Source organism: Passer montanus, unplaced genomic scaffold (genome assembly GCF_014805655.1).
Source record: "Passer montanus isolate IOZ18808 unplaced genomic scaffold, ASM1480565v1 scaffold69, whole genome shotgun sequence".
NCBI lineage: Eukaryota > Metazoa > Chordata > Aves > Passeriformes > Passeridae > Passer > Passer montanus.
The window spans coordinates 5,371,530-5,515,708 of record NW_024372036.1 but is presented as its reverse complement, the minus strand read 5'-3'; the positions used below and the strand labels follow the sequence as shown (position 1 = coordinate 5,515,708).

General features: G+C 40.7%; 2 protein-coding genes across 5 annotated transcripts; one reads left to right on the top strand and one right to left on the bottom strand.

Annotated features, from left to right (window-relative positions):
- The first annotated feature begins 24,309 nt into the window (after nucleotides 1–24,309).
- On the top strand, nucleotides 24,310–121,023 carry USP9X (ubiquitin specific peptidase 9 X-linked). Of its 4 annotated transcripts, XM_039729338.1 has the most exons (46): nucleotides 24,310–24,659; nucleotides 48,364–48,617; nucleotides 51,421–51,566; nucleotides 51,865–51,944; nucleotides 55,945–56,057; nucleotides 56,392–56,610; nucleotides 57,811–57,926; nucleotides 58,180–58,431; nucleotides 58,509–58,647; nucleotides 60,264–60,416; nucleotides 64,233–64,337; nucleotides 65,835–66,041; nucleotides 66,860–66,996; nucleotides 72,083–72,216; nucleotides 76,471–76,558; nucleotides 78,150–78,492; nucleotides 79,917–80,012; nucleotides 81,623–81,834; nucleotides 83,347–83,587; nucleotides 83,790–83,939; nucleotides 84,032–84,152; nucleotides 84,581–84,711; nucleotides 84,968–85,246; nucleotides 88,410–88,535; nucleotides 90,567–90,692; nucleotides 93,431–93,597; nucleotides 96,847–96,955; nucleotides 97,539–97,685; nucleotides 97,808–97,954; nucleotides 98,742–98,964; nucleotides 101,322–101,542; nucleotides 101,938–102,128; nucleotides 102,552–102,725; nucleotides 104,620–104,761; nucleotides 104,937–105,687; nucleotides 106,192–106,315; nucleotides 107,502–107,727; nucleotides 108,785–108,914; nucleotides 110,523–110,708; nucleotides 112,358–112,578; nucleotides 113,631–113,719; nucleotides 116,088–116,244; nucleotides 116,644–116,856; nucleotides 117,302–117,397; nucleotides 118,085–118,095; nucleotides 119,250–119,386. In XM_039729338.1, coding segments are annotated over exons 2-46 (7,536 nt in total). In that variant the 5' UTR covers nucleotides 24,310–24,659; nucleotides 48,364–48,521; the 3' UTR covers nucleotides 119,251–119,386. The 4 variants fall into 4 exon arrangements, with proteins under 4 accessions (XP_039585272.1, XP_039585270.1, XP_039585269.1 ...); XM_039729336.1 differs by lacking the exon at nucleotides 118,085–118,095 and having other exon boundaries at nucleotides 24,311–24,659; nucleotides 98,742–98,949; nucleotides 119,250–121,023; XM_039729335.1 differs by lacking the exon at nucleotides 118,085–118,095 and having other exon boundaries at nucleotides 24,311–24,659; nucleotides 119,250–121,023.
- A 10,133-nt stretch (nucleotides 121,024–131,156) lies between these two features.
- RPL8 (ribosomal protein L8) lies at nucleotides 131,157–134,842 on the bottom strand. Its single transcript, XM_039729340.1, has 6 exons — nucleotides 134,701–134,842; nucleotides 134,402–134,545; nucleotides 132,971–133,112; nucleotides 132,519–132,737; nucleotides 131,606–131,721; nucleotides 131,157–131,357 (listed from the first exon to the last, which is right to left on the bottom strand). Exons 2-6 carry the CDS (start codon nucleotides 134,537–134,539, stop codon nucleotides 131,199–131,201), a joined length of 774 nt encoding a protein of 257 aa, XP_039585274.1. The 5' UTR covers nucleotides 134,540–134,545; nucleotides 134,701–134,842; the 3' UTR covers nucleotides 131,157–131,198.
- Nucleotides 134,843–144,179: the final 9,337 nt, after the last annotated feature.

The following is a 144,179-nucleotide window of genomic DNA, read 5'->3' as shown; positions in this document are numbered from 1 at the left end:
TGCATTACAGGTGTCAAGGCTTAGCTGCAAAGAGGCAGCTGTGTGGTCAGCATCACACTGCATAGAAATATCTGTCCCAGTCCAGAACAAAGCTGAATTTGTTGTAGTTTTCTTCTTCTTTTGAAAGCTTTTTTGGTTTTTGGAGAATGGAATGCAGTTCCTTCTTTCATCACTACCTTTCCCCCGGAGTCTGATGCAATTTTTAGTTATTGCTTTGCGAAGGGAATTGTTTATGATTCTGCAGACATGGAGAAATATGTTACTCACATTTCCTCATCCTTCTGGTCCTGGGAGAGAAATGGTGGGATTCTTTTGGCCAAGTGTGCACTCCTGCAAGCCACCAAAGGATCTCTGCAGTGTCATGTGGAAAAAGCAAGCCCTCATAGGGCATGACATTCTCATTTAAAAATAGTTGCCCATGGAGAACTTAGCCTTTACAAAATATCAGAGAAGAATTTATCACCTCTAGCTGTGTGTATGTACACCAGGATGGGAGGAGCTGCATCCTAAAAGGGCTTGCTCCTCTTGACTCCAAAGGGAGCCTTGGCAGCCATGCCATTGCAGCTATCTATACTGCAGAGATCTAAAGTTTGTAGAGACCTGTTTTGTCCCAAAATGTCCCTCCACACCAGCCTTTTCAATCACAGCACTGCACAGGCATTGTGCTCAGTGTGTGCTTCATATTTGTGTAATTCTCATCTGACATCTCTGGCTGTGTTTGGCAAGAGCCCAGGTGCTGTCTGTCCAACACACAGAGGTCTCAGCTCTCCAGGGCCACCCCTGCAGTAATGGGGCTCACCTGGTAACTGAGCACTTCCTTGAAGGCTGCAGGGAATGCCAGCCTTGGATGGGAAGGCCATTGCTCATGCAGTGTGACAGTAAAGTGGAGCAGTGGCAGAAGGCCATGTCACCTGTCCCACACTCTCACAGCGCCCGGCTCCGCGCTGGTGCAACTCCAGGTGTGGTTTGACATTACAGCAAGAGCCTGTCTAACCACTCTGTGCAGCTGAAAACTCCCCCTCTGCTGTGCCCAGCACCTGTTCCCACCCTTCCTCCTCCTCCTCCTCCTCGCTGGCACAGGGAGTTCTCTGGGAGCCAGTTAAACTCACCCTTCAGAAGAAAGGATTTTCTTTCTCTCCTTTTGTCTCCCTGGTGTGGCTCACATCAGTATCTCAGGAACGCTGGTGGGGAGGGCAGGCAGACAAAGATGAGGCCACCAGGATGGGAAAGGGCAGGGACTGCCCTGGCTGAACCTTCAGGGAGAAATTTTCAGTCAAGGTTCAATACCGTGCAGTTGAAGCTTGCTCAGAACAAGCTACTTTACCTTGGGTGATGAGAAGTAACCTGTTCAACTCCAGTAACTTTATATTTACCTTGAACTTGTGCTTCCCAGCTGCTAAAACATGAGAGCATTTCATTTGAAATGCTGCTTGTTAATGTGTTAGATGTGCTTCCATCAAGCATGGTGTGGTGGGTTCAGTGCTGGCCAAACACCATTCTACTCACCAGAATGTACTTACTCATTTCCTGCTGTGAGATGGGATTAGGAGGAAGTTAAAGCAGGCACAAAATTTTGAAAGCGTATAAAGAAAAGTTTATTAACAGAACTAAAAGAAAGAGTAATAAAAAAACAGAACAAAACCTTCAGAACACTTCTCCTCCCCCTGCAACCTTTTATTTCCTACTGACAATGTAAAGAGACAAAACCTAAAATTTTCAGTCAGTTTACTACCTCTATAATAGTCTTTCTTCGATTCACTTAGGGAGAGAAGTCCCTCTTGTTAATGTTAACTTATTTCTAGGCTAAACAGAAGAATGGGGATGCAAGCATCATAAAGTCCCCCCAGGACACATGGGTAGCCTTCTTCTCTAAGGCAGGGATAACAGGTAGAGTTCAAAACCCTGGGACTGTTACCTGCTCTGCCTTGAGACTGCCTCTTCTGCCTCAGAGCCTGCAGGAGACAGACACCTTCAAACCTTGGCTAGGCTGTCACCTCAAAGTTCACCTGCCTGCCAAATGGCACACATAGAGCCAGCAGGTGAGCAGGGAAGTAGCAGTGATCACCAGAGCTGTCTCAACCAAAATGGATTGTAGTTTTCTTAGTGCCCTTAATAGTAATTTATGAATAATCCATAATATTTTCAAATAACTGTCTCTTTATTACCATCTTTTAATTCTTGGCACTTTTAAAAGAAATCAGTTTGATTATTTTCTGTAGGTTGAAGTGGTCACTGGTCTGTGGCCCCTTTTCATCTCCTGTTTCTTGTTTCTCCAACAATGGACCAGCACAGCAGCTTGTGAGAAAACTACATTCAAGAGCCAGAGCTTAGTTAAATCAAGCCTAAATCATATCCTGGGATTCTCAAATAAAGCTTCAACAAAAAGACAAGTGTGGGAGCAAAGACCATGCTGAGTTAGAAAAGCTTCTTTTGTCACGATCATTTTCATGACCAGCACAACTTCTCTTCCCTGATCCAAAGAGTCCAGCACAAGGTCAGGGCTGGGTCCTTTTTCTTGCTAAATGAGATGTCCCAATTTATCTCGCAGCTATGTATGTGATAAAGACAGCTTGAAAGAGCTTTAACCAAAGTCATTTGCCAGCGCTTGGTTGTCTGGCAGCCCCGAGGGAAAAAGGACCTCTCTCTGCTTCCCTGGGGCTGCTCTCTGCAGTGCTGGGAGGCCCTTGCAAGTCTCATCTCCCTCTGGAAGGTGAGATGATCTAGATCCTGCCCCTCATCCCAGGAGGTTCCTCTCAGGTCCCTCGTTGCCTGGCAGCAGCTTCTGATCACTCCTGAGCAACACATCCACATCCTTCTCAGGAGCAGTTGCCATCCTCAAATCCTCCAGGCTGTCCTGATTTTCCTATACCACTTATTAATGTTCATAATTGCAAAATAATTGGGCCTGCTGAGTTTGTAATGAAGGCACAATTTTAAATGCTGTAATCAAAGAACTTTCAATTGGATTAAGACTTGAGTGTCCTAGTGGTTTAATTACAGGCCCAGGTAAGCACAAATAAGCTTTGGGTTTACTCCTCTCTTTCAGACAGGCCACAGCAAAGTCTTTGTGCCCACTTGGTATCACTGAATATCTGACACTAATTGAAGGTTGAACCCCAGCAGCCAGGACTCCTGTGTGGCACCCCAGGCAGGGAGAGTCAGCCCCAGACAGGCACAGCTCCCAGGGTGAGGCACTGCTAGATTTTCTTAGCCAACATGACAAATATAAGCAAAGAATTCCTTAGGAGGAGACATCATCCTGTGAAATAAAAGGCTGAACTGAAGGGTGTGCAGCTTGACAAATGCTCCAAATCAGCACAAATACTGAAAGGTGGTGTCCTCCTCTCCCCTTGCTCCCAGCCATCACTCTCATCCATCCTGCCACCTCCTCTCTCTGGCAAAATTGGTTCTATATCCACACGGAAAAGTAAATATGGTTAAAGGCAACTTTTTTTTTTTCTTTTTTTCTTTTTTTCTTTTTTTCTGGAGGAACAGCACAAATATTTACACTAGCATGGTGAATCAGGGAACCCAGGGACAGGGACAAGATGCTGGTGGTGGGAGGTGGGAGGAACCCCTTACAAGGGATGGGAGCATCAGAACCCATATGCTGAAATGTTGGTGAAATTAAATCCTAAGGAGAAAGGTGAGCATGACTAAGTGTATAAGGACAAATAGTTATTTCTGCACTGCACCTCTGGAAAGGGCAGTGTATTTCAACAGCATTAGAAAATGTGGTCTATCAAACAGGCTTCAGACAGTCTCTGGTGACAAACGTCCTAATCTGGGGCACGGGGAGACATGGCACTGCAAAGGAGGTCTGAGCAATAGGCAAAACACTTTGGGACTTCAGCTTCACTTCTGCTTTGGCTCGTTTGCAGCCCAGCCCTTTTCTACTTGCAGCCTTTGAACCCCTCCCAAGCACACTCGGGGACTGGTTGGTAGGCAGGATTTGCTGCAACTGCCAGAGAGATTAATTGGAAGAGAAGTGTAGATCAACACCATCAGCTGCACACACACAAACGTATCAATTTAACTACTCCAATTTAGAAAAGATTGAGATAAATTGGTACAATCTTCTTTCTGGACAAGGTTAGAATGTAGATGCTTTCAGCTTGTCAGGTGCAAAACCAGACAATCTACAGCACCATGAGGAAAGGGAAAATATATCTGTGGGTCTATGCCAGTTATAAAAATGTTACAACTAAATATATGAAAATAGGTAGGGGCTGCTCATATTTTTGCAAAAATTGCAAAAATATCTACATGTATCTGTATGTATCTACATACATCATACTAAATTTAGTTGCAGTTGGTAGCATTTTTCTAGTAGCACAGTGGTTGTTTTATTTTACTGTCAGGTGGTTTTTCTTCATCTCACTGGAATGTGTCTGCTTTGATGCCCTATTGAAGCCCCTAAAAGCTGTGAATTATTTTGAGATCACCAGGAGGTCACATTAAATGATAAACCTCAATGCAAAAAGAACTTAACAAATGCAAATCTGTAGTTATTGAATTTTGACTGTTATGTAATTCCTGAGGTTTCATGGACATCCATGTTATATTTACTCAGTTTAGAGGTAAGAGGTACAAACAGAAATTTATTATTTCAAAGAGAAAAAAACAACAAATTGCCTTTACTAGGCTGAAGCATCCATGAAAGTGTCTAAATTCAATTTATCTTCATTATAAAGACTCAGCATTGAGACATGGGTTCTCTGCTGCTGATCATACTAGAAATTATTCCAGCTCCATTTTCACATATTGACAATAATGATACTAAATTATATTTCATAATTATAACCATGATATTTTATGTGTACAGATTTTATTTAACAGGTTAAATTTATAATCTAATCTTATTAGCAAATCATCATCTTTGGTCTCCCTTTGAAGGGGGCAAATGGAATAAAAGCTACAAGGAGGGAGATTCACCTGTCCAATGATAAATGTGCTGCCTTTTCAGAGAGAGGCCCTTTGGCTGCCTTTAGGCAGCACAGAGCTGGATGCCATGGGAATGACTGCTCTTAGTCTAGAGCAGCCCAAACAAACCTATTTTGCCACTTTTTACACTCCTAAATGTACACAGGGGCACCACCTGATGTTTTATTTACTCAGTAAATTTGAGCAGACATCAGACATTAGTCTTTCCAAGAGGAGAGAAAAGCCACAGTTTTGTCAAATGTGACTGAAAATTGAAAATTATGAGGGAAACAGCTGCTCTGCCTTACATCTGTAAGTGCTGCACAGGATCCATGAACACATTTAGGGGGAAAGGGGAAAGCAGTGTTTGCTAAATCAATTTATTTGTGATAGCTATGAAATATAAGCACCCCAGCAGCTATTCCCAGATTATTTCTCTTAACAGGGTGATGAGAGCTGAACCTCCCCTGTGGTCCTGAACCATCACCTTCATCCAGGAGCCCCTGAGGGGATGTGGGGAGGTTCCAACCCCTCTACAGTCTGTGTGCTTCCTCAGCACTAAATCCTCCTGCTCCTGAAATGCTTGCCAACAAAGCAAAGTGGATTTTTCTTGAAGCTAATGTCCCTTTAAGGACTCATGTAAATCCTTCATGGGTTTTGCTTTCATTTTCAGAATGACTGAATTTTATGGTAGATTCATATCAACTCTTCCATTTTAAGTTCACCCTTGCACCAAGGGATGGTTTCTATCATTATGTCTATAGTTAGTAAAAGCAAGGCTTTACCATCTGAGCTGCACAAAAACCACCTAAAACACTCTACAGACTGTTTTCCTTTTCACAGTATTTAGTTCCTCAGACAATAAGCAAATATATCACTCTTCTAGAGAGGAGTTTCATTTCCTTCTTATGTACATTACCTCAGGAATGATTAAACTTTGGGCTTAGTTTGCAGCATCCAATTTCTGCTTCATCCAGCAGCTCTTGGCAGGTTGGTTTTGGGACTGTGTGGCACAGAGTCAGTGTTGGCAGCACTGTCCATCTGTGGGGATGCCCCTGACACATCCCGGGGGGTGTGAGGAAGAAATGCCTGTCTCAAAAGGCTGTGGCAGGAAAGAGGGAGCTCAGAGCCACCCCCTTTGGAAGAGCAAACAAGACATCAGCTGCTTCCTGAGGTCTCCCTGGGAAACGCACAGCTCATAGGAGCTCTGGATCTTGTGGTTCCTCACCATGAATGTTACCTAAAAATAGAGCAGAAATGTGACTGTTCAAGATACAGCCTTGTGGTAAACAAGGAAATTGAGCACATAGCCATGAAAGTTTTGCTTATTTTTCTATTGTGGTCTGCAAATTGTTAAAATCTATTGATTGTAGCTTTTTATTTTAGGGTCAGTTGCCAATAAGCTTAAGAAAATCTTCTGTTGTTGCACTAGTCCAGCTTGGTGCAGATCTCAGGAGCTTCTTGCCTGTTTCCAAGCTTTTTTACAGTAGGCACTTTGATTCAGTTAGCTTACAATGTAAATGTTATTTATAGATATATGCCAAGTAGTATAGACATTTACATGATGATTGCCTGAAACTGTCCATTATAACTTAATTTTCAGTTGCCTATCACTTGGGTAGACATTTTCCAGAATTTACATCAGATTGAAAGTAGAAGCATGTGCATGCTGGGCTCTTTCAGAGCCACAGGGAACATCACACACTGGCCTTACCACAGTGAACTGAGCCTCTCAGGGAAGACATAGACAAAATTGATAAAACTTTTCCAGGCTTGCTTTGTCAAGGACAGCCATGATTCTGAAATTGCCAAACTCATCCTGAGGGTTCCTGCAGTGCAGATGGCATAACCTGGTGTATTTCCATGCATGCCCATAGCTTTGCTTCCACATCTGAATCTTTCCCAAGACATTTTGGAGAAAGGCTGCTTGGGAGGGACTGCTGCTCAAGGCAGATTCTGGAGGCTCTGACAATAAGGAATCTAGAAAGCCTAATGATCAACTTCCCTCCTTTCCCAGCTTCCTCTGGAGGAGCACAGCTCTGGCTTTCTCAGGATGCAGGAGTGGGAGGAGGGGTGAGACAAGGATGTGTGAGACAGCTGAACTCAGCTACCAAAAAAGCTGCTGCCCTCCCTTGTTTAGAGATGTACACAAGCTGAACTTGCAAGCCTTGCTTTAATGATGACTCCATAGCCACTGTGAGCTGCCTCCCCACTTATCCATTATATGCTGTGGAATAGAATAGGCTCAAATGCAGCTGAAGCATCTTCAGCACTCTTTACAGCTGCTGTACACTCCTCCTTAGGCTCTACTTCTTGGGAGCTGGGATGTTTTATTTTATTTTATGTGGTCTCTAACCCCACAACTCACCTAAATGCAGGGAGGTCAGGAGGCCATGCAGAGATTCTCAAGAGTGCATGGAACAAAGGCTCCTGAAACCTCATTTTTTGGCCACACCACTGCAGTTGTTCACCATTATTGTGCCAGAAGTGGCACCTCTGGCTACTGACAACACAAGCTGTCAGCACTGGTGGAGGAGTAAAGATGTTGGGCAGCAATACTGCAAGGTGGAAGCCATAAACTGGGCTGCTTTCCTCCTCTAACACCAAAGCATCAAAGACAGCCCAGAAAAGAGAGAAAGAGGACAAAACCAAGAGCATGGAGACTTGAGCAATGAGGATTCAGCAGTGGCTATGTTAAAGAGTTGTAAAAGGCCATGTAAGCCTTTAGAGACCAACTTACACAAGTCTTTTAGGGGGCCTGCATCCCATGTCTTGCTGTTCTGCCTCCCCTCAGCATGCCTGACATGTTTTGCATCTTTGGTTCCCTCACCACCACTCTCCTTATGGATATCTATCACTAGCCTAGTTCCTTTCCTAAAGAAGGAGTTAATTTCCTAAATCCTTCCATCAAGCTCTTGGCTTCCTCTGGCTTCTCCCACATTCTTGCTGTATCTCCTTCCAGCTTGGGAAGATGATGCCTGCACATTTGTCATGCAGCAGGAATGTCATCCAGTCCATGAATGCTGCTAGGAGGGCAAACTTTGTGGTTTTTTTCCCCCCTACAACTGACTGACCCTTCCTGTCACCAATTTATCATGCTTTCATCTAGCTCTGAAAAATCCTGCTTGTGTGTTACAGTAAGGCACCACACCAGTCTGAGATGCATCTTGTCTTCCTTTCAGAAGAGAAAGGAAATTTCAGAGATTTCATGGGTATTTTTCTTTAGTGTCTCACTTGGAAACAGATCAAGGAACATAACCTTGAAATAAAGCCCTGCTAGCTACCACCCAAAACTCAATATGGACAACCAGCTTTACTTTACATTTTATAAAAACCATGGTGCTGAGTGCTGTAATGTTTACAGATGTATTTTTATTAAATTTACACCTACAGTTTTTGTGCAGTCAATCTCATAAATGACAAACACAGGCCTACTAATAAGTCAGCTGAGAACTGCACAGAGGAGCCAGGCTGGGATGGAAAGGATTTTGTTGTTGTTGTTAAGGATGGCATGAACAAGGGGAAGCAATGAATGCATCATCTTTCATTGCCTTGGCAGGATGGGAGCTCTGAAGGAGCCCAGGCGTGCCCAGCCCACCAGAAGTGGAAAAAAAAAGAACTGCAGATAACATTCTCTCCAGCATGCAACAGAGGAACTGAGACTGTAAGAAGATGTCACAGGGAAGGCAGAAGTAAACACAAAGCCAGCTGGAGAGTTCCTGGAACAGGGGAGGAGTGGGACGGCCTGTGAGGCTGGGATTGACTGAATCCTCTGTGCAGTCACTCTGGTCACAGTTTCTCCTCTCTTCTCCCTGGGGTGGACAAGCAGGAAATTGGGTTATGCTCCCTCAACCTGTGGCTGCATGTGCACATGCCCAGGGAGAGTGCAGATGGACCAGGCAGAGAACACATGGGATGACACAATGTGGGTAAATGGAAATTTCGCCCAGGTCAAACTGTCTGGACAGAAGACAAGGTAGGAGCATGCAATGGGGTTAGATGTACTCCTGACTATACAACATAGATGTTTTAAATGCCTCAGTCCTGAAAACACAGCATTCTGAAAGAAAACTGTCCCTTTCCTCTCTAACAGGCACAGCTTTCCAGCACTGCCCTGCTTTTGGCATGGGGGGGACAGAAGAACATCAGGAACTAAAGGACCAGGGCAGCTGGAGTGGAGAAAGGGAACACAAAGAGAGAAAAGGCATCTCCCAGTGAAACACATGGAGTAGAGGCAGAGGGATGCAAGGAAGGGGCAAGGGGCAGAATGGGAGATAAAGTTATCATGAACACAGAGGGGTAATTGTGTCAGAGAAGGCAGAGGAGAGGAGAGGAGAGGAGAGGAGATGGGAAGTGTCATGAGAGAAGAGAAGAGAAGAGAAGAGAAGAGAAGAGAAGAGAAGAGAAGAGAAGAGAAGAGAAGAGAAGAGCAAGTGCGAAGAGAAGAGGAGCAAATGCAAAGAGAAGCCAGCAGGAATGGAGGAAGAGGAGAATATGCCAGAAGAATTGGGTGATGAGATCTCCTTGGAAAGACGAGTGTGGTTTTTGTGTAGTGGCTTTCACAGCACTCTGGGAAGGACTCACAGCTCCATGAGCTGCACTCACATCCAGTGTCTGATGCTGCCTTGGAAATACAAACCTATGTGTCCCAAGGAGTGACTCTTTCTTCTGGGCAGCAAAGAAGCTCAGAAGCTGTTGCTGCTCCCAGAGGGGCTTGGCACTGGCAGGAGCTGTTGCCATGTGCATTTACAAAGGTCCCCACCTCCAGCAGCTCCCGAGCACACCAGGAACTCACCCAGGCCGAGGCAGCCAGGTGCTCACCTGCCTACAGTGGGTGATGGTCACTGCTGACAGTTCTGCAGCTCCCTGACACAGCCCCTGCCCGTTCTGCTGTGCACTGTGCACTGAGGGGAAAGCTCCCAGCACACCCATTTAATTCACATTCGTAACGGGAGATTATAATTTTCAAATATTTGTCAAGAATTATCAAGAGCTATGCCAGAAGTTATTTGTACATCAGAGTCACTTATAAAGTGCAGGAGAATGCCTGGAGAAGCTGAGGTTTAGATTGCAAATAATGTGGCATTGTGACAGCTTTTCACTGGGAGTTGCAGCACGTGCGTTTGCACTTCTATTATAAAACCTTATTCAGCTGCTGAAGGGGCTAAAGCCATTCTTAGGTTCTCTAAAAGATCTTTTTAATTTTCAGCTCTCCCTGTGGGAGGCTGGAGGCCAGCTATTCTTTCCACTTGAAGAGTAGGTACCTACAATTCTTGACAAGCAAAGTTCTTTGTAGGCAGACAAAAGTAGGCTAAAAGCAAAGATGCCTGTTAGGAGTTTTTCACCACATACAGAAACTGAGAATTGTTGGTTCTTATCCTAACTTGTCACCCCATTTCTAACATATGCTAAAGATGGTTATTCTTGAAGAAAAGACCTTTATCAAAAGGAATAAAACCCATATTTATACTGCTCATAACAGAGAGTATAAAATGTCACTAATAAAACTATTCAGCAAAGGCCAATAAGGTGTTTAAGTGCTCACCTATGACAACTTAAAACATTCACTCATTCATGTGTCAGTGGATGAAAAGTAACCCCTCTGGAACAAGTTTATTACAATCTTCTCCTGGTTTTGTGTCAGTGGTGTTCCCAGGTATGTCCTGGACATGGCTGGTACATTTGAAAGGTGCATGGTCCTGATGCAGAACCCAAAGCTTTGTCCTCCAGACTGGACCCAGGCAGTCACACCTGACAGATCTAAGCAGTTGGACTCCTGAAGAGCCAGGGACTTAGCTCAGCCATCATTGCAGTGCTAAGCTTCCTACAAAAACCTCTGACATTTCCAGGCTCCAAACAGAATAAAAATATTAAATAAAGCATCAGACAACTACCATTCTATACCTTTAATACAAACACAGTTATACTTTAAAATAAATCTGACTTTGTTTTTGTAGGCAGAGTTTGTTCCTCAGTACCTAATTTTATCTTGGGAGACTTAGTTGCCTAAATCAATATTTACTGCAGTGATTCAGTAAAACCACCAAATGCAACATGTTATAGAATCACAGCATCTTAATATTGTATTTTAAAAGACATCAATTTTAAGAACGGGGATGTATGAAATGTAAACCTGGAATTATCCACCCTAATTTTTGTGCACTAGGTAAAGTTTATTTCCACAAATGAAGGCCTGTAAAGCAAGACACTATTTTTATAATCCCTTTAAATCATGTTAGATTAACAGATTAGGAATCATTCAGCACGTGTCAGCTAATAATATGGGGTTTAGATTACAATAAAAAGAGGATTAATAGCACCAACATTATCCACATTATATGTTCCTTATGCCACCAGCTCTGCACCTGCCTGAGCCTGACACCACAGACAGGAAAACCCAGTGGCAGAACTCCTGCAGAGTCAGGAGTCACTCTGGCATCCCTGTAGCACATTCCAGTTTTTGCAAATGCTCATGAGTGGAGCTGGCTCCTCACAGATAAGATATGAAAACATGACACAGTCAACTCATGGCTGAATAATCATCCCACGGGCTTTGGGGGCTGAATGATCTTAGCAGTCAGACTCTCAGAAACTCAATTTTCTAGGTCTTAGACAATGTTCTTGATACCATATCCTCCTTGTCAACAGAGAAGAAAAAAAATGAACCCTTTCTTTCCCAATGTAACATTTTAAACTGGCCTTTAAGGATGAGAAATCACCATGTATACACAGCCTTCCTAGATGCAATTAATGAATCCAGAGAATTTATTTTAAAAATTATAACTATTATTTGAATATTATTTCATTATCTGTTTTCTGCGCATTTGTTGAAGACCATTTGAATTTTTGTTTAAACTGGAACGCACTCCTAACACAGCATAAAATATTAAACATTTATATTTTCATAATACTATTCCCCTTTCCAAGCCAGATCCCATCTGTTAAGACTTCTTAGATCTTTCAAATGTTCATCCACTTTTAAACCAAGATTCTCAGAGTCCTGCTCCAGCATATAGAGGCATGCTATGTTTGTTTGTTTGTTCTTCAGTTCCTCCCTAATACTCAACATTTTGAGTTTTTACATTTTAAGAAAGGCCATTTTGTCACCTGCAAGTCCATCACAAAAGCATTTCTAATGCTTTTGTTAATAAAAAGCCAAAACCTGCTGCATTTCCTTTTATGATCTTGGAATGAATTTTCCAGGATGAAGAAAAATGCAACAAACCTTCTTGCTGGTTGCATTAGAAATATTTACCCTCAGCATTAGTTACTTACTATGAGCTTTTCTCCTGCATTATCTCATTTCTTATTGAGAAGGTGAACTTTTTTCATGTTACTTCTTTCATGTTTTCATAATGTTCTCATAAGTTTTACCACTGACAAAAATACAGCAGGAGTGAAGCTGGTGGTTTTAACTTTCACTCTCAAGCAGAAATAGCTCTTTAAAGTAATAAGTTTTATTTTAAAGAGACACTCAGAGTGAGGCCTTTTGACTGTTGCATACCTTGCCTTCTAATATATGCAGAAAATCATAAAGTTCTAACATTCCTTAGAGGAGAAGCTTTTACTTGGTAAGATGGACAGAGCTGTCCATCCTTGCCTTCAAACCATTCTTCAGTCCCACCCAGTGTGTGAGCAGAAGAAAAGTCACAGTCTAAAAGTAAACCAGTGACATCCAGACTGCACCCAGCCAGACAATGTGGAACTCTGCAATTCCTGCCCATCAGCACTGCAGAGGAAATACCAACTGCAGCAGAACAATCTTGGATCCTGTCCCTGAGTGTCCAAGAATGTGACATGTTTCCTCCAGTGCACGGCTGAGAGAAAGTCACGTAAATAACCATTGTGACTCAGGAAGAATTCACACAAAATGCCCATAGGGGAAGAAACACCTACTTGGCAGTCAGCGGTTGTTTCTCAAAAGGGTCATTTCATCCTAATCCTTCTGTCTGGACCCTCAGGGGAAACCTTCTGAGGATGATCCTGGTAGCTATGGATTCATTTATAACTCTGCACAATCCCAGAAATAAGAGGATTTTCAGAGATATATTTTTGACATTTTATAAACTCTCTTGTCCACTGCTAACCTCTCCATGCTGTACAGGTTATAGAGCACAAGTCTCTCTATTTTTTAACCCAGAAGGGAGCAAGCCTGAAACTTCCCATATCTCATTCATCTCCTCTCTCCTGCAGTGAGGAGCCCCACTCTTCACAGGGACCCATCACCTGCACTATTAAGCACTATAACTAACCCAAATAATCAAATTGGTACATACCCATCTAAGCCCTGAGCCATCATCCTCCATTCATCTTTATCTTACAGACTCAAAGAATCATGGAATAGTTTGTGTTGGAAGGGATCTTTAAAGATCATCCAGTCCAACCCCCAGATCTTTGAAATCTGTTGCTTTTATTTCAGAACAATGGCTTTGTGTGTCTGAGATATTTTCTGAATTCTTCAACTATGACAGCTGGCATGTTAGAAAATTATTTCCTCTCCCTACAAGCCTCATAGCTGCAGCAAAATAACCCACACTGCCTTTATCTGACATTCCACCATCAATATATCTATGCCTTGTTAAGGTGCTAGAAAAGCCATACCATACTTTACAGTAATTTCTTAGTTTTTAATTAAGCCTGCACAATATGTCCATCATTTAACAATACACTGCATACACATGTATGACAGGGAGGCACTGATGACTGTGTGGGTTTTTTCACATTTATTCCTATGTGAACAGTTCTGTGGTTGTACCATCGCATTAAACTCTTCTATATATTTATTTAATACTTCTAATACAATTGACACTGATAGCTCACATTTTGATTACCATAGAATAGATCTTTTTACTGTAATTTTTCTGTGTGGAATACATAACCCATTTATGCCTTACAAAGGAACAGAATTTACAGCTTAGTTCATCTTGCAGTGCTGGAGATCTCTGTGAAGTCGAAGTTCTCTGCATCCATGGAAGGAATAGCAAGTCAAAGCTAATTAGTGCAGTGAGAATCTGGGAGGAGAAGTTGCTTCCTGTCTTTGAAATTTTCCACATCTTGGGTGAGCTGATCAGGCAGTGAGTGCTTTGTGACAAGCTGCAAGGCTGATTATACACTTTGATTTGCTATGAGTTTTAAATTGTATTTCCACTCTAATATGCAGTTGTTTCCTAAGTGAGTATGTGGTGTTTACTTAGGCAAGAAAAATACTTTTTTTTTGTGTACAAGGCTTTAAAATTTTGTATTCATAGAATCTGAGTAATGCACTTAATGGTAAGTAATTCTTTTCCCTTTACTCCCCAGTAGGTTTTAGTGAGAGAAGCTTCCTCAAGAGACCTGTCAGAAGAGAGGGAAATATGCTGGTCTATTACAGCTATGTGGGAAACAGTAATGTAGTAATTGTAATATTTATTAAGCTTCAGATTTTATACAAGCTACAACTTTTAGCTTGTATTTTTCTTTCATCGGGGATTTAGCAAGAATAACAGAGCTTTCTAGCACATTCACAATTCAGCGTGTCATGTCCTGGTGTATGAAATTGGAGCTATTCCAAACAATATTCATTGAAAACCAGCAACTTTTTCTTTTACTTTTCTTACTTCACATTTTTGTGTCCAACAAATATAAGTGTAAATATTATTTAATCAGAAATTTAGATGGTCTTGCATGAACACAAGAAAGGGAAATGAGGAAGGCAACGATGCCTTCCTTCTTGTTCATCTGCTTCTGCTGCTGCCTCTGTATAATATGAAGACAACATGAAGTTTGTAAAAGTGCTCCAAGTTAACTTCAGTAGTGTCACAAAAGCAATCTTCAATTTCTCATCTCTCTTTTTGGTCTTTCACTATGAGATTAAATAGTTAGGAAACAATATTCCTTCCAGAAATTAAAGAAACAGAGATTGAGAAAACTCTTTTCCAGATGGTTTTGAATTAATCAGGTACTTTTCCCAGATAGTAAGATATACTGGCATGACTTAAAATACTGGATAATAAATTTTGCCATTGAGGGCATCTGTACAACTTTGAAGGATGACCTTTGCACACTATTAAAGGTATGCAAAAACTGATCAGGCATGTGTAGAAATTGAAAAAAACCCCAGGTATGATCTTGAGGAATTTTTCACACGTATGAGACAGAGCCAATCTGGAATTTATTTGTTCTTGCAAGCACCATCAGCATCTAAATTCAGCATTCTTAGGGCAACTCCAAGATTCTACACCTGAAAAATGTGTGCAGTGTGATAAGCCCTGAATTTCCAGAGTCCACATGAACATTTTTAAGCAATTCTTTGAGGAATAAATTTATGTGTGGCTCTCAATAACAATATGGACACAGAATTTTCAATCTACACATGAAGCAATGGTTGTCTTGTAATTTCTACTCCCTGATAAAATGAATTAAGCCTTTCAAGGAAGGAAATGAACAATAGTGAAGTTGAGCAGTGAAGATCTTCCTGTGCAGGACAGACACTCAGAAGATCAGCCAGAAGAACAGCTGACCAAAGCTGGAATCACACAAATGTGCACAAACACTGAGCAAAGGGCATGAATGTGGTTCAGTCAAACAGCTGTTTGCTATTAGAATGAGGGTTTTCAAGTACTGTGTAGGTAATACTTGGACAGTGCAGCCCATTGTTTAGGGTAAGTTAAAGAAACCATTCCTGGAAAGAATTGTTTGTGGTCAGACTCTCATTATCACATCTCTTTTCTCACCCCATTTTTCTCTCTCACTGGCTGCTGTGGCACCTCATCTATGTCTGGTGAGACAGATAAGTGGTTGCCATGAAGGCACTACAGGCAGCAGTCATTCCATCTGCCCCCTGAGCACCTCTGATGCTGTGGGCAGCACGTTTCTGTCCTGTGGCCCAGGCACTTTGTGACCCACAGCTGTCTGTGTGCTATGAGGGAAACTGTGGTGGGCTCACCCTGCCTGGGTGCCAGGTGCCCACCAAAACCACGCTGTCACTCCCCTCCTCACTCTCAGGACAGAGAAAATACACCACAAGGTTCATGTGTGAGATGAGGACAGGGAGAGGTCACTCACCAGTTACTGTCACGGGCAAAACAAGCTCAATTTCAGGAAATTAATTTATCACCAGTCAAATCAGAGTAGGGTAATGAGAAATAAACCCAGAGATTAAAAAGCACTTTCCCCCCAGCCCTCCCTTCTTCCTGGGCTCAGCTTCACTCCTGATCCTCTCCCCCAGCAGTGCAAAGCTTAAAAAGCACTTTCCCCCCAGCCCTCCCCTCGGCTCAGCTTCACTCCTGATCCTTTCCACCTCCTCCCCCAGCAGTGCAGAGGGATGGGAAATGGGGACTGCAGTCTGTTCATTGCACATTTCTCTACCACTCCTCTCCCCCAGCAGTGCAGAGGGATGGGAAATGGGGACTGCAGTCTGTTCATTGCACATTTCTCTACCACTTCTTCCTCCTCTGAGGGAGGATTTCTCAAACTCTCCCCTGCTCCAACTTGTGTTCTTCCCACAGGCTGCAGTTCTTCATTAATTGCTCCAGTGTGAGACCCTCCCTCGGGGTGCAGTCCTTTGGGAACAGTCTGCTCCAACATGGGCCCCCCATAGGGTCACAAGTCCTGCCAGCAAACCTGCTCCAGCATGGACTCCTGTCTCTATGGGGTCACAGCTCCTGCCAGGAGCCTGCTCCAGTGCAGGGGTCTCAGCCTTCTCTGGGTATCCACTTGTTCCAGCATGGGATCCTCCAGGGGCTGCAGGTGGATCTCTGCATCCCCGTGTCCTCCATGGCATCCTCCAGGGGCTGCAGGTGGATCTTTACATCCCTGCGCCCTCCATGGGGTCATCCATGGGCTGCAGGTGGATCTTTACATCCCTGTGCCCTCCATGGGGTCATCCATGCAGGTGGATCTCTGCATCCCCGTGTCCTCCATGGGGTTCTCCATGGTTGCAGGTGGATCTCTGCATCCCCGTGTCCTCCGTGGGCTGCAGGGGAATCTGGGCTCCAGCCCCTGGAGCAGCTCCTGCCCCTCTCTCTGCACTGGTGTCTGCAGGGCTGTTGCTCTCACATCTCCTCACTCCTCCCTTTGGCTGCTGTTGAGCTGCAGGGTTTTTTCCCTTAACTAAGTTATGCCAGAGGTGCTCCCACTGTTGCTCATGGGCTCTGTCTCAGAGCTGGTTTTGAGTCCACAGGACACAGGGGAAGCTTCCAGCAGCTCCTCACAGACGCCACCCCTGTAGCCCTTGGCACCAAAACCTGGCCCCACAAACACAGGGCTCTTCCTGGCTACATGAGCTCATCTTGCTTGCAGCTGCAAAACTCACTTCTGGGCAGACACCCCACTTGTTGAGAACCCAAATTTCATTTCACCAGGATGAAAGTTATGTAGCCATTCACTTTTTCTCTGCAGCTACTGGGGAAAGGAAAGCAGCTGTGGAGGACAAAGGTGGAATGGGGCAAGCTGTGCTCAGGGAGTGCTGCCTTTCCCCACGGCCTGCCCAGGGATGCACTGCTCATCTTGCTTGCAGCTGCAAAACTCGCTTCTGGGCAGACACCCCGCTTGTTGAGAACCCAAATTTCATTTCACCAGGATGAAAGTTATGTAGCCATTCACTTTTTCTCTGCAGCTACTGGGGAAAGGAAAGCAGCTGTGGAGGACAAAGGTGGAATGGGGCAAGCTGTGCTCAGGGAGTGCTGCCTTTCCCCACGGCCTGCCCAGGGATGCCAGGGAGCCACCTCTGACAAGCTGCCCCATTTGTAGGTGTTACAAGGCAGCGAGATGGATCCAGCTGAAATGAGTATTATTTGCCATGTTAGGAGCCTCACTCTCCTTTGAAACAGAGCCAGATTTGTGATGGATTTTAGCCCACTAAGTAGAGGCTGGAGTTGTGCAGTCGGCCGCAGTCTTTCAGCCATATGGTTTTGATACTCATAACATTCCTCGAATTAAGGTTCAAGGAAAACTTCAAAGTCTACTATTACTTGGTGAAATTAATACTATTAGAGTCATTAATCTGTGGACTTCAGTTGGATTCTCCACCTGAGAAGAATAAGGAATTAGGCTTTTGTATTGATGCATAGTCACAAAATCCTTAAGAACTGTTGGCCATTTTGTCCATCTTATTCAGAGGGAAAAAAAAGAGCACAAAACTTGGGTGACTTTAGATTTTTTCCTGTCATTTCAGAAAGTAAAGGATTACCTTGTCTCTGGAAATTAAAATACACCGTTTTGTCAATTTTTATTTTGTTTTATATTTCTGTTAAATATGTTAAGATTTTCTGTTACAGATTTAAAAAAACAGAAGAATGTCTAACCATGTCTTACTACATGTGCATCCAAAAGTACAAACACAAGGAAAAAGCAGATAATTAAAGGGATGTTATGATATGATATTTGATTCTCATTTTAACCTAGGAAATAACCAGCAATAAATTTAAAAGCAGATGAACTCCAGAACTAGTAGTTTAGATTTCAAAAAGAAAATTAACTTGTAGATATCAGATTTGTCCATTTGGTCCCAATTTGTAACTGAGAGCAGTGCAAACTACAGAGGTAGTGACAAGTCAATTGAACTTCTAAAGGGCATTTTGCTTGATATTCAAAAAAGTCAAATCACAGAAATAATCCTCTGTTTACAGCATAAACTTTAGCTTTTGTCCTTTGATGTTATTTCCACATATTTAGATTCTGAATTACACTTACCTTCCCAAAATAATGGTATAGAAAAAAAATAAATGGAAAAGAACTAGTGTGCTGAAAAAAAGCAGATTGCCTCTGGATGATAAAACATCTACTTAAATATTGTTTCAGTAGACCAACTGATATGTCTAGTAAAAACAGACAAGCTTTGATGCATACAAGCCTGTTTTCAGATCTAATAAAAGATATTACCCTCTTTACAAGTTCTGGCTTGCTTACTGCCTTATACCATCCTGGCTACAAAGACACAGCTATTGCTCAAACATTATTGCTACTGTGAACCTTCCAGCCAAAATATCGCTACTGCTGCAGAAGTCCTAGGAGGAGTTCCTTCACATTTATCCAACATATTTTAATGTAATCTCTCAGAAGGGCTGCAGGGCTACATAAAATACAGCATGGCATGCAGTTAATCTGCATTGTGTTCTGAGGTGACCTGTCACAGAGACGTGATGGAACAGCAGCAGCAGTTACCAAAATTCAGTCCTTGCAAATCATCCATGTAAACTGGCATTTGCTTACTGTTCCATTTCATCAAAAGAGAAATAATGATTGTTTTGGACAATGGGGGTTATTTTTGCAGGTAACTGGCAATAAAATAGATAATTGAGAAAAACTTCTGGACAAAGTTAAAAAAGGAAAGAGTGGAGTGAAAGCACATAACTAAAGTTTCCAAAATCCTACTAGTCTGCATGCTACTGTATGAAATCCCTCTTTAGACTGAAGAAAGAAAATCTTTAGTCACATAAAAGGAAAAAAACTAGCTTTACAAAATTGCAAACTTTCTTCCTGTAAATATTTTTAGATTTAAGCCTTTCTCAGAAGATATTTTTATAAAGCTCAGATAAAGCAATTGATACAAGATCTGAAATATATCTTTGTTCTGTTCAAATCATGCTTGCTTGTTTGTTTCAAAATCTGTGGTTTACTCTTAAATAATTTTTTCCTATTGTTTCTGATCACACTGATCAGAATTTTCTGGTTTCTTTTTTCTTTTTTCCATTCCAAATGTGTAGTGGCAACCCTTCTCCCTTCAGACTACCCTATTTTGAAGTTTTGAAACTTCTCATGGTTTCTTAATGACACTGGTTTCACATGATCCCATTGTCTGGCTCTGGCTCTGCCTCTGCCTGTTGGTTCCCCTTGACTCTTTCAGCCGATTTCAGTAAACCCTGAATGAGGAAAAAGGGCTTTCAAAGAGATATTAATTCCTACAAAAATTTAGGAAGAGGAAGAAGAAATGCCAAAGGAATGCCCACTGTGGGAAAGGGAAGTACAGCTCAGTTATTATTCCTCCTGCTTACTATTAGCTAATTAAGCTCCTGCCTAGCCCAGAGTATCCAACATAAACCAGGCACTCCAGCACATGAGGGATTTAATTTGGGGTTGAAGGGAGATCAGGGCTGGAAGGCTGTAGGATGCTCAGCCTTTGGAAAAGAAGCTGCACCCATAGCAACGCTGGTGTTTACAAACCCTGCTGAGGAGAAATTGGCCATGATGTGTGGTGGATGGGGCTTGGGAACAACAGGCTCCCTCAAAGCCCCACCAGTGCCATGACAAACACTCTGTGCAAAGGCATGCAGAAAAGCTGAGGGAATTGCAGTACTTCACAAATCCACAGAATTTCTTGCTGTTTTTTCAAACAATGTCCTCATCTAGCGCATTTAGGAACAACACTGACAAGTTTTGAGAACAGTTTCCCTTCTTCCCTCACTCTACTCTTAAGGCTGGAAGGAAGTCAAACTTCTTCAAGGTTCATGTGGGTGAAGAGGACCATATGGCTGTCAAATCAATTTTTTGAACTTTGTCCAAGTCCTACAAGACAGATGCTTTTCACATGGACACCACATGGTTTATCTGAGGACAGTTCAGCGAGGAATGAACTAGACAGGGAAAATATTTTGAATTGCCCCCTCTCCAAAAGATAGGCGAGATACTCTTTTAGGCCTATAAACAGACTTTTTGACAAATGGTCTCTGCAACATCTTCTGAGCATTTGGTAGGCACACTGAGAATTTCTGCTCATGCTGTTCATTTAACCCAGAAGTGCACAACTAAATGAATAACATGAAAATGCCACACCATGCCTCTCTTATCACAAGAAGTGTTCCTCATCAGGTAACATCCTTTCCTCAACGTGAGAGACCAACTGAATCTTTTTCTTATAAAAATCTACAGAACCTTTTTCTTTAAAAATTTCTATTATTTCTTCCTAAGCAACCATTCTTTTGTACCTGTAAGTATGGAGCACAAACTGGATTTAACTGCTACTATGAGTCTTTCAAGAGTGACACGATGCCCATTCCAACATTACTGTTAATATCTCTTACAATCAGAAAACAGAAGTTGAAAGATGGAAAGTGAGTGACCACTATGAAGAGAAGTCTGACACTGATGTGAGGACTGTAATTAAAGCAGTCACCTCAGGAGAAACTAAAATGAAATGTTTATACTTGACCTTTATTTGCAACGGAAAAGAGATAGAGCATCACTCTAGGAGAATTTTTACAACTTTTTGATACATCATTATCATGGGATTTTTTCCCTAATTTTGAATGTTAATTTATATATAAAGTACTGTCACACAACCTGTTGTTTTCTGAGTGTTGTGGACAGTGTGTGATGCAGCATCCAAGGGGCTGAAGCAGGAAAAAAAAGATCTTTTGTGGGTCTGTGGAAAAATTCTGCTTTCTCCCATCTGTCATTCCTCCTTTTGCTACCCCACTGCAAAACTCCACAGCTTTAGTCTGATCAGCAGCACTGTAAATTTCATTTTTCATGGAGCAGTGCAGCATCGACCAGAGTTTAAGAGGTGGGGATAAACACACCCATTAACACAGAGATTTTCTAAATTCTGAGTAATTCCCTCACCAGAATGTTTTGGTTTTCATTTTCAGCTAGTTCACAACTGGTTTCACTTTTTGTTTGATGGGCTAGCTGCAGTGCTGGAGCAGGGAAGCCTTCAGGGAAATGCTTCCCTTCCCCTCATTTTCACACTGAATTAAAGATGTCATAAAAGCATTTCTAATCATATCAACAATTTCTAATCATACCAACAGTTGTGTACAGCGGGGAATTAACCAGAATTCTGTCACAGAATTTGGAGCACTTTGTCAGGTTTGTGAATTCCTACTGACTTCTGTCTTCATCTCATGGGTATTCTTTAATCAGCAATTTATCTCGCTTGTATTCTTTTGTTTCCACAGCTGCTGCACAAAGACAAACTGGTAACATTTATTTGCAGTGTTGGGGTGTGTGAACCTTTCCAGGCAGAGGAGTGTAGCACAAGCTGAGCCACAGCAATGCCCTCTTTGGGCATCGCTGAGCAATTTGCCTGAGCAAAGAGGGGCAGGCCCAGATTCTTGTCTGGGGAGGAAGAATTCCCCAGCCAGAAGTCCGTGTGCAGATTGCTGGTTCAGGAACCACACAGGGCCATTGCAGACCCAACACCTTCTTTTATTTGGTGCCATAAATAGCTGTGTGCCTCAGCCCATCCTGACCTTTGATTAGCACGGCTTCAAGCACTCCAGAACACACCTTTGGACCAGGCAGCAGGTCAGATATAAACAACAATAGTTTTGGTTTTTAACCCATGCAAAATTCCTCCAGTACTGCTGTGCTTCTGCAAATTGTACATAAAGTAGAATCTAAAACCTGAAAAGTATCACCAAAGCTCCCAGAGAGCTGAAGAGGAAATGTTTCTTCATCTCTTCCAAGCCTAAGGATTCAATTAAAATAATCAAAGCTCCCACTCTTTCTCTTGGAATGCTTCTTCACAAGAGGGAATTCTGGCCACAAGTTGTACCACCATTGTTTCCACAGCTACTGTTCATAGCTTTTGTTATTGTTGTTGTTGACTTTTATGTGAACTGACAGTCAATTTCTTGGTGGACAATTGCCCACATTATAAAAATCCACTGATGTGTCACTCTTTGGCTCTGCCAAAAAAAGCCATGGTGGTCAGAAGGAACACAGAAATTGGCCTGTCATTAAAACAAGGGTCTACTTAATACAAAGAAATGACCATCAAAAAACACAGTTTATTTTTAAAGATAAGTGTCAAAATATAGGCAACTACAATTGTCTGAGGTGTCACCATGCCTCTGTAAACAGTGAAGGGCTTGAGGGAGAAGAATACTGTGGTGGCAAGGGAAGGAACAAGCATTGTAGGTGCAGCTATTTCAAATGCTTTCCCTGGAAAACAAAGTGGATTAATGGGAAATAGGAGGAAAAGCTGAAAGTAGCTGATAAGGGACAAAAAAGGAGGCCACAATAACATGCCCAGAAGCATGAAAATCACACAGATAAAAGAGCTGTTTTGATATGATTACATGTATTTCTAACCCAAACACAAAGAAGTTACACTTGCAAACTTTCACCATGGTTATGGCTTGTTTTTATTGTTGAAGAAAATGCACATACAGCTATTCCTTCAGTAAACAAAGTGTTGCATTTGTACAGTGATGAAGCAGCTGCATCCCTTGTTTTGTTTACTGAGTGGCTAACACAGCAATGTACTTCAGATTTCCATCCCAAACCATACCAAGTAATGGCCAGCAAAAAACCTAATAACTCTGCTAAATCAGGAAATATCAGAACTTATCACCACTTGATTCTGAGCTCTAGCTTTTTACTGAAAAACACCCACCCAATGTTGTTCCATCTCCTGCAATGAGCAATTGGGTGTTTTTTTTAAAGTTTTTTAGTCTTTTGCCATTGCATGGCCGAAAAGAAAACATTTTGCACTAGAGTTAAGGTTGTCGGCCGGAGCCTCTCGAGCAAATTCCAACCTGGGGAGCCTAAATTCCTCCTGTGTTTTCAGCTCAATACAATCTTTCATTTCCTGCTCCGCAATTCTTGAATGATGTTGTTAAAACGAGACTTCGATCTCGGAATTGAGACTAACAAAACTTTAAGCACCACTTCAGGTATTCCTGAAGTCCGAGTTCCCCGTGTCTGCCAAACTGCTGTGCTGCCACAAGGCATCCTTTCCCGTTTTTCCAGGATTTAAATCCAGGCCGCTACACAAAGCACGTACAGAGACCGGGCTTCTACTGTGGCCACGTAAATGCAGAAAGAAAGGAACCAAAGAAAGGAAAAACAACCACGGCATCACGGAATAGTCAGAGCTGGAAGGGACGCACGGAGCGCAGGACACCCTCAGAACCACCCGTGTGCCCCGAGCGCCTGGTCCCGCGGCACGCTGGGCTCTGCCAGGCTCGGGGCCGTGACCGCTGCCCCGGGGGGGCTGCAGGAGGGACGGAAGCTGTTCGGGTTTGCAAAGGCGGCGGTGTCGCCGAGCGGGGTGCGAGCCCCGCGGGCCCTGAGGGCGGGCGCCGCCGCCGCTCCCCTCAGCCGCCCGCGCTGACGTCACCGCCGTCACCGCCCTGACGTCACCATCCGGGCCCCGGCGCGCGCCCGGCGGCGCGGCGCGGGGCCACAATGGGGAGAGCGCGCGCGCGCCCGCCCAACCGACGCGGAGCAGGCCCCGCGCGCGCCCGCGCGCCGCCGGCCGTGCGTGCGTGCGTGTGTTGTGTGTGTGTGTCCCCGCACAGTGCTCGTCCTTCCCTCACCGCCGCCCCCCGCCCCGCACACGGACACACGGAGGGGGGCCGGCCGGCAGCGGCGGCCCCCGGGCGGGCACACGGGCAGCGCGTCACCGCCGCGCTCGGGTGGCCGAACCGCCGCCGCGCTGGGCCGGGTGCGGAAGGCGGTGCCCGGACGGGGCGGAGCGGAGCGCGCAGGCCCCGGCCCAGCCCCAGCCCGAGCCCAGGCAGGGCCGCCGCCGCCGCCGCCGCCGGGCAGCAGCTGGTGACGCAGGAAAAACGCCCCAGAGAGAGAGGAGCGCTCAGGGCCGGCACCCGGAGCGCGGGCAGCGGCGCCGGATTTGCCCTCCCGCTTCCCGCCGCAGCGCAGCCGAGTGGGAACCGGGGGAAGCGGAGCCGCCCCCTCAGAGCCGCGGCCTGGCATGAGACCGTGCCCCGCCGGCCGCCGGGCATGAGGCAGCGCCCAGCAGGGCTCCGGGCCGCCGCAGCAGCCGCCGCGGGACGAGGGGAAGCGGTGCGGGGGTGAGTGCGGAGCGGTGCCCGGGCGGGGCCGGGCAGCTGTTTGTGCTCCCCGGGGATGGGGCTCCGCGGGCCGGGGCGCGGCTGGGGGCGAGGACGGAGCTCCCCGGGAGCCGCGGGGTGCGGGGCGGCGGCAGCGCCTCCCTCGGAGCCCCGGCGTGTCGGCCCCGCACCGCCGTGTTTTGGAGGGCGAGGGAAAATGGCTGACGGCTCCTCATCCCCGGCTGCCGGCGGGGGGGAGCGCCCGGCGGCCTCGGGGGGCTCTGGCCGCCTCTGCGGGGCCCCTCTGGCCGGACCCCCCCGCTGAGGAGGGCCCGGTGCGTCCCCGCAGCGCGGCACCGGCATCGCCTCCCTTGCTTCTCGCTTCCCTTCGCCCCGAACGCCATTACTGAGGTGGAGTGATTGGGGCCGCGTAGGCCCGGGCGACGCCTGGAAATCAGGCCCTGCCGAGGCGCTTTCCCGACGGTCTCAATGAAATCCAGCAGCAGCAGCTCGTTCACGCCCGCTGTAAACACTGTTAACGCGTAGGCCACTCCTCTGGCCTCGGCTTCCAGCGCCCCGGCTTCCATGTAGGAAAAACGTTCGTGGCTTTTTTTCATCTCATTCCTGCAGTTCGCCGCGCCGCTTCTCCTCGGAGTTGTGTCTCGGGGCTTGTCTGTAGCGATTTATTTTAGGCAGGACAGCCCTCTTCCCTTGCCCGACGTGTACGGCAGAGGTAGTTGCGTGTAGTTTGGCCGCAGATACTCGCTGTTATTGTCCTCGATAAAACGGGATTTCACCACTTGGATGGGTTGTTGGGGTTTTTGTGTGTTAGCTACCACTGTGTTAACGTGTGCTGTCCCACTTTGTGCAGCTTTGTTTGTATACAGTGGGAATAGCTTTTGAAAATTACTTATTTTGTTCTCGAGTGATTTTTTTTTCCTTGTTGAGATATCCAGAAATGTTGGGGTAGTTTTTAAGATGCCATATTTAATTTTCAGCTTGCTCCTTCAGAAGTCCAGTTAGGTATTTTGAAGATTTGCAGTAGCTCGCAGCTGTACAGGAAAAAAAGAACCTTTCAGGAAAGAATTGTTCTAATTAAATGTTCAAAGGACTCCCAGGCTCGCTGCAGACATATTGTGTCTGTCTCAGCTGTTTTCATGTTATCTGTACAGCTCGGTTTCTACTCGCAGTTTTGCAGCTGTGTTCATATCTCTGGACGTTTGTACCAGCCCAAAGACCCTCTGGAGTCGCAGGCTCGGAGCCAGCACAAGGCCTGCTTTTGCTGACCTACTTGCAGAGCTGGGGCCTGTATTTTTTTAAAAAGTTGTTGAATTGAGATACTGTTATGCATTCTTCGGTAGACTTGTGGCAACACTTGCTGTGACAGATCACGTAACCCGGGTTTTTCGGCAGCTTCTCAGAGGCCTGACAAATGGGTGGCAAAATTGTTACATTTAGGAGGGGGCTATTAATGGGTGTTTGGGGGATTGACCTTTATTGATTATGGAATACAAACAGTGTCCCTGGTAAGAAAGAGTTAGGGGTGACTGAAAGCTGTCACCACAGCTAACTTTATTATTCATATTGTACTTGGGAATTTTTTTTCATACTTTACTTGAGAAATTGTCAGGGCTCCCCACCAAAAGTGTTGCTGATCAAGTTGCATATTTATTTCAGCAAAACCCAAGTCATACATGAGGGAGTTGGTTTGTTTGGGCTTTTTTTCTGTTTTGTTTTCTAAAACAATGCTTTTAATTCTTGGAGTTGAAGTAATGTTTATTCTTTGAACCAGCAAACTACAGTAGCCCATACCAAGAATTTTAGGGAGGCATATAGAATACATGTATTGATTATTCTGTTGCAGTACACCAGACAACAGTGATGCTTAATGATAGCTGTGTACAAAACCCAAAAACATAATCATACAGCTGCAGTGGAAGAAACTCAAATTATCAGCATGTTTATGGGGAGGGAGTTAACCAGAAATAAATGTAAGATTGTATCATGGTAACTTTTCCCTCTCCAGAGGGTCTTGCACTTTCCTTTTGTGTAGTTTGTCTTCGGGGTGTTTCTTTTGGAAGCTTCTGTCTTAATCTTGCCTGGCTGCTGCTTCATGTCTCGCAGAATTTGGCTTTGTGGCAATTTCTCTGCCCATGGAATTGACAGGAAGACTACATCTGGAGGTGGTAATCAATAAAGACAGTGGTAGCAAAACTGTTTTCCCTCTCTGTGGAACACTGTCACCCTTACATAAACATTTTATTCCCCACATTGTGGTGCCTTTGTACTCAGACCAGTGCAACTACTCTGTGTTCTAAAGGGACACTTTTAGGTTTATATCTTTTATTAATATGCTCAAATTCATAGATGAGAGTCTCAAAATAAACTAAAATAGTGATTAATGTCTATTTTGCAGAATTAAATAGACTTCTGAGAAAATAAAGGTACCTGCAATACCTTTGTTCCAAGACATCTTATATTTGAAATTAAAATTAGTTTAGGACCTTCCAGTATGAATGCAGCCCTGGGTAGGAATTAATTTATTTATTAGTTTGAACAATTTATTTTAAAATGGCTTTGAAGTTCTGTTTCTGCCAGGTGTGTATTGAAAATATATTAAATTCCATGGAAAGTATTTCTGCCCTTCCTGCTCTGGTTTAGACAAGTTCAGAAATTATTTCAGATATTTGAATGGAAAGTACTTTTATGTTATGCAGTACTCTGAGTGTAGAGATATATCTGTATATGTGTATATAAATACATATATGTGTGTATGTATTTACTTTTTAAAAAAAAAGAAATGCTGTTTTATCTATTCTGAAAGATCTAAAATAGGTATATTTTGAAAACATCCAGATCAAGATAGCCTCATTTCTGAAGCAAATGAATCAAAGGTGTCCTTTACTGTTTTTAACTTAAAGCAGGATTTTATTTCTTTTTAAGGGCAATCCAAACCCTGCAAAACCCTTGAAACTATAGTACTTACTTTGATTCTTTCTCTTGGAATCACAAGAGCCTTGCTTATCCAGCAGTTGCAGAGACCAGTGTGAAGATGTAAGAAACTTTGCTGGATTTTGTGTTAATTTGGAAAGTTGTAAATGAGAAGGCTTTTGTGTAGACAGTTTGCTGGGTGTGAGCATTAATAGTAATCTGCATGTGGATTCTCTTGTGCAGGTACCTGAAGTTTTTCTTACATGAATGTGTCTTCTCTTCAACCTCTGTGTAGCTGCACCCAGTTTTGTTGTCCATATCACCCCTGTTTAAAATCAGAATTCTCAGTTTAAAGCTTTACTTCAGGGTATGTTTTGGAACACAGCTTGGTAATTTCTGTCTTTCATTGCAGTCCTTGTCTTTTGCAAAGCTGGCAGCATTGTGTGCTGTTCCTGTAGGTTTGTCTCATATCACACCTGTTATCTGTGATCTGTAAATACACAGCATTACCATTATTTTTAACATAACTGAGCATTGCTCTGATACTGCAGAGCAGAGGCCAAGTTGGTCACTATTAGCACAGACTTGCATGCAGTGAGACTTGAATTTTTGTATCTGGGAAGTTTCAGCTACTTCAGATTCTGTGTTAGAAAAAGCACAGTGACTTCTTTCCATGTATAAAATCTATTTTTTTGTTCTCTTACTAATGTAGGAACATCTGAAAATTCTCACACTCTTATTATGAAGGCAAGGCAGTAATTCATTATGAGTTTCCTTTTTAGAACAGTTATGTTGTATTGGCTCTTATGCTTGAGGCTAGAATTGACTTGAGAATATGGCTGACAGAGGTTTTAGATATTGTGTTTAGAGCCTTCAGTAGATAGGGCAGAAAACTGTTCTGTCATTACCTTGCACCCTCAAAATGTCAGCTGCTGCCTTTCTGATACATTGCAGTGCTCACCTGAGCCCATTGGTGCATGGAGGTCTGGGTTGGTAAAGTGATTTAAAATGGGGTGTTGGTGACATTGCAGGAGGGCTGTTAATAGCTGTCCTCACTGCAGAGGATAGGAGGAAAGTAAGTAAGGTCTTAAAGTAGCCAGTTGTGACTTAGTATTAAAACTTTTTGCTTCTCTTCTGTTTATTTTTTTTTTCCTTGAGGGAGCTTAACAGCACAACCAGTTTCTTCTGCATTTTCTGTTGTGAATTTTCTAGTATTTGCTTTGTTTTATAAGAAGCCATTAGTTACTCATTTTGAGAGTTGGATTCAGTCTGCTTGTTATGAAGGCTTTTTGGTTGTGAGTTGTTGATGTGTTCTCAAATAAAAATTATAATGCTTGAAATGCAAACCACTGGGATATAGGTATTTTCCCAAGCTTGCTTTTTAAAAGAACATTGTTGACATATGATGTTCTTAAAAAATCAGTTCCTCTTGACTGTGAGAATGATTACTTGCTTTTGGTTGCCTTTGTGTCAGTACAGCTCTGAAGGAGGTCCATGGGATGTAGATTTAAGATCTAGGTGTATTTTAACGCTGGTATCAGCAACCATTTTCATGAAGTCAGATTGAAGATGCTTTGGAAATAATGGGTAACTATCAGGAATGTTACTGTGGGAAGCTTTTGTTTGTAGCATCCTTGATCTGCTTACAAAACCACTATGTAACCCTGTTTAGTGACTTAGTTTTTGTTACACATGTAACTGCTAACAGAAAAATGTGATTTTCTTGCATTTAGATCTTTGCATGGACATTTCAGTAAATCCTGCTGTTTGCTTGTTAGCATTTAGCTGTGGATTTACTCAGAAGAGGGGAATTCCACATTGCATCATTCCTTAGAGATGTGCTTTTTTTCCAAATTCCGTTTTTAAGCTGGGATTCGAGACTGTGTGGAAGGCAAGACATCCTTGTTGCATGAGTTTCCTCATATCCTCTCTGTTACAAATTGAAAAATACTTCTTTTTTTAACAGAAGTCTTCAAGTGACTGCTTCAAAGTAATGAAAAGCATGCAGAGGGAATTTCAGGGCTGTCTTTTCATTAAGCTTTCATGTAAAATACCCAAAACTCAAATAATAGAAAATTGTCCCTAGAAGAGCCTTTAAGACAAGTAGCACTTTTTTGTAACAGTCGAATGACACATGGAATGAGAGAAAAATGCATGTTCCAAATTCCACAGGGTTCAGTCCTTAACTAATTTAATTGCTGCTTAACCTTTTCTCGAGCTGCAGCAGGACTGGGTGTGGGAAGAGGAAAAGGTTTGGTTTGTCTTAGCTGCAGCAACATGACATGGTGAAAGAAGGAAAAAAAGATTGTTTAGAAATGTGTTCAGTAAGAAAAGTCAGTGGTGATGTGTGTCAGCTATGATCTCTCTGTTGCCAGAGAGGCTTTTTTGGTTGGAGGAGGGTGTCCTCACTGCCACTGTGCTGTGGGACAGTGGGGACAGGCCTGTGTGGGCTGTGGGTGGAACTTCAGTTTTCTTGTCCAGAAATAAATTTGACAGTGGGGTGAAGAAAAGTCTCTTTTGAAATATAAGATAGGAATGAATGTTGTCAAAACATACTGGCATCTTGGTAAATTAGCCTTGAGTTGTTTATGTGTAATGTTTTTCTGTTGTTTTAGCAATAGAGAACTTCAGATTGTTTTTTACTACATTTCAACAGGACAAGTTCATGAATTTGAAAGTTTAATGAGAAAGGTGTATCTGTTTAACTTGATTTATAAGTAAATATGTTGACATAATGCTGAAATTTTGATAAACCCAAATACTAAACTATACTTCAAACTGTATTTTAGACTTTATTAATTTCTGATTTAGAAATAGAATATTAATTGTTTGACATTTTCTGATGTTTTCTTTTAATGTGTTTTCCTGAATCCTTTAGCTGTGAGGATTTTCCTTTTTTTTAATCCTAAATTGTGACATAAATCCTCTGGAGGTTGAAGGTATAACTCAAGTGGCTGGTTTACAGTTTGAGGTTCAGTTTTGCACAGCTCTCCATGTGTGTTGGCCTGTCTTTCAGACAGTGTTTTATTAACCACAGTGGGGCCTTAAAATCCCAGGTGCTTTTCCTTGAGCACTTAGAGTGGTGTCTGTGTATAGACACACGTGTGCACACTCTCATGCAGTGGGACTTTTTCTAGGATGATGTACTGACTTTTTTTCTTAGGTGAGGTGTAATGTCAGATTTCTAAACTGCTTTACAGTTCTCTTGCTGTGCCAGGATGTCTTTGTGATAGTTTTGGTAATTGGGCAGCAGCACAGCCTGAAAATTCTTACAGTGTGTCTTCTTGTAGTAGTTCAGCCAGGTTGCTGTGGTTGACAGTTTGTCACATGTCTAGTGAAGATGCAGCTGAAAACATGAATTCCCTTTGTGCCTTTTTTCCCCTTTCCTTCCGTGTACAGGATTGCAAAACTGAGGTTGGTTTTTGTTGTTGTTTTTTTGAATGGATGCAGCAACCATCAGCTGAGTGATGTTCAGTGAGATGATCAGTGAGTTCAGTGGTAGTGAAGTCTTGCTATGAGCTAATGTGTAATGAAAAAACCCCAATTAGTCCCAGCCTCTGGTTAGCAGGTGTAAGGCTGGAATTTTCCACTTATCTGCACCATTCTGAGATTTTTGACTAGATGAAGGAGGGTTTGGTAATTCATCCTGTCATGAATGTTCCTTTTATTTTCTTTCACTTTCCTGATAATGGTATGAATTTTTGGGACCAGTAGAACTCGGGATATGTTGCCTGGAGGCAGCTGGAGGAGGACAGTGGTTAGTTTAGTTCCATTGTTGGCAGGTGAGAGCCAATATAAGAGTTTAATTTGGAGGTTCCACTGCAGTGTGTTGGTTGATCCTGAGATGGTACTTGAGAAGATGATCTTTTTCTGAAGATGAAATTGTACCAATACTGATGCACTGTTGTGTCACATTTAGCCAGGTACAAGTGTCACCCTGAGGGCTGAGGTGTTGTGCAGGTTGTGGACTCAGGCAGGCCAGCAGTGAGTAACTCCACAGCTGAGAGCAGAGGATCAAACTCTCTCCTGCTTTGTGCTCTCGTGTGCTTACACTGTGCTACACCTGAAATACACCTGGAGGATTTGGCAGTGCTGATGGGTCACTGCAGTTCTTTGTGGGTGTGAAAATACAATAAATAAGTAGTAGTTTATGCTTAAAATGAAGACTAACCCTGTGGTTCTACTTTCAGTTAGTCTAACAGCAAAATTTGCTTTAAATGTGAGTTTGTCACTGTATGTCACTCAAGTTCTAAATTGCAGTTGTCCACTAGAATTCTTTATTCCATATATTTGCCATACTCAGTTTCTCTAGTGTGGTTCATCAATTTAAGTTCTTGTCTTAGAACTTCCTTCCAGAAATGAAGTGGTGGAGGAGAAGCCTGAACACCCATGTTGGCATTTAAACAGTTCAGTCGTGATGATTTTTCCTTTGATAGGAATTATGAAGAAGTTCCTTTGGGGATACATTTCTGTAGGTATAAAAAAACTTTGCTTCTTATATAGGCTGCCAAACTGTTTGTTTTCTCTTAAGCTATTTTCATGATTTTTGTGATTATTTTCTCTTAATAAGAAAATACTGTTAAAATCTTTGAAGTTTGCTTCTACTTGCCTGTTTGGTCAGGGGATAGTAATCTGCTTTCAAGGAGAGTTGTCTTGTCTCTGCTGAATAGCTGATGTTCTGTTTCCCCAGATCTGGTGATGCTGAGGGTGTACTTTGGAGACACTTTCTAGCTGAGAATAAGACAGTGTCTGCATTACAGACAACAACTTGTCACAGGGTGCATATAATCAACTGAGTTTCTTTCTTTGCCTTGCTGCATTTGTAAATATGAGGCTGATGTTTGAGGTGCCTTGTTTTTGCACAGATTCTTGATAAATGGAAGTGAAAAGTTTGTTTTCTTCATATTATTTCTTCAGGACATGGGGTTTGTATCTCAGAGTGGATTTCTCAACAGAACTAAAAGCTTATTTTTTAAAATGTATCCATTATTCATTTTTTAGTCAAATTGTCAGATGGCTTAGTGAAGTTACTTTAAAATTGCGTGAGGTGAAAAACAAATGATGCAAAGAGCCTTGGGAAAAAATTATGAATCATGGTCTATATAAACATTTTATAATAATTTAAGAACCATTTAGTGGGATAGTAAATAGATCCTGTGATCCAACCTGGCTTTGAACACTTCCAACAATGTGGCATGCACAACTCTGGGCAACCTGTTGGAGTGCTTCACCACCTGCACAGTAAAGAGTTTGTTCCTAGCCCCTCGTCTAAACCTACCCTCTTCCAGCTTAAAGCCATTCCCCCTTGTCCTGTCTCTACATGGCCTTGTCAGAAGTCCCTTTTATGTACTGCAAAGTGCTTTAATGTCTCTCCCCAGAGCCTTGTCTTCTCCAGGATGAGCCACCCCAGCTCCCTCAGCCTGTCTTCATGGCAGAGTGGCTCTGGCCCTCTGGTCCTTTTCCTGATCTCCTCTGGACCTGCTCCAACAGGGTCTTTCTTGTGCTGGGGACCCCAGGGCTGGACACAGCACGGGTGGGATGTCACCAGAGCAGAGTAGGGAACAGAATCCCCTCCTTCACCCTGCTGCCCACAATGTTTGAATGCAGCCCAGGACACGTTTGGCTTTCTGGGCTGTGAGTGCACATTGCCTGGGTTGTGTTGTGCTTCCTGTCCCCCAGCAGCCCCAAGTCCTTCTCCTCAAAGCTGCTCTCATTCCCTCCTTTACCTGGCCTGTGCTTGTGTTTGGGATTGCTCTGACCCATGTGTAGGAACTTGCACTTGGTCATGAACTTCAGGTTCCCCTAAGTTTATATAAACATGGAAAATGAGGAAATAGGAGAATGAAGCTTGTCATTAAACTGGTGTTTCCCTCCCTGCCTCCTCTTAATTAGGAGCTCTTCCTCCCGTTGGATCCTTGACTCGTTCAGTCAGATGGAACTGGATTGTCATTCACTGTTTTATCTGTGGAGTTATTTCTTTAAGTGCATGTGTGACATCAGTCTAAATTCTGAGTAGAATTACTCCTCTGTTAATAAGCTTGATAAGTTCTTTCCATTCTCATCCTGTGTGTTACCTGAACATCAATCAAAAAGTTTGTGTTGTCTTTATGTTACTGATGAAGAACTGAGCCACAGAGGCAGTGAACTTCAAACTTACCTCCTGTCATAGCTTTTCAGTGGATTTTTGTTAGATATTCAGGTGTTACACAGTTTTGTTGGCTTAAATTTCTGTTGTGCCTCCTCACTCTTTCTGAGTTTTCTCTTTCTCTCAATACCAAGAAGAATGAGAGGAGGATGAAAAGGTGAATCTGAAAAAGGCTGGTGTGTTCTCCAGCAATGTTTTTGTACAAGACACAGAATTAACTTTGGGCAGTTCTGTATAGCTGCCTTATAAGCCAGAGATTTCCCTTTTATTTCTGAAGTTCTGTTTCTTTCCTTATAAAACATCATTAAACTTCTGTGACAAATAAGGTATGGACAATTTTTCCTCCTGGTGCCTCAGTTGATTACTATTTACCCAAGGGACTTAGGTCAATGGAAATGAAATTACAGTGGAAACCAGATTACTCTGAAAATTCCAATTAGGCAGGAGAAAAGTGACAAATTCAGCCTTTGACAAATACAGAGAGCATGTTGTAACTGTCTCTCATGCAATTTTGTTAAATGAAAACTTGTGAAAAAGTCCTAAGATGTTGACTGTCACAGTGGATGTAGCTGTTGTACTTGGCTACTCATGCTCTGTCATCTCTAGTTCCATTTTTTCTTTACCTGAGTTTCCAGGTAGTGTTTGAATTGTAGAGTTTGGTTGTTTTGCCGACAGTTTCATAGCTCTGGCTTTTTTTTCTTTCTTTTTTTTTTATTTTGGTTTTTGTTGTGGTTGTTGTCATCACCAGAAATAAAATTTTTTCCCACCTTCTGCGTTTTACAACTTCTGTGGTGTTACCTGCTGTGGCTTTGTCATTAAGTCGTCTGCTTGTAGTGAGAATATTCAAAGTATTACTGCCAAACAATTTTCCTGACTCATTGCAATCTGCTGAGTATTCCACTGGCTTTATCATAATTTCCAGGACAGTTTGTTGCCTTCACCTTCTCAGACTTTTTGCACTTGGCATTATTTGCTGTGGCTGCTTAATATTTCTTTTATGACTGAACTTGTGCTGTTGGTGGACTGACATTCCTGGCATTTATCATCTGCTAAACAGCTTTCTCTGTGTGCATTTTCCTGTGATATCCATTATGCTTGGGAAGAATTTTGCTCTTTATGACTTTTCTGTGTTGTAAAGGCTCGTTTGTGCTATAATGTACATGAACCTTGATTATATATTAGTTAAATACGTGCTAATTCTAATTGTCTGTATTCTGTTCCTTCCCTTTCCCTTCTCTTCTAGGGTGTAATTTCATGAGAGATTTGCAGTAATGCTGCAGGAGTTGGTTCTATTCATGGTTATGTGTTCTTCCTGTTTCTCCTGCCATTGTTAGTGTTCACAGGGCATATGATGCAGCTGAAAACTAAAATGATTTTATTCCTATCCTCCAGTTGCCTTTCAGCCAGCTTGGCTTCTTGATCTGGCTGGTGGGGTGGTGATGCAAGGGCATTCCATAGTGGTGAAAAAGTGGTAAGGATGGAATCCAGCAGGATCACCCTCCTTCCTTTCTTGTCACTGTGGAGACTTCCCTGATTTCAAACGGACTGAGAGGCTCTGCCCTGGGTGAAGGCTTGTCCACATGCAGAGATACAAGGAGATCTATTTCCTGAAACTTCTCAGGATATTATTCTTGTACTGGGGGATGAGATTGCTGTTGCACACTGAGATCCCAATGGTGGAAGCAGAACAGATCCATACACACACTGTGGTAGCAAAATCACCTTACTGGAGTCCTGTCACTCTCACGTGGTGCTGGTTTAAGCACTGTCCCTGAGAAGGACAGGTCCGGTGTTCCTCTTGTCTCTCTGGGCCTGTTGGTAGGCTCAGCTCTGAAATGGGATCTTTGTAGGCTGTTTTGTGACTGAAGGGAGGGCTCATTAGCAAGGGGGTTTATGGGATTGACAGTTTATGGGATTATTTCAGTGCAGGGAGAACAGCAGCAATATGTGCTGTGGATTTTTTTTATTTTGTGTGTGGTGAGTTGTGGGTTTTTTGAATGACGTGCTGGTTTTCAGATAGCTGCAACAGAGTTCTTAACCCTATCCTCAGCCCTTAGGATGATTGTTTTCTCCCATAGTCAGTTGTTTTCTCCTGCATTTCTCAGTAAAGAAGGTTATGACATGCTTTTTAATAGGCTTTATGGATACAGGAATACTGTGTTTCTAGGACTGGTGTCACTTCTTGGTTCTGGCAGGAGTGGAATGAAATAGTGGAAATAATTCTCTTATTTCCAAACCTGCTTTGTTCTTAGTGTACTTTCTAGGGGCTTCTTGTTCCTTTCCAACCTCCTTTTCTATGTATCTTTTTGCATTTATATCAAACTGCAGCCTTTTGTGTTGGCAGAAGGAGCATGAAGACAGAAGACAAAACTGCTGTTCTGTTGCCACTTCTTACTTCCCTATAGAGAGGCCAAGATTTTTAAGGGGAGTTGTTACACAAGTTCTCTGGAGCAAGGAGATAATTTTCAGGGATTTCTGGAGCATTCAGTCTGCCCAAGAAGATGGGCTTATATGAGTTTGGTTGAAATGGAGCACGTTTAAGGCAGACAATATTAAAAGACATGAGCTATCATCTTGTAACACCTCTAGGGAGCTTGTGCAAGCTTGATTTTTCAGGCTAAGTATCTTCTGACTGAAATGGTTGTAAGGCAGCATCAAATGTCAAAATGTTTACTTGCAGTTATCTGGCATGGAACAGTACAAAAACTGCCAAGCTGAGTAGGCAGTTGGTACGTTGAAACTAGTTGGAAGTTCGGCTAAGTTTGTTAAATAGTTGTGAAGAAGCTTATTGAAACACAAATTTTAATGCTGGTGTCACTTTCTTCTGTATTAGAGATATTTGAATTACACTTGACAATGATGGTGGTGGAGTTTGGGCTCCTGTGCTTAGTTGTGTTAGTTAAACATTACATGAAAAGCAGAGTTTTGAAAAAAAAGTGAAATTCTAGTATAGTAACAGGAGTGCTTAGATATTTGAATTTAAAGCATTTAAAAATATCTAGGTATTTCACAGAGTTGTTTTTGTCATGATTCAAGAACATAATCTGCTTCCAGCTTAATACCTGTGTTAGGTGCTGTATCATGCTTTAATTATTTACAGTCAACCAAACAGTAAGTTCTGTTGGTTTTATACATTGTGTAAAAATTTCCATAATGTGTTGATAATGCCATAGAATATTAGATGTAAAAGCTGCTACTAATAAATTGATTTTCTTTAGTACAGTGTTTAACACAGTTTAGAGAAGCCATTAAGTTTTCCATAGGGAACATGAAGGGAGCCAGAAGGGCTGAGCCTGATTGTTGCAGGCCAGTTTTAGACTCCACTTTTCTACCAGAATCTTTACAGTCCAATTGCAGTGTTGGCATCGGGTGCTGCACACCATGGTGGCACCTCAGAGCTGGGCATGAGCAGGGTTTAAGAAAGAGTGCACAAGTAACATGTAAAAATGTTGTAGTAATATCCCTAATTTACTGGCTGAATGACTTCAGCCAACATTTCAAATATTTATAGTCCTGAGTTTTGCAGAGCCTTAAGTGCAGTATATATACTATAAATAAGGTCATGTTTTAAAGCTGCAAGTGGGACAAATCTGCAAGATGCCATTATCCTTCTCTTCAGATCCTTGAGAGAGAATGGAGGTAGCAAAAGCTGTTCAGCACTTACCAGTGGCCTCATAAAATGCATAAATTTCATCAGAAATTACAGAATCCACGATGTGTTTATGTATCTCAGGAAGAAACCAAGGCCAGGGGTGGCACTGAACATGAGTGGGGATTTGGACCTTGGCATGGATTGGCACAGTCTTCCAAGCATGGAATGTTGAGGAGTTATTTTGTTTTTTATTCTGTTCCGTAGGAAGAATTGGAATTGTGGACAGTATTAAATGGCTCTAGTACCTCAAAGGGAGTGTTTTGATTTAAGCTTTTCTAATTAACTTTTTTAGATTTTTGTCTCAGTTAGTGTTATCTGTAATCCTGAGGCAGTTGGACTAGATGGTCATTGGAGGTCCTGTGCAGATCAACAAAAGAATTATATTCTTAAATGTTCTTACAACAGAAGGAGGAAGTGGATCCCTTATGATTTTAGCTTCATCAATCCTGCCTATGAAATTGTGCTTCAAAATATCTGATCTTTCTTTGTGAGCCCTGCAGCAAAAGAAGAAAACAACATCCAAGGAAGTGTCAGAGGTTTATCTTCTGTTTATCCTCTGCTGGAGCTAGGGTACAAAAGTTCTTAGCAGTTATAAAGGGTTTGTGCCCCACTCATAAAAGGAAGTGAGATATTCTGTGGATGTCTTTTGGAATTCACAGGACCCATGTTCTTCTCTAGTTAACAGTAGGACCTGGCTTAGAGAGACATTATGGAATCTAATGCAACCTACAATAACAGCAAAACCTTCCTCCATGAATTGCAAGCTGAAGTGCTATCAGTGGCTTCACCACTGCCCTCATATTTGATACAAACCCCAATGTTTTTAGCAAGTTAAAGGCCCAAGCATTTGATGATGAAAAGAGAAAGGAGTCTTGAGCATTGCCAGGGTTGGGCATCCACAACCTCCATGGGCAGTGTGTTCCAGTGTCTCACCATCCTCAAACTGAAAAATTTCTTCCTAATGTTTAACCTAATTTTCCCCTCTTTCAGTTTGTGCTCATTACTCCTTTTCCTGTCACTGCCATTCCTGATGAAGAGTTGCTCTCCAGTTTCCCTGTAGACCCGATACTGGAAAGTTGCTGTGGGGTCTCCACTCAACCTTCTCTTCTCCAGGCTGACCAGCCCAACCTTCTCAGCCTTGTTAGGGAGATGCTCCACTGCCCTTAGCAGCTGTGTGGCCTCCTCTGGACTTGCTCCAACAGTCCCATGTCCTTGTACTGGGGACACCAGAACTCTACACAGCAAGCCCAAGTGCGGCCTCACCAGCACCGGCTAGAGGAGGTGAATCAAAAGCTGTTAGAGCATCCCTGATTTCTTCCTAATGTTTAACCTAATTTTCCCCTCTTTCAGTTTGTGCTCATTACTCCTTTTCCTGTCACTGCCATTCCTGATGAAGAGTTGCTCTCCAGTTTCCCTGTAGACCCCCTTCAGATATTGGAAAGTTGCTGTGGGGTCTCCTTCTCTTCTCCAGGCTGACCAGCCCAACCTTCTCAGCCTTGTTAGGGAGATGCTCCACTGCCCTTAGCAGCTGTGTGGCCTCCTCTGGACTTGCTCCAACAGTCCCATGTCCTTGTACTGGGGACACCAGAACTCTACACAGCAATCCCAAGTGGGGTCTCACCAGCACAGGGTAGAGGAGGAGAATCAAAAGATGTTAGAGAATACCTGAATTTCTGTACTGCATTGTAACACTTGTCTGATTAAATTTACAGGGAAAAAAGAGTTTAAAAAAATGAACCTTTACTGAGTGAAACTAGAATTATTAACATGATTTTAACAAACAGGAACACATTCCTAGCCAAACCCTTCACCTAGCAATTCACAATTTCATACAGTTAATATATTACCAATTACATAGATAAAACTATAAAATTACTAATAAATTTGCACATGGCACCCAAACGAATGGGGTGACAGTGAGAGCACATCGCAGAGTAAAGTGAGTTATCTGGTAAGCTTGGCACAATAAAGTGTGCACTAACACAGCCAAGTGTCAGGTCATTTACCTAGAAAAAAGCACATACAGAAAACTTTGTGTATATTGGTGAACGTGACAAAAAGCACTGTTATTTTACAAAAGCAACTGCCTGTGAACATCACAATTGTATGTTTGTAGCAAGAATAAATCTTAGCACTGTTTTTTTAATAAAAACATATAATTTTGGTCAGAGAACTGATAAGAAACTTGTGAATTACAGCCTTTTACATCTAGAAAAAAGTGAAAGTTCTGCCTCCACGCCAGTTTGCTACCCCAGTGAGATGAGAGTGCAGTGGGATGAATCAAATATCTGAGCCCATTACAGAACAGGAGAGACCATCCATTGCCAGAGTAGCCTTGCTGTTCTGGGGTTTGCAACTATTTATCTACTCCCTTGCAGTTAGGGAATAAAGATATCCTTTTGAGATTGCTGTTTCTATTCTCTTTGACTTTTGGGCTTATCAAAGAAGAAAAAGAACTGAGAAGTCAGCAGAGAAGAACTACACAAACTGTACTTTTACTGGCACTTTCCATTCAGAAAAATCAGAGCTGCCACTCGAGCACACAAACAAAATCAGGAAGAGCAGGAGAACCTATCTTTTCCTCCAGCTTTTGAGAAAAGGTACAGCATTTCCTCCACATGACATGGCACCTCCTTGGTTTTGAAGCCCCAAATTATAAATACAGTAAGGTATTATTTTGAACTAAGAGCTTTTAAGCTGTGGACAGCAAGAACAAAACCAATACATCTAAAATGTGTGTTTTGCAGGTCTTTTAACTTGTGCTGAAAGAAAACATTTGACTGCTTGAATTAGCACACAGAGCTAAGAAAAGCAGCTGATACCACTACCACCTATATATAGATACACTTTCAATTAGGAATAATGTACATACAGAGAAACCATCTCTAAACATAACTCCTAAAGCACAAATGATAAGGAGTAACTTATTCAGTAAAAGTGTTCTTTGTGCAAGTGAAAAGGGAGGATGCCAGATGCATTTCCAGAACCCTGGGACTGTTTTTGCTCAAGTGTGGTTGAACTTTGATGATGAATTTTGCTCCATGGCTTGCAGAGGTGTAGCTGTCATATCCATTTTTGAATTGGATGAAGCCAAGACCAAACTGTGGGTTTAACAATCAGAAGTAAGGGACCAAGAGCATTTAATCAGTCTTCAGTGCAAACTTTAGACATACTATTTTCTTGAAGTAGTGACAGATGTAGCGATACAATAACAATTACTCCACAGATGATAGATTACCAACTGTGAAAGTATTCCTTGTCCTTGCTTGAACCGTTCTATGGCTGCCTGAAAAGGACTGAGTTTGCAGTTGGAGCTGAAGTATCAGCTCAATCCTGATTGGTTCTATTGCCAGGGACACTTTTTTGTTTTGCAGGACAGCTTAGTGTATAAATAAACTAGCATAATTGGAAAAAAATATAACAGTGTGAATTGAATCTGAGTGAAACAAAGTACATTCTGAAGTTCCTTGATATTTTTGTTGTTTTCTTTTGAAGGTATTTCCTATTGTAGCTCATTCTATTGATACAAGGTAAAAGGAAATCTTACCCACTTTGCACGTTCATTGGGAATTCAAGAAAAGGGCTTTGTAGTAAGTGAAAGTCATGGTTCAAACCACTTAAACATTTTAAGATAGATTTTTGCATTTGCTGGAGAGAAGTCACTTAGTAAGTTTGCTTTTCTTACATTCCAGTGTGTGCATTTTCCAGTGCTTTTTATATTTATTGAATTCTGTTTTTGAAAAGTCTGGGTTTTTTTACTGTCACAACTACAATTTTCATCTCCTATTGTAAAACCCCATATTATTTAGCTACTTATCAGTGCCTTGAATGTAGTTTCTTCATTGCTGTGAAATGTTTAGACCAGTAATTTAAATAATAGAATTTGAGGGGCTGAACATTTATGTCCCTCTTCCTTCTGTCACTGAGATGCACTGAATATCCTTGAGGATGTATTTTGATACCAGTGTGACACCCAGTGAAAGCTCCTGAGGGTGAAGGGGTGGTTGTGCAGGATGAGGCCCAGTCGTGCTCAGCACTCTGTGACAGCAGCCTGGGACACACACCTATGGCAAAGCATGACAGCAGGGCCACAGCTCCCTGAGGGGAACTCAGATAATTGTCTTAACAGTTGGTGGGTTTTTCTGTAAGGCATTGACTGGGTACTGTATATTTGGATTTGTCTCTGTTTACTGTCACATGAGCTAAACACTTCAGAACTGGAGCTGAAACTGTTTTTTCCATCTGGTAGCCAGAATGAAGTGTGTGATCTGAAGGCCTGTCCTTTCATTACATTATTTGTGAAAAAGCATCACGTGCTGTAAGTAATCAGGGGTGCACTCTGACTGTTACATGTCCCAAGAATCATTGGCAGGTGAATGTCTTTGGAGAAAGACACTTGATGCTGCCCTCCAGTTCCCTTTCAGGGCCTGGCCTTCAGCAGTTACTGCTCTGAAGCAAGACAGTCCTTTGATGTAAAGGGTTTCCTTTTTTTAAGTCTTTTGGGAAGTTACTCCACATGGAGGCACCTCTCCTCTGAAGACACGCTGATGTGCTTGGGAGTGTTCAGCCTGGAGAAGGCTCTGGGGAGACCATGGAGAGGGGGCTTACAGGAAAGGCATGTAGGGATAGGACAGGGAGAATGGCTTCAAACTGAGTCAGTTTGGAATAGAGGTTAGGAAGAAATTATTTCCCGTAGTGAAGCACTAGTGCAGGTTGCCCAGAGGAGTTGTGGATGCCCCACCCTTGAAAGTATTCAAGGCCAGGTTGGATCAAAGGAACAGCCTGGTCCAGTGGAAGGTTCCTGTCCTTGGCAGGGGCTTGGAACTGGATGACCACTGCAGTCCCTTCCAACCCAAGCCATTCTGTGATGCTGTGAAACAAGTTAATACATTTTGAGTATATTGGCTTTGTTGCCTTAATGTGCAGAGCCCAATCCTGTCATCAGCATTGGCTTGAATACAGTTTTTATTAGAATTTCTTGGGCTTCAAGTTCAGAAGTTCTCGTTCTATGCTCTTACTGCTTGCTTGAATTCATGTGAGTGCTGCATGTAGGAGCATCTTGTGCAAGCTGAAGCTGGATACTGTTAAGTGGCTGTATCTGAGCTTAGCCCCAACACCAAGTTTTGAAATTAAACAGAAAAGAAAAGAATCCTGAGAGAACTGAAGTATGTTTCAGGACAATTCCCCTTTGTTATGTGAATTTGAGGGCGAATAGAATTGGATGTTTACGTGGATGTTCTCAATGTTCCAGAAACTAATGCTGCCAAATGACTTAATTTCAGGTGTATTATGTGAAATGATCATGCAAAAGGTTGCTTGAAGTAACCTATTTTTTACTGAGAACAGTTTTAGTTTGTAACCATCACTTAGCTCAAATTCTGCCTTGTACTGTACCATTAAGACATTTCCTGCATTGAACTAACGTTGGAATCTGAAGCAGTTGACTATGTCTCATATACACTCACTTCTTTAGGAGGAGAAGGAGCTTAAGGGGGTTTTTTGGTAATATCTGCTATTTGAGATAACATTTTCTGATTGCTGCTTATTAGGTATTTTTTAAATGTTGAAAGTTGGATACTTCTTGCTCTACTGAATAGTAGCTTAATGACAGGTTTTGCATTAATCATTGAATGCATTTCACTTTCACTGCGTGTCAGTGTTAATGAGTGAAATGCTGCGACCTCCAGTTCTCTGTTCTGATTATGTAAATAATTTATTCCTTCCTGAAAGATACAAGGCACAGGGAGGAAAGAAAATGGAAAATGTGTGGGGGTGTCTGTATGTTGTAACTACTGAATTAGGTCAGTGTTACAGATTTGGGGGAGGTGTTTCTAGTTGAAAAGTCGTTCTGGTTGAAATAAAGGAATAGGGTAGAAGTCTAGAATTTTTAAACTAGAATCACATCATAATCCTTGTGATGAGTCAGTATTTATTAAGGTTTTAAGAAGGCAGTTCCTAGAATCCTGTATGAAACAAATCAGTGATACCTTTCAACCCCAAATTTGTAGTGCTGCTGTTAAGCCCTTTTGCAGTACACATCACACTTGTGATGAAGCATATCTGTGAGCTCCCGTTTCATGGGAACATCATTCTGGAATGAATTGCTGTATGGTTGTTAGGAAGCTCTGTTGTTACATGTTAAGCAGCTCTTACTCTGGCATTCATTGTTACCACATGGCAAAGTAGATTTTGTGATGTATATCCCCACATGTGTATAACCAGAATACTTTAGTTAAAGGAAAAATAGGTCTGTCCCCCTAGATAGGGCTTAGGTAATGCTCATGAATAATAAAATGTATTTTGAGGTCTGCCTCTGTCATCTGGCACCTTGCATTTGCTTTTTTCTGAGACTGTATTTTAAGTAGCTAATTCAGGGAAAGAGGCTGTAAGTATTGGGGTATTTCAGTTACTTTTGAAGAGGAGACTTTGAGAACCTCAAATGAAGGCCATTCTAGAAGTCAGCTGAATTAGAAAAATATGTTTGTTCCTTTATCATTGCATGCTAAGATGCCATCCTTTGTGTTCTGTAACACAGTATTGTGTACATATTTGCTTCTTACCTGCCACTTACCCAGGAACCCACATCTGATTTTCTTTTTCCCTGTGGCTTTTGAAAAGTTTGATTTCTCCCAAAACAGAATTAACCTATTCTGCGTAGGCATGAGATTGCAGACTGTGGAAGCTGAGGTGAGGTTCAGGTGTGCAGCTGTACTGGATGGCTGAGTCTGGAACCAGAGGCCCCTCCTGGAGGACAGTGCCATGCCTGGTGTCCTCTGTGTAGGCAACAGGGCCTGTCATGGAGCTCCTGGGTGGTGCCTTCTGAATGGGGACCATAGGGAGTCAAAAAATCTATAGTTGTCTTTTTCTGGGGCTGCTGAAATTCCAAGGAGTCAGGTGGAGCAAAAACTGACTTCCACTTATGATTTAATGGTGGATCAGGGTGACAAAAGGAGATGGGAAAAACAAGTCAAATAGGAATTTTCTCAGTTGGCATCAAAAGCAAGTGTCAGTGGGATTCATTTGACTCAGTCTTCATAGCCTCATAAACTGCTTGATTAGCAGTAGAGGAGTGAGTTTGTCACTTAGCATGGTTCTGTCTCCATCTTGAGCCTGTGTTAAAACATCCACTCAGAGCTTTGGATAAAGGTGTTCTTTTTTAATGTGGCTTGTACCTGTGGTATAGGGCAACCCTGGATGTATGGACAGAGTGGGGAATGAAGTACTTGAAGGCAATGCTGCAGAAAGGGACCTGGGAGTCCTGGTCAGTGGAGAGTTGAAGGTGGGTCAGCAGTGCCCTGGCAGCCAGGAGGGACATCCCTGTCCTGAGGGGCATCAGGCACAGCAGTGCCAGCCAAGGGAGGGGATTATCCCCTGCTCTGTGGTGGCCCCACCCCAAGCTGGTGCACAACGATGTAAGAAAGACATGAAGTCCTTAGAGGATATCCAAAGGAGGGCCACGAGGATGGTGAGGGGCCTTGAGGGGAAGCAGTGTGAGGAGAGGCTGAGGGTGCTTGGTCTGTTCAGCCTGGAGGAGACTGAGGAGACCTCACTGCAGTTACAGCTTCCTTGTGAGGGGAACAGGAGGGGCAGGCACTGATCTCTGCTCTGTGGTGACAGGACCTGAGGGAATGGCCTGAAGTTGTGTCAGGGGAGGTTTAAGTTGGAAATTAGGAAAGGGTTCTTGCCCAGAGGGTGGCTGGGCACTGAACTGACCCCCAGGGCAGTGGTCACAGCACCAGCCTGACAGAGTTCAAGAAACATTTGGTGAATATTCTTGGGCACATGGTGTGACTTCTGGGGTTGGTTCTGTGCAGGGCCAGGAGCTGGACTGGATGATCCTTGTGGAATCTTTCCAAATTAGCATATTCTGTTGATTCTAGGATAGTGTGCTAAATCCAAAATCAGAAATAATAGAAATGAGATGTATATAAAAACGAATGTATTCATTAGAATTCAGCTGGATACTGGCAGTTTGAATTGCTCTATGGAGCTGTCTGTACACTTATATATACATATATGTCACTACATCAGTTTACATTTGTTTATAAATTATCAAATTAATTATAAATAGGTATAAAGGCAATTCTTGAGCCAAACTGTGCCTAATTAGTTCTAGAGAGGCTAAAGAAGTGGTATGTTCTCCATGGGCATGCAGGTTGATGTTTTCTCTGAAACATAAATGGTGAATGAGTGGCTGAAAACAGGACTGGTGAACCACTGCCTTGTAATACTCTTTAAATTGCACAAATTGGATTATGATTGCATTTACGAAAGTGTGTTTGTATATTCTGTAATTAAAAGGAAAATACCTGAACAAGGATATCCCTGCAATTGAGAACATGCATCTGACTACAAGAAGCACTCAGATGATTTATTGGAGATGGAATGTTTTTAGTTAGCTGCAGCATTACCTGAAGCTGCTATTGTGTGTCTTGAGGACATCACACAAATTTGGAGGGAGGAGTGATGGACTCGCTTAGGAAGTTTGCCTTGGCTAATGCACATGGCTAAGACAAGTGAAACTCTGTGTAAGCCCTGAAATACACTTTCTTGGGAATGCAATTTAAGTAATGTACATGGACAATCATGATTAGACTCTAAAGCAAACAATCTCTAAATAAGAGGAAGAAAAACATGCATAAGTCCTTCATGTAAATGTTTTGTATTTACTGGCATATACAAAAGTCATAATATTTTTCTGAGATTTTATTTCATTCTATGAATTTGCAAGATTTTGAGTAAATTGGTTATTTCAGTAGTAGCTTTCTTGTATCTTCTTAAGTTGTGCTACTTGCCTTGAGCAGAATGGAATTCACAGGAATGCTTTGCCCACATCCTTCAGCTAAGCACAGAGGCAAATCTGAGGGTAAGTTCACACTAATGTCAGTCAGTCTGACAGGAGAGCTGCCTGGCTGGCATTAGGGGGAGTACTTTCTGGCCTTGCAGTTAGTTAAAGTTTAGTTAAAGAAACTGAAAAAGAATCAATCTTTGTACATTTGGTGGAGGTTTTTTGTTGTTTCCTTTAGTACTCTGAACCAGCTCACTTTGTAATTTAGCCCAGAGCATTAGAATAGCGAAGAGATGAAACCAAGCATCTTGCCCTTGGCATCAGCAATTTTGGAGCTGCAGCTGCTGGTGGACACTTCTGCCTGCAGTTTATCCAGCCTGGACCAAGATTGCTGCTGAAATGAGCTGTTTTACTGTTTTCCTGCTTTTTTGCTACCTCGCTCCTTGTGCCAGCACAAGTTTTTTATGTGGCCGTTCTGTGACCCAGCCCTGTTAGGGAAGAATGGTGGTGATTAAAGAAGGTTTATTGTGGTGGTGGTTGGCTTAGGGCTGCGGAAGAGTGCAGTGTGAGTTGGCAGCAGTTTGATTTCACTGGTTTATGTGAGTACCTCGAAACCTCCATCAGGTAGTGCAGAACTGACTGCATTGAACTGCAGTAGACTGCAGTGTGTGTGTTTGTATATATATGTGGCAGGAAACTTGCTGGTACTTCCTGCTTAGTGATCTTTATAAACATCAGTAGAAAACAAATACTCAGGAGGACATTTTTAAAAAAGCAGAGATTAACTACCAAGTACATTAATTTCAAAAGTTGCATTTCAAAAATCAGTTTCTTCCTAAAGAAAGTTTTGAGTTGGTAATGCATTTGTTCTGGACTTAGTAGGCTTACTAAGCCTTATGAATATGAATTTTGAAAGCTAGAGATGGATAACAGTTGAGTGTTTTGAAACAGTACAGTTTTATTCAAAAGTGAACATTATTCTAGTGACATTATTAGAGATCTCAAAGTTTGTTGGTGCTGTTAATATTGGAGACTGGGTAGAGGAGTTAATTAAGTCAATTTTTATTGTATATGTAATGCCTTGCAAATTCACACAATATAGCAAAAGATTTTAAAGTGTTTTGGAGAAAGATAACATAACAGCATTGAGACTTGAGATGAGACATCATAATAAAACACTTGGGAATATGCATAGTGTTAAAACAGAAATTTCACTCCAGTTGTTAACTTGAGCTTTTGGTGATTGGATCAGGAACTCAGCACTGCCAAATGCATCTTCCTGGAAGCTCATACAACTCTTTGTATCACCTTACTTGGCTTTTTAACTTCCTGGGAACTGTTTTTGTTTTATGAGGTGCTTGGAAGTCTGAGTTGCTCTGGGAAATGACATTTTGGCTTCCGTGGTTATACAGTGCCTGGTGGTATAGGGTGGAATTGCTGTTATAACTTAATGCAGCTCTTTTTGTCTGTATATAACACAGTGAAGTTGAAACACAGTGAATATGGAACTGTTGGTATAGCCTTACAAGTTCAACAAATCTGGTATCAGAATTTTCTTCATATAATCTGCTAAACTGCTTGGTGGGGGTGTGCTGGGCTTCGTAGTGGGGCTGAAAGGGCAGTGGACCCAGGCTTTCATAGGCACATGCTGGTCAAAGGGAATACAGGTCAAATTCCCTTGGTGAATACTGATGTGCTACTGAGTTTGGCTGCAGGGTCTCTATTAGTCTCAGCTGAGGTAAAATCAGTCTCTTAACTCCCTCAGACATCTGCAGTTAGACAGTGACAGGAGGAGAGTATTGCAAAGATTACAAATTTGGCTTTTTAGGCTCTTAACCAAGAAATTTCTACATAGACCTTGAGCAGCACCATGAATTCAGATGGAGAATCTGCTGTAGGAATTCAAGCACAAAAGAGTCAGAGCAAAGAGCTGCACACAGAGTAAACAGACACACATTTGGAATGTGTGTCAGTTTCTTAATAGTATAAAGGCAATTGTAAGTGTAATTTTTACTTAGAACATTAAAAGAATGTTAAATATTTCAAATGTGACTTTGTTAGTTGTATTCAATAAAAAGAAATAATAAGTCTAAAATAGAAGATTCTCTATAGCAGTGTATTTGTTTCTGTAATGTTCTTTTCCAGGTGTGGATTGAGTTTCCGTGCACATGTTAATACAGGATGTTGTCTTTTTTTTTTCCCCTTACAGGTTATGCAATGGTCTCTGCAAGATGGCTTGTTCTTGAGTTGGAGCTTTTTAAGGCAAGCATATGCTGGTACTTCAACTTTACTAAGTGGACTATAATTTCTTCTCTCACATCAACTACATAAGCAGACAAAATTGCAAAGATCTGCCCTGTGTCGAGTATGACAGCCACGACTCGTGGCTCTCCGGTAGGAGGGAATGATAGCCAAGGCCAGGCTCCTGATGGACAGTCCCAGCCTCCCCTCCAGCAGAATCAGGTATGGTATTAACAATCAATTCATCTAAAAATAAAGGAAATTGTTCTTTAGAAATAGTGTTCCTGAATTATTTGAATGTGTATACTTCTGGAGATCTCTAGTTAAGTTAGACGTTTTTTTGTGCATGTCTGGAAGTACAACAGTATTTTGAGAGATGAAGACATTGTATTGGCAAAGTAAATGTGGTTGGAGAGCATGGCATTGCAAAAATGCTCCCTTTTCAGGCAGTGGCATAGTTCTTTCAAGCATACCTGTTTTGATGTGAAGCCTATCTGTTTTGGATAAGAAGCTTGGATTAATACCAGAAGCTTCCTCAGAACCACATTGTAGAACCTGCCACAGACTGGTAAAACCACACTACCTCTGTGAGTTCAGTTTCTGCTCAGTGTTGGAAAAGCACTTTCTGGATAAAGCAGCTTACTCAGGTATCAGCCTTTCCAGAGCAGCTGCATCCGGGTCTCTGTTCATTGTACTTCACTTCCTGAACAGCTTCTCATGTTCCTTGCTTTCAAAAGAAAAGCAAAAGCTTTCATATATTACATCACAGTGTAATGATTCTTTTTTGTTGGGGAAAAAAATACCAGAGAAGATGCAGTATCATGTAAGGCCAAAACCATTTAAGAAAAGAATCTTGCTTTATTATTTAATTCAGTGTGAAGATGGTATTTTTTTAATACCATAAGGTTTAGTGCTTGCTCCTTCCTGAGACTGAATTGTACTTTGATATGTGTGGTGGGCTGGCCCTGAACTGCCAAGGAAGTCTCCACTGTCTGACTCCCTCTGCCTCAGTGGAATGGGGAAGAGAATTGGAAGGAAAGAGTGAGAAACTGTTTGGGCTGAGATAAATGCAGTTTAATAAATGAAAGGGGTAGGGGGAAACAAGTGATGCAAGTGCCATCACTCACTACCAGCTGATGATGCCCAACCACTCCCCCAGCAACAGCTGCCTTGGGAAAAAAAACCCCTTTGTTTTATTGCCAAGAGTGACACGCTGTGGCATGGAGTGTCTTTTGGGTCATCTCAGGTCAGCTCTCCAGGCTGTGTCCCCTCCCAGCCTCTTGCCCTGGCAACTGCTGGCGGCAAAGTGAGAATCACAGGATTGGTAAGATTCAAAGGGACAACTGGTGGTCATGTAATCCAGGTGGCCTGCTCAAGCAGGGTTCCCTAGGCCACCTTACTGGGGATTGTGACCATACAATATATCTCCAGAGAAGGAGACTCCACAGCCTCTCAGGACAATCCATTCCAGTGCTTAGTCAGCCTCACTGTTAAGTTCTTTCTTATGCTCAGGTGGAACTTCTGTGTTTCACTTTTTACCTGTTCCTCTTGTCCTATTGCTGGGCATTACTGGGCAGAGCCTGGTCCATCCTCTGACACCTTTCTGCAGATATTGATGAGATCCCCTGTAAGACATCTCCAGATTAAATAGCTCCAGCTGCCTCAGTCTTTCGTCAGTGAGATGCTCCAGTTCCTCCATCATCTTTGCCATTCTCCACTGGTGTCTTCCATGTGGGTAGAGGTGGCCTCCAGAGTGAACTATTCTGTTACCTCTCCAAGGGTTCAAGTGAGGCTGACCAGCCTGTAGTTCCCTGGGTCTTCCATCTTGCCCTGTTGAAGACTGGGGTGACATTTGCTTTCTTCCAGCCCTCAGGCACCTCTCCTGCCTCACTATGATTCCAGCAGTTCTCTCACCACTTGTGGGTGCATCCCATCCGGGCCCATAGACCGGTGGATACGAAGTTTAATTACATGGTCTCCACTCATTCTTCTCAGCCAAAGGGAACTTCCTTCCTCTACATCTTCTCCCCAGTCTCCTGCCTGAGGCAGCAACAGGATCACATTTTCCCATGTATTTATTTTGGTTGTGATGTATTTGAAGAAGGCCTTGTTGTTACCCTTGACATCCTTAGCCAGGTTTAATTCCAAGTGGGCCTTGGCTTGCTTCATTGCATCTCTTTATACTCTGAAACACCCCAGGTGGCCCTTCTTCCTTCCACCTCGTGGTATCTCCTGCCTATGAGTTCTGACAGGAGTTATCGAAGAGAAAAACTGGCCTTGAATCTCTGCTAGCACTGTTCAGCAGACAAAACAGACAAAACACTGATGTGTTCCCAGTGCTGTTTTGGTCACAAATCCAAAACCTAGCACCGTACAGGCTGCTGTGAAGAAAATAACACTCTCTGCCTAACAGATGTGGCACAGCAGGTGAAAAATGTTCTTGAGGTTTTGTCTTCCTAAATCTTGCTCTTATTGTCAGTTCATACTATTTCTGGCTATGAATAATAAGAGACATCTGCATAACTTGTTGTATTTTGCATGGCCCATCAGCGTGGATTTAACAATCATGTTCTTCGAGGTTGATTAGTAGATGGTTACAGTAGTGAGTCACTCATGTTTAGCAAACTCTTTAAGAAAGTGTTTTTCATGATTGTTTTCTTCTGTGCTTTTGTTGAAAACTATCTCTCTACTTAAAGAAGTCACCTTTTCTGGACAAGACTTATAAAAACTGGAGCTTCAGTGTATTTATTTCACCTTCTGGAAAAATGATCTGCTGAAAATAGAAGCTGTTACCAAAAAAACCCCACTTTCCTCACTGGGGAAGTAGCTTGATTCTTAAACTGCCAGGATAGAAAAAATATAGCACATTTTATGCTCTATTTTTGTTAATAAATCTGAAATAAAATTATTTTATATTGATATGTACTTGAGATGATTCTTTGGAATGCATTATGACAGAAAACTGCCAAAACAAGTGGAACACAAGTGCAGGTAGTACTTGAAGTATTTTCCATCTTAATTTTAGACTTCTTCACCTGATTCTTCAAATGAGAACTCCCCAGCTACCCCGCCTGATGAGCAGGGCCAAGCTGATGCTCCACCCCAGCTTGAAGATGAGGAGCCTGCATTTCCACACACAGACCTGGCAAAGTTGGATGACATGATCAACAGGTATTTTAATGCTTTTTAAAAAGGTGTTGATGATTTGTGCAAACATCTTGATAGTGGAATCAGAATTTTTATAACTTTGTTTCACTGGATTTCTTGAAATGCTTTTTTCATTGGGTTAAGGTTGTAAAGAGAATGTTAAAGCAGAATGTGTTTTTATTTGGGTTGGTTAGTGTAATACTTGTCAGGGCATTTAAAAATCTATGTATTGAGCCTATATTTAAAAGCATTGCAACGGGGCAAGAATTCTTGATTTTTCAGGAGCACAATTGAAATTGGGTTTGTTTGTTTTTGAATATAGGCCTCGATGGGTTGTTCCTGTATTGCCGAAGGGGGAATTAGAAGTTCTTCTAGAAGCTGCTATTGACCTAAGTAAAAAAGGTAACTGAAAGACATTTGATTATTGGACTGGTGTGCAAAGTTTTTTTTTCTTCTTTTGAATCCCTGGTGAAAGCTTAAAAATTGTTAATAATTTCTGTTACAACCCTGGTCTTGAAGATGGTATCAGGGTGTTATGCAAAATCTTCACAGATGAGAACTTTAAAAAAGCCATGAATGTAATTAGAAATAGGTGCCTTAGCACGAGTAGGGAAGTTGAATAAGCTCAGAGACATAAAAATCCTGTCATTCCTGTCACACCTGTTTTCTGTATTCACTTTGATATCAGACCTTCTGGGTTTGGTCTTTATAGCAGGTGCTAAAACGCAAAGAATTCTAGTTGTTTTTATTTTTTAGTAAGTTTCTAGTCTACCTTTCAAACGTCTTGCCAGAAATTTTTGTTCAGATTTGGCACTCATATACTTTTAAGAATATCAGAGAAGAGTTAGAATTTTAAACAGCATGGCTTAGACTCATAGTCTTACCTGTGCTTGCTGATGTCTGACTTGGGAGTAAGAGGGTTCCGTATCAGGACAGTGTGTGTGCCTGTTAAATTGTACTGGTCAGATTGACATGTTTGCCATGTGTTCTGGAGAGTTCTGTTCTCCTGGGAGGTTGCTTGTGTTTGAGTAATAGCAAGAGTCACAGCAAAATAATTTTTAGGATATCTACGCTCACCAGCTCTTTGTGTTTCTAATATAGCATTATACAAAGTGCCTGCTCTTTCTTCTGCATAGGTGCTGGCCCAGGATAACTTCATTTCCACGAATAAACATATTCTTAGGCAGCTTTAAGACTAAAAAGCTGATTGTGGTCATGATATTCTGGGTTGTCTTGATTGTTAAGTCTCTTTTGCTTCAGAGCACTCTGTGGAGAAACAAAAGTTAGGGTGCATCCTTGTGATCCAGCAAGGATAATGACATTTTTCTGCCAACACAAAGCTGTAGTTGTGCTTGGAATTGGTGGCTTTGTGTGTAGCTGGGTCTGGCAGGAATCCTCAAGCAAGTGTAGGATGTTCAAGGGATCACATCTGTTCTGAAGGGAAAAGAATGCCAGCTTTTCAGGAGAAAGTGCAGCCACCTTTGTGTCTGTGTTGTTGGAACAGTACAGTAAAAAGAAATTATCTGCTTGTGATTTGTGAGAAAGGAGAAGTATATTCTGCCAGCTGTTAAGTCATCTTTAAAAAGAAAAACAACCCACAACCTAAAAGCTGTCAATGCAGTGAAGTAATAAGATCAGAATGAGATTTCTAACTACTCCTGACATTAATGTACTTCCCCAAAGCATCAGGCTTAGTTGAAAGTTCCCCAAAACAAAAGCTTATTTTTCCTCTTGACGTTGTGAAAAACGGTGGAAACATATTCATATGCTTTTGCACTTTGATTTTAATTAAGTTGTTGGTGTGCAATTCTAAAAAGTACTTCTGTGTTGCTGCTTATTTATGTTTCCTTTTGCCCTCCAGATGAATTGCTATGTGTAAACACTAAGATTATTGGGTAAGGAGAAAGCAAGGAAAGCTCTTAAAAGTAGTTGTTTACTGTGTTATATTAACAGCTTCATCCTAGATTTTTGGAGGGATTTTTGCTACTTGAAGTTACATGATGGCTAACGTGGTTCCTTTTAAATAACTTCCAGTTCCCAAGGAATATGATAGGGTGTAACTGACACTGTTTTGGTAGCTCAGAGCTTGGCAGACACTGTTTGAGAGTGGGGTATATATAGAGAAGGAATAGAAATGGTTTGGTTGTGTATATTTCATAATAGATTAAACTGCTCCATTATCTCAGTAACATCTAAAATTCAACCCCTTGCTACCTGTCTGTGGGAATGTTTCATATTCTGACGAGATCTGTTTCCAAAAGGAGGAACTGAAAGAATATACTGAAAAATAACCAGCTTTGAAATGACTTAAACTCTGTATTTCTGACTGTATCCTATTTAAATTGTGAAGCAACAAAACCTAGAAAAAACCCACTACATGTTTTTGCAGGCACTATTTTCTTGTGGTTAGGGCTCTTAAAAACCTTTTATTCCTAACATGGCCCATGGCTGTCAGCATTCTGGAGTGACTGCAGGGCATCTGCTTCTTTGTGACCCTGGCTGTAACATAAGAGTGATGTTTGCATCATCTTTAAATCTTTTCAGGAACTACAACTGAAAGGGATGTAACTAAACTAATTGAAAGCACTTATATGAATGAAATGTCAGCACTACCACCTTCAAGTGAAAGGAGAGAATTTGACAGAGTAGTGTGAATCCTGTTAGACTGTGACTTGCATTATTCCTGGCAGATGCACTCATTTATGGAAAATTCTCTTTTTATGTGTAGGCATCAATGTATTACTCTTTGTTAAACAATGAGCCATGAAACTATCAACAGGTAGTCTGGAGTTAATTGCTAATAGAAGAAAACCTATTTGAAAAATAGCATTTAATAGCTAGACTGATGTTTATCTTCTCAATAAATCGGGAATACTTAGGGAGTATTTTCAGTAATGAGATTTGCTCCAGAAGTAAATGCCGTGGTGAATGGGATACTATAAATTAAAAAAAACAACAAAAAGGTTTATTCTAAGGTTTTGGTTTTTTATAGGCAAGAATATTCTCCTCTCTTTCTTTCAGAAGGATTTTATTGCTCCTAACATTTACACTCAGTTTTTAACATGCTGCCAGAACTTTACAATGTAACACACACAAGCAAGGTGCAAGGCAACTTCTGGATTTATAACTGACTTAAACTGAAATGAGATTTCTCTACACAATATAAGACTTGGTCCCAAATCTGTGTTTTTGATGAATTGTACCAAATGGGAGAGAGAGGGAGGCCCTAGTGGCAAAAAAATTAAATTTTTGTGTGCATGGGCACATGTGCACCCAAAAGTTAGGCCAGCCCAGCAACGGGAGTTGTTTCCAGCACCCTCTGAAGACCATCTCCATCTCTCTCAAGATGATTGATCTTCATTTCTGTGGGACCACTATTGAGTTCCTTACTGAGGCTGTATCTTCTGCATTTCCTTGAAATGGTTATTTTTACCTCTCTTCACTCACTAGTTTTACTGTTAGCAAGTAAATAAGAGAGAACATAAAGAAGAATTGTACTTTTATTTTTGCTAGTATATCTATGGAAGTATGTTGTAAACGTGGGGGAAAAACCAAACCAAATCACATGTTTTTAAAAACAATTAAAAAATTATGTAAAGGAGTGTTATTTTTTGAGGTAGTTTTACTAGAACATTAATCCATCGAGTTTTTTGTCCATTTGGACTTATGTAAGTTTGTTTTCATCCAAGACTTGTTTAGAATCAGTTCTGAAACTTTAAACACCAAACCTTTGAAGTCCAAATGTTGTGATTTAACCCCAGCCAGCAGCTAAGCACCACACAGCCACTTGCTCATTGCCCCTCTGCTGGGACAGGGGAGAGAATCAGAAAGGGAAAAGTTAAAAACCTCATGGGTTGGGATAAAGACAGTTTAAGAGGTAAAGCAAAAGCTTTCTGTGCCAGGAAAGCAAACCAAGGAATTAATGCACCACTTCCCATGGTTGGGCAGGTGTTCAGCCATCCCCAGAACAGCAGAGCTCCATCACATGTGACGGTGACACAAACAACATCACTTCAAGCATCTCCCCCTTCCTTCTTCCTCAGCTCTGTAGGCTGATCATGGCACCATATGGTCTGGATATCCCTGTGGTCCTTAAGGCTCAGCTGTCCTGACTGTATCCCCTCCCAAATCCTTGTGCATCCATTCCCCAGCTTACTTCCTGGCAGGGTGGTGTGAGAAGCAGGAAAACCTCGGATCTGAGAGCTCTGCTCAGCAGTAAAGAAAACATCCCTGTGTTACCAGCACTGCTTCCAGCCCAAATCAAAACACAGCCCTGTACAAGCTACAGAGAACTTATCAACACCAGCACACCACATCTCTACTTTCAGCATGTAAAATGTTCATGTAACAGCTAATGAAATTCCATGTCTAATACTTTGTTGTTCTTTCTTATTTTAAATAGGCCTTGATGTCAAAAGTGAAGCATGCCAGCGATTTTTTCGAGATGGGTTAACAATATCCTTCACAAAAATCCTTACAGACGAGGCAGTGAGTGGCTGGAAGTTTGAAATTCATGTGAGTTTTTAAAGTTGTGTTTCTGAAGAGTGTGGTAATTTTAAAAGGAAGAGGACTGCCATTGTGATTGGGGGGAGATTGTAAGAACTGGAGCTCATCTTTGAAATTCAGTAGCAAGTTGTGAGAAAGCTCTTGTATGCATGGATCTGGACAGGCAGTGGGGAGTCATCTTTCTGTCAGTGTTTCACTTTATTGCCTCCAGAGTTTTGGAAGGAAATAAAACATGAGAGATGATTTGGGGACGACTGGAACCGTGTATGTTCCGAGTTTATAGTTCATATTCATTGTACAGTCCCCTGCCACATTCTTACTTGTTCTTTTTTTTTATTAACAGAGATGTATTATTAACAACACTCATAGACTAGTGGAACTCTGTGTGGCCAAGCTGTCCCAAGATTGGTTTCCCCTTCTTGAACTTCTTGCCATGGCCTTAAATCCTCACTGCAAATTTCATCTATACAATGGTACTCGTCCCTCAGAAACAGTTCCTGCAGGAGTCCAGCTCGCTGAAGATGAACTTTATGCCCGTCCTCCTGACCCACGATCACCAAAGGTGTGAGATCCCTTCCAGACCTGTGTGTTTTATTCTGTGCAGTGTTATCTAATGACACAGCAGCTCTAGAGAAGTGTTTTTAGAGTGGGGGCCAAAAGTCCTCTTCATTCTTCTATCAATCACTAAGATGTTCTGTTGCTTATGACTCCTGATTCAATGCACATTTCCCCTTTTTACTCTTCCTGTCTTTGGTCCACCATCAAACTGTGTCATGTGTTTCTGACACTGCTGGAATGTCATTCCTACTGTGCTAATTGGCTTGCTTGCATTTGCCAGTTGATGGATTTACCTTCTCCCTTAACATGAAGTTTTGTAGGTGACACACTTTGAGGAATAGATTATGTGATGAATTAGGAATTTTCTCTCCCTTACAGTTTCCAGTGGTAGAAGGAATGTTTTTTAATTGGACATGAGATGCCACTGTCAGTGTGGTTTTTTCAGTGGCTTTGGTTTGGTTTGGTTTTGGGGGGGATGTTGAAGGTTTGGATTTTTTGTTTTGTTTGGGTTTTTTGTTGTTTGTGTTTCGTAGCTGGGTTTCTTGGGGTTTTGTTTTGGTTGTTTTATATTTTTAACTAGAAATGAAAATTAGCAATCTGCCCTGGTTCTTGAGTCTGCAGTTTTCCAAATGGCATTGATAGGACTCCTTTATATATATATATATATATATATATATATATGTATGTATGTATGTATGTATACACACACACTTTTTTTTTTTCTTAAAGGTTTTCTTTTTTGGTTTGTAATTTTTTTTCTTTGGTGGAACTGCTGACTATCTACTTGTAAGAACCAAGGATAAAAAACTCCACTGTCCTTGGACTTCCCTTGCATTGCTAGTTGTGTTTAGAAGAATGTTACTTTGCATTCTTAATGTTTGTATATGTGACATTATCACATCCAGGACAAAAAAACACCTAAACTGTCAGACTTTCTGTAGTAATTTAGCAGCTAAAGCTGGACCTAAATTACAGTAAATTTTGTTCCTAAATACATTTCTTTGAGTAGCTCATCGACAGCATCTGCCCTTCGACATGACAACAGAAAAGATATTTTTGCCTGTTTCTGAGCATTTCCTTAGAACTGAATATGTAAACTGTGTAAAGATTATTTTAAAGCAAATGTTGTTATTGAAAGGTATTTGAAAGTATTTCTAGATGGTGCTTTGCAAATACCAGAAAATAACTGTTTGTTTTATTACAGGGTTGGCTAGTAGATCTTATCAACAAGTTTGGCACATTAAATGGATTTCAGGTCTTGCATGATCGATTCATGAGTGGATCAGCATTGAATGTTCAAATAATTGCAGCTCTCATCAAGTAAGTTGTTTTCTAAATAATGATTAGTGCATTTGCAAAAGTTGGACTCAGTATAAAATACTATGCTGGCAGAAGGCTTAAGACTTTTGTTGAAGCACTTCCTTTCATTCCATCTCTTCAGCTGGTGGTGTCTACCTTCACCATTTCATGTGCTTCTAAGTAGATATGAGTTTCTTTAATTAATTGCACCTTATTATCATAATATTGCATGACTACTGATTATGACACTTTCCTTTTTTTCTTTGTTTTTTAGGCCATTTGGACAATGTTTTGAATTTTTAACATTACATACAGTGAAGAAATACTTCCTTCCAATTATAGAAATGGTTCCACAGTTTTTAGAAAATTTAACAGATGATGAACTGAAAAAAGAAGCAAAGAATGAAGCCAAAAATGATGCTTTGTCAATGATAATCAAATCTCTAAAGAACTTAGCTTCAAGAGTTCCAGGACAAGAAGAAACTGTAAAAAATTTAGAAATATTTAGGTTAAAAATGATTCTTAGGTAAGATGCTACTCCTAATATAATATGCCACTGGTGACATTATTTTCCACACTTCTTACATTAAATTTTTCTCACAGGTTGTTACAAATTTCCTCTTTCAATGGTAAAATGAATGCACTAAATGAAGTTAACAAAGTAATATCCAGTGTGTCATACTACACTCATCGACATGGTAATCCTGAGGAGGAAGAGTGGCTCACAGCTGAAAGAATGGCAGTAAGTGCTCCTTTTCAGTGAAGTTCATTGCACAGATTTGGTTTCTCCTTTGTACTTCAACTGTAGAAGTAACTCTATATTGTGGATTCAACACACACTGTTTATTTTCATATACTTAAAGTGTTAGAAACATTAGGTATCATGTCATGGTAATAAAGCACTTTAATAGTAGCCTTTCTGTGAAAAAATGCTGCAGTTGTGTCAAAGCTGCTGTTGAGGATTACTTTTCAGTGCTGCTAAAATCATGGCTCAAAAATGGATCCTTGGATAGTGTGTGTTTTATATGGAGTTTTAAAAAACCCAGAGAAACTTAGATAAAACAGATGTGATTCATTTGTAACTGCAGTGTTGCAGTAACTAGAAATGTAATGGTCATTTAAATAAGGATGTAGTCTGGGTTTGGTGCTTCAGCTTTTTCTCATTAGAGATCTAAGTGACTGGTCTGCTTCTCACATTTCAGAAGCTGGATGCTTCAGTACAGAAAACTCTAGATACCACATTTTTGTTTTAATCAATGTTTTTGTATTTTCGATACTGTTGCTTGAATGAAGGTATAGGGAAGTATGAAAATGAGCAATTATAAAACTAAAGTAAGAACTATTTTCTCTTCATTTTTGGGAAAACTAGTTATGTTAAGTAATTTTTGCACTGTTCTGCCCCATGTTTCTGAATGGCGACCTGTTGTAAGGTTTGTAATCTACAAAAGGACATCTGACAAGAAAAAATAACGGCAGTTTTGACTTTTTAAATCAATAGGAGGAAATAAGTCTCTTTTTTACACGTTTCTTACAGTTTGGTATCTCATACAAGGTCTGTGTTTTTAACTGAAAATGTCTAGATTTCATTATTTTGTGAGACCAGCTTGAATATTGCAAGTCTGAGCAAGGACAGTGTTGGAAGTGATGATGCTGTGGATGTTTGTTTTCTCTGTCAGTGCTCAGAGCATATCCTGCTTTACTTCACTAGGAACAAAATGGTCTGGCTGCATCAGTGACACCACTGAGAAAATTGCATCTCCTTAAATATGACTTGAATATTTGCCTCTGGTTCAATTAGAAACATTTCAAAAACCCTAAAAGTGGCAGTACTTAATCATTTTTATATTTCAGTTCTTACTTAAGTCCTTTGTATGGGATATGCTGTAGGAGTACCAGTAGAGTTGGATGTATCTTAAACAATTTGGTTTTGATACTTAATGACTGTGAATTGGAAGACAAAAATTCTGTTGCTTGAATAGAAGAATTTGCTCTTCACATTGGCTTCTTATGTTTGAAATTGTTTGAACATTTTCCAGTAATTATCTTAAACAATTTGGTTTTCATACTTAATGACTGTGAATTGGAAAACAAAAATTCTGTTGCTTGAATAGAAGAGTTTGCTCTTCACATTAGCTTCTTATGTTTGAAATTGTTTGAACATTTTCCAGTAATTATCCAGTAATATATTGGATTATTTTAAGTAATGATTTTTTAAAAAAATTAAATTAAAGATACAAGCCTTTCTGTTGTGCTGTGTCTTTTTAAATCTGTAACAGGTTGGATTTTTGTTTTGTAGTTTAAATATTAATGATGGCACCTGAATAATTTGAGATGGCACAACTTTCTTTTTATATTCAGGAATGGATCCAGCAGAACAACATTTTATCAATTGTATTAAGAGATAGTCTTCATCAACCTCAATATGTAGAAAAACTTGAGAAAATTCTCCGGTTTGTCATCAAAGAGAAAGCTCTCACTTTGCAGGATCTTGACAACATTTGGGCTGCACAGGTAAATAATTCAACTGCTTGTCTGCTGCTGCACAGGAGGCATCTCCTTGGATGTCGTGTTGAGAAGAGAACCTGGGCTGCTTCTGCTCTGTGTTAGACAAAGCTAAAGAAAATTTGAGGTGAAATGGGGTTCCTTTTTGGGGTCTTGGAGCTTAAAATTGTCATCTGAAGTGTCTCCAGTGGAAGGGCTCAGCTGCACATATATGTGAAGCCTGAGGGAACAGTTCAGAACATGGTGCAGAGATGATCCTTTTTAAGTATTAAAGAACCTGAAACATTGAGCAGAGACATGATACATGATAGCTTTAGTATTTTAAAATGCATGAAGAAATGCGTGTTGCTAATCTCTTGAGTTCACATAGTTGTGTAAGATTTTCCTGGGCTGAGTGTGATGAGTAAGGCTTATAATAACTGTATTAGAAGTTGTTTAACTGGAAGTTCTTTTCCTTGTTTTGCAATAATTATTTTTGAAAAATTACTAATTTTGCAATACTGAGTTTTTTACTCATGTGACTGGGGAGGTGGATTTCCCTAGCTGTGGGCTGCCTGATTCTAATACACAGACTTGGCAGCTGGAGAGACAAAATCATTGAGCGTTAGTGAGGATACAGAAAATTTAAAAAAAAATAGGATTGAAACATAAATAATGGGTAGTGAAATTCTGATTGTACAAAAAGGTCTTAAGGCCAGTCTTTCAAGTGTGGGAAGGCTAACTCTGGTTTCCACGACAGGGAGGGAGAGCTGTACTGATTTGGGCAGGGACAGAGTTACATTTCTCCATGGCAGCTTCTGTGCTATGTTATCTCAACTCTGAGTTTTCTCACTTTCATCCTCCTCACTCTCTTCCCCCTGGCACTGTGAGGTGGAGATTTGAGTGAGCAGCTCTGTGGTGCCCAGTTGCCAGCTGGATTATACATTGACAAAGGCCAATACAAGTTTGATTATTTTGATAACACAGTTTACATGTGTTCATGCTGTTCTGAGACTGCAACAGTTTGGCTTAAGTGGACTTATTTTCAGCTTACATTTATAACACTTGGGACTGCAGGTGATGTAGGGGAGATCTCTGGTGTTGCAAGTAATTTCATCATGCCTAGGCTTCAGTTCCAGCATGGCAGTTACTGCACAGGCTGAAACTCAATAGAGTCTTTTCTTATTATCCCAAAGTCCTGTTAAGAAAATTTCATCATGTAGCCCAGCAATACACAGATTACTTGAATTAAGGTCTGGGATCATACTCTTAGTTTTCAGCTTGCAGTCTATAGATCTTTCCAGACTACAAGATACCCGGGGGAGAAAAGAAACCCTCAGAAAACTTTGAGAGGTTTATTTGCTGTTAGTAGGCCTCTTGTACCTATTTTAGAGCCTCACTTTTAATAGGAGGAGAAAAAATCTGAAATATGGGAGAAAAAGTCTTCCAAGCAATTACCTTGCTCCTAGGGCTTGGAAATAGGACGTGTGGATAAGCTAGTGTAAGTCAAACTTTCTACCCTTCCAGAAAAATGTGAATACATTGTACAACCCTTAAAAATGGGGATAGTCCACCTTACCAGTTAAAAAAAAAATTAGGGGTAAATAGGAGTAATTTCAGAAGGAATGTTCCATGCCCTTAAATACCCAGCTTGCTCTGCTCACTTCTTATGCTTTCAAGGAGGTGGCTACTGCAGTGCTCTGACTGTTATTTTGCCCTGTACTTTTTTTTGTGTGAAAGGAACTCTTATTCAGGTAGATGGTTTCACTGTGGCTTTAGCCATGGGATTATAATGGACTAAAAATTAAGAATATTAAAATCTGCTAATACAGAATGATTTTCACCTACTTCACTACTCCCTGTGTATAGTAGTTTTTAGAAGTTCATATTAAATGACTGCTCCTGAGAGCAGCTGGGGCATGAAATTCAGTAGTGAGGAGTTGATTTACTGTGTGGCTTTATATAACAAGCTATTTTAGCTCAGCCTCAGTGCAGCAGTGGGGGGGTTTAGAGGGTGACCATGCACCTGAGACTCTTTAGTATTACCAAAAGTAATGCAGTTATGCTGCTTTTGCCTTTCAAAGGCAACCTAAGTTTTAATTTTATTGAAGTGTTTTCATGCCTTACAAAGCCAGTGCTCACAATACAGGAGTGTATTTGATTAAAGGAATAATGTTGTAAGTTTCTAAATGCAAGCATTAAGTTGCAGGGAAAGATCCAGCTGTACCAAATACAGAATGGCAGAGGTTGAGGTCTCATGACTTCTGTTCTGGAGTGTTTAACTGGAACTTCACAGGCATTTCCCTGTTCCTGTGCAGCAAGCTGGCAGGTCACACACCAGGTTCCTTACCTCCTCCCACTGTCTGGTTTTGCTTCCCCAGACCCTTCAGTGCTTCACAGCTTCCCCATATCTGTTAAAAACCTCCCAAATCAAGGTTGTTACTTGCTTTATTCTTGCTCCTCCCAGGAGTGGGCCATATTTCTATATTATAGATGCATGCCTTGCATGATCTCAGTTTTTCTTTCTATCCAGGAAATGGTCTGGTAAGAGGAAAAAAATTACAATGTTTCCCAATGTCAAATGGAATTATGGGTTTAGTAATACCCCCTCTTGTAATCTGACCCATAATGTGAAAACAAACATTACTACTTAAAATTACTTTTTTTAAAACAAAAATTTATGACACCTTATAAAGAATTAAGGCACAGCATGTAACAAAGCTATTAGTCTGTTTTTGTTTTTTAGGTTTGGTTTTAAATTACTGATGGAAGCTTTTAGTAGGAATTGAATTTCAAAGGTGCTTATACATGTATTTTTAATAGTGTACAAGATTAATTACATCAGAATGTGTATTCTGGTTATTTGTTTTGCATTTTTTTATTTCTCACAACAAAAATTTCTACAGTAAATCAGCTATTGATTCTCATAGTCCATATTTGTTGGTTTTGACTGCAGATGTAAAGTACAGGATGTGTTTTCCAGCCTGGGCAGAAAATTTTCTTCATGCTCAGAGTTAAATGGAACTAGCTTTTTTTGCCCTCATTGTCTTCCTCCTTAGATATCAAAATTGTGAAGTACGCCACACTCTCAGTTAAAACTGTGTCTGGTATAAAACTCAGCATCTTGTCCTTAGTTGTTTCATTGCTGGATTTGTAAAAAAGCTGCTGGACTTCAAAACATTGTCTGGTAACAAGTTGTTTGTAATAGAAGGCTTTAGTTGTCTGTGAATCCACTAACAAAAAGGAAGTACTTCAGCCTGACAAACTGGTGAAATACTAAAAATTGGTTTACGCCTTAAAACACCTCAGTGAAATTCAGAAGTGGATTTTGAGTAATTCCTTCTTAAAAAAACCCCAAACCATGAAAACCCACATAAAACACCATAAAAATACCAGCTTGTAAGTTAAATTACACTTTTAGATTTTATTGTCCTCTGTCCCAGCTTGATTTTGTAGCAGGAACAAAAAAAATAAATATTTTGATGCTGCAGTATTTATGGTCTAAATAAATACTTGTGTGCAACAATCAAAGCAGACTTACATACTTGCACTTAAAAGGGAAATCTAAATATTGTGAATTCCCAGTGAAGTATTCAGTTTGCCTCGTCTAAATAAATACTTGTGTGCACACAGTCAAAGCAGACTTAAATAGTTACACTTAAAAGGGAAATCTAAATATTGTGAATTCCCAGTGAAGTATTCAGTTTGCTGTGCTGCTCCCACAGCATCAGCTTTTCTTGCTTGCCACCTCTGGTAGTCTTCTTTATAAAAATTAGGTAGAATGTCTTGCTGCTTGACTTAATATGAATTGTTGGTGTATTCTTTTTTTTTTTTTCTTCCTGACAGGCCGGAAAACATGAAGCCATTGTAAAAAATGTACATGATCTCCTTGCAAAATTAGCTTGGGATTTCTCTCCTGAACAGCTTGATCACCTGTTTGATTGTTTTAAGGTAATTTTGTGATTTGACTGTATTTAGGAAATGAGTTGTGAGGGTGTGTGTAAATTTGTGGCTTTTTCATTGTCTTTCTTTCTCCTTTTAGATTTGCTCAGTTTCTGTGTGTTAAAAGACTTCTTAATGTGTAACAGCAGTCTGTAATATTTAATTCTAGAAAGGCTGTTCTTTAGTGAGTGCTCCTTGTGAGATTTTCTGTTTACTTCCTGTCTAAAACAAAGGCCTCTTATTTTTGTTTAGTAGACAGTTTTGTTTTCTGGTTTGAACACTTCAGGATGATGCAGGTCTGTGAAGCCTGTAGTATTAAAGTCAGATTTAGCAATCCTAGGACTATTGAATTTTCCAAATAAAATAAATTATTTGTTTTAGATACCTTTTTACATTTGTTCCAAATTAAGAAGTGTTGGTGATTCAGTAAATTATGTTTTTCTCCTGGCATTAGAGTAGGTTTTGTCAGGTTTACTGGGCAGTGCTACTTTTGATCTTTAAGTAGAGGAGATCAAGGACTTCCGTTCACTGCTCCCCCAGCTTCCTCTTTATCATGTAATAACTTTTCTCCATTTAGCTTACATACAAAAAGAAACAGTCTCAGGAAGATAAAGTTGAATGTTTATAAACACGTAGTGATTTGTTTGAAATGACAAAACAACTTGTTTCTGAAAGTTTATGTTATTCACTGGCTTTTATGTATTACATTTAACATTTGCAGCTTCCAGTAGTGGTAACAAGCTCTCCAGCTTGTTTTACTGTTTCACTTTCAGAACATGATCTGCTGTACTGCTTGAAAATGCAAGCCAGCTTTGTAGACTCTGTTTTCTCTTTTTAGATAAATGCATTATAGTCATATTTTGGCTTTCATGCAATTTGTGCTTTGTTTAGTGTGGTCCTGTAGTTTGCTGAATGTGGGTCTAATGTTCTGTAGTTCAGATACTTAACCCAGTGCTCAGAAATGCTGTGTGTAAACTGTTGTGTCTGACCTTGAGGGATGGATGTGAAGTGATGGTATATTGAAATATTCAGGAAAAGGTTAATGTAATGCAGGGACCATGTGTTTCAGTCTGATTCAGAGGCATGAACGATACTAAAGTTTTACTTATGTAGTGATTATAAGTTATTTAAGAAATCTTTTAAGTGTAAGCGTTTGTGAAAGCATTTAAAAGAGACAGCTAAGTCCACTCTGTTGGTGGAGTTGTCAATGGCATTGTTAACTTTTACAAACACATCTATGATCTTTAAATAAAGAGCCATCTTTTTTTAAGCTTCAAGGTGAATATGCTGTAGTTGTAAATACAAGACTGAAGAGAAGAGCTCTTCAGGTGTGTCTGGCTTATGCATTGCTCTAATTTGCTATTTATTATTAATGACAGGAATTAATGTGAACGTTCTTTATGTAGTTGCATCACTTTATTGTTACATAATTTGTTAACAGTGCAGGTTATGTGTGGAATTTAAAAAAAAAGACTTCTATAATATTTTTTTAAAATATTGTCTTAGGCAAGTTGGACAAATGCAAGCAAGAAACAGCGTGAGAAACTGCTGGAGTTGATTCGTCGCCTTGCAGAGGATGACAAGGACGGCGTGATGGCACACAAAGTGCTGAACCTTTTGTGGAATTTGGCTCACAGTGATGATGTGCCAGTTGATATCATGGACCAGGCTCTTAGTGCCCATATAAAAATCTTAGATTACAGCTGTTCACAGGTGAGTAATCCAGTATGAAATCAGTCTCTTGAGTTTCCTTCCATTCCGCACAAAAAATTTGGTAATTTAACAAAAGTATTACTTACATACATTTGTATGGTTCTATCAACATCCTAGTACTTTTAAAATGTTACAAGACATATTTTCATCAACACCATTGGTGCTTTAATGGGAGAGAGAGACAGTGTAATACCTCAGTTTGCCTGTCTTGTTGCAGTTGGTGGCGTACTGTACTTAGTACCCTGGAAGATTTGGAAAAGAACCCTACTAAAATAAATTGGGAGAAGGGAAAAGCAATCCCACCCCTTTGCTTTTTCCCAAACTTCATGCTGATTTGTTTCAGTGGGTTTTGTTGAGGTTTCTTTGTGCCAATAAGTCCTTATCTGTCCTGTATGCTAGAAAGGACCTAGCAAGATCCTTTTCATACAATTATACACTCTCCTTCCCTACCCAAACTTCTGTGAAAGTCTGTCAGAGTAGTAATTAATTATGGTTTGAAATGAATCCATTATCCATTATCCATTGTTAAGAAACAGTTTCTCATTGTTTCTTGATATTTTATGGCAATGAGTAGAAATAAATGGAAGAAAAGAGCAAATTATTTAAACACTTTTTCACAAGTACTGAGTGCTTGAGTGCAGGGAGATAACACCCTGCCAGCATGTAGTGCTGCTCAGATACTTCTGTTATGCTTTTATGCTTCAAAACTCAGGTGATCCAGTATTTGACTTTGAGTATTCCATCTCAGACACAAAGAAAGGGAATTAGGGTAGCTCTGCAGTATGCTTGATTTTGATTGTAAACTGCTGTTCTTTAAGGATCGAGACACACAAAAGATCCAGTGGATAGATCGCTTTATAGAAGAACTTCGCACAAATGACAAATGGGTCATTCCTGCACTGAAACAAATTAGAGAAATTTGCAGTTTGTTTGGTGAAGCACCACAGAACTTGAGGTAAGAATGGGATTCAGATAAAATTTTGTCTGTTAAAAGTTGGATGGTCGCAATTTAATTTTTTTTTTTTTTTTTTGCAAGAGGTCAGGAAAGTCTAAGGTAAAACCATAATCTGTGTTGGAAGATGGTCTTGAGTTTGTTCTAGTGTGTATAAATAGTATCTAAAGTCAGACACCTATGTTTGGTAAGAGAGCATTAACTGCTTCTTCATACATGGTTTTAATAATTTTTATGGTAATCCAGTGGAAAATCTGGATTTCTTTTTCTGTTATTCATGGAGTTTGCTGCTAACAATGGAATTAGCTTACCAAGCTAATATGTTAACATATGTTTTATGTGCCTATGTGGCTGTATGCACAAACATACATACACAAACATAGGCACCGGTGCTTGTTCTTTGATGATAAATTCTTAGAGTTCATCTATTTTATATGCTTAATATCAAAGGTAACTTTGTGGTCTGGGTGAAGTTCTCTACTGATTTTCTCTCCTGAATGGAATAAATTAAAATGTGTGGAATTTGTTTTATTGGGGTGACGGGTTTGTTTATTTTGTTAGAGGTTCATTGATGTTTGCTTCTGAAAGGAAGAAATGAGAAGGCATTATCAGTTTGGACTTGTTAAAGTATACATGATTATTTTCATTCTTTTTAATGTCTTCTCAGTAAGAAAGACTGAGCCCTTTAGAGTATTTGTATTCATGTCAGAATTTTTACAAACTCCTGAGAAATAGTGTTGGCTTATGTGCTGCACAATTGCTTTGTTTTAATTCTTATAAGCAGATAAAGTATTCAAGTCAATGTTGCTATTACAGTCAGCTCACAAGAAGGATCAAATCAGGGAAAGTTGAGGAAAATAAGCCGCAGTTTGCACAACACTATCTTCTTACTGATAGCATTTTCAGGAGCTGTGATAATGTTGCATTCCTGGCTTCTGGAGTTTTCTTTATTCATTTGGTTTGCAGCATACTTCTCAAATTTTTAGTACATTTTAATTCCTTAGCGTTTTTCATTAATGATTGTTTGAGGTTTATCCAAAAAAAGTCACAAAGTTACCTAACAATTAGCAGAAAAGTCTGTTTTCGGTGGAATCCTTAACCTTTCTCATGCTGTAAGACCCAGGTAAAGCAAGCTATTGGGTTATTCAAATTGAATGCTTTTAGCACAGTGCCTTAACAAAGATACTTTGCTTTAAGTAACTAATTACTGCAGCACTTCAAGCATTCAAGGCACTGATTCAGTCACATTCAACTTTTCTACTCCAAAGTAAACTTCTTTTGATTGTGGAAATGTAGGTTTCCTGCATGGTCTGTGTACAGTTAAATGGTTTGAATGTCTCTCCTCTTTTTTTTTTTAATATGACCATAACTTCCTCAGATTTCAGGGCAGTCTGCATTGCAGTATGTAATAGCACCTTATTTTTATGCTGAATTTGAAAACAAATATGGCAGGAAAGTGAACTTGGAATTGAAAGTTTTAATCAAGTAACTTAAAATACCCTTTGTGTAGCAAGATAGTGTTGAGGGAGTTGTTTCAGTCAGGTGATGTTACTGCCCGGTGACTGGGAAATTTGCTGAGTGAAGACATAGTTTTGAAATAATCAGTGACTTTCCAGTCCTCTGAGTTTTCTCATAAGTCTTAATATTGATACAGTTTGGAAATTGTAATGCATGCATACAATACCTCGTCCTATCAGCTTCCCTTATCTGACTTAAAACTTTAACATCCTTCTAGAATTTGGAGTGAAAATAGGTCCAAACTGGTTTTTGACAGCTGCCTCAAAAACATGTCACAGAGCACATTTTCTTTATGCTACTCTTTTGACTTTCCAGGTCAGCTGACTGGCACTGGCAATGGAAAGTTCAGATCAGGAAGTACTGTTGATTCTTGGCAAAAATCTGTATAAATTATCTTATGCCATTGGCACTGTAGAAATTCTTTTGAGGGGGAGGTTTTAATTGTTGCTAGTTATTCATGCAGTTGAACAAAGTGATGAATTGGTTATACAATTGCTGTGGCAAAATTTAGCTCCCTGATCACAAAGAAATGCTACATGTGTCAGGAAGTTCAGCTTAACCAGAATTGCAACAGAAAATAATATTTATGTAAGTACAAGGACTCCTATGGGTGCAAAGATGCTTATAGGAATAGTCACCTTTATTACTCATAATATTGACCTTTAGTCTACAGATAATCACCATAATCTCTCTGTGTTGGATGGTAGAGCTTCCTGTAGACCAATATCAAATGCTTAAGTGTGACCTGTATCTACCTGAGCAGTGGAATTCCAGTCTCTTAAATTACTTGCCCAGGAGAAGTAACTGAACACTGAGAGTTCAGTGGTTTCATAGTGCTTTGAGGCAACAATGATGCTTCAAGTCACTTTTTAGCCTAAGTAGTAGAATTTGTGGGGATTGGTCGCTGCAATTTGGATTTTTCATCTGAATAATCTGCACTCTTTTAGTGGCACATAGCATTTGTTCAGTTGGCACAACTGTCATCTTCAAAAGCTGAGTTACATATGTAGTATTATATTGGGTGAGTTATATGTGCAGATAAATAATTATTTTTGATCCGTTTAAATAAAGTTGTTTGGAATTTTGCCTTTGCCAGTTTGCCAGTATTTTACTAACAAATAAGCATTCTAGCTATGTCCTTTTTCATAATCCAAAATACTTTGTCACCCCTTTCAAAATGTTATTTTGTCTTTTTATACATTGACTTTCGGTATCCATTTAGTATAACACATAGAAAATAGGAGTTTTGCTGTTAACTTCAATTTTTCAAGCTCCTCAGTTATTGCACATTAATGTCTAGTAACTAATGTGTAATAATATTAAAGGTTAAATGATTGTGTCCCAGGGGCAACGTCATATTAGCCTAACCTTAGATGCATAAGGAAAATTTTAATTGCATGTATACTTTGTCTTAATACTAAAAAAACCATTCTAGAAGCTCTTATCAGATCAGCTTGTTTTCCTGTGCCTAAGGACAATCATTTTGCCTCTGAGTAGCAATGGATCAAAATAATATTGGAATTGTTGCTTATGCTCACTGTTAGAACTCACATCTCGTAACTCTAGTTATTTCTGTTATTAAGCTTTATGAAGCCATTGCTGACCAGGAGAGATCCATGTGCCAATGTACTGTTTGTGCATGTGGCTGAGAAAGGAGAGAAATAAAAAAAATATCTAACATAGAACATTGTGGTCTTCTGCTGATAAAGTTTGGGTTTGCTGTACTGTGTGAGATTGATACAAATGCATAATATTATGAATATAAATACACACTCTAATATCTTTGATTCCACAAAACACCCCATCTTGGTTCTGTTTGTTCCTTTAGTTGTTTGATCATAATTATTTCCCAAATAATCGGTGTTCTTATTTTCTGTTATCCTTTGTGAGTGCAGTTCTCTGTCTAGAGGTAACATCTTGGCTAACCACTAACATAGACATCCAGTCTTTTGCTGGATTTGCTGCTGCTTTATTCTCAGTAAGGAGGTTGGTGGAGATGGAATGAAACATAATTAGAAAGTTTCTTAAAGTGAAAACAGAGAATGTTTTGAATCTATGAACTCCTGGATGTTTTCTTTTTTGATGCTTCCATCCATTTTGTTTTCTGTCTGAGAAATGTCTGGGTATTTGAGGGTTTTTAACACAATTTGTGTTTGAAATGCTCCTTTCAAACAATTTTAGAAAATTCTGCATGTTATGAAATTTAATCTTCTGAAAACCACAGTGGTGAGCAGCCCAAAGTCTGTTGGTTGCAGATAACAAAATTACTGGCAGGGTGGTGGTGGCTTCTGTCTTTTAAATCAGATGGACACTGATCTTTGGCCAGTGAATTGATTTATCTGTTACATCTACAATGAAATGTGGTTATCAGCTGCAAAGATCACTGCCAGCTGATGCTGGAACTGGGATTTCTTGCCTTCCCCACTGTTCTCTAAACATGTGGAAGTACTGTGGAGTGCTGTAGGCCATGTGGTATGGACACCCTCTTTCCCAGGATGGATGAGAATTCCTACCTGTAATCCACTCAGCTAGTTCTGAGGTCTACTTGTTTAAGTGCTGAAAGAAAGGAGAACAGGTTGGAAATCAGATCTTTGTTTCTTTAGGGCAGGCTATGGGATCAGCTGAGTGGCAATGAGGAATGCTGCTCTTCCCCCTGACACCCCTTGTTTTCTTGTTTTGCTCCTTACTGTGGAAGAGCAGTTCTGGTTTCTGCAGTCAAGATCAGTGCTCTGATCTACAGCTACAGCAGTTGAGACACTTGGAGAGTGTTCTGCAGAGGTGATGAATCCCCAGCTCTGAATTTGATAGTGTTCATGGCATGTGGGTCTTGGACACAAGCTCTGCAGTTTGCTTTTGTCATCTGAATATTTCTAGTGTTGTTTAAGAGAAGCATTTTTGGTCATGTCTTGATAATACTTAAATTACAATCTAATTATTTATTTGGGATATTTCCTTTCTTGAACTTTTCTGGGGGCTTTTAGGTTATATGCTCTGTGTAACAGGTTTTTTTTTTGCTTGTACCAACATTTTTCCACATAGTTATTGTTAGGAAAAAATCAATACTATTTTTAGGGGTTTTTTTAAGTATTGAAATAATTGGTGTAGTTATTGGCTAGTGTGCTTGGACTATAGTATTGAGTTTTACTTGGTGTTTTAGTGTTAAATATAGAAAAGAATATCAGCTGGTTGTGGGGGGAAACCAGGGTTATGCATATTGTAGTTATACTGTAGTTGAGGGTCTCTGCTGTGCATTTTGGGCAGGTGTTTATTTACCTTCTGTCTTGCTGCAGATATTCTCCCTCCAACACACTGAGCTGCTCACATTGCTTTGATGTTTTCCATGCATATTTTAGCCATATAATCCTCATAAATTGGCTGCTTTAGTGACTCCTAAGAATTGTTGATACATCAGAAGATAGACAAATATTGTCAGAAACTTAATCTGTGTTCTGTTCAAGATGTTGTAGGAAAATTTGGATCTTGCATCAAAGATGTGTCTCTTAAATTGATTTCTGAACTATTTGGTGCAAAGTTTCTTTCTTTTCCTCTAACACTTTTATTTTCATTTCAGTCAAACTCAGCGAAGTCCCCACGTGTTTTACCGACATGACTTAATCAATCAACTTCAGCACAATCACGCCCTCGTCACACTGGTTGCAGAAAACCTCTCTGCCTATATGGAAAGCATGAGGCAGTATGCTAAAGGTGAGTTTTAACATCAGAGTTGCTTCGTGGAGTATAAAACTCCAATTGAAAATGGAGGTAAAAGTAAATTCCCACAATAAAATAACTATTAAGTTTATTTGTTTAATTTTCAAGCATCTGTGGGGTTAATAGCCTTTGTGGTGACTGTGTAAGAAAAGCTTAAAATACTATTTTTTTCTTTTTTATAATTGAAAATGTGTGTTTTACAGCAGAATGTGAGAAAGTGGCAGCCATTGTTTGTGTGTGGATTGATACAAATCATCTTGCCCTACTTAGGCTAGGGTAGTTTTTTTGTGGAAGGTTCTAATAGTAAACTTCTAGTTTTGAATTTTGAAGTCTCCTTTGACAAGTTTTTTAAGCACCTCAGTTTGCAGCCAATATTTGGAATTTGTCAGGGAGAAGGACTTCAAACCACAGTGATACCATTTATATTTCCTGTGTAACTCCCATGTCTGTTCAGGCTCTTTCACCATGTTTGTTATTGGGAGCACTTGGGCAGCACATTTTGTTAGTAGTTTTGTATTTTAGACTAAATCCAGCTCTTTGCTGATGAATTTACCCTCTTACTCTGGATTAACTTTTAGCTACTGAGGTAGAAGCCTGGAAATGAAAGAGAATGGTGGGCCAGGAAACTCAGTACACTGGACCACAGTTCTTTAAATATAAAATTATGCCAGCAGAAGTGAAAGGAGGAGATTTACACTCCTCCTTCCCCACTACTGACTTTACAGACTGGAATCCAAGGACTCTTCTACCCTGCCCTATAACAGCCTGGCAGCCTTTCTGTTGCATCTCAAAATGACACAGTATGTTCTGGAGGGATTCAGTGTAGGTCATTCAGGGAGGAGAGGATATTTGTACATTGGAAAGCTTGTAGCTGCCAGTGCACAGGAAAGTGGCCTTTTTGGAATTTAGGTGTTTTGGAGTATTATGTGTATATATATTTATGTAGATATATATATATATATGTGTATGTATATATATTATGTAAGAGATATCCAAAATACATACTTGTGGACTTGTATAAAAAGTAGTGAAGATGGTCACTTCAGTGAGGTGTAAGCCAGTGAGAATAACATTCAGTTAAATCTGCATACTGCTACTGTATTTCTCTTTTCAAGAATACATAGGAGGTTTACTCTAATTGAAGTACCTTATGATAGCATTGCACTAATTAATATTAAAATAATGGTAAATTATTTGGTCTGTTCTCAGTATTAGTGTAGGAATTATTTTTAATTTATCTTATTTTTTAATTCTTGAGCCAAAAGGTCATTTTTGAAAATATTGTTTATGTATCAAATTGTTGAGGGCAGAAGAATTAGGCTGATGACTTGTATGATTCTTTTCCTTTCCCAAAAGCCCACATTGCCCTGCCCCTCCCCAGCTGTAGTGACTCAGTTAAGCAGTAATACAAACATCTTCAATGCCATAGGAATTACAAGTGTGAAAAGGGTTTAAATTTAATCTAATTACCAAGCAATTAAAATGCTCTTTCTTGAGATGAAACTGCTGCAGAACCTCTCATTTGTATCAGAGTACAAAAGCAGAACAATAATAGTGTGTGGTTTTTTATTGGGTACTTTATTACATTATTAAGGGCAACCAGGAAATCTTCCTCATGTTGCAGATACTGTGCTCAGACTGTAATCCACAGTTCCTGTGCAAAAACTCTTTAATTTTCAGTTTTATATACTAACTAGAGCAGAACATAGAATACTGTGATGTTTGTCTTCTATGCCTTCATGGAGGGGGAAAAAATATGTCAAGGGGCCATATAAATGAAAGGGGATGGAAGAAGATTATACATGTGAAGACAGAAATAACTGGAAGCTGTAGAATTAAGCTTGGCTGGAGGTAAATGAGGGAGAGGGGGGAAATTCAAGGCAAAGATACAAACAGCACAGGTCAAATAAATCCCATAGAAATAAAAAATCCAGTTGTTGACAGATATTCTTGGCACCTAACACTGCAATTACTGTGCAATTTGTATATTTTAAAATTAATTTTGAATTTGCCATGTATTTGTTTTCCTTGAAGTCTTCCCTAGTTGTGTTCAGTGATGGGAAACACTCTTTCTATTCTTCTGTTATTCACTAATGCATAATGTTTTCTGAGATACTCCCCTTTAGTATGTTTGCCTTTTTAGGGTTAAAGGGAAGCCTAATCTAAGTTCCTGAATTTTTTCCATGCTCTGTGATTTTCCCTTCTCTTGAACTCATCCCTTCCTTCAGCTCTGCAAAGTCCTTCAAGAGATAAGACAACTGCTCTTGGATTTTGTTGTCCTAAAGAAGGTCACAGTTTCATCTTTTCAGATTTATCAAAGATCTTTTCAAAATTTCAATTCTCCTTTATTTCTCTTTTTCTGCAGTAGTAAAAAATCCAAAGTGTTAATGAAATGGTTTGGTAAAAACTGTACCATATGATCTTCTCTGTTTATCACTAATTATACTTAAATTTTCAACCAGTTGTTTTCTGCTCCAGTGTGTAAGAGGAATTTTTAAGATTACACTTTGACTTGTTGTGGGATGTACAGAGTAGAAAATAAATCTGGGAGATGTAGAAAGAATGTGATACAGAAAAGATTTAGGGAAGTAGAATTTTTTTGTAGTTCAGTTTTTCAGAATTCTGAAGTACATCCACAGTGCCTTTCTGCAGCTGGCTGGATTTGAGTTCTCCTGTCATTGCCACTGTTGATGTTGTGTCTGTGAATTAAACTTTAGTCAGGAAGAAAAAGCCCAGGTAGTTCCCACAGTGAAAATAAACAAACATCACCACCTCCCCCTCAACAAATGAAAATCAAACAAAAAATCCACCCTCAACACCCAACACTTCAAGTAATCTATTTTAATTTCTCTGCAATATGCTTATCTATCCCGATTTTTTTTTCTGCTGGAGACAGAGCATATTTTACTGGATTTCTGCTTCTAATTCTTAAATAATTTTTGTTCACATACTTTTATGTTATTTCTTCAGATTTTTTCACATTTCTCCTTTTGCCAATTGCTCATTTATGATCATTTAATGAAAGTTACTATTTAATTTTTAAGGATTTCTGATGAACATAATGTCTTCAGTTTTACAGACATTAGTTAACTATTGGTCTTCTGTTTCCCCTCTCACTCAATATTTAAGTAGTGTAAATTTATTTAAGTGTATCCTTTTACACTAGGATATAGAGAGGAGTATTATTGCACTTCTCTTTATTTTGAAGCACTGATGTACTTCTTTTTACCCCCTGCCTGATGTAATAGGAGATATTGATTTTGAGCTCTGAAGATAAATTTACTATTAGTCTTGATGTTGTCATGAGGTGGTCTACTGTGGCTGGGTCACCTTAGTTAAAGGCAATCTGTACATCTTTGCAAATAAAAAATAAAGCGTTAATTAGTTTATAAAGGAGCTGTCATAATGTATGTGTCATGATGAAATACTGCTGGTAGAAATGAAGGTAATGCAAGTGCAGATCTAGATTGTATCTCTTTAATTAACAAAATCTAAACAACATCCAGCTACCAAACAAAACCACACCAAAACCATGTTCCTGTGAATAAAATTGCTGTTTGTTAAGAAAATATTATGATGTACTTTGACAAAATGCAAGTAAAAATTTGACTTCATGCCTTACTTTCAAAAGACAACTTCTGTTTCAAGCTTGTCAGTATTACAGGCATTTGGGTTTTATGTTTGGAAACTTGCAGTACATAAAGTTGTCTTATACTTTCTCCCTCTGAGTGATGTGTGCATAGCTATGTATAAAGGTGGTAAAGAAATGGAGTCATGATTTCCTCTGGAGAGGAAAAAGCCTGAAAAATAGAACAATGAAATTTTGGAAAAGATGCTGTATAACAAAACTAAAGCATCCTCAGAAAAAAAGCACTGGATAATTGAGTTACATGCTTGGTATACTTCTATTTTCAACTGACTTCTGACTTCAAACTGACTACTTGAGAATAGGAAAAATTTATTTGAATAAGTAGAGTTCAAGTTCTTAATTGTTCTGTAACACTTTAATTATGCTGAACAATGACCACATAATTGTTGATTTGATTATAGACCTCAGGAGTCTTTGCCTGTGTTTAGCACAGGAAGAAGCATTAACTGGTAGCTGCTGAAAACTCTTTTCATAAGCCTCACTGAAAATGTACTGGGTTTGGATTATGTTCAGAGGAACAAGTCTTCAAACACATCCTGTCTTCTGGAGTCAGCATCACTTTTCTGAGTGTGGTGTCTAATAAAACCCTTTATTTGCAGAGCATGGTGAGTATGATCCCCAGACTGTGAGACCAAGCAGCCGATACAGTCACGTGCAGGAGGTGCAGGAGCGACTGAACTTCTTACGGTGAGTTTTGTCTTGAACATTTCTTTGACTTCTTAAGAGCACTTTGAATGTTTTTTCAAGAGAAACATTTTGCATTTCTCTCTCTTCTATAGCTTTAATTTGTTTAGTTAGCTTCTTTCAAAACTCAGATGCAAAAATATGTTGAATGTGTCGTATTTGGTTTGGTTTTTTTCGTGGAGGGCTTTTATGCTGCTGTTGGAATATTCAAATAAAGTCTATTAGACTGTTTGGAATCCAACGCTCTTATTCTGCACTAAGATTTGTCTTTTTTCCTGTCTGTGTGCAGAACCTTACTGACTTAAATATAGTGTGTGGTGGATACAGTTACATCCCTATTGGGATAACTTAGTTTAAAATTTTAAATACTCCAAGTAAGGATATGGCTGTGTGTCCTTACTTGTAGCACACCAGAATTAAATCCATGATCATAAACTGACAAATACTTTTCTCAGTCAGTGATGTTGTGTTGGCAGCAACTGAGTCCCAGAAAGAAAGTTCAGTAAAAAAAATTATTTGGATTATTTTGGCCTGCTCCTGTTGGAGTAAAATAAGAAAACAAAAGATCCCTGCTCATCACAGAGCTGCAGAATGCTGATGCTTTTTAGGCTGAATCTCAGCTTTTTCCTACTTGGTTTTAACCTTGTTTTAAATTAGTAAAAATACTTGAACTGTCATGTTTGACTTATTTTTTCCTTGTTTTCTAAAGGAGATTTTTTTTTTTTACTTTTTAAAATTTTACTGAGAATTTTAAGTAACTAAACTGAAGTGTTAACTGTTTAATGAAATTATAAGTAAGTGTAAGTGTATAATAGCACACTTACTGTATCACTCCTGCATGTTCAAAATTGTGACTTCCTTAGATTTAATTTCATTATTTGCTAATGTACAAAAATTTATGAAGTTCAATGGATGTCAGATGTAGAATATGTTTGTAGCAATTTCTGAAAAGCAGTGCCATAACTCAGTCCCTGCTTTCTTATACATAAAAATTTTTTAAAATAATAAAAATTAATCTAAAGAACTTTATCGTTTGTTCCTCCTGAAGCATCCTTACTGCTAGCTCTCAGAATTGAAGTTCTTAATAATTATTTCGTAATCATTTAATGTAAATTAAAAATTTGCTTAAGTAAACGGAGAAATTTCCAGTTCATTGATTTCTGCTTCTGGCTCTGCTCCGTGCTACTGATACCTTTTTTGCAATTTTGCTAAATCAAGTCTTAAAACTTGGTGAATCATTGCAGAATTAATTTATTCTCATAAATTCTGATTTTTAAACTAAATAGTTTACACTAGGAAATTGCATTTCTTTGTATATAAAATGTAAACAGTGCTTGGTATTTTTGTGTAAGGCACTTTTTTACTGAATTGTGTTCTTTTTTTGTTTGAAATTGATTGGTCTTGATTCATTGAAACTTATTAAGATATCATGGGGCTGATTATGAGTGGACTGTTGATGTAAATATACTTTTCATACTTGTGATAAATACATGTATAATGTGCATATCCAACCTTGTGCCTGTACTTTTTACTGAATTGTAACTCTGGATGTGTATTAGACAGTGCTGTTAATTGTCTCTTTGTTTTGCTCAAGATTTTTGTTGAAGGATGGTCAGCTGTGGCTCTGTGCCCCTCAGGCGAAGCAAATATGGAAGTGTTTAGCAGAAAATGCGGTTTATCTTTGTGATCGCGAAGCCTGTTTTAAATGGTATTCCAAACTAATGGGGGATGAACCAGACTTAGACCCTGACATTAATAAGGACTTCTTTGAAAATAATGTGCTTCAGCTGGATCCTTCCCTATTAACAGAAAATGGAATGAAATGTTTTGAACGTTTCTTCAAAGCTGTGAACTGTCGAGAAGGAAAGCTAGTAGCAAAGAGACGAGCCTATATGATGGATGACCTGGAATTAATAGGATTAGACTACCTTTGGAGGGTGAGTTAATTGAAGGAAGCATCTGAGAGGTCAACTGCTAAGACTTTCTCAGTCTTTTTATGCTTTTAGGAATGTGTAATTTATTAGTAATGGACTGAAATCTCAAAAATCTAGTTTTTCCAACTAAATACATGGCTTTTGACTCCACTGTCTTCCCAGCAAGTATGCAAGTTGGTAACTTTGCAGACTGATGTTAAAGGGAAAGTTATTTGAAACATAAGTATGTATGCACATGAAATTTAAATTTTGCCAATACTGTTGAAGAAGAAAAGATCCTTCCAGGTGAATTATCTGTAGATTTCTCTCTTTTTTTTTTTTTTTCACATGCACATTATAATTAAGCTTCGTTTCATGCACTTCATAAGCTATTCCTTCTAGTGTGGTAAATTGGAATGATTCTAGATCAGACCAAGTGATCACTGGTCTGATTCTTCCTCTTATAACCACAAAAATTTGGCTAAATGTGGTGGTTTTCTAGGATCTATAGATTCCATATAACCACCTATTCTCTGTATATAGAACCTTCCTTTTCAGTAGAAAGGTTGAAGCTTCCTGAAGCTTGCCAAATCTGTTGGTGAAAACCATCAGTATTTAAGCTGTAACCTAATTCTTTCAGAGTATTTCTCTTCTCAAGAGCGGCATTAGAGCCCGCAGTGGTGCACTGTGATATAATTATCATGGCTGTGTGTTTGTAAAATGTGTACAGCAGCAGTCTTCAGTAACTTTGGTTGTGGCTTGTTGAAGGGTGGGGTATTGTAATCCTGGTGGTAATAGTTATAATTAAAGTAGATTACGAGTTTTCTACAAATAAGTTCACATCTTGTTTGTGAACAGAGTCCCCAGAGAATGTTAGCATGTTTTAGTTTTGGGAATCAACTTACTCTATCGGCATGACAAAACTCACAAAGCTTCAGCTCAGTACCCTGCAGGGTTTGTCTGTAAAATCTGCTGTCAGACCTGGTGACTAGTAATTAAAATTTAGATTATCAGGTTAGAAAGGGAATTCATTTGCTTGTTCCCTTTCCACCCATTCAGAGCCATTTAAATACTTGAAAAATCTGTCTAGTGATGCTGATTGTTGAAGCATCTGAAGAAGTTTTCTTATTCTCTGAAACAAGAGAATATTTGGAATGTTATGTGAACATGAACATATAAACACTGCTTTTACTCTGTTTATAGAACATCATCCTTTTTTGCCAACTCTGAACTTCAAAACTAGTTAATTATTAATTTTTTTCTCATATAATCATCTTAAGTGTAAGTTTTATTGATTGTATTTTGTAAGTGAGCATTTTAGTCCCTTTCACCTCATAAGATAATTAGACAATGCTAATGTGTCAAGATTCTTACGTAGTAGTTTTGGTTTGCATTTTTCCACCAGCAAGTTTTAAGAGATGCTAATGCTTTTTCTTCAATTGTGCTAGGTTGTGATTCAGGGAAATGATGACATCGCAAACCGAGCAATAGACCTTCTTAAGGAGATCTATACTAATCTTGGCCCAAGGTTACAAGTTAATCAGGTAAGAAAAAGCAACAAGAAGACTGAACAGAATAAAAATAAAAATAGTCTTTAAAAATGGTCATTAAATAATAGTCTTAAACATCAGTTTTGTGATATTTTTGTAGTTGAAAGATTTTAAAACAGGAAATAGTTTCCATGTTTTGGCGGGTGAGTCCAACCATCAAATTCTGGGCAGATGCAGAACTAAAGTTTTTTCTCATTTTTGCAGACTGAACTCTCATTAATTTTTCTTACTAAGTGCATCTGCTGTATTTGCTCTTGTTACTCAGAAAACAGTTAATGTCATAAGAGGAAAGCCTTTTGTTGCACTGCAAATTGTGGCACTTACTCCTACAAATATGTCCAGGGGCTGGGTCTGTGGGTGTTGTCACAAGCTAATGTAATCTCTTGTTTCTGGTGTGCCCCTTACAAAGGGTCACTGAGTTTCTATGTGGTCAAGCTGAGGTCTAACAAATCAGATATTACCTCCCTGTATTAATATTTGCTGGGAGCTGTAGTTCAGTGGACAGAGAAGAGATACTGGGTTTCTGCAAGGGAAAGGGATGTAATGTCCTGTCAAGGACATTAGAGGGTCCTTGACAGGCTTGAGTAGCGGACCCTTGAGAACCTTGTGAAGTTTGACAAAGCCAAGTGCAAGGTTCTGCAGCTGGGTTGAGGCAATCCCCAGCAAAATACAGGCTGGGGATGAACAGATCGAGAGCAGCCCCGGAGAGAAAGACTTGGGGGTGTTGGTTGACGAGAAGCCCAAAATGCACTGGCAGCCCAGAAAGCCACCTGTGTCCTGGGCTTCATCAACAGCAGCATGGGCAGCAGGTCCAGGAAGGGGGTTCTGACCCTCTTGTTTGCTCTGGTGAGACCCCACCTGCAGTGCTGCTTCCAGCTCTGGGACCCCTGACATGGGAAGGACGTGGACCGGCTGGTGGGAGTCCAGAAGAGGCCATGAAAATAATCAAGAGCCTTCCAACCTAAACCATTCTGTAATTATGTGACTGCACAAATTTAGTGGAGGAATATTCTCCTTTAGACAATCTCCATTTGATAACTTTCCAGGTGTATTTCTTAAAACGCTGATGTTGTACTTGTCTTCAAAATCACTTTCATAATCATCAGAGCTGCCAGTCTGCCAGGTCCAGCACAGCTGCTCTAGGTGGTGAATTCACAGCCATTCAAGCTGTATTTTCCTGCAGTGGCAGATGGCTGGAGGCTTCTGTCTTGCTGTAGGTCTGGGCTTACAAAGCATGCATTGATCTGTCTGTCTGCACATGCTTAGCTCTGACACTTCCAGAAGTGCTGGATTTACATGTACACAAGAATTCTTTAATATAGTCTGAGACAAGAAGAAAGTAAAAGTCCATTTCAATGTTCTCTGTCCAAATTTTCAGTTTTTCTCTTTACATACAGTATGGTTACAGCTGCTGATGATGTGAGATTATTGAAGTGCACACTAAATTAGAGCTATCTATTGATGGGAGTTGCTGGAATAAAACAGGTGTATTGAGTAACTTACCTGTTTTGTTTTGGGGAATTTTTTTTCTCTATTTGGTCATCCTTCTGAAAAGATGGATTCTAATATGTCTTGTAATTACACCAATTTCTTAATGTAATTAGGTAGTGATTCATGAAGACTTCATTCAGTCCTGTTTCGATCGTCTAAAAGCCTCCTATGATACATTATGTGTGTTGGATGGAGATAAAGACAGCATCAACTGTGCAAGACAAGAAGCAATAAGGATGGTGAGAGTGTTGACTGTTTTAAGGGAGTATATAAATGAATGTGACAGTGATTACCACGAAGAGAGAACTATTCTACCTATGTCAAGGTATGTGTGAAGAAGCAGTATCATGATTTTGATTTCTGTTAAACTAAAACAGTACTATTATCCTTGGCATTTTTACATTCTAAATGGTTTCCGTTCAGGAAATGGTTTTGCGGTGTTTCAGAATTCCCTTTTCTTTGCTAATATATGAAACTGTATTTAATTTTTTTTTCTTTGAAAGATCAGGCAAATACAAGTATATATGAAGGGGGCAGCAGGCCTAAGAATAAACTTGGTGGTTTCTTTTGTAACCAGCACAACATACCTTGAGGCTCAATTGTTTTGGATACAATTCTTTATTTCAGATAATTACTTAATAGCAATACTATTCTTTACATTAGCATTGGCAAAACTTTTTTGTTTCTCATAGTCTTATTGTATAAAAACATGTTATAAATATATATATATACACCTTCCAGAATTGTTTACAGAGATCTCAGTCTTACTTTGCAAGATTAAATTTTTAATTATCTCTAAGTGAAATATTCTGTAAGCTCCTCACAAGAAGGGGAAGAAGAGAACCAGTACTTTGAAGTATATTTATTTTCTGTACACCTTCACTTTTCTTATACTTGTCCTTGAGTGAAAACTTAGCTTAAATCCTTGGTGTCTCTATGGGTTTATGATGAGCTAACATATTTTTAAACACAGTGGAGATTTTTCATCCACTTACTTTAAATGACCTTTTTGTCAAAAAAAATGAAGCGATTGCTGTTTATGGTGTGTCAGTAATTTGCAGTATTGCTACAGCTTTTTTACTGCATATATTGATTGATGAGTCCTAACAAAGTTTTCTTGTTGATTGTGAGTACATTTTTTTTTATGGGCTGCTTATTTGATTAGACTAATCTTTAACAGGTCCTGTTAGCAAGGAGCCTTATGAGGAGTTTTTGCCTTTTGTTACATTGGATTCGTTTGTTGGGCTTATCTGGGCACATCTTTCCTAATGAGCTCTCTGCCATTGTGGGAAGTCTGATCACTGCTAATGTGAAACCATTTCTTCCTTTTTTGACCATTTAAACTTTTTTTTAAAAGAACGTGATTTTAAAAACTGGAATTCTAGTATAAAACTTCTAGCAGCTTTTGATAGAAGGCATTAAGGCTCAGCAACCTGATGGGTTTTTCTGATCTTGGTGTATTTAAAGCTTGAGCTGCTTTGCTAAAAGAGCAAAACATCATTGCCAGTCTGATTAAGGTTTGTTTGCACATTTTGATCAGGAAGTTACAAGACAGAGAAGAGATTTAAAAATTTACAGGAGACTTCTAAAATTTCTGTCAGTGTTCCTAACCTGACTGTAAATCTGACCATATGTTTAATGCATTTGTACTGAGTGTGCCTTCTTGAAAGATTCTGTGTATGTTGTTGCCATAGTTGCTGGGGCTTTCACTAAATCTTACACTGGAAAATACCATGTAAAGATTTGATGTTGAAATACCTGCTGCAAAAAGTGCAGGAAGGAAAAGAATTTATTTCATGAGGGCAAAAATAACTTCTGCTTTTCTGTTTATTTTCAGAGCTTTCCGTGGTAAACATATCACACTTGTGGTTCGTTTTCCAAACCAAGGCCGGCAGGTGGAAGATTTGGATATTTGGTCTCACACAAACGACACGATCGGCCAAGTGCGCCGTTGCATCCTCAACCGCATTAAAGCCAACAGTGCACACACAAAAGTGGAGCTGTTCATTGGGGGAGAGCTGGTAGATCCTGCAGATGACAGAAAATTAATTGGGCAGCTGAATCTCAAGGATAAAACGGTAAGGGTTGCAGGCTGGGTATTTACATCAATTCAGATGTTCCTTCAGATTTGTAAATGCTTGAAAAATACCATGCATGGTGTCAGTTATTTTTGTGAAATAATTCCATTCTTCCTTCTTGTATTATGCCATTAACATTATGCTTATTTGGAAAAGAATCTTAATTTTTGGAGAGTATTAAAACTATGATTGTTTTTTTCAGCTAATTACAGCTAAGCTTACACAGATAAATTCTAATATGCCCTCAAGTCCAGATAGTTCTTCTGACTCTTCAACTGGTTCTCCGGGCAACCACGGCAATCACTACAGTGATGGTCCAAATCCAGAAGTTGAAAGCTGTTTGCCTGGAGTGGTAAGTATTTTCTGAAATTAAGAGTTGAAGGATGGTTTTTTCTTACGCTTTGTCTTGTGCTAACAATTTTTTTTTTGTTTCCTTATTTTAAGATCATGTCACTGCATCCTCGATACATCTCTTTTCTTTGGCAAGTTGCAGACTTGGGCAGTAGTCTAAATATGCCACCTCTTAGAGATGGAGCTCGTGTTCTTATGAAGCTCATGCCACCAGGTAAAACTTAACTTTATCCTTTTTTTTAATCTTCTAATATGCTGTATAATAATTTCTCACCTGATACATAAAAGTGAAGATAGGGGAGTATTTTCTACTTTGTGGTAATTTATTGGTACTGTTATCCTAATTAGGACTGTAAAAGATTTCCTAAGTAGTTATTTCTTATCTGCTATATGAAGTTGCATAGTTTGGTACTGGTAGTGCCATAGTGCAGTGAATATGGGGAGCATTGTATTTTAAGGTGATTTTGTAGCCCTGCTTTAATAGGATTACTTTTGACTGTAAGAATCATTGGAGAACACTCTGTAGTCTGATTTTGTCTGTAAGTTTTTGCAACTGTTTTCAGATTTATAATTGTAAATAGTACTGGCTTGTTGTGGAGTAGTTTTGCTGAAAAATGCTTATAAGTTGTGTTTTTATTGCAGATAACACTACGGTTGAGAAATTAAGAGCAATTTGTTTAGATCATGCAAAGCTTGGGGAAAGCAGCCTTAGTCCATCCCTTGATTCTCTGTTCTTTGGTCCTTCTGCTTCACAAGTGCTGTACCTAACAGAGGTTAGTGATGCTTTGCCTGTTCTTTAAAATTGCCAATTTCTTCTGTGGCTGTCCTCTCTGTAACATTATAGAAGCCTAGATCAAATTCTGGTTTGTAATAAACAGTTGAAAATACTAAACAATTTATTGGCATAAATGTGTATGGCCAGTGCTGTCAAAGCATTGCTTATGTAGTATTGCTACAAATTCTCATGTTCAGTGATCTATATCCAAGCTGGTGCATTTCCATTAGTTAACTCTGTATTTTCTTCTACAGGTAGTTTATGCCTTGTTAATGCCTGCCAGTGCACCTCTGGGAGAAGATGCCAGTGACTTCCAGTACAACTTCCTGAAAAGTGGTGGTTTGCCTCTTGTGCTGAGCATGCTGACCAGAAATAACTTCCTGCCAAATGCAGATATGGAAACTCGAAGGGGTGCCTACCTTAATGCTCTAAAAATAGCCAAATTATTGCTAACAGCAATTGGATATGGCCACGTTCGAGCAGTGGCAGAAGCTTGTCAGCCAGTTGTGGAAGGCACAAGTACAATTTCACCGGTAATATAAATCTTCCTTGCTTCAAATAGCATTGTGCTCTGTGTTTTATAATGTGTGCAGCAACATCTCCTTACTTTTCATTGACAATCTGTTCCTTGAGTGCATTGCACATCAAGGAGTCACAGTACTTTTAGATAATGTTTTGCAATTCTAAAAAAGATATCAACTTACTAAACAAGTCCTATTTCTTGGTGACTGTAAAAAGTTTGGTGTGAGATGCACTTGCTCTGTATATGATTTTCAGTGGTTTCCATGCTTGTCAGTACACGTAACTTCTCATTTTTAACTCTGTTCATCCTTCTGGACAAAGTGTCCATCACACAGCAGGACAAACACACCATGTGATGTGTGAGCAGCTGGCTCACAGGTTGGGCACAAAGGGTTGTAGTGAACAGTGACAGAGTGGTGACCTGTCACAGGTGGGGCTCTGCAGGGCTCCATCCTCAGCCCTGTGCTCTTCAACATCTTCATAAAGATGCAGGCCTGGATGCAGGACTGGAAGGGATACTGAGCAAATTTGCAGATCATACAAAACTGAGAGGAGCTGTTGATGCCCTGGAGGGCAGGGAGGCCTTGCAGAGAGGTCTCAGCAAATCAGAGGACTGGGCAATCACCAACCATCCAGAGTTCAGCAAGGGCTGGGGCCAGATGCTGCACCTGGGATGGGCAACCCTGCGAGTATGGACACACAGAGGAATGAGATCCTGGAAAACAGTGACACAGAAAGGGACCTGGGTGTCCTGCTTGGTGGCCAGTTCAATATGAGCCAGCAGTGCCCTGGCAGCCAGGAGGGACATCCCTGTCCTGAGGGACATCAGGCACAGCAGCGGCAGCCTGGCAAGGGAGGGGATTGTCCTGCTCTGCGCTGGGCTGGAGCAGCCTCCCCTCGAGTGCTGGGGAGAGTTTTGAGCACCATGATAGAAGAAAGATACAAAACTCTTTAGCATTCCAAAGGAGGGCCACAGGCATGGTGTGAAGGGCCGTGAGGGGAAGCGGTGTGAGGAGCGCTGAGGGCGCTTGGTCTGTTCAGCCTGGAGGAGACTGAGGAGACCTCACTGCAGTTACAGCTTCCTCGTGAGGGGAACAGGAGGGGCAGGCACTGATCTCTGCTCTGTGGTGACAGGACCTGAGGGAATGGCCTGAAGTTGTGTCAGGGGAGGTTTAAGTTGGATATTAGGGAAAGGTTCTTCCCCAGAGGGTGACTGGGCACTGAACTGGCTCCCTAGGGCAGTGGTCATAGCACCAGCCTGGCAGAGCTCAAGAAGTGTTTGTACAATGCACTCAGGCACATGCTGTGACTTCTGGAGATGGTTCTGTGCAGGGCCAGAAGTTGGACTGGATGATCCTTGTGGGGCCCTTCCAACTCAGCATATTCTGTGATAACTGTGAATTCCCCATTTCTGAGGTTCCATCTTAAATAGTTTCTTGATCTTATCAACCTGTCCTCAAGAACACACAGAAAAGCCCCACTTCAGAGCACTTAATTCCAGAATACTGACTGAGATCCATCTCTGAATTAAAGAAGTAGATTCCCCTTAAATCTCAAACATAAGTACCTGCATCTGTTAGGTTAGCTGCATCTGTTAGAAGATACATAATTAATTATTTTTCAAGTAAAACAAAACTCATAATGATTACAAAGAAGTGAAGATCCCTTTTTATGTCTCCTGTTAGAGTATAATAGGAATATATTAAGGCAGACATGTTTGCCACCGTGTCTTTCATCTGCTTAAGATGAGTACATTTTACTGCCCTGTTTTCTTACAACAGTTATTTAAAGGGCAGTTTGGAACACACATTGCATCACTTGAGTCTTGAAATATTGTTTGAAACAGACTTAGGCTGACTTCTTAGGAGGTAGTAACATTTGTCTGCAGTTGCTGACTTTTAGAGTTGCAAACATCTGATTTAGTAATAACTGATGTGTTAGAAAAAACACTGTTATTCTTGCTGTCACCATCATCCTCTTTGAAGGACTTTTGGTATTTTTTATTCCCCTGGGATGCAGGTGGGATTTGTTAAAACTTTTAATTTTTCTTACCTTAAGCATAAGTGCCAAAGCATAGTTTCTGTCTTGGCTTTTCATCACTATTTAAGAGAAGTAGGCAATCAAGGTTATGTGTCTATAGTTTTTCAGTTATTGGTCTGTTGCTGTCACTAGTACCTTTAAAATTGTTACTTTCTTCCTTGTTTTCATTGAAGGTTGAATTAATAATGTAAAATGCAGTGTTCTGGTACACAGAACTGATTTACCCCATATATATTGCTGTTGATCACTTCCAGTAGTATCCAATAGCTGATTGACTGTGGAAGCTCTGCCAGTCTTCTCTTTTGCTCTCTGAATCAAGTGTCTTAGTGAAGCTGACAAAACAAGGGATGTGACCAACACCAGGCCTTATACAGCAGCCTCACAGTGTGTCTTTTGAGCAGCATTTGAGATGGGCTTTTTGAATGAACTGGTACAGGAAAAAGAAGAAACTCTTCTGTTTTAATTTGTAACCACAGCACACTATCTTTTGTTTGTCTGTGAGAAGGAAACAACCATTTCAGGTTTTGTCAAAACTATGGAGCTCTGGCAGAGTAAGGAGAGAGGGATCTATGCTCAAACAAATACAAAGAAAAAGATTAAAACTTACCTTGCTGTTTCTTTTTTGAAAATAGTATAAAAAACAGGATGGATAATTTAGAACAGAATTCTTCAAAAGTAACTTAACTCAAATGTTTAAAATGTACTTCAGTATAATAAAAACTGCAGCTATGTTATGTCTGAACACTCTTATCTGTCCAGAGGGAGACCCAGTATTTGACCAAACCCTTTCTTTCCCACATCTACTGAAAGGGAAGGAAGCATTGTAACAGAGAAAGATTCTGTTAATTTGAAGTAATCTGATCAATAAACAAGCCCCCAAACCTAATAAATTTTGAGCACTGCCTTTCCTTTCAACTACTTGTACTCTGTGATCATCCACTGCAGTATAGTATCTTCAGATGTGATGGTATCTGTTTGAAAATGAGGAGGTTTATTTATGTTGGCCTTTGCACTAAGTTTTCCTTCCAAGATCTTACCTACTTCTACCAAACCTTTCCAAGTAACTTTAGATCTTCATATCTTTTTGCTTTTTTTTCCCATGTAAAAGTAAGTATGAGAAATACTTTCTTCCAGATAAACCAGGCTACGCATGACCAGGCAGTGGTGCTACAAAATGCCCTACAAAACATTCCTAATCCAACTTCAGAATGCATGCTGAGAAATGTAGCAATACGTCTTGCACAGCAAATATCTGATGAGGTTGGTGAATTCCTTTCTGTATCACCTTTTTCCTTATAGCATCTTTTCTATTTTCTTAATCCTTAAATTTGTTGCTTTGTGAGACAGATTTTCCTTTAATAATGTTTTAGGTAATGATCATATGAAAGAGAAAAACCTCAAATCATTGTCAGTGTATCTTTATATATTGAAGATGCTTTAATGACACAAATGAAAACCTCAGTATGGCTAAACAATGTGCTTTGCAAACACAGTGGTCTTATGTGTATGGTGTGGCCAAAGCCCATTTGAATCTGGAATCAGGAGTCTTGTTAGAGAACATGTCAGTGAATTCAGCTGAGTTCAGCAGGAGCTAAAATCATGACTGCTTTACCTTCCTCTTCCACCTGCATCTGGATCCCTTGGTTTCCAGGGTGGAAGCCATAAATACACATAAATACAGTGTTTCTGTACTGTATAGCATATCTGCAAAACTATCTCCAAAACATTCTGAGCTATCTAGGTAGAAGATATTATTGGATTCTCATCTTGGTGTTGACAAGTTCACTATCCCTTGAGAACAAAGGGCAGTGTCAAAAGGAAGCACAACGTGCTGTACTGCAAGACTGAGCCATCTGCCTTCCATCAGTGGTGGTTTTGCATCCATAGGTGTAAAATCAGCCAATTCAACTCTGATTTAAGCAAATTTCTTCTATAGAAAAAGTATCTTTTGAGGTGAGATGTGAGGAAAGGTTTTTTAATTCTGCCTTTGTATTCCGGAGGCCTGCTAATAAATAAATAAAGTCCTTTTCTTTCACCAAGCACATCAAAGCAAACAAAATCTCAATGTGTTTAACAGTATTGCTGAGGAAGATTTGTCTGTAATTTTCTGAAATTATGAATATTGCCATAGAGCTAAATTTCATGTGTATTGTAGTTTGCCTTTGAAAGGTTTTTTTACCTTTTCATGTTTTGATGGTCAAAGACTATTTTCAATGGATCTCACAATTTAAAAAAAATTAATCTGACATAGTTTCCATAGGCCAAGTAGAAGACTTTAGCACAGAGAGGAATCATTCACCTTTTTAAAAAATGTTGATACTTAAAGATTTTGAAACTACAGTGAGATAAAAAAACCCTGTTATTTTTCTTCTGGCACTGTTGCTGTAAGGTTGCTTTGCTTGTGACAAAGATAAAATACCTTTTATTTTTCTTGTAAGTATGGTTAATGTCCATATCAGTACAAGAATGCACATTGTTCAGGTTTCCTGATGCAGATACTTAACTAGCTCAGCTTCTTACAGTCCCCTTCTTTATTGTCTGAGCATTGGACAAATGACACTTGAAATCCATCTGCCTTCTGCTTTTAGAGATTACCTTTTTTTGGAAAATTCTGTTTTGAGTACAGACTTCAGATAAGTTTGGTAGGTTTTTTGAAAGTTGATGTGAACCCTAAATAATGGCAGTTGGAGTATGTTTTGTAATGTGTGTATATCAGTAGAAACTACTGGATGTTAACTCAGACCATGCACAAAGTACTGAAGAGTGACTCTGCATCCATTCAATACATGAGCTGTGTTCTTTTTCATGTTCAGGCCTCTGTCTGGAACATGAAGCAATCTTTTAGATAATGATCACATACTTGATAACATCAGTGTGTTCAAGCTGGCTGTCAGCTAGCACAGCATGGGGAGAAACCCTAAAAGAAGTTCAGCTTTTCATACTCCTTAAGAAGCTGGCTGCTTTCCAGATGAATGCTTGGTGGTTTCTTGGGTTGTTTTTTTTTTTCCCTAAATCAAGAAGGTTTTAGCATTGAAATTGGTAGTTTCTGCTAAGTCTTAGAACCACAGGTGCCTACATCCTACTTCAAAAAATTAAATTTTACATAAGTGAAGTATAAATACTCTTCAAGATACATCATCTGTTTTCTATTTAAGGAAAAAAAATATCTGTCTTAACGTTTTAAATCTTAAATTTTCTGTGAAATACATTTGTGGGAATTTAGGATACATTGCAGTATTATTTGCAGCTATATTTTAATGTTGCTTTAGTTAATTTCTCCTTTTTTTTCAGGCTTCAAAATACATCCCTGACATCTGTGTTATCAGGGCAGTACAGAAAATTGTTTGGGCATCAGGTTGTGGATCAGTTCAGCTGGTTTTCAGCTCGAATGAGGAAATTAGTAAAATCTATGAAAAGGTAAGAATCCTGAACAGCTGCTTCTCTGTATTACTGTTTGTTTTTGTACAAAAAGGAATGGGTACACAGGGTTGACCTGGTCAGGTTTAGAGTGTGATGAGCTTTTAGGTGGATACAATGATGTATTTCAGAATCTAGTATATCAGTGTCATAGCACAGCTTAATTTTCTATTCCAAATTCCTTTCCTCAGTAACTGGTGAATTGTAACTTGAATCTGGTGTCAGCTGAAAAATGCACCAGTTCTGTAACATGTTTTCATCCCAGTTAGATTCTGCATCTAAATTAGGAAAAAGCATTTCTTGCAAATCTAATTTGTCTACTCTTCAAACTTAAAAGGTCTGTTCTGCAGAAGTGATTCAAAGCATATGTGCAGTCTAGAATGAGAAAGAAGAGCAAAGTGATGTGGGAAGCATTGGGAAAAAATTTAATTGCTAATTCTGTATGGCTTTTCTTCTTCTGTTCATGGTTTCACATGTGGTTTACACTAGTTTGGACAGATTTAATTGCTAATTCTGTATGGCTTCTCTTCTTCTGTTCATGGTTTCACATGTGGTTTACACTAGTTTGGACTTAGGAGTTCTGTATCAGTAGATTACCACACATCTTGTGTTTAAGTAATGTTGCTTACAGGAGGTGATAACAATCTGGATTTGGACAGTGATTTTAAAAAAGCATTTCCTATTTTTGTCTTGTAAAATCAGGTTTAATACTTATCAAAACTTGCCTGAGAGTCAAAGGAAAAGGAATATGTAGGGAGACTTAATTCTTGGTGTTTTTGCTGCTGTGTTTAAATGATGAATTAAAAGAAGAATATTTACTTCAGCAATCTGGAACACCTTTCCATTAGCTTTCATAGGGTTATAATGACATCTGCTTCTATTGCTGTGAACATGACTTCTTCATGAAATACACTGGGGGTTGTGGTTTTTTGGGTAATACTTCCATATAAAAAACATGTTTTAGTTCATGTGACAGTTCATGAAGATAAACTCTTATATTTACACATGGGATGCTTTAAGAGCAGTAATGCACTAGAGAAAGCATACCTAAAAGAAAACAGACCTAAATGTCCTTTATTAAAATTCTTCTGGGTAGAAATTGTACAGTTAAGTTCTGTAAAAATATTTTGAAGTAATGGAAATTTTAAAAGAGGTGAAATTCAAGCTGTATGTTATTGATCATATTTCACATGATTTTGTGGGTTTTTAATTTTTTTTTTTTTTTTTTTTTTTTTTTATTCTTATTGATACTTATATGGGTATCTGTAGTAAATGGCAGCTGCATTTGGTTTCTACTGTGCAAAAGGGAAATAGAAATTGAAGGGGAAAAAAATTGGAAATTCAAAAGAGGAAGAAATTGTAGAAGTAATAAGGGGAAATAAAGTACCCTTTCTTAATATAACATTACAAGAGAGGCAGGTATCCCTAGAAACAGAGGAATATCATGGAAGGAAAGAAAGTTTTAGAGAACTGTATCTGGTTGTAGATTAGAGGAAGCAATTTTTGTGATGGCTTTATACAGATTGAATAATAATATACAGAACCCCCAGCTCTGGGTGCCCGAGTGCAGAGAAGTGCTTCACTGAGTGCAAAATGCACTTTGCCTTTCCCCTGGCTCCCTGCAGCTGTGCAGAAATAACTTTCCCTGCTATCCAGGGCTTCACTGCAGAGCAGGTGCAGTTCTGGACTTGCTGAAGGCATTCTGCATTTGCTTTCTGATCTTGTGTCGGAGCTGCCACATCCTCCTGCTGCAGTGCAGTGACTGCCTTTGATTTTGGAGTTATTGTGCATAGACAAAATAATGTTTGTTGCCAGAGTGAAGCATATTTTGGCTGTTCACAATTAGTTCTCTCCTCTGCATTGTAATCCCTTCTTTCTGCCTAATTAATCTTAATACCTTTCCACATATAAAACAAATATTTAATGATGTAGTTAATGTGGCTGACCTGCCCTCATGATTTATAAATGATAAATTGAGACCTGCTCATATTCGGGTTCTTTGGAACTTGTTGAATGTAATTACTTCTAGATGGAGGAGAGGGTTTGCCATTATTCTCCAAGTATTTGTTTTGAAAAAATGTTCCAAAATCAACTCAATTAATTCAAGTGTTTAGATTAAGAACTAACCTATGCACCAATTAGCAGTAATATTATTTTCTTTGTCAAAAATCATGACAGCAGCTGTGTTTAAAATTTGAACTTAAACTCTTTTGTGTTTCTGGAAAATAGCAAAGAGATTAATAAATTCTAGCAATATTAAAAAGCTTTTGGTCAAATAAGTTGTGAGTGTCAAAGCCTTGTAAAACTGGATTGATGAATTAATTATACAGCAATATAGCCTTTCTCTGTTTAAGTAGTAAAGTTTTCCAATTTTAAATGCCATTTTTTGAGTGGCAAAGAAAAACAAAACAAAAAAATCCCAAACAAAACCCCAGATGCAAACCAAGCAAAAACTTCCAGCAGTACTAACTGATTTAAATGTTGCCCACAGTTGTCCTATTTAACTTCTGTCTCCATAAGTTTATGCTTGGAATCCTCCTGTGAGAAGCACAATTCTGGAAGTTCAAGTCATCCCACATAGTGCTTTGGCTCAGATCTGAGTGCATAAAATACTTGGCACTGACAATCACTTGGTATACAAAGCTGTGGTTTGTGTTTAGTGATGTACCTTGGAGCCACTTGGGTTTCTTGGGATTGTTTTCTGTACCCACTTTGTGCACTCTTGTTTGTTTTCACAGACAAATGCAGGAAATGAACCAGACATGGAAGATGAACAAGTGTGCTGTGAAGCACTGGAGGTGATGACCCTGTGCTTTGCTTTGATTCCAACAGCACTGGATGCACTCAGTAAAGAGAAGGCGTGGCAGACATTTATTATTGATTTACTATTGCACTGTCACAGCAAGTAAGTTTTGGTCACTTCCGTTATTTTACAATTCAAAATTAGTATAAAGCCTAAATGCAGGGCAGTGGCTTCAGCCCATCTGAAGTTGTGATGTGAAGTACTGGATGTTTTCAGAAACCATCCAGGTGGAAAGTTGTTAATTTGTTATTAAACTTCGTTGCCAGTGCTTTGATCTGTCACTAAAGAATTAATTTTAATTTTTAAAGATACTGTTGTTTCATGAATATTACAATTTTTCTTTGAGAAATGATAGAGCTCTGAAATTAGTAGTGTCTTAAGTTTTTCAGTATACTTTAAAGGGAGTGAGATTATGGTGCTCTGAGATGAATGGGGTCCGAATTTGAGCAGAATTTGTGTTTTGGGGGTTTGACTTCTAGATAAACAGGTTGAAAGGTCTTATGTTTAGGAATATTTGCCTTAATGAAAGGATCAGTATCATCAGAGCATCTCTTTACCATGAAGTCTTTGCACACACTGGTGAAAGTGGAGGGTTACAAGAAATACCACAAGCTTTATTAGCTTGCAGCCTGTGGTATAGGATGTTGAATTTTCAGTTTCACTGAAGCTTCCTGGTATCACTCATTGTATGGAAAAATAGTTCATACTGTCAGTACAAGAAGCTACCACTTCTCTCATATGCCTATAAAACTTGTGATAAACATGATAATCTCACTTAGAATGGTGCAGCTGTTCATTGTTACATGGTAAAATGGCATCAGCATGAGTGGAAACAGAAGACTGCTTTGTAAATTAAGATGGTGAAGTTGAACTAAGCTGCTGAAAAGTTTTTCTTCTGAATTAATATGGAAACAAATCAGTGTTTGCAGTGCAGAGAAAGTTTAGCAAATACCAGACAGAACTCTGAATATCATTCCACAACTATTGTTCTCTAATCTCCTATGCTCAATCAGAGAACAATGTGAGCAAAAATATGCATGTGAGAAAATATTTTTGGTGCACCATAAAAGACAAAGACAGAAGATGACCAAGTTCAGATCTCACAAATATGATCTTTCTAGAAAAGATCAGATGGATTGTTTGTTTCACAGAGTCTGACTGGACTTCTGTTTCCTCAGAGCATAACCATACCTCTAAACTGAGAAACAAAATGCAAAATGTTTAATACTAAATGCTAGAGTAGTTTTTCTTCTACAAGGTAATTGATTTTGTAGCAGTGTCCTCTGAATGCAAGACTGGCTTAGTTAAGAGGAGATAGCCAAGCAGTTAGTCTTAAGTAATCCTGGAAGCCAGAAGTATTCTGCTGATCTCTGCAAAGTGTTTGGTGGCCACATAGATGTGGCCTAAACACATTAAAATTCTTTATGCTGGCACTTACACCCACTGAAGAGACTGTCTTCTGTTAACTGAGCAAGACCTGTGTCCTGGAGCTCTCAGTAGGGCAGGATTGAGGTTGTCAGCCTTAAAGAGGGAGGTGCTTGACCTCCAGCTATTCCTCCTGCTGAGTGTGAGTTCATTGTGCAGCTCATGTCCTGTGTGCCAGCTCTGTGCTGCCAGCCTTAAGGAGGGAGGTGCTTGACCTGACCTGCTGAGTGTGAGTTCATTGTGCAGCTCATGTCCTGTGTGCCAGCTCTGTGCTGTCATCATGTGTCTAAAACAGCATGAGATGCCTGTGCTCAGGAAACTGTCTCCCTTTCATGATTTCTTAAGAGGTTCTAGATGGTTACAGCTTCACAGAAATGTAATACTTGTGTTCAAACACTGCACACTCAGAAACAGAAGTGTGAGGCATGTCATATTGGTCACATTCATTCTGCCTTTAAGTGCACAGAGCTGAGGAGTGTCTTTGTGATGTGTCCCAAGCAGTTGAAGAATTGTATCTTAAAATAACTTTCTGTGAGATGTTCTACAAAAACATTGGCTCAGCAATCAGACCCCATAAAATGTCAACTATTGTTTAAGAAGAAAACAGACCAGCCCCACCCCACAGTTTGCTGCAACTCAGAGCAGAGTAGGAGAAGTTGCAAAGATCAGGGAAGGGTGACAAGGGAGATCAAAGCTGTGCAATGATTTCTATCTGAGGAACAGCTGAATAGCTGGGGGCACTTCATACTGGAGGAGAGATGAATGGTGGGAGGAGAATACTACAGAGACCCTTAAAATCAGAAGTAGCAAAGGGAGCACAAATGGAGAGCTGTGTTTCTTTGTGTAAGACCTTCTTAAGGTCTTATTTAAGCAGTGCAAACCTCAGATTGGAAATGGTTTGAGGGGTTCTTTCATGAACTTGTTGAGTGAGGGCTATGAAATACTGTTCTTGGTAGTTTTCTTGAACCACGGATTGTTGGAAGCTGAGAGAACATTCTGAAGAAGTTTCTCTTCATGATTCCTTCTTCTTGTGCACTTTGCTTTGTGCATGGTAGCAGAGATGGGTGCTCAGCCAGGTGCATCTTTGCTCTTGACCTCAAGGTCATCCTTATGTGGCTTTGCAGTTAAACACACGTGAAAAAGCTCTGAAGGGAATAGGATTCTGTGGTGTGCTTTCCACCCTGACTCCATGGGCATGAAACAGAGACAGCCACACCAGACACTGCAAAACTCAGTTTTTCATACTGTTGAGTTACTTCTGAAAATCATTCATTCAGCATTCATTTGTAGTCTCTTCCCACACAAAAAGAGTTGCTCCTAACAGTTTTTTCAAGGCATACTACTCAGACAATTAATCCTACAACTTGAAAGAAAAGGATTTGCCCTAATTGTTTTTAATTTATTTTTTTACTGAATCTTATCCATTCCTGAATTGCTCTAGTGATTAGATTAGATTCTAAGGTGAAAAATTTCCTTTAATTATAGCCTTGAGTTTTAAGGAGGATCATCATCTCTCACATCTTGCTAATGATAAATTTTGATCACTTCAGAGATACGCAGCAAACTGCTGCAGTGACACATAAAAGCAGTTTTACTGGAGTAGGTTTGTACCTAGTTTTACCAGGTACAACTTGATTAAGAAAAAAAAATATTTAGGATTGCAAATTGTTGTGTTATGCAATATTTGCTGTCAGTTGCAAAGGGGTAGTGGCTAGGTGTTTCTAAGTTTCTTTTTCTTTTACATTTAAATATTTGATCTGTGGAACAGGTTTTGTACTTTAATTCATGCATCTGAAATTAAACTATTCCTGTTTCCTACATTATGTTCAGTTTTAGAAAATAGCATTAAGCAGATAAACACAAATTTAATTACTGTCCTGTTTGGATAGGGAGATTGAATTTATGTTTCTATTAAATTATTTCCAGAACCGTTCGTCAGATGGCACAGGAGCAATTCTTTTTAATGGCTACCAGGTGTTGCATGGGACAGAGACCTCTCCTTTTCTTCATTACCCTGCTGTTTACTGTTCTAGGGGTAAGTTTTCAGGGATAAAGTCTCCAGTATGGGAGTGTATGTAAAAAATTATAGGACAATATACCTGCAAGAAAAGACAAATTGCTATTAATAACAGTCACTATAATGTAGATTGCTTCTGGCCTACAGACAAGCAGCACAGATAATTTCCATTTGAGCTAGATCAGGGGAAAAGGACTTTTTTCATTTTCTGATAAGAACATGAACAGTAGGCTTTAATGTCTGCATTTGATCTTTGGGGATTGCTAACCTTTAAGTAAAAATCATTAGCAGGTTAGAGAGATACCTACAGTTAGTGCATTCTCCTACTGGTCCTGCCAGGGCTTTTCAGCTCATGGCTCTCTTGAACATTTGATCAAAAGTTTTGATTTGGTTTTCTTTTTCCTATTCCGGTGTAGAAATTGCTACTAAAATAGTTGAGAAGTCATTCATAAGCAGCTAAATACAATTTTAAACTTGTAAAAGGTTAAAAATTACCTTACACTTGTTTTCTTTTACATTTACTGCGAGATTTAGGGGAAATATGTTGGTGTTGCACTGTAAGTAGAAGCATTGGTAAATTCTTTGCTTTTGGTTTACACAGAGCACTGCAAGAGAGAGAGCTAAGCATTCTGGAGACTACTTCACCCTCTTAAGACATCTGCTTAACTATGCTTACAACAGTAATATTAATGTACCCAATGCTGAAGTTCTTCTCAATAATGAAATTGACTGGCTTAAGAGAATCAGGGTAAGTTTCAGGATCAGTTTATTCCTGATAATTAGGTTATCTCTGCTTTCTTGTAAACTGCATGAAAGTTCTGAGCTTAATGTTTGCTGTTTGGAGTATCCTAACTTTCTCTTAAATGGCAGGATGAAGTAAAAAGAACAGGGGAAACAGGTGTTGAAGAAACGATCTTAGAGGGTCACCTTGGAGTAACAAAAGAGTTGTTAGCATTCCAGACACCTGAGAAGAAATACCATATTGGTTGTGAAAAAGGAGGTGCTAATCTCATTAAAGTAAGTTCAAGTTTTTTGACCTCTGGAGGGGATTTTTTTGTCTTTGTGAGGTTTTGCGGGGGGGGGGGGGGGGATCAATTTTTGGGGTTTTTTTATTATTTGTTTTTGCCTATAAATAAATAAAAAGAGGCTTCACATCTTGTGGGCTGTATCCTAAAAATGGTTTTGATTGGAGTTCAATGTTTTCTTTAAAAATAATTTTTAAAATTGCATGTTTCATTCATAAAGTATATTTAACTTTCTTGTTCTTACTGTATTCCAGTACTTGACAAACATCACACAAAGATAGTGAGATACAGGATAGTCCTGTACAGGACTGCTTTCCTTCATTACCTCTGTAATGGCTTTCCTGCACATGTTCTTAATTAGTACTATTAATGCTTAGGGCAGGTTTGAACAAATGCATCACATTTGAGCATCTCTTTAATCAGACATGTTTTCTTTGTACTTCTGATATTATAGAGCAGGAGTGTTGGTTTTTCAGCACTAATTGATAAAGAGCTTTGTTGGTAATATTTGTTTTGCAAAATAAATTTTGTACTAATCAAGAACAATATAGATTTATTTTTAACTTACAGAGGGGAACTGGGTTTGGAGAGAACCGCTTTAGAATGGAGTTCTTCTGTTCTAAATTTAAAAGCTCATGATGCTATTGGTCTCAGTTTTTACTCTTCTTTTATTTTTTAAGTACCCCTGTGGTTCTCAGACATTCATTTATGTAATAACCCTTACTCTCTTATAAAATAATTTCCATGGTAACAGGTGATTTATTGTCTTTTTTTTTCAGGAGTTGATAGATGATTTCATCTTTCCAGCATCCAATGTTTATCTACAGTACATGAGAAATGGAGAATTGCCTGCTGAGCAGGCCATACCAGTCTGTAGTTCACCTGCCACTATCAATGCTGGCTTTGAGCTCCTCGTTGCACTCGCAGTTGGATGTGTGCGAAATCTCAAGCAGATAGTAGACACATTGACTGAAATGTATTACATAGGTACAGCAATCACTAGTATGTAATACTTTTTAATTATCTATTTTCTACTCTTTAATGTATGTATCATGTATAGGTTTTGTTTATATTATCCACTGAACCAAATGCTGCGTTTTTTAGTTCATAGTTTGTTTGTGGCTGCTTTTAATGTTACCACATCAGTTTGCTAGTGTAGCCTTTACTTGTTTTTCTTTATGAATTAAATGTACTGACCTGCATTCCATGGTCATGTCCAAATTCCAACCCCAGTCACAGCCTGACCCTTCCTGTCCCAATCTCAGATTCCTCCCCTTTGTCCATACCAGCTCCCAGGACCCTCATTCTGTCTGTATCTTCTACTTCTGTCTCATGATTTCAGGCTCTAGCTAACCAATCCCAGAGCCTCACCAGCTATCTTCAGCTTAGCTCTAGAGCCAGTTTCTTGGTTGCTCACCTGATTTGTCATCATTGTCCACACACAGACACAGGTCATCTGTCCTGCTTCCCTTTTTAGTTCTGAACTCATTCTCTGCTTGTCATCGTCCTTTTTCAGGCTCCTTTTTGGCCTTGTTTCAGCACAGCTCTGCAGTGAAAGAACTTTCTCCCTCTCACTGGAGAAAGACTGTAGTGACTGCTGTCTGTTCAAAAACTTGCAAATGTTAGTGCTTCAAAAGCCAGTAATCAAGTGAAACTTGGGCTGACTTTCACAAGGATGGCAAAAGGCTTGTTTTTAGCACAGATTATTGTTGTTGTAAAAAAAGTATTTCTTAAAAATGATCAAGCAAGAGAATATTTTCTCCAGCCCTGAAGGGACACTGAAACCATTCTGCTGTAATATTAACAGGGAAAGGGAAAAAAATCAACAACTACCAAACAAAATTCAAACACCATCAAACCAAGGAAACCCAAGCTCATATAGTGAGAAAGGCTGGGAGAGTTGGGGCTGTTCAGCCTGGAGAAGGGAAGCCTCCAGGGGTACCTTACTGTGACCTTCATTAGTTAAACATGGCTTGGAAGAAAGATGGAGAAAAAGTTTGGTATCGGGGCCTGTAGTTACAAGAGGCAATGATTTTAAGCTGAGAATAGATTTAGATTGGACACAAGGAAGAAATTCTTCACAGTGAGAATGCTGAGACACTGGAAGAGGTTGCCCAGTTGTGGATGCCTCATCCCAGAAGTGTTCCAGGCCAGGCTGGATAGGGCCCTGAGCAATCTGGACTAGTGAGAGATACCCTGATACCCTGGCCCGTGGCAGGAGGTTGGACTGGATGGTCTTTAAAGGTCCTTCCAACCCAAACCATTGTGTGATTTAACAGATGTTTGAACTCATGGAGTTGAGCAAAACCATAAGCAACTAAAAATAATATCCAAAACTGGAAATTGTCCACTGCCTCTCAGAGTGTCAGTGCGAATGGTGCTGTCAGTGAGTCACTTGAGGTTTTTCAGTCTCTTCCTGTTAACTTCCATATCAGATGAATAAATTAAAAGGGCAGCTTATGGTTTTCCCCTCTGCTCATCCTTCTTTCTTCACCCTTTTCTGTTGGGAAGTAGTGTATTTCTTACCACCTCACACTTAGGGGGATTTCATGGCATTCCCTTCCATTCAAGTGTTTGATAAGCACAGTAGAACACCACATCTCTGTGGTATGTCAGAAGAGAGAACAAATGTATGAGCTGTGCATGCTCTGGGTTTCTTATACCAAATCTGCTTGTAAATAAATATACATGCTCTCTTATATCAGATTTTTTTTATGTTAAACTACAGACAGAACAACAGGTTAGCTTAGGTGATAATAAATGTTCTTGGAGAGATGGGAGGGACCTGAGAGAAAAGACTCAAGAGGAAAAAAATATATATCAAGTTATATAGATAGCATTTGCTAAAACTGTTTCCTATCCTGGCAAGAAAAAGTGACGCTTAAGTGAAATTCTGTAATTTTTTCAAGGATTGTAAATTTTTGAGAGCATTATAATTTTTGAATGTTTTATCAATTAGTTATATATTCTATATTCATTCAGCTGAATTTTTCAGCTAAGAAACTTGCTAGTATTGAGGAAAGACTTCTGTTTCATTTATAAATAGGCTGAATTTTTGCCTGACCACCTCTTTAGCTATGCAGTAGAAGAAAATGTTGTAATAAGAAGTTGTGTTAAGTTAAGCAATTAAGTTTTCTGATGGAACATTATTTTTTATTAAATCGCATTTACAGATAGAACAGTCCTTCATAGAAGTTGTGTTAAGCAATTAAGTTTTCTGATGGAACATTATTTTTTATTAAATCGCATATGATACAGACTAATAATAATTTTATGCAACTGCCCTTTGTACTGCATTGATATCCTCTTTATTTTATAACAAAACAGTTCCCTGACCACACTGTGCTGTTTCCTCTTAGCTTGTGAAGCACTCACAGAATGGGAATATCTGCCACCTGTTGGGCCTCGGCCACCAAAGGGATTTGTGGGGCTGAAAAATGCTGGTGCCACTTGTTACATGAATTCTGTCATTCAGCAGCTGTACATGATTCCAGCCATCAGGAATGGGATTCTTGCAATAGAAGGCACAGGCAGTGATGTAGATGATGACATGTCTGGGGATGAAAAGCAGGACAACGAGGTAAATTTAATTATATAGAATTACCTAATCTTGAAATTGCAATTATTTTTTAATGAAAAGTTCATAATAAATTTCAGTTGCTAATCAATCACTTTGATTTCCACTGATAACTGTGGGGAAAATAGGATAATATTTCATACTTGAATGGGTTCACTGCCAGAGGGGCACTTCACAAGATCCAGGTGGCAGGGTTTGCAGAATTCCTCCTCAGGCATTTCTACTGGAAAGCACTGCACCTTATTTCAGCCATTACAACTTTGTTAATGCAAACAAAGACAGTATTTGGGTTTTCAGCTGAGTATGAAACACCTTAGATTGTCAAATCAAAAAAGGATAAAACTAACTACGAGACAGCTACATGTGGAAGTGAATTGCACAAATTTTCTGCTTTTCAGAGCAATGTTGACCCACGAGATGATGTGTTTGGTTATCCACATCAGTATGAAGATAAACCAGCACTGAGCAAAACTGAAGATAGAAAAGAGTACAATATTGGAGTTTTGAGGCATCTCCAAGTAATTTTTGGCCATTTAGCAGCTTCCAGGCTACAGTACTATGTACCAAGAGGGTTTTGGAAACAGTTCAGGTAAGTAGAAAATTGAGTATTGATGTTGGTTCACTGGATCACTGAAGTGCAAAAAAACTAATCATAGTAGAATGGCAACGATGTAAAGTGTAAATTAGCAGAAGTTGTGCAGCTTTATCTGCCTTTTCACCTTTCTGTACAAGTCTGTTAATAAACTAAAGTTTACAGCAGGGTGGTTCTTTCGAATTTTAGCAGTTTTTGATAGTGGGACTTTGAATTAAGTATGAAGTTACACACAAGAGCTTGTTTTTACTTACCAGAAAGTGTCAGGGACAGAACAACAGGTCGTATAGTACAGCAAAAACCAGTAGTTTGATTCTTCAAGGAGGAGGGGTTAGGAGCTTGAATAATTATTTTTTTTCAAAAATAAATTGTTGGCAAACAATACAAAAAATATTTGACAAAATATGCTTTCAATTTCAGGCTCTGGGGTGAACCTGTAAATCTACGTGAACAACACGATGCTTTAGAATTTTTTAATTCGTTGGTGGACAGTTTAGATGAAGCTTTAAAAGCTTTGGGCCATCCAGCAATGTTAAGTAAAGTTTTAGGAGGATCCTTTGCTGATCAGAAGATTTGTCAAGGATGCCCACATCGGTAAGTGTTGAAGATTTTAATCTTTTTTTATAGGAAAACAACTCATGTTTGTGTCCTTATAAAAGTAATTAGAGTCAAGAGTGGGCTTTTTCTGTGGGTTTTTTAAGCTAATAGATTTTGCTACCTTATTTTTTCTACAGCTGAGCATTCATTTGTTTACAAGTACCTTGAAATACTTAATCATTATTGTTTCCACTTCACAGATTGTATGTGAAGTATTGTGTATTGATCATGGCAGGAAAATATTGTGCTTTTTCATGTTAAAAGTGAAAACAATTGTAGGGACCAAATGCAATGTAGAAAATCTTAATACCTGGCCAACAATTGTTGCTGTCTTTGGTTTTCCATAATGTGTGTTTAGAGCTGAGCCAAGTAGGAATCTTCAGTTCCAATGAGTAAAACTGTTCATACTCACCATGTAACTTGTAATTAAGGTCAGTGGTGTAGAAAGTTTATCTTTTTCTTAAGACTTCTGCTGTATTTGTAGTTAGCTTTAAATGTGAATACTGAAATTCAGTTTTGTAGAAGGCATGTAAGAAACCACCCATGCCAAATCAGACTGCAAGTCTGCAGCTCACTGTTTCAGGTTATTAATGAAGGAATAGAACTTGGTATTGTAAAGTTGTAATTCCCCAGACTTTTAAATTTATCTCTATTTTTATGGTGGGTGCTTAAAATTGCATGCAAAATTCAGGATGGCTTAATGATGAACTTATTTTTTTTAGCATTCGGCTTTTTCTTTATTATTGTGTTTATTTCTGTCACTATCAGTTGGCCTTCTTACTGTTCAGGTCATGTGTGATTCTATAACAGTACATATCTCTGTACATTGCCATTGCAAATTTTCTTTATTTTGAAAACTGACCATTTTCTTTAGCCTTCATTTAGCAATTAAAATACTGGAAAAATAATACAAATGAATTTTAGTGTGTTAATCTTTCAACTTCAATTGACCTAATGTATAAATAAGAATAATTTGTAAAGTGAACATCTTAGGTTTCATAGGTTACAGTGAGTGACTAGAAGTGAGTTGAAATACTGCAAGGTAAAATGGTAGCACTGATTTCACCTTTGAATGCAGTGGGTTATTAAATGGCAGATCCAGACCAGAAGCAGTGTGAGTTACCATTCATTCCTGATATTATGTATTATCCTGACGTATTTCTGTGTTTTTTGAACTCTACTGGATTTGCATAATGTTACTTATTAACAGAAATGTAGTTTAGGGAGGAAGAAACTGATAGTAACTAAACTGTGGATTTGTGTATGGCAAATTAACTGCCTTTCTGTATTTTTTGTAAGCTATTTATTGGATGAATGAATATTTCTGTTGGTTGAAGTGTTTCTAAATATTTATTTATTCAGCCTTTGAATGCTTGATTGCATATCAGGGAAACAAGGCCTTCAGGGTTACACTGGAATAGATGTGGCTTTTTAAATTTATTCATCACTTCTTTATCTTTAAAAACAAAAAGTTGCTTCCAGGATGTTTCAGCTGGTTGTCTCTCAAGCATTACTAGTACATTGCTAGAGATTTGTTTGTAGATTATATTTAGAACACAATGTCAAAGCCAGTCTTAAACATTCAAAGAGGTTTTATGAAGATGGTGATTCAAAGTTTTTTAGATAGAAAATAAAAAGTCTTATTGTTTGTTTTTTTGCTGAATTGGCATCTGTTTTGAACTATTGTCTTTAGGTGTGATAGAGTATTTGTGTTTATCAGTCTGACTCCTGACCATAAAAATACAGTGTACAGATTCTGTAATGTAACTGTAGGAAAACTGCAGTAAAAAAGAGTTCAGTTCTTTTACTGCTTACACACTGTAGCACATGTAAAACACAAAAAGTTGAACACATTCCTCCCTTTCTCACACATTTACCTGTTCATTGCTAGGTACGAGTGTGAGGAATCCTTCACAACTCTGAATGTAGATATCAGGAATCACCAAAACCTTCTTGATTCTTTGGAGCAGTATGTCAAAGGAGATTTATTGGAAGGTGCAAATGCATATCATTGTGAAAAATGCAACAAAAAGGTAATGATTCCTTATATTTTTAATTTGTGTACAGCTGTGATGTTACAACTGTACTAAGTTCAGACTTAGATCATGTTTGTGGAGAAAAGTCATCCTTTCATTACTCAGTTTGGTATTTGGTGAGAGTATATGAATGGAAATTTGAGAGCTGGTAACTGTTCATGTCCTTTTCCAGGTGGATACAGTCAAACGCTTGTTGATTAAGAAGTTGCCTCCAGTTCTTGCGATCCAGTTGAAACGATTTGATTATGACTGGGAAAGGGAATGTGCAATCAAATTCAATGATTATTTTGAATTTCCACGAGAACTGGACATGGAGCCTTACACAGTGGCAGGTGTAGCAAAATTGGAAGGGGATGATGTGAATCCTGAAAATCAGATAATACAAAATGAGCAGTCAGAAAATGAACACTCTGGAAGCACAAAATACAGACTCGTGGGTGTGCTTGTGCACAGCGGCCAGGCCAGCGGCGGACATTACTACTCTTACATTATCCAGAGGAATGGTGGGGATGGTGAGAAGAACCGGTGGTACAAATTTGACGATGGAGATGTGACAGAGTGTAAAATGGATGACGATGAAGAGATGAAAAATCAGTGTTTTGGGGGAGAGTACATGGGCGAAGTGTTTGATCACATGATGAAGCGAATGTCCTACAGGCGCCAGAAGAGGTGGTGGAATGCTTACATTCTTTTTTATGAACGCATGGACACGATAGACAAGGACAATGAACTAATAAAATATATTTCAGAAATCACTATCACCACTAAACCCCACCAGATTAAAATGCCCTCAGCCATCGAGCGAAGCGTGCGCAAGCAGAACGTGCAGTTCATGCACAATCGGATGCAGTACAGCCTGGAATATTTCCAGTTCATCAAGAAGTTGCTTACTTGTAATAGTGTCTACCTAAACCCTCCTCCAGGTTAGTATGGTAGTGTGATAATTATGGATTCATTTTTTACAAGAAGAGTTTTGGTTTGTGTGGCCAAGGATTTATCTAGCCAGGGAAAATTTGGTGTGTCCTGCTTTGAATACTCCTGTCCTTCTGCAGTTAAACACCTTTTGTTGAGTTGTTCATCACTGGTAACTTGTCAGAATGTTTAGCAAAAAACACTTTGATAAACTATCAGCTATTACTCAGTTGCTGTACTAAATCAAGTTAAAATACTCAAGTTTGAGGGCTGTTTTGTTGAAAACAGTTCTCAAAGGTGAGATGCTGAATTTGTAAAAGACATATGTTAGCCTCCAGGTACCTGTATTAAAGCTTGCATTTTCAAATGATACATTGTAGAAGCTAAAGGCTATTTTGATAATGTTTCTTCTAAAATTGGAACACCATTCAGACAAAACAGTAATCTGAAATCAGTTAAATTATTAAAAATTGCTTTTACTTTGTCTACATGTGAGTATTCTGATTTTTCTTTAGGACAAGATCATCTGTTGCCTGAAGCAGAAGAAATAACTATGATTAGTATTCAGCTTGCTGCTAGATTTCTCTTCACCACAGGATTTCATACAAAGAAAATAGTCCGTGGCCCTGCTAGTGATTGGTATTTTGTCTTTTAACAACAATTACAATTTTGGAAGTTTGATGTCTGTTAAAAGATCCCATTTAGATACATGGTGAAGGTGCATGTGAAAAGGGGGGAAAATTTGAATAGAAAATACTGGGAAGAATTTGAGCTTTGAAATATCCTGCTGATCTGAATAGCTTCAAATTTAATTTTCAAACAGAGCTTAACTCTGTCTTTTAAAAAGAATAAAAGAATGGAAGCTGTCACTAGCACAGAACTAACAGGTTATGTTTTCTGACAAATTCAGAATGGTTTTTACATTGTTGTAGTAGTTTTAAACAAAGCTCTTTACAAGCTATTGTTGCAGCTTATATTTGAATTCTGTTTGTGAAACGTGTATAATAGTCTTTGAGACACTGTTGGCAGAGCACTTTATGTACATTGCTATGGGGCCTGTGATTCAAATCCACACTGTAACAAACAGTCCCATCTTACTCGTTTTAGTCCTTCAGCTGGGTTATTCTCTGCTGGGGAGAGGAGTGTGGGTTACTACTGGTCAAATTGGAGAGAAAATCTGGTAGTCATGGCCAGTAGTTTACCAGCTACTAGTGAGTAGTTGTGTAATGATGGCAAATTCACACCCCCAGCAGCAACTTCCAGAGTAGCTTAAGTTACTCCTTTTAATTTAAGAGATCAAGAAGAGTTCAAATATTCCTGCTGAAAGGACAGAGTAGTGCAAGCCCTCTCTGAAGCAGATATTTAGTCTTTGGGTATTGATTTTTCATTTTTTGGGGTTTTTTAAGATCTCTAAATAAGACTATAAATTCTTGTTAGGTTATATATTTAGTTGTATGTTGTATACACAGCTTATGAAATCCACTTGTGTTCTCTGCTGCTCAGCCTCTCCCCCAGTTCCAGTACAGAGACAATGGTGGCTGCAAAAATAGGACCTGCTTTGAGGAGTAGTTAGGGAGTGTAATGCTGTCTTAATTCTTAGAGGTGATAGAAGGAAAATGCTGCAGTTTAGTGTTGGGTCTTTAATTGAAGGATATCTTCCATTTCTGATTGGAACTACAGATTATCTGATGAGAATAATTTTGTGAACAAAAATGTTTGGGGATCTCCTTTAACACATATTTTCTTCAAACTCTGCAATAGCACATGTCTGACAGAATTGACTAATGTCTGCATTTACTCATAACTGTGCCATCTCCTGTTTCAGGTATGATGCCCTGTGCATCCTGCTCCGTCACAGCAAGAATGTACGTTTTTGGTTTGCACACAACGTCCTTTTTAATGTTTCAAACCGCTTCTCTGAGTATCTCCTGGAATGCCCCAGTGCAGAAGTGAGGGGTGCATTTGCAAAACTTATAGTATTTATTGCACATTTTTCATTGCAAGACGGACCATGTCAATCACCTTTTGCCTCTCCTGGACCTTCCAGTCAGGTATTTTAATTTTCTAATGAAAAGCTTTTGAAACTTATTCATACTTCTTCATTGTAAGCATTTAATGTGAAGTAAACTCTGGTGCAGATGCATCAGTGTTGGCTGGAAAGCTGTGCAGCCCATTTGCACTAGGAAACAGGATGTAACTCAACCAGTTAGAGTTGCTGTCAGAGAGTTCAGTTTCAATTCCCCTCATTAAATCTCTGTGAAGGCTCAGTGAGAGCTTTGGGCTGGGAGTGTGAAAGCTGCAAAAAAAAAGCAGTGGCTATTTTAGTGAAGTAGCATCTGGGGAAGTGAACTCTTGTTTTTATTTAGAACTGTAAAACAAACAAACCCCCACAAACAAATAAACACACTAACCTGAAAATCTGCAAGAGTTCCCTAAGTTTGAATCCCATGTATCTTGCAACAATCTTGAAATTGTCAAAAATTGCAACTTAGTGTAGGAGTAGAGAGTGAATTGCCTGATTTTACACACAAACAAAAAAACCCCTACATCTTATTGTGATACTTGTGATAACAGTGTTAAAAAGATCAACTTTTTTGAGCCTTTGCTTTGTCATGTTTTAATGTCTCATTTTGCTTACATGGTCCCATTTACCTTCTCAGAATGTTTTCACTACTGTGCCCAGCAAAAGAATTCATTAAGAATTAAGTTGAAGCTCCCATAGGCTTAGGAAGTTCTGTATTGTGAGGTATTTGAAATACACCTGTAGAGGTGATTTGGTTGTCTTAGTCTACAAAGCTACTATTGGAATTGCATATGTGTTTCTTGAGTATTTAGGCCTATCTGCTATTGGAAAAAAAGCCCAGTTAAAAGTTTCTGTAGCTATAATTTGTTGGACTTACACAGTATTGAGTGATGGGAGTTTTACTCCCTGTCTGTGTCTTTTTGTCTGCGTGAGACACTCGAGACTGCCCACCTGCTGGTACTTTGGAGCTTGTATAAATCCCATACCTTTTAACCAGTTCTGTTTTCTGTCATAGTAAAAAATAGAAACTAAATCAAGATATGCTAGATTCAGCCACTAACACTAGAACTTGTTTCTTTCTCTAGGCTTATGATAACTTAAGTTTAAGTGATCACTTACTGAGGGCGGTACTGAATCTTCTGAGAAGGGAGGTATCCGAGCACGGGCGCCACTTGCAGCAGTATTTCAATCTGTTTGTGATGTATGCCAATCTAGGTAAGCAAACTGCTGTTACTGACAACACTGCAATAAACTGGGGCTTTATTGATGATCCAGTTACAGAGGTAACAGCAGGAGGATCCAGTTTTCCATCCTTAGGCAGATTGTTATAGTTATATGTCATATAAATGCTCCCTAGCATCTGTGTTCCTCCTCTTTGGAGTTTGGGGCTTCAGTCTCCCTGTCATCCATGGAAGATAAACATGAGAAGCTTGGAGCTGTAAAACAGTGTCCTGCTGAGAGAGGGTGGGGGTGCAATTTTATAAAATACTTGACTGTTGCTGTTTATCAGCTCATGCAGGAAGTAGACAATTTTAAAGGAATTTAATTTCCTATCTCTAAAATTAATCTAGACAATTGTGTTAATTTAATTACAACTGTAATGTCTGTTGCTTTCATGTACTTTGCCTACCAAAGCATTCTCTGGCAGGTTTCTGTCATGACACCAGAGTAGAATTAGTGTCATGGCAGAGAAGAGAGATGCAATTCTTCTGCTCCAACTTCTCTTTTCTTCTTCACTAGCTTTTCATAGTCAGTGCAGTTCAGGCCTCTGAGTAGGAGAGCACTCAGAGGCCAGCTAGGAAAATATAATTTTATTTGTGAGTCTGATCATTATCACAATCTACCCTGCAGAGATAAACCTGAAAATACTAATACAATAAGCAGTTGTCCTTGTCTCACTACTGTTACGTGAAGGCTTCTGTATGAGTGTAGAGTCCATTCAGCAAAAACCACAATAACATCATTCCTGCATTCTGTGGAAAAGATTAAATTGTCTGACATTTTGAGAAATCAAATAGTAGATTGTTCACATCAAAGCAAGTGAGAGGTCAGTTCTACAGAGGATGCAACTACAAAACTCTAGCATAATCAGAAAAAATGCCATTAAGAAACCACTTACACTCCTCCTTATCAGAAAAATGGAAGGTAAGGCTGAGTTGTATTTTAGAATAAGAAAGACTTGGAAGTGTATGAAAAATCATTACTTTCAAACAAAATGAGAAACATAGTGCAAGAGGGAATATAGTGAATTTCCTGGTGAGTACTTGTGTAGTATATGCATGGTATTCTTGCAGTAAAACCAGTGTAGGTTTGGATTTTTTGGTTGGTTGGGGTTTTGGAGGTTTTCTTATTTATTTGTCACTTAATTTATGTTTATGACATTTTGTGACAGTTCAAAAATGTCTCAAGTTTGTGATTGATGTATCTAGGACATGATAGAAAAAAACCAAAATACACTGTGGGGGTTGTTTTTCCTATCCTGGGCCTCACAATAAAAGGATTAATTTATTGTCCAAAAGACTTCTCTGAGATTTGCTATTAACACAGGTGCTGCTTGTGTGTTGCTTAAGTGCTAATGAGCACTGTGAAGAAATGGTAGCAATTTACAACTCTCCTTCAATGTGATTTTTCAGCTGTATATAATTTTCTTGTGCATCTTTATTGATTTTTTTTCCCAGAAGGTATAAAGGAGGGCTTAATAGAACCCAAGAACTAAAAAGTTGCGAGTCATGTAAACTCTTGTTATTTTTCTCTTAAAAAATTTTAAAACTATTTTCAGTGCCAGAAACAAGATTTTTTTTTTCCCCTCCCTGCCCCATAAAGGTGTAGCAGAGAAGACACAACTTCTGAAACTAAATGTTCCTGCAACCTTCATGCTCGTGGCTCTGGATGAAGGTCCAGGCCCTCCAATTAAGTACCAGTATGCTGAGCTGGGGAAGCTGTACACCGTGGTGTCTCAGCTGATCCGCTGCTGCAACGTCTCATCGCGGATGCAGTCCTCTATCAATGGTACTGTGAATCTTGGGTTTGCTTTAGATCCATTGACTAAACCAGTAAATGTCTTTTTGTGCGTGTTTGGCTATTATTTATAAAGTGGATCAGCTGGAAAATGTTTTCCTTTTATGTTTAGCAGCTCCTTTCATTTAAAGAAACAAATCTGTCGTAAGCAAAACTGATTTGTTATACTAAAAAGACCAAAACAGAAATCAGTATTTTATGTTGCTTGGCTTATTCCTTAAAAATACAGGGAAATAATTAGTAAAGTAGGATGCTGTTCATTACAAAATAGTAATGCTTTTGGAATAGTTTAAGTCCATTGTCAAGAGTTGTCCAAAGATGTTTTTATTCTGAGTAGGCAATGAAAAATAGACCACAGAAATAATCTGTACAGGAAAAGCACCACAGCAGGTTTTGAGATAACTGATAGTGCTTAGCACTGAAGAGATGTTGCATTGTTTTGAATATTATTTGATATTGACAATTGACACTCAAGACAGCAAACAGAAGCCAATACTTCAATTTATAAAAAATAATCAGTTAGAAATTGATTAACCACAGTGTAAATCATTAACATTTCCAATAGCTGAATAGAGTGCAGTTATTTTTGAGGAATGGTGACAGGATATGGGGCCATGTGGACTTTATAGCCTGTATCTGTGCACGTTCTGCTAAGCATATTTTAGAAAACCTAATTAGAAATCTGTAGAGAAGCTATTTAATGGGAAACTCATTACAGCTTGATGTGTCAGGCTATAAAGTCAATAGGCTAGACTGTGCTGTGGTGAGATTAATGAACTGAAAATTTTACTGTGCTGTAATAAGCTTCAGAATCATGTGGCAATTTTGGTTGGGGTTTTTCCCAGTGCATTACTTGAAGCTTAAACTGAAAAGGTAGTCTACCTGTGAAAAATAGTTGTATATTCAATTTATTCATAATATTGTACTAAAATATATTGTTTATATGAACTTTACTTTGACTACTAATTATGATTACTGTTTGCATAATAAAGTTATTTTTTTGCTTCAGCTTATGAAACTAGAAAAGTTTTCCTTAGTCTTCTGGGCATCTTCAGACAATAACTCTAAACACTGCTAAATTTATAAACATTAGGAGCAAATCAACATTCTTTCACTACATAAAATGAAGCTGACTAAATAAGATACATTAATTGCAAAAGTATATTTATTCTCTACACTCCAGAGATTCAAATGAGACTGTTCTAACATAGATACTCCTCTGAACACTTTTGCATTGTCTTGTGAAGTAAACAGACATTATGTCCTTAAAATATGGCTTGGGCTGTGTTACACAAGCAATGAAGTAGATAAATGCAGGAGATAAGAGGATTTCTGTGAGAAATCTGAGTGAATTCTCCTCTTGCATGTGAATGTGTCTCCAGCTGTTTTGCTTTGGTTGTCACTGCATATTCTTATCAGAGAGGGAGAAGTAGCTCTCTCAGGCAGCAAGTGTCAAGCTTCACAAACATAAAAATTAGTTCTTTCATACTATTTTTTTTTCAAAGAAAGTCAGCTGTTAAGGGAGGATTTGTGTTTTTCTCCCTCTGTGTTTTTTGATGAGTTACATCACTTTGTATTTTGGAGTGTCTACACTGAAGGTACTTCAGCACCTTTTAATCTGTAATAACTGTTTGTTTCAGGTAATCCCCCACTTGCCAACCCTTATGGTGATCCTAATTTATCTCAACCTATAATGGCACTTCAGCAGAACGTAGCAGACATTCTGTTTGTGAGAACTAGTTATGTAAAGAAAATTATTGAAGATTGCAGCAACTCTGAAGAGACCATCAAGTTGCTTCGTTTCTGCTGCTGGGAGAATCCTCAGTTCTCTTCCACAGTCCTCAGTGAACTACTTTGGCAGGTAAAAATACAAAGCTAGGAGAAAGATGGGAATAAAAATATGAATGATTCTGCATTTATATGTAAGAATGTTGTATGAAATACTGAAGGGGTGCTTGATGAATAAATTTCCTCAAGATGGCATCCTCTGTCAGTATTTACAGTCTTAGGTCTCTGCATCACATTGGAGCACTGTGGGAAGTGCTTTATGAATTTAGGGAAGCAATCAACCTTTAACAAGTCAGGAAAGATGTGTTAAGGGGGGAAAGTAGACTGAGGTGGTCTTTGTGAATTTCAAGAGCATCTGCTAAAGCTTTTTGTCATTATCCATAAAAGAGATTCGTAGATGACATGGTAAGTCGGAATAATTTCCTTAGATCTCACTTGTGAGAGATTTATTTCAAGTATGTTTGTTAAGTAAGGTTTTTTTATAAGTCTGCAGAATGTATTTGGCTTCAGACTCAGCAAAGAATCTTTGATACCGTCTTATAATTCCATTGTAATCTCTGTAAGGTCAGACTTCTCCACTCCAAATAAAATTCTTTATTTCTGTTAGCCCATCTTTATATTTGCACTTTTTTTTTCATGTAGCATCACATTTTTCTATGTCCCTTTGTTTGACACTTGAATCATAATAAAAATCACTTTATTGATATTTTGCTACCCATGTATTTTACAGGACAGGGTAACCTGTGAAGACAACCTTTGTACACATTGCCTAAAAGTAGCAATATCAATGAAAAGTGCCATTTTTAAATTTTTATTTTCTAAAGATATGTTTTAAGGTACTGTCTTCAGCATATCATGCTTGGAGTTTCAGATCAACTGTGTCAGAAAATCCAAAAGAGACATTTTTTTCTTTACAGAACCTACTGTATTTAAAAACAAATCAAATTAAATTGCAACCCATAAAATTCCTGACACAACCAAAACTTTCTAGAAAAGAAGTATTGTATCTAGAAATATCCTTTGAATTACAGTAAACTTCAAATAAATTGTGCTCTTGTACTTCACTGTGTAAGCTGCCTGCCTCAAGGAATGCTTTCTTGTGTTCTCTGCATTTTCACTTTTTAGGTTGCATATTCATATACATATGAGCTTCGACCTTATTTGGATCTGCTTCTGCAAATCCTGTTAATTGAGGACTCTTGGCAAACTCACAGGTCAGTATTTACCTGTCCTTTAATAATTCAGTATTGTTCTGTACAGATTGTTTTTCCAGTGGTTCTGTTGGTAATCCTTTCAATAGGCTAGTTTTAAATAGGTATTAAATCAAAATTCACAAATAAAGCAGTTTTCTGTGGTTTGATCTGAAATTTTAAGGTAAGTACAATTTTTCATATTCCTTACTATAGAGAAGTTTGCTATAAAGCCAAGATTTCTCACATAGAAGAGAATGTGCTCTTTAGGTGAAACTCAGGTTAAACTTCCCTGTGAAGAGCTCACATTGATTCACAGAAACAATCCCCTTGAGGTGGGTCAGTGACAGCCTGGGCTTGCTCAGGAGCACATCAGAGGTAGGAGTGGTACCAAGACACACATGAAGTGTGAATGTGGGAGAAAATAATATTTCACATTTAGGTATTCTCCATATGATCGCATTTCAAGAGAATTGTAACTCAGCATATTACATATTAATCCAGTTGAAAACCTAATTTTTATATGTTTACAGAATAAAGCTTTTGAAAGTTATTAAAATGTTTGATTACTGCAAATACTATTTCTGAAAACAGTTTTTCAGAAGCTTAATACAAAAGTAGGTGAGATGACACAAATGTCATCAATGTGCTACCTGTCAGAGTTTTAAAATGTCACTGTTTCATAATAAGCAGTTATAGGTAGTATGGGATTTACTGAATCATTTCCAACTGTGTCTCATAGGACATTTCAAATACTTTCAGTGAGAGCACACTTGTTAGGTATGGGAGTGGACTCCTGTCCTTGGCTGTGGAAGCAGAATGTTACAAATTGCCTGGGCTTATTTTAGGAGGGACTCAAAGGAGATGCTGGTCTGGCTTAACCACACTCCAAAATATGATGACTGAGTTGTAGGGATTTGGTAATTTTCTTTATGGGATTTGCTATGCATATATAATGCAGTTAGCTTACAGTATCTTCTTGATAACAAATAATTCCATTTATTAAAGTAAGTCCACAGAATGCTGGAGGATGAGCATACTTTAATAGATATGATGTAAAGCAATGGATTTTTAGGGTTGAACAGCAGGTGAGAAATCATGGAAGTGGTTGTTGGGGTTAATGCTGTATTTGGAATAGCAGGGTATGAAGGAGGTGGAATGTTGTGGTGTGGCTTCCCTGGAGAAGTACATCACTCCATGTTCTGTTGCAGTGTCAGGAGTAGCACTGCTCCATGGAATTGTGCTAGGCTTCCACAGAGGGTATTAAATGGCCAGTTCCAGTCATCCACTACTTCTTGCTGCCACTTCTGGCCATAGCTTGAAGTACTTGTCTCTGTCCTGTTCTTGGTTTTGCTGTAATAATCAGAGAGTTTTAGTGATATTTGTCTTCTCTTCTGAAAAAAAAAAACCAAACAAAACAAAAAACCACAAAACCAACAAACCACCACAAAATAGTGAAATTGTCCATTGTAAATGGTGTCTTGTAACTCCTGGAAAACGAGTCTGATCTGACCCTTGGGGCAGCTTGTCCTCTGGTACTGCAAGATCACTGCTGCTGGCCCTTGGCATCAGACCCACTCTCTTAAATTTCTCTTGATTTGACAGGTTCAAGTGCCAAGTTTGGAATGGTGCAAGTGCCATTAAATGAAATTAACTGAAGTAAAGCTCATCATTACTTTACAGATGGAGCCTGGGCTGACAGCTGCCAGGGCTGTGAGGAAAGAGGGCAGTTCTTTCCCTGCATTGAGTGTAGCTCTTTGAGACACCAGTGTGGGTTCTGTGCCCCCTCTGACGTCTTTTCAAAGCCAAAAGTATGTCAGTTCTCCGTTTTTGCACAGTTTCAGGGTAGCAATTAATTCCTGTGCCCTGTTCAAGAGCAGAAGGCACAGAAACTGGGCTTAGTTCCAGGGAATGCCCAAGTCCCTTATCCCATGCACAGATATGTCCACTCATTCCCCCTCAGAGGAGCTGCCTGTAAAAGGGTGTCCTTGAGAAGCATAACTGAGTGTAAGTAACCATTCTGTTGAGGATTTAACTGTTCCAGTTCCCTAAGGACCTACTGGGTTAGCAAGGCTGATTTGTAAAGGCAGTAGATACTTTAGTAATAAAATTGAACTGTTAAAGTTGATTACTATGACTAGAATTAATCATACTTCTATTTTTATATATCATATTCAGTTATATTTTTAGCATGTTTGGTAATTTTTAAACTAAGTTATATATATGACATGTCAGGTTAATTTTCTGATTTTAAGAAAACCCTCTTGACTAACACCAGAAGTGAACATCAACTGTCCCTTTGGTAATGACATTGTATGTAGAGCCTTAATTCAAATGCTAAAGCTCTTTAACACTTAAAGTTTTGTTGTTGTTTTGGTTTGTTTTTTCCTAGGATTCACAATGCACTTAAGGGAATCCCAGATGACAGGGATGGCCTCTTTGACACCATTCAGCGCTCGAAGAATCATTATCAGAAAAGAGCTTACCAGTGTATAAAGTGCATGGTAGCTCTTTTCAGCAACTGCCCTGTAGCTTACCAGATCCTTCAGGTGATCCTTTTATTCTGTTTCTTGCTGCTTTTTTTGCCATTTCTGTGCTTAAAAAAAAAACCAAAACAAACCCCACAATTATTCAGTTTTTAACACCTCAATTAAATTACAGCTTCCAGGGACAACTCATTTGAACCTTCTGTATGAGAAGGTCATTATAAGGGATTGAAGGCAGTCTGATTAAATTCACACTCATTTGCAGCTGTGATGCAGCTGCAGATCTGCATACTTAATTTCAAATTTGAAGTTTTCTTTGGGGGAAAAAAGGATATTTGCGACTCCTTTAAACAAAAGCAGATAGGTTGGTGGTCTCTGACAGCTGATGTATAGGGAAGGAAAAATACTTCTGTTTTCAAGAACAGAGGAAGTAATTGTGAATTGTTCATTTTCCATCTGCAGAGCAATGGAGATTTGAAGAGAAAATGGACCTGGGCAGTGGAATGGCTTGGAGACGAGCTGGAGCGTAGACCATACACTGGCAATCCCCAGTACACCTACAATAATTGGTCTCCACCAATACAGAGCAATGAAACATCAAATGGCTACTTCCTAGAGAGGTCACACAGTGCTAGGATGACTCTGGCAAAGGCTTGTGAGCTCTGCCCAGAGGAGGTAAAGAATTCATTTGACTTTTAGTTAACAAATTGAGTAAAGTGCTTCTGTAAATAATTAACCTTAGCAACAGTCTCCACTCATTTAAGAGGTAACACATTTCATATGGACTTTATAAGTATGGATTTATATTTTTATTTTTTCGTTTTTATTACTGTTCCTATAGACATCTGTCACTTAGAGAATTAGCAGTATAAAATTGAAATTGACCATTTGAATTAGATTATGAATGGGTCTGTATTTCCAGTAATACATTGATAGAGGGAATTTTTATTTAGTACAGTACAAGCTATAGGTGACAGGGTGGGGTGGAATTTTTTTCTGAATGTCTGAAACATTACTCTAGCATGTCTAAAACAATCATTTGCACACAGGATTGGTTTGGGCTAGAATAATTATGATATGTTTTTAAGAAGTAAATTAAATGGGCTGTTTCAAACTTTAGGAACCAGATGATCCTGATGCCCCAGATGAACATGAGTCTTCTCCACCTGAAGATGCACCACTGTATCCCCATTCACCTGGTTCCCAGTATCAACAGGTAAAAGCTCTGAATTGAACTATTTATTCAGTTTCAGGTTTGCTTTTTTTTAGTATTTATGGTGACTTAAATTATAGGTATTTAGCCAGAAGCATGTTATTGTCAAATACCATATTTGGAGGAATAAAGGTAAACCTCCATTTCAGCAGGAGCAGTTTCACCATCAGAGCTTCAGATGAGAATTTTATCAGCTCAGGGGTTAATCATCCACAGAAAGAGCAAAGAGATTGATGTAATCACAGCCTAGTGCATACTGAGTTTGATTCTGCTGTATTTATTGACATTGATAATATTTTGTGAGCTGCTTTCTTGTTTTCAAATATAAGATCAAATCTCAAGGCCTGAATTTGGATAAGTGAAAGACTTTTGGGAAAAAAAGCAGATGTCTTTGTGGCCGTGTAACTCGTGCTATGAACAGTGATCTCTAAATCTGAAGTACATATAAAATTCCAAATCTGTTTTTATGTTAAATGGTTGCTTTGTTAATACTTTGCAGTCAAAAGCCAGATCTGGTAGAAATCATAACCAGGGTCTTCTTATTGAATTGACTAAATTATTGGATCCCTCACTTAGTTGCCATATTTTGTTCCAATTCATTTTGTATATTCCAAATCTGCTAATTTAATTTCCTTTCCTGCCCAAATCCATTTTCCCCTCCATCTTGCTTTCCTTACTTGATGTTCTCAGCAGAGCAGTTGGTAAGTCATGCAGATTTTCCCACTCCTTCCTGAGCTCCCGAGTTCAGACACATTCCGTAACCTCACCATTGCCCTTGTCATGTGTTCACTTTCCTGCAAGAGACAGCATTTCTCACTAACACACACCCAATCCTCATACTCTTGGTTTCTCCACAAACTCTGCAAAACAGTAGATAAATGAGGTGGTTTTGTTTGCCAGATCTGTGTGTGACTTTTTAAATTGGGGCAGAGCATTTGCAGAAAGCTGCTGCTCTAGATTTCATTCAGTTCTATAACATTGAGGTTTCCCCCTTAAAAATTAAAGTATGCTGCATAAACACAGGTTTGCTTTTTGCATTGTTTTAGGGAAAAAAGTCAAGCTGGTTGAATCTGTTAATAAAATATGTGCACAGTGTAATGTGGCAGCACATAGGCAACCTCTCTTGGTCTCCTTTTTTCCTTTCTTGCTGCTTTTGCTTTGCATGTAACTGTTTGTGATTCAAAAGTTGAGATTACTGTTTCAACTGATCCTTTTAGCTTTACAAGTTGAAAGTTTGTTTCCCTTGTGTGTAAATTGGCTTCTGCAAATGAAATTTAGATAGATAAATGAGGTGGTTTTGTTTGCCAGATCTGTGTGTGACTTTTTAAATTGGGGCAGAGCATTTGCAGAAAGCTGCTGCTCTAGATTTCATTCAGTTCTATAACATTGAGGTTTCCCCCTTAAAAATTAAAGTATGCTGCATAAACACAGGTTTGCTTTTTGCATTGTTTTAGGGAAAAAAGTCAAGCTGGTTGAATCTGTTAATAAAATATGTGCACAGTGTAATGTGGCAGCACATAGGCAACCTCTCTTGGTCTCCTTTTTTCCTTTCTTGCTGCTTTTGCTTTGCATGTAACTGTTTGTGATTCAAAAGTTGAGATTACTGTTTCAACTGATCCTTTTAGCTTTACAAGTTGAAAGTTTGTTTCCCTTGTGTGTAAATTGGCAAGGTAAGTGAAAGGTGTGAATCAGAGGAATGAAGCAGCTGGGATGTGTGTTCATGTTGTGTGGGTACCTGAGAAGTTGGTGTGCTTGAGGGTACTTCCTGCTGGTCTGAGTGGAAAGGGGGAAAGCAGGGAGGCAGGAGGCAGCCCACAGGGTTAAATCCCTTTGAAATGTGTGTGCTTTGTTGCAGAATAACCACGTGCATGGACAGCCATATACGGGCCCTGCAGCACACCACATGAACAACCCTCAGCGAACTGGCCAACGAGCACAAGAAAACTACGAAGGCAGTGAAGAAGTTTCCCCGCCTCAGACAAAAGATTAGTGAAATGCACATAATCAATTAACTTGCTCCATCAAGACTGTGCACCCAGGCCTTACAGTCCAACTTTTCTCTGTGTCTGGCTAATATTTAAAACTAGAAAAACTATTCCTAATCAACATGGAGTGGAGAGTCTATTCACTGTCTTATCTGCAGAAAATTGCTGTCAATATATAACCCGCCTGCAGTGGAAAGTGTATAGTGTTTTGTAATAAATGGCCTGATGCTAATGTGTAAATGGCAAAGGTGTATATAGTATATTAATGTTTGACTGTTAATTCTTGAGCAAGAAACATTTTTTTTTGTCTTGATGAGACTCACAGATCTACAAAAACAAAAAAATAATTTCTTGATATATCTGCTGCGCTCTGCAACCAGTGTTGCCTGCCTCATGGCAGTTGGATCAACTCCTTTACGAAAAAGCCTATCCATGTCAACCACAAAAATAGTTTCATGTTAATTCTTTGCCACTGGAGTCGATTTTACTATGAGCAACGTAATGGCTGGTAACCTTTTAATTATTTGGTTGATGTGGAAAATTGGTGATGTAACATTGTTTCTAGATCTTTTTTCATTGCCTTTTTCATTCTGGTATTAGGTTAATCACTTTGAAGCTATAGTTATGCTGTAACATTTAGCATGGCTTCACACCAAGTTAGTGTAGCCAATGAGGGGAATAAAAAAAACAAAAAACAAGCGTGACAGCAGTTGTCCCAATGTGACAACTGTATTGCTCAGAACTTTTTCTTCTTACACCTAGACTATAAAATGGGGAGGGAAAATGTGACAAACAAGTGGTTTTCAGTTTCACATATGTTCCTCACATCTGATGTTTGACAGTTCTCTCTCTGGGTGGGATAAAGAACACTTAGTTTTCAGTAATAGGAATTAAAACAAATATGCAAAAATTTGCTATGCCAGGATGCCTGGAGCATAATAGACTGTATTTGGTGTGCTTGTTTTGTTTCTTTGGTAGAGCTTATTAGATAAACTTCTAACACTTTCCTTCTACTGCATCCCAGTGAAGTGGAAGTCAACAAAATCACAGAGTACTTGTGAGTGCCACTGCACCAAGTTAACTTGCTGGTTTTCTGCTCGTTCACAGTTCTACTTGAAAGCGAGAATTGTCTTAGCTCTTTATCCATTATACAGAAAATCTTAACATTAGAAGCAGGGTTTGAATATAAAAGAAACTACTGGTTAGTCAAGTACAATTCTGAGGTATCTCTATTCCAGAATAAACATTTGTTTAAAGACTTAAAGAAACGCATCAGTAAATACTGTATTTAAATGAAAATTGGTAACTTGAATGTGTGTAATTTTTTTGGAACCTGTCTAAAAACCAAATACCCCTGCAAAACAGATACAGCCCACCCTATACTATTTAAATATTTTGCTGTTTTATTTTATAGAAATTATTTTGCTGAATTCACAAATAGAATTTGATTTAAGAAGAATGTTTTGTCCTGTGGTGTGTGTTGTTTTTTGGGGTTTTGTTTTTTAATGGACTGCACAGAAAGGTGAATTCTGTGCAGTGGCACTATGCTGAATTCTGGAACAACAGTCACATTGAGATTCTGTGCACAAAAAAAAAAAAATTGGCCCTCAAGAATAAAATAATCAGGACAATTACACTGTAAAAGTTTCTTAATGTGATTTATCTTGTACTTTTTGTATGTTTTTATATATACATATATATATTTAAGAGCACAAGCTTGATGGTGTTTTTTACAAATGAGTTGATAGAAACAAAGCTGCTTATCAAATTAAAGGTCTGTAGTTTTGAAATGAACAATGGAAAATTCAGTCCAAGTGCATTCTTAGGCATTTAGTGTAACAAGGGAGAGACACAGAAGATTTTTGAATATGCTGTGTAGCGATGATCACTTTTATGCTTCCATGTTTTTCCTAGTGCTCAAGTTAATTCAGATTTTCTTCATAGTTTTTTAGTAATACCATTTTACCTGGATTTAGTAAATTTGGATAACGTGTTCCCATTTATGTTTGGGGATGCTTGTTGGAGGTTTTAACTACAAAAATTCTACCCTGAGTTCTGAAGTTGAAATACTTATTTGGACCAGTAATTGTTAAACAGGCTATCTCAGAGGCAATTATTACGTTTTTTGTACTATATAGGTAAAATATATAATGTGCTAGTTCAGCCTTGCCAAATGTGTTTGCTTTTAATAGTGCAGTGATTGTAGAGACATGTCCAACCTGTGACACTTTAAGGCTGTGGCTTTCTCCAGCCATACCCAGCCCTGCCCCAGAACTGGGAATGGCTGCAGTGGCAGTTGTTTTCCAGGCAGCAAACTGAGGATTTTGTGCATCTTTGTGACATGAAGAAGGGTGAACCCATATTGTTTGCTGCAGCTGTTGCTTTTTAAACAGGCAGCTCCGGTGTGAGGTGCAATGTTTTCTTCACTCTGGGCAAAACCATTTTGAATTGTACTTCTTAACAAATACTGTACAAGCAAAAAGTTTGATATGCATGTTTCTGTGGCAGCATTTTGGCAGGTGGCTCCAGGCGATGCCCCTGGCGATGCCTCGTTGGTGATGGCACACTCTAGAGCAGTACCCCTCAAAGTGCCTGAAGATTAAATCCCCCATCACTGATTTCAGTCCTGTTTTCTGTTTAGAACAGTTTCTAGGGAATCTCTGGTCTTCCATAAAATGAGCCAATAAATAGTAAAGCAATTCCTGGTGTTCCTGGTGGCGTGACATGGAATACATAGAAACTGAAAATCCATAGGTGATGTTGAGTCAGGTTAGTGTGTAGTTTGACCTTGGGGGAAATCCATAACCTTACTGAGCAGAATTTCTTCATCTTGTACATTTGGATTGTGGTTGTTCAGTGACTAAATTAAGCTTTTAACACTTGCTACTGTCAGTGTTAAAAATAGTACAGCCATATATAAAAAGAATTCAGTCACTGTTTGTGTGTCAGTAAATGTACTACGTGTTGGTCACCTGCACCTGTGTTACCCCTTTGACAACAAGGAGATGGCTCAGGGTTCTATCAAAGCTTGTTTGTCCTGCAGGACCTGAACTTGTGGGAATGGACAAGCAGAACAGGACTCTGCTTGATTTGGAATTTTTCACATTATTTTCCCAGCTGACTACATACAAGCTCTGAAAATTTGAGTTCTCTGTTTTTCAAGCTTGTGTATCTTGCTGAAATCGAGCCAGAAAGAAATGAAATTTCCCCCATTGACATTTCTTTTTTTCTTTTTCTGAGTGAAACTTTAGGCAACATGAGAGATTTGTGTTATATTTGCTATTATGCCTTCTCAGCCACTCTGTTGTGCCTAGCTTGTGTGTTTCAGCATATGTGTCATGAAAAAGCACTTACGGTTCCAAAACTTCCTGTTTATTTCCTGAGATCCAGGAGAGAATGAGATTAGCCATTCTGCCAAAGTTAAAATGGGCAAAAATTGGCTGCTGTAGCAATTTACTTCATTTTTGGTTTCAATAAATTTTGTCTACCTCTTAAGTCTTTTGCCAGAAATGAATAGGCTGATGAACTGTGTCAGGGCAAAGTGGCTCCATGTTTTTGTTGGCGTGAGTTCCAGTTACTGGGCATTACAGGGAAGCTTTTAGTGCAGTGAATTGAACTAAAAATGAAGTTAAAGACTTGACTGTATAAATTGGAGGAAGAAGTGGCACATTGGGAAATTTGCAGAGTAACCAATTAAGCATTTAACTATCTTAGTTAAACCTTGCTATCCCACACTTTCAAATCCACATTGGAAGCAAATTCCCCTGTGACAAAAAGACACACCTTTATTTTTGGGAGGGTGAGATGCTGATGCCAACCTCACATTTCTTAGGACAGGTGTGGGACTTTCCCATTTGTGGCTCTGCTCCAGCACAGCATAATCAGGACAACAGTGATTTTGGCTCTCTTACTTTTCATGCTGTCCATCACGTTCATGATACCACCTTCCCACAGCCATGAGGTCTTGGGAATGAAGCCTGCAGCTGCCTTGCCTAGAGCCAGGCAGAAGAGGAGTTCTGGGAGCAGTGGAAGTGTCTTGCACAAAGCTCCTGCTGCACCGAGGTGCTGCAGTGGCAGAAGGCAGCGTGGAAGGATCCCAGCTGCTTCCTCCTGCAGCATTCCTGCTCTCCTTGCAGGTGCTCTGGTGGGGCAGGTGACACCAAACCCCTCTGCAGAGCTCAGTGCGTTTTCTCCTGGCTGGCAGCTGGGGTCAGAGTGGGCTGTGTGTGCCCTCTGTGCCATTCCAGGGTGTCCCTGGCCCTGCCTTCCAGTGGGGTTGCCATGTCAGCACACTCTTGGCTGACACTTGCCTCCCTTCCAGAGTGGAGGAAGGGCTTTAACCCAGCCCGAGCACTGTCACTTTTCACAATGGAAAGGTTCTTACCATAAATTTCCTTTTATTTCTAAGGTATAAAAGTCTCCCCTGAGCAGTTTTTAAGTGTGCAGTAGCCATTCCTGTGTCATTTTTCACAAGAGCAAGTGCACAGCCCCACCCCTGCAGTGCCTGTTAGGGGTAGGCTGTGTCTGGAAGTGTTGACAAGAGATTCCAGCCACTAAATTCAGACATCCTCATCCTGCACTCTGATTTTTTAATGCAAGTTGTGGTGGATCCACGGATTTCAGCAGCATTTGTGTGAGTTCAGTTGATTTCAGCACTGGAAGAGTGGAAGTTGGTGATATGTTGGGTCAAGCCAGCTCAGTCAGCAGGAGGCACAGAAGACAGAGCTCTTGTTTGCAGACAAATCAAAACAAGCACGGGGGAACCAGTTTCTGAAGGAGAAAAACACTCCTGAATAAGGGCTAACTTTTAATCAGATTTTTAAATACCCAACTCTGTATTTTTTAGCTTTAGAACTCCTTGAAGCCACTTTTTGATAATAAAACTGACCTACAGGCTGTTTACTTGGAAGAATTTAATATAGCCTTAAATCATATCAGCACAGTTCTGAAATGACAGGGTCATTGTTCAGTGGTCAAAATAATGTGCAAAAAATGTCTTCTAGTTTTTAACCATTAGATAACCTTGAGTAATGAAAACAAGAGGAAAAAGTTCCATGACTTCATCCACAATCAGACCATAGCAAAACATCCAGTGCAGGAAAATAAGATCATGCCCTTCTCTGTTTCTATGGTATTCAAAATGTCTGATAATGTTAATTTTTGTTCTTAATTTGCAACTACTATTCCAGTAAGTTGGTGTATTTTGCCCAAAGTGGTGTGAGCTGCACAGTCTGCATTTGCAGTGATGTCCCCTTTAGTCCACACCAGAGCAAAATGTTTAAATGTTTGGTTTTCCCCTATGAGCTGTTCCCTGACCCACATTTCTGCTGTGGTGTTGTGCTGCTCCTGTTTTCATGCAATGCCCAGGGCTGGATGAATGCTTTCCAAATGTGGTTTCACCTGAGCCATTAAGTGAGCAGTTCTGTTCCTTTGCTGTAGTGATACCTCTGTAGGTGCAGCTTTTAAAGGTATTATTGGCCTTTTTTGTAGCTTTATTTATTGAAATGCTGCTCAGTTCTTGTCCCTCACTCTTAAATTCCTGTCTGTCATTTCTTGTGATTCTTTCTTACAGAGTTTTTCACTCTGGATTGCAAGGATCATTTTTATATTCAGTATTTTTGTATTTTCTTGGAATCAAATCCCTTCACTTGCCATGATGATTGTTTACCTCCTGTTTTTACCCACACCTACTGTCCTGCTGTTTGCTGCTGCAAGGGAAAAACCCAAAAAACCCCCACGTTTGCCAGGCAGCCTGGAGCCTTTCACAGTGCAGTAGCAGCAGCCACAGCCTTGACCAGGTGGGCTTTGTCATCTCTTAAATCCTCTCATCTATGTGGGATAGGAAAGCTTTGTGCTACTGATGGCACTGGAATTCTAATAGCTTGTAGCTTACTGGGTTTCTTTGGTTGGTTGTTGTTTGGGGTATTTTTTCCCTTCATTTTCTATATTGAACCGTTATTCTACAGGTGAATAAAAGCAGTAGATTTTGCTGGAATCTACTCTGGAAAAGAAGGCGGATTGAAAAGTTGGACACTTAATATACTTGATTGTATTTAAATACCTGGTAGGTGCTTTAAAGTCCTCAGAAGGTCTTCTGGAAGCAAATTCCTAAGCTCAGAAATGTGAAGATTAGTTCTTCAGGACTTACTGATACTCACCAGTTCTGTCTGCCTGCCCTGTGCGTGACTGAGGACAGGTGAAATAGCAGGAATGGGAATATTTTGCTGAAGGGAGAGGTGGTGCTGTGTGAAATCCCTGGGGAGCTGGAGCTGTGCTTTGCCTGGCCCCACACAGCCCTGGCAGCAGCTGCTGAGCCTTTGTGCAGGACCTGTCCCCAGGGCTGTTCCGAGGAGGAACTTCAGATTAAGTAGCATGTAAAGCATTTTCTATTCTTCTTCTTCTCTAAGATCTGTACCAAGTGTAATCCTCTGAGCAAATCAAGGCAGGGATGGGCTGGGCGAGGGCCAAGCTGCTTCTGTGAATACTTTCTACCTCTTGTTCATTGCCAGGAGCGGCTCTGGCCGAGTGGGAGCTGCCCTGGGCCAGGCCAAGGTGCACAAATTCCTGGTGGGGCTGTTTGCTGGGCAGGCACGGGCAGTCCCTGCCTCCCTGGGGATACATGGAATTCTTTGGGGTACCTGTGTGTGCATCCAAGGGAAGGAGCTGGCGTTGTGCAGGTGGCACTGTGAGGATTCAAACGCTTCTCCTCAGCCTCTCGTGCTGCCTCCCGTGTGAAGCAGCATCAAATCCTCTCACAATTAATGTTCAAATTACACAGCAATCGCAGGGAGGGACTTGGTTTTCCAGCTGTGTTGGCGAGGGTTTAGGAAGGGAGATGTGGGAATGTGAAAAGCCAGGATTCTGCAGATCAACCCAGGTGTTAATCTAGAGCAAAAAAAAAATGTTACTGATTGCTACTGTGGTTGTGTGTAAGACTGAAATGCTGAAAGAGAACTGTAACCCTCCCACTCCGAGTCTGAGAGAGACCTGGCATTGGCATTCTGAACACTTCTGCAACCTGAACCAAAAACCTGCTGTGGGAATGTAGACTTACCATAGAGCTGTGGAAGAAAACTTCAATCGTGTCACTTCTCTCGGTCTTCAGAGCAGTCAACATGGTTTTGATGTAGGTTTTAGATTATGTATATATAAATCTGATTGAAGTACCAACAGCAAACCATAAATAAAATGTGGACTTAATTGAAGAACGGGCTAGTGGAGGCCTCTTGTGTTGAATTTATTAAAATACAACATAACCAAGTTGTCGGTGGAGGAGACTCGCTGTGATGAAGACAGGGAAATAAAGGTGGAGTTGAGCCAGGTTTGCTGCTGCCTCTGCACCTCCTGCAGCACCCACAGAGGGGTTTGATGGTGCTGCAGTGGCTGGAGACAAGCTGGGAACGCTCCTGGCATCCTCTTCGTGCCTGTGAGGGCCAGAGTGGGAGTGGCAGCTGCTCCAGGGACAGTGTCCTGTCACAACCCCATCAAGAGGAGCTGGGGAGCTGCTGTGACCCCTGTGCCTACCCCGTGTCCCTTGCTTTGCTCTGCCAGAGCGAGGGCATCTCCCAGAGGAACATGAGGTGGGTCCAATGGAGAGCTACTGGAATCCTCTGGTTCCCCGAGTTTGCTCTGGAAGATATGCAAATGAAAGTGGAAAACAGTGGCAAATTTCTGGGAATTCGTGGTACTAACATGAAATTAAAATAAAAATTTTAAAAGGACATTATGGAAGCAGGTGACACAAAAGGTTCCAGCGTGGCATGAGGAAAAATTTCTTTACAGTGAAGGTGGCAGAGCTCTGGAACAGCTGTGGAGTCTCCCTGTCTGGAGACATTCCAGACCCACCTGGATGCACTCCTGTGTCACCTGCTCCAGGTGACCCTGCCTGGGCAGGGGGATGGACTGGGTGATCTCCAGGGCCCCTCCAGCCCTGACACTTCTGTGATTCTGTAACACCTGAGTTTATCCTTGGTCTGTTTGGTCAATGTCACCCATCTGAGTGGATGTGAGTGTGAATTCTCTGGACATCAACATGGTGGCAAAACTGAGAATTCAGGGTACACTCTGGATGTGTCCCAACAGATCACTGGGGTGGAGGGTTGCTGTAAACTGGGAAAAGAAAGCTTTTGATGAAAAAAGTAAAAATGTAAAACAGCTCCCACAAATGTTTCTGTTCTCACATTTCTCTCTGAGAATTTGTTAATGCCACAAGACAAAAATAGCCATTTTTTAATTTAACCTCTGTGGAGGCTGTAATGATTTATTGATCACCTGACTCCCTGAAACCTTTTAGAATTGGGGCTCCTGTGGTTTTTACATTAGCTGAAAACACAGCCCGAAGCATTTCCCTTGGATTTGATAGACACTTACCTGGTAACTTCAGCACAACAGTCAGGATCATTACCTTGCTGCTGGGGCTTGTTTCCCTCTCATCTTCTGCAGAAACTCCCTGCATGGGTTTGCTCTGGCCTTTTTCCACCTCACACTGTTTCCTTGCCTCTCCCTCTGCAGTTCTGCCCTGCCTGCCCCAGTGTGTGCCAGGCTGTGGCTCCTGCAGAGCTGCTCCCCTTTCTGATTCCTCAGGAGTGGTGCTGTGCAAAGCCCCGGGTGAAGTGACCCCACTGCTCCCACGGGGTGTTGGCAGGGGACAGGGATGCTTGTCACTGGGAAGGAATTTGTGATACCTGTCCGTGTTTAGGGAGCATTTGGTGCTTCTCAACACACCCTAAATAAAGTATAAAGAAAATGCTGTTTGCTCTTTCAGTAGATGGAAATTTGAAGCCCTTCTGAAGGAAGGCTTTAGGCCTTCACTGGTACGTATATTTTTATTTTTAAATTTTATTTCTTTTAGCAAACAAAGCCATATACTGGAAATAACCTCTGAGAATTCTGCAGGACCACTTAACATCTTTCTTTAAAACGCTTTGCTTCATTTCAAGATTTCTGTAACTGTGCTAATCTTTATGTGAGAGGGTTTAATAATATAATAATAATCATGATTAGTATTGTTTTACTAACGAGTGTGGCTTTGGTTTTTAAGTTGGACTCTATCTATAGTAGCTCATGTCTAATGTGCAATATTAGGGTTGGGAATTGCGATGCTCCTCCATGAAGTGAACTATGCTGGATATAAACCATATAAGCAAATTGACTGGTATTCTGTCATGCTGCCAAAACAGTTGGTTTGAGCAGGAGGTTGCTGATTATGATACACAATTAAAGCATAATTACAACACATTACATAATTACTCCCACAGCAGGGGGGGTGCAACTAGATGATTTTCCAGGTCCTTTCAGCCCCAAACCAGCCTGTGACTCCATACCATGAGCAGTGGGGGTAAAGAAGGGCAAGACCACAGGGGGAGCCGGGTGCCTCCTACTGATTTTGCCTCATTTACATTTGAAAGTGTTTTTGTGTTGGAGCTGCCCCAGTGCCACCGGGACGCCCTCCCAGCTCAGGCCAGGTTTGTTCTTTCTGTTCTGAGCAGCTCCTGCTCCTCTGCAGCGTCCCTGGCTCCGATTTCTCATTTCTGCAGATTCGGAGGGAGCCCCTGCCCTGCTCACTGAACCTGCAGCTGCTGCTCAGCCCAGGCACAGGACAGGGGCTGCCTTGACTCCAGCCCATTTTCATTCTCTGTTCAGTGCTCTCACAGATCCTCCCAGCCTGAAGTTAAGCTTGTTAGGAATTCACCTGTATATTTTTATGGGTTTTTTTATTATTATTCTTATTGCATTGTTAATTGTCTTAACTTCCCCTGTCATGTAAACTGCGGAGTTCACCTCTATTCCACAGCTTAAATTAGACCTTTGTGTTAGAAAGTATATTTCAGTTTATGAAATAAACTGAAAGTGGATGGAAATTTAACATGGGGTAGAAACCAATTTTGAATTTAGCTGGAGTCTGTTTGTTTAATCTGTTAATTTGTGTGCTCACTAAAAGGCCTGCAGAGAGAACGAAGGAGAAAAGTTGTGGAGTTTTTTTTACAAATCAGTTTACCTAAATTTTTCATTGACGGTTGGTTTCTTTACAGCCTTTTATTGTTCATTAACTTTATCTTACTCCCTCTTCCCTCATGTTTCTTTTCACAGACTTTTAGCACTGCAGGTGTTGGGGCTGGAGGAGCATTTTGCCCCTTGAGTCTTCTGGTCGTTTGCCAGGATCACAGTGGCTTTTTTAAGTTCCACCTTCATGCTGGTAACAGGAGAATGAACTGGAATAGTTGCAACTGGAGTTTGGTGAAGGAGAAAAACCTTTGAAATCCTCGTGCTACTGTGTGAACTTAGAGACTTCTGGCATTGCATCCTCTGTGTTTACATTAAACTTGTTTGGAGCTGCATTAAATCCTGTAATATGGTACTTAATTATTTAATTATTAATTAATTAATTACTCCCTGCTGATGGACTTGGTGCACTGACCCTGTGGCTGTGAACACTGGTGGGCACTGTCAGAGCCTGGAACAGCAGCAGAGGCAGCCAAGGGTCAGTAACCATCTTGCTCATCCCAAAAAAATATATGGGGTCAACAGACCCAAACATGGTTGGAAACCATGGTTTTCTGCGAGTCCTTTATTTAATACAGATTTTGATAGAACATTAAATACTTCAGCTGCCCTTCTGAGGGTGTTTGGGAGGAGTGTCACACTGTGAGCCCTGTCAGGAGGGCAGAGGCACCCACGAGCTTCTGACCTCATGGCAAGAACAGATGTGAACTTCAGCCCTTGATGGAGTTGGAGCAATATAAACAAACAAAACCTGCCCGTGCTTTGCTTCTTCTCAGTGGCTCTGATGCCTTTCTCCAAGGCGTGGTTTGGGTTTTTTAAATCTCCTTTCCCTCCTCAGACACACATGGCCAGCTCCAGTACTGGATTTGTGGGTGGGTGCAGAAAGGACTTTTCCCACTTGGCATTCCACTGGCTTCCCATCAATTCAAGTCACTGCCATACATGGAAGTCTGGTCCTTGGCTCAGACCCCTCCAGCACAGCCAGATCAGCAGCAGCCCTGGCTTTGGGTGTGCTCAGACATGAAGGTGAGCCCCATCTGCCTTCTGTGATTTTTCCCTGCTAAGGCCAGTCCAGAAAAGCTGTTAATAAAGCTATTTTGCACTAAACCCCATTACTTTTCTCATTCCCTTACAAAAAAGCTGTGGAAGCTGGCTTTTCACAGGACAGCTGTTCTCAGAGAACACAGCTTCCCAGTGCACATTAGTGCTACCGCCCACGTTCCTGCAGCACCTTGGAATCATGACCAACCCGCAAAGCTGCCTGCCCTTCCCAAAAACTGATGAGTAGAGGGGGCAATCTGTGTAACACCCCAAATTTTTTTTTGCACCCTTCATTTGGCTTGAGCTTCACAGTTCCAAAAGGAAGCTCAAACCTTTTGAGAGCAGCTGAAATACTTCCCAAAACTGCAACTCTCAAGCTTCCCCCTCCCCAGAAGATAAAAATGGAAAACCATTATGTTAGAGGTTACAAACTTAGGAAATTGAGCATCCTTTCAGCCAGATTCCCAAGTTTAAGCACAGGATTACCTGATTGCTTTGTCAGGCCTCAGCTTCCACAGAGCCAGGGCAACATGAACATCACACCAGAGCACAAGAGCACCCACAGCAGCGTCACTCCAGCCTGCAGGAGCAGCTCACAGACTACAAGTGCTGTCTGAATCCCTTCTCTCCAAAGCAAGGGGAAAAACCCCGACACTCCGCTCACAGCTTCCTGTGCTGCACACGATCCCATCTGACCCCCACTGCAGCAGCAGACACCACGACCTCCACACGAGCTCTGTTGTACAAATTTATTGCGTGGCCCCCGGGGCGGGGGCTCAGTTCTCCTTCTCCTGCACAGTCTTGGTGCCCCGCAGCCGGCCCGTGCGGCGCGCGGCGATCAGCCCCACCTTGCGTCCCGCGGGAGCGTCCCTGCGGATGGTCGAGGGCTTCCCGATGTGCTGGTGGTTGCCTCCTCCGAAGGGATGCTCCACAGGCTGTGCAGGGGGAAAGCAAGACAGCCATGTAACCACAGCAACTGGCGGTCAACACAAATCAACAGGTTGAAGGGGACAAAGAAGTCACTACGTCACTTTTCAGGCGGTGCAGTCACCATGGAGTGCTGCCAATTCACCCTGTGGCCGCACATTTATCTGGGAAGCTTCCCTCCCAGACACATACCAGGCCTGTCCCAATATCCCACACATCCTTCCTGAGCTGCCAGAGGGGACAGGGATGGACTCACGTTCATGGCCACACCACGGACACGTGGCCAGCAGTTCCTCTTGGCCTTGTACTTGTGGTAGGCACGGCCGGCCTTCAGGATGGGCTTGTCAATGCGGCCTCCACCAGCCACGATTCCTGCAGGGAATGGCGGGAATGGTGACACCCAAACACGGCACACACCAGCACAGGGCAAGCCAACACCAACAGTGACACCAGGGCTGAGCTACAGCCTTCTTTCTGATCCAACACACACGGACTGAGCTGTCTTTCTAAAGCACTGCCACTTTTACTGCGACAATTTCCTGAGCAACATTAAGTTTTCCAAGTCAAGCATGAATTGAAAGAGCTCAGGGGACTGTGAAGAACTTTGAGGTTAAATACCTACTTGTTTCATGATTTACTGAGCCAATTTTACTGGAGTAACACAGCAGATTATTCACTTTGGTGTCTGCCATGCAGAGGCAGGCAAGCGTCACCAGCAGCATCTCAGCTGTCAGTCAGGTGCACAACAAACCTGCTGCAGCCTCTGCTTCTTGGCAGTGCTTTTGTCATTCCCTGTCAGACCTCCCAGAACACTCCACCCACCTGGCACCAACAACAGGCTCCTGCAGTGTACCAGAAGCAGGAAATCAAAATGTCATTTCCCATCTAAGTCCTTCCCTGAGAACTGCAGATTTTACAGGCTGAACAATTCCACTACAGCCTGAGGACAATGAGCATCTACTTTTCTGTCCTCTCACTAGGTCAAACCCCCAAATTCAGGTGAGCAACATGCAAAAGTAATGCAGGTGTAAAATACAAGCCAGGCACCCGAGCAGAGGCTGTCCAGCTGCACATGACACTGTTTTCAGGGTGGTTATTAAAAGTGGGGCCTTGTTTGGAAGATTCAGTGACAAGCCCACAGTGACAAGCTCACAGTGATTGCTCCTTACCCACAACAGCCCTGTTTGCCGAAGAAATGACCTTCTTGGAGCCTGAGGGCAGCTTCACTCTGGTTTTCTTGGTTTCAGGGTTGTGGGAGATGACGGTGGCGTAGTTGCCGGAGGCGCGCGCCAGCTTCCCGCGGTCACCAGGCTTCTCCTCCAGGCAGCACACGATGGTGCCCTCGGGCATGGTGCCCACGGGCAGCACATTCCCGATGTTCAGCTGGGCTGCAGGGAGCAAGAGAGCAGCCACAGCTTCACTGGGGGCCCTGGGCCGGGGTTACAGCCCTGCTGAACACGGGAGGGCTGCAGCAGCAGGGTGCTGCACTCCAGGAGCTGGGACACCCTGCCCTGCCCAGCCTGGCCCAGTCCCAGCCCCAATCCCAGCTCGTCCCAGCCCAGTCCCAGTCCTGCCCAGCCTCAGCCCCAGCCCCAGCCCTGCCCAGCCCCTTCCTGCCCACCTTTCTTGCCGCAGTACACGAACTGGCCGGTGTGGATGCCCTCGGCGGCGATGAAGAGCTCCGTGCGCTTCTTGAAGCGGTACGGGTCGCGGAAGGCGATCTTGGCCAGCGGCGCGCCCCGCCCCGGGTCGTGGATGATGTCCTGTGGGAATGCAGGGAATGCAGGGCTGCTGCAGGGCAGGGGCTCGGCAGGATCCACGCCACCGGGGCACACTTACTCTGGGATGAGCCTCAGCAAGAGGCTTCTCAGGGCTGAGGATCCACACGGGATTCAACACAAGCTCCGGTGCCTACATCCCATCCTGCCAGAGAAATTCCTGCCTGGCACAGGCTGCCCTGAGGAGCTGTGGGTGCCCCAGCCCTGGAAGTGTTCACAGCCAGGCTGGATGGGCCCTGGAGCAGCCTGGGATAGTGGCAGGTGTCCCTGCCCGTTGGAACTGGATGAGGTTTGAGGTCCCTTCCAGCCCAAATCATTCACTGCTCACAGAACAATGCCTGGGTGAGCGTGCTGCTCATCCTGCCTGAACTGGTTTATTCCTGGCATTCTGCAGGAATCCAGCCTCTCCATACTAAGAAATCCACTTTCAGTCTGCCCCACCACCTCTGGCAGGACAGAGCTGGGCACAGGCAGTGACTTTCCCTGTGTTTCCTTGGGACTGCAGCATTCCCAACATCCTGCAGTCAGGTAAAACAGAGGTTCTGGAGCTCCCAAACAAAGCAGCACGGACTTGTTGTTTCTTTTACACTTGAGAAGACACGTGCATTCTGCTCCTGAAGCACTCTGGGATTAAGATACACAACCATGCTTTTACAGACCACACCTCTAGGATGTGTCTGTCTTCCCGGACAGAACTGTTTGTGTCCATTGCTGACGTTTTTTTCAGCCCTGTGTATGACCCAGCTCAAGCCAAACCTCGCTGCCCACCTTCTGCCACCGCCTCAGTCAGGTGAGGGTGAAGAAAATCCTCTCCACGCTGGACGTGCCCGTGCTGTGAAGGCTGAGGGGCTGCTCAGAGCACCCTGACACCCAAAAAAACTCCCTGCAGCACCCCCGAGCCACCATCACGCCCCAAATACAGCCACTGCCTTGCTCCTCTCAACACTGAAGTGATGGATATCACCCAGAATTTACAATCTTTTTTTTATATTTAATTAGCTACCTGGGAGGCTCCCCAGCCCCGTTTCCCGAGGCACGGGGAATCCCCTGGCAGCACACAACCACGCTGGCACCGCTGCTCTTAGCAAAGCTCCAGCACAAAACCCTACTGCTGACCAGGGGAGCCCCCTCTGCTGAGCTCCTATAAACCCAGAGCAGTTTAACTTCTCGGGGAATACGATCTGTTTAAGGGCAGAACAGCCTGGATCGGACAGGACAAGGGCCCGCGGGCGCTGCTGGCACGCCCCACGTCCCCGAGCACCGAGCCGCCGTACCTTGACGATGCCCTTGATGTAGCCGTGCCGCTCGGCGAAGTCCACGGCGCGCAGCTTGGCCGGGCCCTTCCTGTGCTTCACGTGGGCGCGGAACACGGAGCCCGCGCCCTTCCTCTGCCCGCGGATGACGCGGCCCATGGCGCCCTGCGGGGACGCGGGCACAGCTCAGCGACACCCGCCACGCGCCCGGCGGCACGCCACCCCCGCCCCGGCCCCGCCGCGCCCCTGCCCGCGGCCGCCCGGGCGCGGATGGCGGCGGATGGCGATGGGGATCGGGACCGCGGCCGCGCCGCTCCTACCTCGCTCCGGCCTCCCTGGGAAAGAAGGAAGCGCGCGCGTCACGGGCGCGACGAGGCTCTTCCGGCGCGGTGACGTCAGGCGGGAAGGGGCGGGGCCCCGGCGGTCCCTCAGCTCCTGAGGGCCGGGGACAGCCCCGGGATGGGAACTAAACCGGGATGGACTCTCCCGGTTCCCGTCTGTCCGTGCCGTCCCGGTGTTTCAGGACCTGTTTCTCTGCGTTTTAAAGCGCTCCTGGACACACTGCAAGGGTTCCCAGGGCGGAGGGGGCTCAGGGTGCTCGGCTCCGCTCCTCCAGGGCTTTCTTCACGCCATCACAGATCGGATTATGCTGGAAAAGACCTCGGAGATCATCGAATCCAACCTTTGACTGAACACCCCCGTGCCACCCCGACCAGGGCACTGCGTGCCACATCCAGCCTTTCCTGACACACCTCCGGGACAGTGACTGCACTGGGCAGCCCATTCCAATGTCTGATCATTCCTCCTGTGAAGAAACCCTTCCTGCTGTCCAACCTAAACCTCCCCCGATGGGTCCTCTCCTCCGTCCCTGGTTACCTGGGAGAAGAGGCCGGTCCCCCCCTGGCTACAGCCTCCTGTCAGGGGGCTGGGAGAGCAATAAGCTCACCCCTGAGCCTCCTCTTCTCCAGCCTAAACATTCCCAGCTCCCTCAGCCTCTCCTCACAGGACTCCAGACCCTTCCCCAGCTCTGTTCCCTTCTCTGGACACGCTTCAGCCCCTCAATGTCCCTCCTGAGCTGAGGGGCCCAGAACAGGACACAGCACTTGAGGTGTGGCCTCACCAGCTCCCAGTATGGGGGCAGAAACATCTAGTTTAAACCTAAAACTAAGAGATCCCAAGCCTGTTGTCCTGGGATCTCACATAAACAACCAGGGAGCCCGAGCTAACCTCCTGAGCTGAGGGGCCCACAACAGGACACAGCACTCCAGGTGTGGCCTCACCAGCTCCCAGTATAGGGGAAGAAACATTTAGTTTAAACCTAAAACTAAGAGATCCCAAGCCTGTTGTCCTGGGATCTCACATAAACAACCAGGGAGCCCGAGCTAAGAGCTGCCATGCCAAATCCTCCCTTAAAGAGCTGGGCCAAGGGTGCAGTTTGTGCAGGAGGCTGCAGCCACCACAGGTGCAGATACAGGATCTGTAACAGCCAGACTGCACGGTGCAGTTTAAGGGCTGCAGGTTTTGGGTGAAGAAGTAACTGAAGATAAAACCCCAGCAGGTGCTTTATGCTGCCTTTGCCAGATTTTAATCAATATTAATTAGGGCATAAGTGAGAGATACAGCAAGGCAGAGGCAATCATCTTAGTGTTCCTAATCTACTTGTGCTTCGCCTGGAAGGGGAAATGAAAAGTGCCTTAACACCATATTTTCTGCATCAGAGGCCACTTTTCCAGAACAGGTCACTGCCAGTGACCCAGTTCACTGAAGATGGACTATTTAACCTTGTCTGACTCACTGGGAATTAGGAACAGCTCATCAGCCCCACGCATGCCATTGCTCCTCTCCTGCAGCTGAAGACCCTACACATCCCCCACCTTGACAGGTGAGCCTTCCCACCACAGTCCTGGGGCTGGGGAATCACCCTCCTCTGAGGTGCAAACCCTTGATGCCAAGGGCTCAGGGCCGGGATCCTTGTCGGATCCAGCCCAGGTAAAAGGATCTGCATGGCCAGGAGTCCACCCTGCCCCTCTGCTGGAGGTCACTGTCCCTCACACAGTGTGACAGCTCAGGGCACGATGGCAAGCTGCCACTCACTTTGGTTTGCACTGAGTTTACCTTCACGCCGAGTGGGGACACCCCGAGACTTTGATTTATGGTTCCTGTGGCAGCAGGAGTCTGGTTAGCTTTTGCTACTAAATCAGACAAGGATCTCTAGATCCTAGATCTCTAAGATCTCTCTCAAGGTCTCTAGATCTCTAAGGAACTAGATAGGAACCTCAATTTCCAAAAGATGCCCAGCAAATTGCATTGGTCACTCCTCTTTCACATTCTTAGTAAGGACTTCATAATCACGTAAGAAGTAGTTATGTAATTAAAAATATTTAGTACACTCATCAGTTTCATTATCCTGCACAGGAACCTCAATTTCCAAAAGATGCCCATAAACCCAGCAAATTGCATTGGTCACTCCTCTTTCACATTCTTAGTAAGGACTTCATAATCACGTAAGAAGTAGTTATGTAATTAAAAATATTTAGTACACTCATCAGTTTCATTATCCTGCATCAACTATGCTTTGTTTTAATTTTATTGTTATTTAATTTGTGGTGCAGCCTTCACAGTGCTCTCATCATCTGTGAAGCTGCAGCCTCTGGATTCTGTTGTGGAAGGATTCTGCCTCCCTGCCCAGGTGCTGCTGCAACACAGAGGGTAAGGCTGGAACTGGGATCATCCTTAGCTCCTCCCTGCCAGCTTTTTGGGTGTCCTGAATATGGGTAGAAATGTCTGTTCCAGAAGAGTGTGAAGAGTTCTGAGTTCCCATCATCACATCAGAAGCTGTTGCAGCCTTTCCTCCCAGTAGTGCTGAGTGGTTGTCACCTATTTGTGTCACCACAGGCTGTGTTTGTGCACACCTCAGGATCAGAGCATGCTGCTGCCCAGGGCCCCAGTGCTGCTATCATCCAAGCTGACTCTTAAGTATTTTTCCATCAGAAAAAACCAGGAGGAGAATGGGAATGGTATGCATCTAGGTCTCTGTGCACTCAAGATTCCTTAGGATGCACACATGAATGCAAAACCCTGAAAGCCTCCAAGTTTTCCAGCCTAGATGGCATTCAAAAATCAGAGAATAAATTCAAAGTGATGACAGAACTGCATTAATGATGATGTAATTTTATACCTGATTTCTTCTCTTAAAATAAACAAAATTAGTTAACACTTTCATTGTCAAGGAATAACAACATTGTATTACATGGCCCATACAAGTATAAACTGAACTCAAAACAGTTATTTACTTTAGCTGTGCTTTCAAAATTAATGGATCCAAAGAAGTGCAAGAAAGTGGTTTACACTGGGTGGTAATTACAAAATGCTGCCCAGGTTTGTCAGAACAGCGTGGCTGTGTCGTGCCCTAAGAATCTCAGTGACAAAGAAATACGAGTGTGGAGCACTACCAGAGATCACAATTCTCTTAAACTTTGAGGAGTGGAGGTGATGCTGTTTGAAAAGAGGCCCCCAGGGGCCTCCTGTGCTGATGCCATCTCCCAGATCCAGTCTGTGGGATATCCCTCAGCATGAGGAGGAGCTGGCAGTGCCAGAGCTACAGCAGGACAAGCCCCTGCTGGGCAAGACAGTGTGAGCCACGGGGCTCCTGGCAGCAGAACAAAAGCAATGCAGGTGTTCCCTGCCATCTGCACTGCTGTGCAGCAGCTGCTCTGTGCAGCTTTGAGCCCAGAGATTTTTGCCTTCAGGACATCATCTCTGGCAGCTGTATCCTGCTTTTGGCTGGAATAGAGTTAATTTTCTTCCCAGTAGCTGGTACAGGGCTGTGGTTTGGATTCAGAATAAGAACAACGTTCACAGCAACAATTAAAACATCAGTGTGTTAAGCAGTGCTTACTCTAAATCCATGACATTCCAGTGCCTCGTGCTCTGCCAGTGAGGAGCTGGGGGAGCGTGGCCAGGACACTGACCCCAGCTGGCCGAAGGGATATTCCTCACCACAGAGTGCCGTGTCCATATGAACTGGGGGGATGACCACTGCTCAGGGACAGGCTGGGCAGTGGTCAGGGGGGTCAGCAGCTGGACTGTGCATCACTTGTCTCTCGTGGGCTTTATTCATCTCTCTTTTTCCTATTATTGTTGTTATTATTTTTTACTTTATTTCAAGTATTGAACTTATCTCAATCCACGAGTTTTGCCATTTTTCAATTCCCCTCCCCATCCCACAGAAGGGGGAGGTGGGCGAGTGAGTGAGCAGCTGCTGGTACTTAGCTGCCATCTGGGATTAAACAACAAGAAGCTGCTTATATTTTATTTCAATACTTTATTTCAAGTATTTCAATACTTTATTTCATTTATTTCAATACTTTATTTCAAGTATTGAAAACTCAATCCATGAGTTTTGCCATTTTTCAATTCCCCTCCCCATCCCACAGAAGGGGGAGGTGGGCGAGTGAGTGAGCAGCTGCTGGTACTTAGCTGCCATCTGGGATTAAACAACAAGAAGCTGCTTTGCTTTAAGACATGACAGCTTTTACCAGTCTCACAGCCTCTCTGCCAGGAGTTACAGCTGGTGGGAAGAGGAGCAGAGGCAGGGCCACTATGCTGGAATTCTCTGGCCAAAGCCTATTTTTCCACCAGCACTCAGGATGTGCTGGAGCTGGGAGAGTTTGCTTATCTCCCTGAGGATTCTCCAAGCCTGGAGCAAGCACAGGGCTGTCTGGCTAACCCAGACACATCCTGCACATCTGCACAGACCAGGGGTCTGAGGCTCTCAGGAAGCCTTGGCCTCCCGTGCCTCCCAGGCACAGGAATCCAGATGGAAGTCTGATGGTGCTAGGCAAAACAGGCTGTGCTTCCAAAGCACGGCTGCAGCACATCACAGCCTCGTATTTTGGAAGCAGCTTCATCCTTTGACTGCTTCAGCTCCAACTGTGCGCTGAGCTGGCTGAGTCATGGTCCCACATCCTGATTCCAGGGCAGTGACACTTGGCAGTGGGAATTACCCCCAGTGCTGGGCAAGGCCAGGTCTTCTATCTCCACAGGCACTTCGTGGGACTGTGGCTGCTGGAGCCCATCCTTCAAGCATCTCCCCTGGCTGGCAGATTTGCTGGGATAATAGAAAAGGATAAAAACAACTCCCCTGGTTCTGGAAGGGCTTTGGCAGAGCTGTGGGTGCACCCGCACAAATGCACAGTGGGAACAAGTCAAGGGTGTGTTGCCTTAATTAATCCTTTCATGACAGTCACAAGCTAATTTGCTGAAGGTTAATTGCACTGTAAATAGCAAGAGGGGTGGTGTTCTGCTTGCAACAGATGGCAGCCACCAAGAAATGTTGATGAGACAGTTGTTTGGAAAAGGGGAAGAAACAGCAAAGTTTCTCTAGGACCCTGCCTTGAAAGAGAACTGAGAAGGGAAGCCCTTAACTCTGTGCATCTTTTGAAAGGGGAGGAAATAAAGAATGACTGTGTTTTCTCTCTGGGAATGGTATGCTGCTAGGAATATAATCCTGACCTCCTTTAGGTGGGCACTTACTCTGTTTATGGTTTTACTGACCTCTCGGGGCTTTGCCTGGGATTAGGAACTGACACGTGGACTGCTGCCAACCTGCAGCATCACAGTCCCAGTCTGCAAAAATAACACACCTGCTAATCCCAGCAAACACCCTCGGGGAGATCCCATTGCTGCTGCTGCAGAGCAGGGCACAGGGGAGTCACCTGCTGCCACACGGCAAGGGAAGGGCCACGGACAGGAGCTCCTGTACAGACTGCAGAAGGGACAGAGCCTCATCTCCTGTTCTGCATCCAGAAAAACTCCTTGGACTCCGAGAAAACGTCCTGGGCCTGCAGTGCTCTGTACCTAAAAGCAAAGGAGCCCTTTGTGAGGATCCCCTCTCAGCAGCACCCCATACCACCCTCAGCATCCTGGCAGGACACTCGTCTGCATTCAGCACTCCTGGCTTTCCAGAGAGAAAAATCCTCTCCAGAGACACCACAGGCATCCATTCCACTTATCGCTCCCAAAATAAATACCTTTGTCTCCCCAGAGGAATCTCTCCTGAAAGGATCAGCTTCTGTTTGCTGTCTTGAAATAAATAGTCTCCCTCAACTGCACCAAGTTCCCTAGCCTGTCTCATTCCTAAAGCCTGGAGGGAGTTCCAAGGAAATTACTTGAGCTTTCCCTTCTGCTCTTGCATGAAGCAGATGAGGTCCCTGACCGCATGACAATCACTTCATCATAATTGCAGCTCTCCTCTGAACCTTCCCTGTAAATACAGCACAGGGTGACCTGGAAGGAAACCATGCTCTTCACAGGGCTTCCTTGCAGACCATAATTTGCAAGGCAAGGACTTAGGTAGAAGAACCCTTGCCTTTTCCTTGGATTGAGGTAGAAGAATCCTTGCCAAGTGCCCAAGCTGCGGGCTCAGCCCGTGTTCCCTTCTGAGTTACTGCTGTCATACACCCGGCACCCCTGGCTTTGGCAACACCCCTGGAATTCCCTGGGTGTGGCAATGCCATTGCCCGGGGGCACAAGAGACTCGGGCTGTGCCAGGGCGGGATTTATCACAGAGGCACGGGATAAAATCAGAACGGTGTGCAGAGGAAGAAAGCCATGGAGGTGACCGTGCCTTGTCCCCCGAAGGGAGCTGTCCCCTGCTCCAGCAGGGAATGGCTGTGCCGGTCTCCTGTTATTCCGGGCAGCGACAGCCCGGATTCCTCGGGAGAGGGGAGACCCGGAGCCGCAGAGGTGGAAAATCCCAATCAAAACAAAGCAATTTGCACTTCACAGACGGGTTTAGCGCTGCTCATTAATTAGGTTCTGGTGACCTCTAGAGGCCCTGAGCCCACAGCACCTCATTTCTGCCGATCTCTCCTGAAACAATGAGCACGAGAATTCTGCTTTATTTTAGTTTCAAACCAAGATTCATTTTAGCCTTAGCAAGGAAGGCATTGAGGAAGAGTAATTGATTATTATTCTTTTCTTGTTGTTCTTTTCCTCCCACTAAACGCGGTAATAATAATCCCCTGTGTGCACAGCCTCAAAGCCTGCACAGTAACTGTGGTAAATAGTCACATTTTTAAAAGAAATTTGCTTTGTGCATCATCAGTAAGAGAGGAACTACTTCTCTCCTGTATCTCTGATGATATATTCATATCTAATCACTGATCCTGGAAAAACTGCCCACCTCTCTGGTGAGATAATCCCATTGCTTACAAGTATCTAAATTGTGTGGGGTTGAGATCCAGGGTTGCAGAACACACACAGCTTTTGTGCACGAGTCCTTGCAAGGCAGAGCTCAAACCCCGTGCTGGCTGTCTCAGACTGGAGCATGACCATCTTTTCTGAAAAATTATTCTCAGCTGCAAGCAGGGGCAAATTGACAATCCACCAGATTCAGGGCCAAGCAACACTGTATGTAGGAAAATTACCTTCTGCCTGTATTGTAAAACAACAATCAAATTGCCTGCAGGGAAGAGTGATGCAAGAAAACGGGTAAGAAAATAAGTGTTTTTTTACTCATACATCTGGAGCAGCTTATTTTTTTCTTAATGAGATAAACAACAGGGGCAGCTGATGGAGAAGGGGAGAAATCCACTGAGCCAATTTTCTGTCCTCTTAAGCAGCTGAGATACAGGACTGAAACCAGACCAAGGAACTAAGAGAATTGGAAGGAGAGAGGAAGAGGAGTGAGACCTGGCCAGAGAGACACACTGGGGAGTTAACTGAGAGGCTGAAAGCCATGGAGAAGCTTAGCAAGAAACAGAAAATCTGGAGGAGGTGAAACATATCTGCAGCACTGCACAACTCTTCAGCAAACTTGCAGGGATGTGTGGGAGACCTCCTAAAGATTTCTAATTTAAGAGCACCCAGCTGTACTTCCAGATTTAGCTATTAGCTGGTTTTCCTACGCAACACCTCCCCTCAGAAATAAAAAAAAAAAAAAAAAAAAAAAAGGTTTTTGTCCTCTCCTTTCCTAATGGACCTCCTACCAACTCTTTAATGGCAACATTTGTTTGGTGACAACATTCCTGGAGGCTACAGCTAGGGCAGTTTGTGCATCCATCTTAGTAACCAATAGCACAGGATTCTCTCTTGCTTGATAGATGTCTGTGTTCCCACAAGACACGGGAAAAGTGTATGTTTTGGTAATAATTTGTTGTTGTTGTTTTCTTATGGCATAATGATGGATAAGGTTTTTGGGGAAAAAAGAAAATTTAATTATTTTCTAGGGGCATGTTTTCTTTTTCATATTCTCTTGCTTTGTTCTTCTCCTTTGCTGTGTAGGCAATAGAGCTAAAGGGATTTCATGCCTCAAAACAGAAAGGAATTCTGAGCTACTGAGGGGAACTAAAAATGGAGGAGGGGAGAAAGGTTTAAAAATGGATTTTAAAAGAATTTTTATTCAGATTGTGTAAAAACTCTTCTGAGACTGATTGAATCAAAACTCCTGAGAAACACATGGAAGAAAAGCTCAATTTGTTAAATATCTGCATTCTCCTCTATCTTCTAAGTGCAGCCTACAAAACTAATTTGATTTTGTTGGTCCTCTGAGAAGTCCTTTAGCAAGAGAAGGCTGGGGGGGGTGGGGAACCTCTCTTTTTTGATATTTGTGAGATAAAAAGAAACCCAAGCTCTAAGGCCACTTGCATAAGCTTTGTAAAGCTCTCTGAATTAAAACAGAAAAAGCATTTCTTTTGTAGTTGCCAAGAAATGCTGGCTCCATAGAGTGCACAAGCGTGTTTAATTTACACAGGTTGGTTGGCTGGATACTTTTGATCAATAGTATCACAGTGCTAATCAGAAAATGACAGGTGCTTTTCATGTCGACTTTTTCTGGGTAAAACTTTTGAACTTTTCTAATCTCTTAACTGAAAATGAGGAAAAAATATTGCTCCTACCTTGCCTCCAAATAGTGGTTTTCCTTCCTTTTTTTCCGAGATAAGAGAAAGAATAAAAGGAAGGAGGTGAGAAAGAAAACAAACATAAAATGGGAAAATAGAGAAGTAAAATTCCTCCTCCCTCCAAGTAACTGTCGGGTTTTTTTCCATTAAATATGCCATTACATTTAGAATTTCCATTTCCAAATGGGAAAAAAATGCGACTGGCTCCAAATATAAGAACAATGCTTGGGGGCAGGCCTAAAGTGAGCAATAAATCAGAGCAGAAAATGTTTTGCTTGGGGAACACATCGTGATTAGATCATAAATAATCCTCTTTTCTTCTATAGGCAGCATAAAGTAAACACAGCTGTGAGCAGGGGCAGATGTTGGTGCACAGACACGACTGTTTGCACACACAGAGCACTGCCCCATCCCCAGGGCAGCTCTGTGACAGCACCAGAGGGAGGGCAGGGGCAGAGGGCATGAAATGCTGCCAGCTGAAAACCTCCTTCAACCAGAGCAGCAGAGCCAGGCAAGCAGGGAGCACTGGGAGATGCCACCAGGAGGAAGCAACCCCTTGGCAGCAGGAAACGAAACTCTGTGTGCCAGTCCCTGCAATAAAATGCTGTTTATTTCTTAGTAATTGTGGCAGTCAAAAAAATATTTGTTTCTTTGTGGCAGGATCACAGAATGGAGGAGGCTGTGCTGAGAGAGAGGCTTGCCAGGGTGTCTTCCCAATTCTGAACGCAGTCTCAAGTACAAGGTTTATTTTTCTCCATTTTGGGCCCTGCTGCTGGTCTTGCAGTTTGCCCTCTCAACAGGCATGGTGGTACTAATTATTATAATAATTATTAATTATTATAATGAATAATTATTATTGTAATTTTTATTATTTTTTCCTTGTCCATCTGAACATT

Bases quoted from the DNA above. Each gene is read 5' to 3' on its own strand.
- RPL8 (XM_039729340.1), bottom strand. From the start codon at position 134,539: ATGGGCCGCGTCATCCGCGGGCAGAGGAAGGGCGCGGGCTCCGTGTTC. The intron at 131,722-132,518 runs GTAAGGAGCAAT...CATTCCCTGCAG, and splicing joins GGCAAACAGGGCTGTTGTGG to GAATCGTGGCTGGTGGAGGC. The intron at 131,358-131,605 runs GTGAGTCCATCC...CCCCCTGCACAG, and splicing joins TCCGTGGTGTGGCCATGAAC to CCTGTGGAGCATCCCTTCGG.
- USP9X (XM_039729335.1), top strand. From the start codon at position 48,522: ATGACAGCCACGACTCGTGGCTCTCCGGTAGGAGGGAATGATAGCCAA. The intron at 80,013-81,622 runs GTAAGAAAAAGC...TAATGTAATTAG, and splicing joins CAAGGTTACAAGTTAATCAG to GTAGTGATTCATGAAGACTT. The intron at 117,398-119,249 runs GTAAAAGCTCTG...GCTTTGTTGCAG, and splicing joins CTGGTTCCCAGTATCAACAG to AATAACCACGTGCATGGACA.